This window comes from Halichoerus grypus, chromosome 14 (assembly GCF_964656455.1).
Source record: "Halichoerus grypus chromosome 14, mHalGry1.hap1.1, whole genome shotgun sequence".
Classification (NCBI taxonomy): Eukaryota; Metazoa; Chordata; class Mammalia; order Carnivora; family Phocidae; genus Halichoerus; species Halichoerus grypus.
Genome location: NC_135725.1, coordinates 58,292,888 through 58,414,783, shown reverse-complemented (window position 1 = coordinate 58,414,783; position 121,896 = coordinate 58,292,888). Strand labels below are relative to the sequence as shown.

The window sequence follows — 121,896 nt, the reverse complement described above, 5'->3', positions numbered from 1 at the left end:
TCTTTGCCCTCCAAAAGCAAACCTAGCTATCATATGATTTCTCTCACTGGAATAGTTGCTATGAGTGACACTCCAAATGCAATAGCAAGCAACAGCAAATGCAATGAAGAAGACTTGATCCTTCCAGCGTTCATCCAAATTTGGAGCAATACCCTGAGGAAGACTTTGACCAAGTCAACTGAGCCAGCCTAGTCAACAGAGATGCTGACCCTAAAAATAATGGGCATTCTCTGGACTGCTAGAGGTTGGGCTACCTAGTTATTTAGCCCAGCTGTCCTTTATAAAATTGAAGAGAGCATGAACTTTGAAGCCAATCAGATCCACCTGGTATATTATCTATTGTTGTGTAATAAATTACTCCAAAACTTAGTGTCTTAAAACAACATTTATTATCTCACAGTTTCTGTAGGTCAGGAAACTGAGTATGGCTTGATTGGATCCTCTGGTTCAGGGTTTTTTACAGACTGCTATCAAAGTGCCAGCTTGACTGCAAAAGCATCCACTTCCAAGCTCACACACATAATTGTGGGCAGGGCTCAATTCCTCCTAGACTGTTGGACTGAAAGCCCCGGTTCCTTATTGGCTATTGGCTGGTCTCAGTTCTTTGTCATTGGGCCTTTCCAACATGGCTGCTTGCTTCATCAAAGCCTGCAAGCTGAGAAGGCAATAAAGTCTGTTAGCAAAATGGAAGTCACAATCTTTTTTAACCTAATCGTGGAAGTGACATCCCTCATTTTTGCTGTATTCTATGCGTCAGGAGCAAGTCACATTCAAGGGCAGGGGATTACACAAGGACATGAATACCACCAGGTACTGCCTCACTGGGACAGCCATCCACACCTGGATTTGAGTTCTAGTTCTGATACTTTGACCTTGGGCAAGCTACATGGCCTCAATTTCCCGAAGAATAATAATAGTAACTACTTCATAAGATGGTTTTGAAGTTTAAATGAGGGACTGCGTCTAAATTACTTAGTACATACAAAAATGCCCAATACATGTTTGTTGTTACTTAGATTGTGGACATGAAGGGAGGAATGTGACTGGGAAGTAAAGGGAAGGTAAGCAGAGCAAGAGTCTAAAGGTTGTGATGTAAACTCAGAAGCATCCCAGTTTCCCAGTTAAAAGTTCAGAGGAAGGGCGCCTGGTTGGCTCAGCCAGTTAAGCATCTGCCTTTGTCTCAGGTCATGATCCTGGGGTCCTGGGATGGAGCCCCACATCGGGCTCCCGACTCAGTGAGGAGCCTGCTTCTCCCTCTCCCTCTGCCTCTCCCCCTGCTCCTGCTTTCTGTCTCAAATAAATAAAATCTTAAAAAAAAAAAAAAGTTTAGAGGAAAAACGCAATGATGTCTTCTGCCCTCTAGGCACTTGACCGGCACCAGTTATACTCATTAGCAAGATAAATGTATCTTCAGAAGCAACTCAAACCGGGATAGAAAACCAATCATCCATGCCCCACAGTCTTCATTAGTTTTTCCAGTACAATACTTGAAAGTTCTTCATCATTTGAATGGAATTCATATTTAAGATTTAGCTGGCGGGTAGCTGAGAGCTAGGATTCTGAAATCCAGGAAATAAGAAGGAAGGTGGGAGGGATCAAGGAAAGTAGGTAGTGAAGAGAACCCAAGAATCTCAAGAGGTTAAGACCAAAATACCTAGGTTTAGCTCTGTTGCTGCCTTTTTTGGGAGCCCTCGGGTAAGAAAGAAGGGGTCCAGGTTAGAACCCTGATGCAGGGGAACCCTCTACCAACTTTATGACTATCTGTGAGCCATGCTCCAGGGCCATTAAAAATTTACTCTTCCTGCAAGTTCCCTGTCTCTTGGGAAATATCTCCCAATTCCTAAAGAGAAATTTAGTATAAATAACTAATTAACAAATATTTATTAAATATCTTTTATGTCAGTCTTAATGAGAGGATGCAAAAGTAAACAAAGCACAGTTAATATCCGTAAAAAGTATACAAGTTGATAGGAAAGATCTGTGAAAGAACGAGGAACTAAACTAGGGCAGTGAAATATGGAACTGAAGGGGAAGAAAAAGGACAATCCCTTTAACACTTCTCAGTGTTAAGGAACTAATGTGATAGAACTTGGCACACAATGACTATGAATATAGTAGAGAATAAGAATATCCTTTCTTTATAGCAAACCACTGGAGGGAGAGAGAGTTTTAAAGTCAGGTTGACTGAAAGGATGATGCTACAGTTTACTGATAGGAAACCAAGGATGCATAGGTTTGGGGAGAAAGATGTTTCCTTTTGGACATATACATTAAATTTGAGATTGTCAGGTATATTCTTGCATATGTACCCATTAGACAGATGATGTGGACTTGAACCCTAAGAAAGCAGTCCAAGCTAGAGCTAGAGCTTCCGATCAATAAAGATATAACTATTTTAATCACCATTTTTTTAATAAGAAAATTAAGCAAAACTAGAATGCAAACCCAACTGTATCTTTCACCAGAGCTCAGTTAGGCACAGTGCTATATTGCCTCTTAAGTACTGGAGGAATTCAGCAGAAACTATGGGAGGAATCAAGATAGGCTTCATGAGAGAAAAGTAGCATGTGGACGAGATGGATCTCAAAGTATGGATAGCACTGAACATGCAAATATGGGAGAAAGGGTATTTCATATACAGGGAATAAGTTGAATGAACAAATCAAGAAATGGAAACATTGAACCTGTACAGGTATTTAAGAGTAAGCTGCAAAGAGTTTAAGAGTTGGAGCCCTATGGTTGCCAGGAGACTACATAGAATCAGAAAGGAACAAAGGTCATTTATAGAGCACACCTACTTTTTTTTTTTTAACTGAATACACAACCTTTTCTTTTTCTTCAAATTTGGAGTTTTTTAATTATACAAAGATGAGAAGTCAAGTTTTGTAACCTAAAAATATTTACTTATTAAAACTATATTAATACTTTCATAAACTATACAAAATGATGCAGGAAAAAGAGCCCAAAAAGAAATGGTCAGAGAGGGAAAACAAGAAAATAAGCAAACCACCTGTATATTGTTCCATTATAGATCTTATCTTATTGAAAAGTAATTGCATATCTATCCTTTCTTTAGACTCAGAGCTCCTCAACAAAAAAGGACCTGTTTTCTATATCGTTATCCCTAACACATAACACAACATCTGGTAATAGTGCCCAAAAAAGATTTGTTGACTAATTGAATACATGAACAAATTAATGAATGAGACTGTTTTAAGGCTTGGTTATTGTCAAAGATAACCAAAACTGGATATTAGTCAAAGTGATTAGGACAGATTTTAATCAGCAATATACTATTGCAATAGGGAAAATAGTCTAGCACAAACTGAACTCATCTTCAATTTGTTTTTGTTTTTTTTTAAGATTTTATTTATTTGGCAGAGAGAGAGCAGGAGAGCACGAGCAGTGGGAGCAGCAGAGGGAGAGGGAAAAGCAGACCCCTTGTCAAGCAGGGAGCCCGATGCGGGGCTCAATCCCAGGACCATGGGATCATGACCTGAGCTGAAGGCAGTTGCTTAACCAACTGAACACCCAGGCGCCCCTCATCTTCAATTTGTACAGTGGTGACTGGATGTTTTTAAGGGAGAATTAAGGAATAGGGTGGAGATTCATGAGAAGGAGCTCAGAAGAGTCAGAGAAGTTACAAATTCCAAAGCAGCAAACCTAGAGTAGAAAAGTTACTCCCCGTGCTTAAAATCCATGGCTTAGCCTGGCATACTTGGGGTTGGTTTTTTTTGTTTTGTTTTGTTTTTTGCTTTTTTAAAGATTTTATTTTTAAATAATCTCTACACCCAACATGGGGCTCAAACTCATGACCCCAAGATCAAGAGTCATATGCTCCACTGACTGAGCCAGCCAGGTGTCCCTAGCCTGGTATATTTGGAACTTAGTAAATACTGCCAAATGAATAAAATTCCACTGTAGAGATATACTCCATGAAAATAATTCAAATAAATGGGGGAAAACCTGTGCCAAAAGATATTTGTACAGGATTATCTAAGTAGTAAAATCTGAAAATCAGAATGCCAAACAATTCAATGAATTCCCATAAATCAATTTATTCATTCCTATCAAGTATTTACTTAATATCTACTTATGATTAACGCTGTAATCTTATACAAATGGATAAGTATCAGAGAAGGAGGCCATACAAGAAGATATAGGTGTTAATGCATTCAAGAAAAATTTATTGAGGGGCGCCTGGGTGGCTCAGTTGGTTAAGCTACTGCCTTCAGCTCAGGTCATGATCCTGGAGTCCCCAGATGAGTCCCACATCAGGCTCCCTGCTCAGCAGGAAGTCTGCTTCTCCCTCTTCCCTCCCCCCTCTCATGTGCTCTCTCTCATTCTCTCTCGTTCTCTCCCTCTCTCAAATAAATAAATAAAATCTTAAAAAAAAAAGAAAAATTTATTGAGCATCTACCAAGTACTACACATCATGCTACAGATACAAAGAGGAATAAGACATTCCTTCAAAAAACGCACAGTCTGGGGATAAACAGACTGTGAAAAGTGCTATGGTCATGGTTAGGAGGAAGAAGTGGGTTGTTTGCATATATACCTGGAGGTTTCAGAATTATTTAAATACTTAATAAGTGGGGGGGGGGCATGGTTAACTTAGCAAATATATAAACTTCATGAGGGAAGGGACATATGTTTCTCACTATTGGAAAAAATTATCCAACACTTGAAAATAAGCAAAAGAAAAAAAAAATTAAAAAAAAAATAATAAAAAAAAAAAAAGAAGAAAATAAGCAAAAGAAATTACTGGGTGTTATTGCAGTTTTAGTACCGGGCACTGTCTAGAGCAGAGACCAGCAAACTTCTTCTGTAAAGGACCATTCAGTAAATACTTAGGTTTTAGGCCAAAAAAAGCAAAATTGAGGTTGTTGTATAGGTACTTCTACAACAAGAGAGAAAACAAATTTCCACAATTCTTTAATTAGTAACATTCAAAATAAACCAATAGTAATTTAATACAAGTTTTTGGTGCAATAGGTCTATTAATGAGAAGGATGAAATTCTTTGGGGGAATATGCATTTTGCTTAGTTGGGGTTTAATTATTATTATAATCAATTGCAAATGTTCAACTACTAATGTTGATCTGTAATGAGATTTTATGAATCTCATCTGTCTTTTCTCACAGATAACTACTGTTAAATACTGCTATCAGTCCATGAGCATGTGATTCAATTGAACATATTCATTGCTTGGAAAGCATTTATAGAATTCTATTAGATTCTCCTCTTGATATTTGCTTAATTTTTTAAATGAAATTTTTATTTTTTAATTTTTTTTATTATTTTTTAAAGATTTTATTTATTTATTTGACAGAGAGAGACACAGCGAGAGAGGGAACACAAGCAGGGGGAGCGGGAGAGGGAGAAGCAGACTCCCCGCGGAGCAGGGAGCCCGATGTGGGGCTCGATCCCGGGACCCTGGGATCATGACCTGAGCCGAAGGCAGACGCTTAATGACTGAGCCACCCAGGCACCCCATGAAATTTTTATTTTTAAAGTAATCGCGGGGTGCCTGGGTGACTCAGTCAGTTAAGTGTCTGCCTTTGGGTCAGATGAAGGCCCAGGATCCTGGGACTGAGTCCGTGCTCAGCAGAGAGACTGCTTCTCCCTCTCCCTCTGCCTGCTGTTCCCCCTGTTTGTTTGTGCTCTCTCTGTCAAATAAACACATAAAATCTTTTTTAAAATCTCTTAAAAATAATAAATAATAAATAATCTCTATGCCCAATGTGGGGCTCAAACTCACAACTCTGAGATCAAGAGACACATGCTCTACCAGCCAGGCGCCCCTGCCCAATTTTTGCTCAAAACATCATAATAAAACATTACCAATACTAAGTCATCAAATTGCTGTGTAGTGGGGCAAGATATTCAGCTTCTATTTCTCACAAAACAAAAACCAAAAAACAAAACAAAAAAGCCATAGAACTGATGATGGTTGTGTTTGAGAGCAAATGAAGTCAACTCTTGACACTAGTAGTTTAATAACACATGATAAATTCACATATTTTCTACAAAGTACTTTCTGCAGTGAATAATCATACACTTTTTTAAAAGATTTATTTATTCGAGTGAGCACGTGCGCACACACACACGCCCACACAAGCATGGGGGTAGGGGCAGAGGGATAGAGTCTTCAAGCAGACTCCCCACTGAGCATGGAGCCCAATGTGGCTGGATTTCACTACCCATAGATCATGGCCTGAGCCGAAACCAAGAGTCCGATGCTCAACCAAGCCACCCAGGCACCCCATGAATAACTGTACACTTTAAATACATTACATTTTCACAAGGCTTATAAATTTGTTGAAATAAGCCTTTTTTCTGCTCCACATATATTTTTGCCACCATCAGTTGTGACACAGTTTAGCATATTCCACTTCAGTTTGTGCTGAATTAGTGTTTTCTCAACTTCCTTGAAAACATTTTTACCTGTAATTGTTTCATGCAAACTATTCATCGAGGCTAATTCTTCAGTCACTTCAAATTCAGCATTGACTTCTCAAAAAAACAAAAACTAAACAGTATTGTCAACTGTGGACTCATCAGGAGCTAAGGAAAACTACTTAAAATAACTTGCTTTGGTTTTTTTGTTTTGTTAATCTCTACGCCCAACATGGGGCTTGAACTCACAACTCTGAGATCAAGAGTCATGTGCTGGGACGCCTGGGTGGCTCAGTCAGTTAAGCATCTGCCTTCGGCTCAGGTCATGATCCCAGGGTCCTGGGATCAAATCCCGCACCCTCCTCGCTCAGTGGGGAGTCTGCTTGTCCCTCTCCCCCTGCCATTCCCCCCTGCTCGTGCTCAGGCTCTCTCTCTCAAATCAATAAATAAATAAAATCTTAAAAAAAAAAAAAAGAGTCATGTGCTCTTCCAACTGAGCCAGGCAGGTGCCCCTAAAAATAAAATCTTTACGGAAAAAAAGACATTCTTGGGGCGCCTGGGTGGCTCAGGCATTAAGTGTCTGCCTTCGGCTCAGGTCATGATCCCAGGGTCCTGGGATCAAGCCCTGCATCGGGCTCCCTGCTCCGCGCGAAGCCTGCTTCTCCCTCTCCCACTCCCCTGCTTGTGTTCCCTTTCTCTCTGTGTCTCTCTCTGTCAAATAAATAAATAAAATCTTAAAAAAAAAAAAAAGACATTCTTAAATTTTAAATTCTTAAATCTACCAAAAGTAGACTACAATGCATGATCACATAAAATGAATTTCACTTCTAAACATCACAAACAATAGAATACAAAAAGTCCAAAGATGGATATTATAGGAAATGTACAAAAGATATTTGCTTAAAAAATAACAAAAAAGTTTTTAAATTGATTTCTCCCCTAAAGTCCAAATAATTGTGGTCTAGGTAACCATCAGAGTAAAGGCTTTATATGCTCCTTCCTTTGATAAGAATAAGTTTATGCAGGGATGCCTGGGTGGTTCAGTCAGTCAAGCATCTGACTCTTGATTTTGTCTCAGGTCATGATCTCAGGGTCCTGAGATGGAGCCCTGTGTCAGGCTCTGTGCTGGGTGTGGAGCCTGCTGAAGATTCTCCCTCTCCCCCTGCCCCTTTATTCCCACCCCCCCATCCCTGCACTCTCTCTCTTTCTAAAAAAAAAATTCATGCAGAACTGTATATCCAAGTGTGTGTGCAAGACACACTCAGATGCATCACAAATACAAGCACATATACACACAGGGACAGACACACAGCTGAGTTTTCATTGTTCTAGGCACTTCGTATTTACCTTAAGTCTGCCATCTTCCCATTACATTTAATGAATTTCTTCTTTGGAGGCAAGACATTTTCTTCAAAGTAGCCTAGTTGACAACATTCTCTGCTGGGAAGTATCGGGCCACCACGAAGGAAGACCCCTCACTTGCAGGTGCCTTCCCCACTCCCATCTTCTTTGTATTCTTCCACACCATGGCTGTGAAGTGTCCTGGAGATGAAATCAGGCTGCTGGAAGTTGTAGTTCTTGATTTCACTGTACCATCTATCAGCCATCTCCTTTCCTGTCTGATCACAGGAGGCGCATGCCAGGTTCTCTCCAAACTGGCCATGACTGGACTCTGGGCTGGGTTTAAGCATCCTTGTGCTGGCCAGGACTTCTGAATAATGCTGAGCCTCCTGGTTGGTTTTCTTGCAGAGCTTCAGTGCAGGGGGACACCATACTGGTTCTGGCACTTGTTGCGGGTCTTCAGGACCCCATTATTAAACTGTTTGGAAGCTGACTTGCCCATGGCCCACTGAGTGCTCTCCCCAGCTCCCACTGCTGCTGTGCTGTGCTCTCTTGCCTGGTCCTAGGTTGCTGGAGATCAATTCCTATCTTTATGAACCTGGACAGATGGGCAAATCCAGGTAACTAGAGGAAGTCAACCCTACTGGCAAAAAGAGAATAGTTAGTATTTCCAAGAGCCAAAATACACACAGGGCCAGGAAAATGAGTAGAGGTTTGGGAGTTGGGGGGTTAGTCAGGGATGTGGTAGAGAAAAGTAACTCAGAACTAACAAAAAGCACTGCCCAGTGGTCAAGACACCATGAAAAGCTCTATGGCACAGACCAAGGCCTGCCCACATCCCCAACACATATACACACAAGATCTAGGGTCCCCTTGCTCCTTAATCTACTGTTACTGAGGCTCATTTTCCTCCTCAAATTAGTTAATATAGACATAAAGTAGAGCCCCAAGTCTCTGTGTATAGCCCATTTTTTCCTTCACAAACCCTAACCTTGCTCACAGATATTTGCTATATATATATATATATATATATATATATATATATATATATATATATCAATAGATTCCAGATCTGTATCTTTAGTTCAGACTGTTCTCATCAGCTTCAGACCCATATGTCCAATAACCTGCTACATTTCTCTACCTGAAGACTATTCTGGTACCTCAAACTCAACATGTAAGAAGTTAAAACCATTGAAATATGTTAAAATATATATTCAACTTGTTGACCCACAAATTCCTCTTGGCAAAATAAAATCTCCCTCAATGTTTTGTTTTAAAAGATCAGTTTGCTGGGGCGCCTGGGTGGCTCAGTTGTTAAGCATCTGCCTTTGGTTCAGGTCGTGATCCCAGGGTCCTGGGATTGAGCCCCGCATCTGGCTCCCTGCTCCGCAGGAAGCCTGCTTTTCCTTCTCCCACTCCCCCTGTGTTCCCTCTCTTGCTGTGTCTCTCTCTGTCAAATAAATAAATAAATAAATAAATAAATAAATAAATAAATAAAACCTTTAAAAATTAAAAATAAAAATAAAAGATCAGTGTGCTTAGAGTCACCAAATTATAATTTTTCCTGTGGGCCTAAAGTGAAAAGATTCCCATGAAGTCCTACAACCTCTCTATTAAATAAAGGAAAGTTACGGGCGCCTGGGTGGCTCAGTTGGTTAAGCAACTGCCTTCGGCTCAGGTCATGATCCTGGAGTCCCGGGATCGAGTCCCGCATCGGGCTCCCTGCTCGGCAGGGAGTCTGCTTCTCCCTCTGACCCTCCTCCCTCTCATGCTCTCTGTCTCTCATTCTCTCTCTCTCAAATAAATAAATAAAATCTTTAAAAAAATAAATAAATAAATAAATAAATAAATAAAGGAAAGTTAACACTTATTTATAACAGCAAAAAACTAGAAACAATCTAAATGTCTTGTCTATAGATTTAACACAATGCTAATGAAAATCCTAGTAGGTAGGTTTGTACGTGTGTGTGAGTGTATGAAAAGTGATAAGCTGATCTTAAATTTTATATAGAGGGCGCCAGGGGCTCAGTCTATAAAGCATATAGCTCTTGATCTCAGTCTCATGACTTTGGCCCTACACTGGGTGTAGAGTTTCCTGAAAAAAATTTTTATATGGAAATGGAACGGCCAAGAATAGTTAATATAATCTTACAACCTTAAAGTTCAAGGACATGGACTACCAGATATCAAAATTTATTACAAAATTATAGCAATGAAGAACACTTGTGATGAGCACTTGTTTTAAGAAAAACAGTGGGGGTAAAGATTGTTTTGTTGACAAAAATCATCCACAACTTGGAAATGCTGCAAAGAAAAGGCAATAGGGCTAGCCAAAGATGAACTATCAAGGCAATATACTTGTACTTAACTCATTCTCTATTTATTATTGATTAAAGACTAAAACTCTGTGAAGTCATGTGTTAACTTATAGATTTTTGTCTGGTAATGATATAAAGGATTTCTGATTAGTAGAAAAGGCTATGGGGCACCTGGCTGGCTCAGTCAGAAGAGCATGCAACTCTTGATCTCGGGGTCCATCGTGAGTTTGAGCCCTATGCTGGGTGTCGAGAGTACTGAAATAAACAAAGAAACTTAAAAAAAAAAAGAAGGGGCGCCTGGGTGGCTCAGTCAGTTAAGCGTCCAAATTTTGATTTTGGCTCAGGTCATGATCTCAGGGTCATAAAATTGAGCCCCACGTCAGGCTCCATGCTCACTACGGAGTCTGCTTCTTTGCCTCTCTCTCCCTCTCCCTCTGCCCCTCCCCCCACTTGTGCTTGCATGCTGTGTGTGTGTGTGTGTGTGTGTAAAATAAATAAATCTTTAAAAAAAAAGAAAAGAAAAAGTTATGGTGTTATCCTGTAGACATTAACCAGTTGTTTTTTTTTTTTTAAAGATTTTATTTATGTATTTGACAGAGAGAGACACAGCGAGAGAGGGAACACAAGCAGGGGGAGTGGGAGAGGGAGAAGCAGGCCTCCTGACGGGCAGGGATCCCGATGTGGGGCTCGATCCCAGGACCCCGGGATCATGACCTGAGCCGAAGGCAGACACTCAACGACTGAGCCACCCAGGCGCCCCAACATTAACCAGTTTTTTTTTTTTTTTTTTAATTTATTTATTTGAGAGAGAGAGAGAATGAGAGACAGAGAGCATGAGAAGGAGGAGGGTCAGAGGGAGAAGCAGACTCCCTGCCAAGCAGGGAGCCCGATGCGGGACTCGATCCCGGGACTCCAGGATCATGACCTGAGCCGAAGGCAGTCGCTCAACCAACTGAGCCACCCAGGCGCCCACATTAACCAGTTTTAACTAACTTTTATCTAACATTCTTTTTTCAAATGCCTATAAATACCTGTGGTGGTTAATTTTATGTGTCTGCTTGACAAGGTGCCCAAATATTTGGTCAAACATTATTCTGAGTGGATGTTTCTGGATGAGATTAACATTTGAATAGACTGAGTAAAGCAGATTGCTCTTTCTAATGTGGGTGGGCCTTGTCCAGTCAGCTGAAGCCCTCACTAAAACAAAAAGGCTGAGTAGGAGAAAATTTCTCCGGGTGCCTGGCTGGCTTAGTCTGTAGAGCATGTGACTCTTGATCTCAGGGTTGTGATTTTGAGCTCCATGCTGGGTGTCGAGATTACTTAAAAATAAAATCTTTTAAAAAGAGAGAGACAATTTCTCTCTGACTAGCCAGTTCTTTGAACTGGAACATTGGTCCTTTATCCTGCCTTTAGACTCAAACTGAAACATCAGCTCTTCCTGGGTCTTGAGACTGCTGGCTTTCAGACTGGAGCCACACTGTCAGCTTTTTATCAGGCCTTTGGACTGGCACTGGAACTCTACCATCACCTTTTCTGGGTCTCCAGTTTGCCAACTAAAGATCTTGGGACTTGTTAGCCTCCATAATCCTGTGAGCCAATTCCTATTTAATAAAATTTCTCTATCTCTATCCCTATCTATGTGTGTGTGTGTGTATGCATATATATGCATGTATATATAAACACATGTATATATACATACACATATATACGCACATATATGCGCATATATATATATATATAAACATATCGCCCCCCACCACAACTCCAATACAATACCTACCTTCCTTGAATGCTCATTGAACATGCTTTACCATCCTCCTTATTCCCTCAATAATGAGTTAAATGAATCTGTCATGTTTTCTTTCTGTATTCTTACAAGAATCTTGCTTTTAACTTTTTGGAAATTGTACTTTGACAATGTTTTCAACATAAAGTGCTGGATCAATTCCATAACCATATGGGAAAAAAAATTAATCTTGACTCCTACCTCACACCGTATACAAAATCTATTGCAGATGTCTTATAAAAGGTAAAATAATAAAGCTTCTAGACAATTACATAAGAGAATATATTCATTACCTTGGGATAGGCAAAGACTTATTTTTAAGGTGGTTTTATTAAAGCACAGGTACAGGATCCATGGGCTGGACACTGCTAGGCAAAAACTTCTTAAACAGGCATAAAATGCATTATCCACAAACAATGAAATAAACTGGATTATATTAAAGTTAAGAACTTCTGTTCAGGGGCTCCTGGGTGGCTCAGTCGTTGGGCGTCTGCCTTCAGCTCAGGTCATGATCCCAGGGTCCTGGGATCGAGCCCTGCATCGGGCTCCCTGCTCAGCGGGAAGCCTGCTTCTCCCTCTCCCACTCTCCCTGCGTGTGTTCCTCTCTTGCTGTGTCTCTCTCTGTCAAATAAATAAATAAAATCTTAAAAAAAAGTACTTCTGGGGGCACCTGGGTGGCTCAGTCCTTAAGTGTCTGCCTTCGGCTCAGGTCATGATCCCAGGGTTCTGGGATCGAGCCCCGCATCGGGCTCCCTGCTCTGCGGGAAGCCTGCTTCTCTCTCTCCCACTCCCCCTGCTTGTGTTCCCTCTCTCGCTGTGTCTCTCTCTGTCAAATAAATAAATAAAATCTTTAAAAAAAAAAAAAAAAAGTACTTCTGTCCATTGAAAAACACCACTTAGAAAATAAAAAAAGCAAGCTACAGAGTGGGAAAAGGTAATTGTTAATAGATTTCTCCAACAAAAGAATCATATCCAGAATATACAAAGAGCTCCTACAAATAGAAAAAAGACAGACAACCAAATAGAAAAATAGGCCAAGGACTTGACTACCCAAATCACAAAAGATAACCAATAGACATATAAAGATTTGTCCAAATTTACTAGATATCAGGGAAATGCAAACTAAGGCCACAGCGAGGGCACGTTCTGCATGGAGCACTGGGTGTTATGCACAAACAATGAATCATGGAACACTAAATCTAAAACTAATGATGTAATGTATGGGAATTAACATAACAATAAAAAAATTAAAAAAAAAAAAGAAAATGTACATTTGGGGTGGAGCTGGAAAAAAAAAAAAAAAAAAAAACTAAGGCCACAGCGAGATACCACTGCATATACACTAGAATAGTTGAAATTAGAAAGACTGACAACATCAAGAGTTGGCAAGAAAGTGGAGAAACTAGACTTCTCGTGTATTGTGGGAATGTGAACTGTTACAATCTCTTTGAAAAAATATATTGGCAATATCTACTGAAGCTGAACATACATGCCCTATTACTCAGCAGTTCTACTTCTAAGTATATATCTAATAGAAATACATGTACCTCAGTCAATAAATTTATTTTTAAAAATGTAGAGGAGGGTGCCTGGGTGGCTCAGTTGGTTAAGCGACTGCCTTCGGCTCAGGTCATGATCCTGGAGTCCCTGGATCGAGTCCCCGCATCGGGCTCCCTGCTCGGCAGGGAGTCTGCTTCTCCCTCTGACCCTCCCCCCTCTCATGTGCTCTCTCTCTCATTCTCTCTCTCTCAAATAAATAAATTTAAAAAAATCTTTAAAAAAAAAATGTAGAGGGAAAATAAATACCTGTTTGGAATAGTGGTTACTTCTGGGGAGAGATGATGAGGAGCAAGCCAGAGAATGGAATGAGATCAGGAAGGAGTATATAAAAGCTCAACTTATCTGAAATATTAATTTCCTTAAGAGAGAATGTGAAGCAAATGTAAAATATTAAGATTTGATAAAGCTGTATGAGAAGAATGTGGATGTTTGTTATTCTTTATAACTTTCTCTGTGCCTAAAATATTTCATAAAGAAATCTTCTTTATTTATTTTCTTTAATTTTATTATTTTTTTAATGTAAGCTCTACACCAAATGTTGGGCTCCAATTCCCAACCCTGAGATCAAGAGTCACATGCTCTACCAACTGAACCATCCAGGGGCCCCGCATAAAGAAATTTTTTTAAATCTTGTAGAATACTCAGAGAATGTTTAAGAGCCATTGATTTAAAATAAAAACCTGTAATATGAATAAACAGTATAATGCCAATATTGTGTATATAAACATACTACATACACACACACACATAGATTGATATGATGTGATGAAACTGGCACTTTTTTTTTAACTTTATTTTATTATGTTATGTTAGTCACCATACATCATTAGTTTTTGATGTGGTGATCCACGATTCATTGTTTTTGGCACTTTTTTTTTTTTTTTTTGTGGGCAGCAAAGCAAGATTTATTGAGTGATAGCAAGGTTATAGTACAAAGCTCCCGAGGAGGGAAGGGACCCCAGGGGGTTGCCACCGGAGTTTCTATAAATCTAGGGGTTTTTACGGGCTGTTTTAATCTGATTAACCCTCCCTGCACCTATCATCCAATCAGGTTTTTGTCACCTACCTATCACATGGGAATGGGTGGAGGGCTCCTTCCAGGACTGTGTAAAATCCTTTTAAGGATGGTTTCCTCTTAGGGTGGGGGGCGAGGGGGCTTTGTTCCTGCTTCCCTGCCTTCCAACTATCCTTCATCATTCCCTCCTCTGAAGAGGTAACCCTACCTGCTGTTAGGGAAAAAGTGTGAAGAGCAATGGTAGCTACTTCCTGCCGGTCAGGGGCTTTGGATGGGGCAGCAGTCGGGTGAAACTGGCACTTTAACTCGGGCGTCTTCCTTCCTGGAACCCATAACCTCAGGCTAATCATGAGAAACACATCAGACAAATCCCACTGAAAGACATTCTATAAAATATCTGATAATAAAATCATCAAGGTCATCAAAAACAAGGGGGTCTGAGAAAATGTCACAGCCAAGAGAAGTTTAAGGAGACATGACAACTAAATGTAATTTGCTATCCTAGATGGGATCCTGGAACAGAAAAAGAGCATAAGGAAAAACTAAGGAAATTTGAATGATGTATGGACTTTAATTAATGATAACGTATCAATATTGGTTAATTAATTGTAACAGATGAACCATACTAATTTAAATGTTAATAAGAAGGGAAATTGGGTGGGGTATATGGAAACTCTGAATTGCCTTCATAAATTTTCTTTATTTTTTTTTAAGATTTTATTTATTTATTTGACAGAGAGACACAGTGAGAGAGGCAACACAAGCAGGGGAAGTGGGAGAGGGAGAAGCAGGCTTCCTGACGAGCAGGGGGCCGGATGCGGGGCTCGATCCCAGGACCCTGGGATCATGACCTGAGCCGAAGGCAGACGCTTAACGACTGAGCCACCCAGGCGCCCGCCTTCATAAATTTTCTATAAATCTAAAATTGTTCTAAAATCAATTAAATTTATTTTTTTTTAAGTCAAGTAATTTAGCCAAATTCATACAGGCAGTAAATACCTAATACCCAAAGTTCAGAGGCTAACACAAATGACTACAAACCCTATGCTTTTTCGACTACCCCAAACCCTTCCAACTTTAATGTCTGTAGAATTATCTAGGTATTGACGACCTAAACAAGTTCCTTGAGGATAGAGAAAAAAACTTTTTTTTCTTTGCATACAATTGGTATTCAGTAAACCAGCTTAAGTTAACTACTCACAGAGAGAAAGTCCCAGAAACCTAAAGAATCTGCGACTTTCAGAGAACTTTATCAGGTTTGACCCGCAATCTATACTGCCAGCTCTACAGAGAGGCCCGATAGGCCCTGGGCTCAGGGCCCTTCAGTTCTGCAAGGGTCCTGTGCTGCCATCTACAGGTAGCTGGTAAGCGTGGACTCCCCCCCCCCCTCGCCCCCCCGCTATATCTCGGGAACTAGTAGGGCGAGTGTAAATTGGAGAGAAGACTCAAGCTCTAATTAAATTACAGAACATATGTAACTGTCACATAGTTCACTTGACACTTGTACAAAGCAAAGGCCCTACTTCTCTCTTCTACTTCGTATTAATGCTTAGGCTCCTAAAATTCCCAGAATTCCTTGCTGACCCACCTTCCACCGGTACAGATCTGGCTGTTACTGCCCATCTCCCAGAACTCAGATTCTCCCGCACAGCGTAGGCTGCAGACACTTGCTCAACCTCACAGACTGGAGACCCCACCAACCAGATTCTCCCCATCTTCACAGACCCCTGAGACTCCTTGCACTACCTTGCAAACCCCACAGATTCCCCCATTAAGGCAAATGCACGCGCTAACCCGGACGTCCCCAGAAAAACGCCCAAGCTCCGCAGGCAGCTCACACTACCGCGAAAACCCGGGAGAGCCCCAGTCAGGCTCGGTGCCCTCAGGCTAGCGCTTTGAATCCAGCTCCGGCTCCCCCACCCCCAGCCGGATTGGGTCAGCCTAGGCCCGCACCCTGCGGGCCAAGGCCCCGCCCCTCTAGACCTGTCATCACAGAAGCCGCACGTGGCCGGGGTGGGACCTCAGGCGACCTGCAGCCATCACTTTGTCTCCTCCGCCATCCATTGGGGCCACCGCCGCCAATCAGAGCCAGCGGATCCGGGCTGGAGCGCTAGCGCCCGGGTGAGGCGAGCGCAGAAGGGGCGGGGGTTAGGAGAGTCTCTGAGACCGACCGGGGCTCGCGGTGGAAGAGGGCCTGGCCTGGGTTCTGCCAGGCTGGAATCCGAGGGGCGGGTCCCAGCGAAAGGCGGAGAAACCAGTAGAGGGCGGGGATCGGGGAAGGGTAGGGACTAGCGGATGTTCCTGGGGAGACTCAAAGAAGACGAGAAGGGGCGGAGCCATATGGGGCGGGGCCTGTGTTACAGGGGAGGAGCCAAAGGAATTAAAGAAACTAGGAAGGGGGACGAGCCCCAAGAAGGTGGGAGGTGGGACAAGGGAGGGGGTGGGTCTGGGCGTTGCGGGGGCGGGGCTCGGACAGAAGGGGTGAGGTTTGCAGGCCGAGGCTGCTGCTAGGGCTTCTCTGTAACTGCCCCAACCCACTACCTCCTCAGGTGCAACGGGACTCACGGAACTACAGGTGTGGGGTGGGGTGCGCGTGGAAGAAGGGACAAGGATGGGGGTGCGCTTGGGCAAACAGGAGGTGGGGGCACGTTAGAGAAGGAAAGAATCTGAAGACTGCTGTGGGGGGGAGGAAGACACAGAGTTGGGGGGGACTTGGGGGCTCAACGTGTGGGTAAGCAGGTGCATTTCCCAGGGGCCCTTGTGGGGGAGAGACAGGATTGCTTTGCGGAGGTTAAAGGTACAATGTGAAGGGGCTAGGTCGCTGTCTGTTGTGGAGGGTTGGAGGCTGGCTATATTTGAGGGGGAGGGGATCTAAAGTTGCTCAGGGGGAAGCAGGTGCTGTATGATGGAGAAGAGCTCGTGGTCCAGAGTGTGGGAGAGACGGAAGGACAGAGGGACTGTGTACAAAAAGAAGGGAGGGGGTTGTGGGCACTGTTTGAGGGGAAGGGTTTGTAGGCCCCAATTGAGGGGGGAAGAACCCCTAGTCCTTTGAGAAAGTCTTGGGGCTTTGTAGAGATTCAGGAAGAGGCTTGTGTACTGTGTTCTAGGAATGGCATGATGGAATTGGTGGGGTAAAGAAGCCAGTATGTAGTGCTTCTGGCTCCTAGGCTCCTAATAACACCTTCAGGCCTGACCACTCTTAGGGAGGATCAGGCCCCACTTGCTACTAGGTCTTCTGTGACTGTCTCCTCAGTCTGCTTTGGATCTGTCTGGCTGAGACTGGAGTTTCTTCCCCCAGCTGGTGTTCCTGTTAACCCCCACTCTAGTTCCTGTTCCTCCCAGAAGCCTGCCTTGGTCCCTGTCTTCCCCCTCCCCCACTTGCCCTGCCCTATGCTCTGGGTGTGCTCATTTCCCACTTCCTTCCTCGCCCTGGGGCCTGGCCTGGGACTTGCCCGTTTAGGAGCTGTGCCCTGCCCGGAACTTTGTGCTCAATGGCCACAGACCCTAGTTACCAGCAGCAAGGCCCAGACCTCACCCCATTCCTACCAAGATCTCTCCCAACAGCCCCCACAAATGACTGGCCACTACTTTTTTACCACTTGCCACAAACTTATTTTCCCCACCCTTTTCCTTCTTCGGGGTGGGGAACCCTAGGACCCTAAAAAATGGGCTTCTGTGGGAAGGGTGAAAATTACTGAGTCTTTGATGTATGTTTTGAGAGATGGCTACTATGGCAGGCTGAACTCCAGAAAGGATATGAGGCTCCAGCCTCAGCTGGAAGAGGAAGAAAGAATGGCTCCCACACTCCTGTCTTGGAAGCTGATGGTCAGAACGGAGACTAGGGCCTAGTCCTCCAGAGAGCTCCTTAGGTTCCCTGAGGGGACTTGATGTAGTGCCAAAGTTCTATTTGCCCCTGGGCTAGCTGGGAGGGTGAAAAAGTCCTGCCTTCCACACAGTGGCTGGATGAGTGTGACAATGTTACTGAAAGGGGCCCCTAGCCAACCTTCTTCTAGCTGTGACTGGCTGGGGAGGGAGGGGGTGCTGAGGCCAGACAAAGCGGTGGGGTAGGGTGGGGTAAGGGAGGGCTGGCTGAAGCCTTTTGAGGAGGAGCTGATTGCTATGGCAACACAGCTTCCCAGACTGTCTCTCAGAGAGGCGGGCCTAGGGCAAACACTCCAGCTTCCTCAGGACTGAGGCATTTGTGTGAGTGGGTGGGGCGTGAAGAGAAAGGGCATCAAGTTTGCTGAGCTGAGGCTGGAATATATAGCCTCTCTGCTTCAATACAAGTGGGAGGGCTTTCAGACATTTGGGTCCATCCTCTGAAAATGGATTTGAGTGAACAATAGCTATTAGAATCATAGCAATATAAGGCCAGAGTTGCCCAGGCCCTCAGTGGCCATCATCTATACAAACCCCTCGTCTTACAGAGTTGAAAATTTACAGCCAAAGAGATTGTGACTTTCTCTAGGTCTCACTCACAGTGAAAGAGCAGGAATTAGGACCCAGGTCTTCAGATTGCTGTTCACTCAGCCCAGGGCTCATCACATCATTTCTTTCAGCCAATGTTTATTGAGTGCCTATTATGTGCCAGGCACTGATGTCGATTCTGGGAATACTAGCGTGAACAAAACAATACTACTGCACTCATAGAGCTTCCATTCTAATAGGGGGAGAAAGAAATGTGTGTGTGTGTGTGTGTGTGTGTGTGTGTGTGTGTGTGTGTGGCAGAGAGACACCAGGTGGTGATAACTGCTATGAAAAAAATAAAGCAGGGTAAGAGTTTGGGGCAGCTAGGTAAGGCCTCTTGATTGTACCATGCTGCTTTCCTAGGGCACACGGAGGCCTAGAACATCTTTGATCCTTCCCACTGAACTATTGCCCCCCTGACCTTTGCAAGTAAGTAAGGCCTGGGCCTACCTTAGTGGCAGTAAAACAGAACTTACTGCCTGTTCTGTGGTGTCACCAAGGGACTATTAATTTCCTATAGTGTTCTGTGTCTATTTGTCTTCCCAATAAGCTTTTACTAAGGCAAGTAGGTTCTTACTTTGGTACTTTGCCATTTTGTTCAGGATTTTGAAAATGTCCTGAATCCTGTTCCTTACCATTAGGGAACCAATGAAGAAGTCAGTCCATGGCAACTGGGTTCTTTTTCAGGGTTTTTCTCCTGGTCTGAGGTGAGGAGAAGGGAGCCTAGGAGAAGGGTTACTTACCTTTTCTTCCTAAGTCTAGGGCACAAGGAGGAAGTAGGGGGAGGGGAGCCTTTTTTTTTTACCGTTCACTGACCATCTCAGAGCCCTTGGGGCCTACAGCACAGGTAGAAACAAGGACCTTGGGCCTTCTGTGGGCTCTGAACTATGGAAGAATGGACTCCCCCTCTTCTGGAAGCACAACCAGGGAGGCACAACTGGCTGATGCCAGTTCTCCAGGCATCAGTTTGAGTCTTCCCTCTTTTTTTTGTTGTTGTTGTTTTAAGATTTTATTTTTAAGTAATCCCTACACCCAACATGGGGTTTGAACTCACAACCCCAAGATCAGGAGTCATGCACTCCGCTGACTGAGCCAGGCTGGTGCCCTGAGTCTTCCCTCTTTTGACTCCGGTGTTTGCTTGCTTCTGTGGAAGACTGACAGAAAAAGCTTCTTAAGTTTGGAAACTGACTTGTCAACAAGTGCAGAGGGAAAGTTAGTCAGAGCTAGGTATTTTCTTAGCTTGCCCCTAAAGCAGCCCCTCTAGAAAGTATCTTTTAATGTCCCATCCTTGCAGAGGTTTCCATCCTGGTCATTTAAAGAATAAGAGGACAAGAATTAAGAATGACGATTCTGCTGCCACTTAATTTGGCTGATTCTGGCCTGAGCCTGGAGTCGAGTGACTCAGGGAGAGGGTGGGGAGTTTCGAGGGAGCTGTGAGTCATGGGAGTGAGCTCCATTGCAAGAGTTGGGCACATCTCCCCACTAATGGCAGAAGCCTTCCTATCCCACTTTCCCTGGGTGGTCTGTCTCCTATGAAGAGAGAGCACTGGTAGAAGGGATGAAGCAGCCTAATCTCAGAATGGTAGTTCAGAGACACAAAAAAGGATGTGTAGGTCCCTGAATTAAAATGTATCCCTATCTCAGGAGTCCTTGGGGCCCCTCTAATAAAGGCAAAAGAACATCAATATAGAGTAAGAAAAGGAAGAATACCATTTCTCAATGGAAGGAGATAAGGTCCCACTGCTGGACTATTTCATCTGCTCTGGCATGAAGGAAGCTTTCTAGACTTCAACAGTCCTCTGGTCTCTGAAGCTCTCTTGCAAGAAAGGGAGAGATTATGGGAGTGGGGATATTTGGGGTTTGGTGTGGGAAGAGCAGCCTGACTTTGGAGATTGTCAAATTGTGCCTATGAAAGCCCTAGGGCGTCCTATTAAACACCGTCGGAAGAGGAAGGGTGGAGGTGAGAAGTGGGAGGCCTAAGCCTTTGAAAGGGTTAAATGGCAGGGCAGGGAGCTCCTTTGGATTCCGGCAGATGAGGGGTTAAGGGAATGGGCGGGGTGGTCCCAGGTAGGCCTGCCCCCTTGTGGACCAATGGGCGTGCGTCTCCTGGAGGGGGCGTGGCTCACACTTGAGGTCGTGGAGAGGCTGGACTCCTATGGGCCAATCAGTATGATCACTGCCCATGGAGGGCGTGGTCTCAGGGGGCGTGGCGGCCGCGTTCGCCGCGGCTGGGGTGTTGGGGCATTGGGCGGGGCGGGCGGCCCCATCAGCTGGTAGGAAATGGCCTGTGAGTCAGAGGGGCAGCGGAGTCGGCAGCGCGGAGCCGGGGCGGCCACGGGGAGGGACAGTCGCGGGGAGGGGTGCGGCAGTGGCTGGGGGGCTGCGGGCTCCAGAGCCCGCTAGTGTTGCACACGAAGCTGAACAGAGAACAGCCTAGCAAAGCAGGGCTCTGCCTGAGCCACCCTTTGTCTGGGTTGGGGGCCCGTGGCGGGGAGGACCCGGGATTCGAGGGGAGGGACCGGGACGGGACGGAAGGGCCCGGAGCAGCGGCCGCCGCGGCGGAGCCAGTTTAAGAGCGGGGTGAGTGTGTGCTAGGGGGAAAGAACAAATCTCCGAAGCTCCAGTAGGGAATGGGGCCTGTCCCAGGCTCTGGGGAGGAGAGGGGTGAGAATGGACCTGGGAGACTAAGCCGGGGGTGGGGGAATCCACCAGAACAAGGAGTCTAGGAGAAGGGGCGAGTCTGCCAGGCTCCGTTTGGAGGAGGTGCTGATATCTGCTCCCTCTCCACTGAAGGTAGAGGGTCTTAGGCCAGCGGTCAAGGAGTTGGTGAGAGAGCAGAGGGTTGACCTTCGTACTCACAGTGGTGGTCTATGGGAATAGCCCCCCTAGCTTGTGTGGACATGTATAGGGACAAAATGCAGAGCAGCTGGCAGTTCCCTCTGAACAGGATGAGGGTAGAAAGCACATGGAGAGGAATTCTCCTTCCTGTCACCCTCCTTCATCAGTGTAGAAATGGATATCTCTAATACCGAAGGGAAGGGAAGAGTGAGCCTGGGAGCTTGTACCTATACCAACACCCACCTACCCCACCTCCCAGGCCTAGCAGGTGTCTGAGGTACAGAACCCATGGTATTCTGGGACTTGTTGTTTTTGCTGGTCTTGCTCCCTGGGCATGTTGGGAACTGTAGTCCTTGCCAGCCACAGCCTGGCACAGCTGTTTAACGCCAGCTGCTGCCCACCCCCTGCACAGAGTGAGGTTTGGCCTACCCTGCTGCCCTCTTCCACAGTCCTGCCCCATGAGTCAGCTTGAAGCCATGGTCTAGAGCCGGACAGGCTGGATAGCAGGGAAGTGAGTCTTAGAGCTTCTCATTGACAAAGCAGGAACTGAGAGGGCTTGGGATAATGAGCAGATGCCAGGCATGCTGGGGTCAGGTAGGGCATCATGTCATCACCTGGCTTCCCCAGGGCAAGGACTCAAGAGGCCAACTTGGATGACCAGGGGGTAGAGTGCTAAGCAAAAGGCCCTTTCTGAATCTGTATGGCTTGGGTAGAGGAAAGGAGAGGTACAGATGAATACATGTTGTACCTCTGACAACGCTATCATTGGAGTTCTGCCCTTTCCAGATACCCCACCCACCACAGGGAACCAGAATTTTCTTAGGAGTCTCACTTCCAATGAGAATGTGGTGAAATAGGGTACTTTTGGGTACAATGATGGGAATTTGGTGTAGGAAAGCTTTTCAGTCTCTGGGGTGCAACTCTCTCCCTTTCTCCCTGCCTCCCACTTCATCTCTGTTGTTGCTGACTCTCTCTATACAAGTAATCTCTCTGCTTCTCTCATTCTGGGAATTTTTCTCTGCAGTGCCAGGACCGATGCTGAGATCTCTAGGGCTTCCATTCTACTTTTTTTGAGCCCCGATATGTGCTTAATCCCTATACTTGGAGTTTGGTGGAGGAGCAGAGCACAGACCTATCCTCAAGAACCCCGTGGTGTGTCTAGGAGATTTTTTTTTTTAACATTTATTTATTTTAGAGATCAAGAGAGCACAAGTGAGAGGGGCAGAGGGAAAGGGAGAGAGAATCTCAAGCAGACTCCACACAGCGCGGGGCTCCATCTTATGACACTGAGATCAAGACCTGAGCTGAAACCAAGAGTCAGACGCTTAACTGACTAGGACACCCAGGCACTCCTGTCTAGGAGATTTCTTACCTACAAGAGCAAGCAAAACTGTCACTGGGTTACAGTAGATAGTGACATTGCCTTAGGTGGAGTCTCGGAGGAGAGAGAGAGATTTATGGTTTAGGGTGGCCAGAGTAGGCTTTCTGGAGGGAATGGCATTTGGGCTAGCCAAGGAGTAAGGACAGGGCTTAGGTAGGCATACAGGGGACATTCTTTGAAGGGGAAAAGACATTGTGGATGGCAGGCAGCACAGGACAAGCTTGATCCTGAAGGCAGTATTTCCTTCCATAAAGGAAGATGGCCTTCAATTTGACATTCCCCTCACCCAGTATGGGTTCCTGGGGGTGAATTAGTCAGTAAAGACCACCTTGTGCGCAGGAAGAAAAACAGTGGTTTGTGTTTTTGTTTGTTAAATGTGTTGTGCCGAAGCGGAGAGGTAGTCCTAGCTGCTCCCAGCTGCCTGACCGCCCCTGCCTTATCTCTAGTTTGCAGGGCCTGGGGGAGGGTAGGTCCTGGGAAGTGCCTTCTGCCAGGGCCTCCTCCACGCCCCCTCCGCTCGTTTTTGATTAGATTTGTTGCCTCCTGTTTTGTTTTTTTTTTAAGATTTTATTTATTTATTTGACAGAGAGAGACACAGCAAGAGAGGGAACACAAGCAGCGGGAGTGGGAGAGGGAGAATGTTGCCTCCTGTTAAAGGGATAGACTGCTGGGGGCAATTGGGAGTTTAAGTCCAAAGGGCCACCTTTGAGCTGACCTGAGGTTTGTACCTCTAAGGAGTGCTCATGGGGTGTGAGTTTCTGCAAGACCTCTGTCCTTAGGGCTTTGGGGTAGCACTATCCCTTTGGAGATAGACTTATGGGGAGGAGTTATACAACTCGGTGGCCCTGACTAGGAGGGCTGAATTCTTTCCCTGACCAACTCTTAGGTGGCATGATCTCTTAAAGCCTGGGGTATTGCATCCCCTCTCACGTTCAGGGCAGAAGCCCCTTTGCTGATGGCCCTGATAAATGGTCATCCTGCCACAACTTACTTCTGACATCCTTATTCCATTGAACCGAGACCTGCCTCTCTCTGACTCCTTAGGTAGCCCCGCTCTGCCCTCTGGGCTCTGGATCCCAATACTGCACCTTCTGTTTCTGAAGAGCTTTTCATATGGGAGAAGGATATCCTGAGGGTACTCTGGTAGCCCACAATTGGAGAGGAGCCTTACCACTGGCTCCAGGGATCCTGGCTTATGTCTGTTCTTCTTTCCTCAGGGTCCGGCTGAGCCCAGGAGCTGCACGGAATGGTGGCAGTCACCTTGCCAGTGCAGCGGGAATGGACCAGACTGCAAGCTAGGAGAGCAAGGCATCAGTCAGGAAGAGGGAACACACAGCTAGGCTTAAGGCCTCTTCATCGGGGTGAGTGCTAGGGAAAGGGAGGGGAAGCAGGTCCAGTAAGAAACCTGAGCTAAACATGTTACCCACTTAGAAGTTCTCGGACTGGTCTATATTATTATTATTTTTTTTTTTAAAGATTTTATTTATTTGAGAGAGAGAATGAGATAGAGAGAGAGAGAGCATGAGAGGGGCAGGGGCAGAGGGAGAAGCAGACTCCCTGCTGAGCAGGGAGCCCAATGCGGGACTCGATCCCGGGACTCCAGGATCATGACCTGAGCCGAAGGCAGTCACTTAACCAACTGAGCCACCCAGGCGCCCCTGGACTGGTCTATATTATTAATGGGATTAATACTCCATTAATCTTTCTGGGGATTTGGACACCTTCACCCCCAGGAACCCCACAAGGTCACCTCTTCAGGCTGGGGGAGGATCTGAAACTCAGGTGGAAGGGAGAAGACTCATTGATTCCTCTGACCACCTTTTCTTCTCTTCTCTTGCACAGATGTCCCCAGGCCCCCCAGCCCAGGCCCAGCATAAAGGCTGTGGGGGGGGGCCCCCCTGACCCAAGGGGGGGCTTCATGCGCCACGTGCAGGCGGAGCCGTCTCCATCCTCAGAACCAGAGGCTGGCCCTTCGCAGCCTGCAGTCAGGCAGGGGGCCCTCCAGGGTGGCCTGCTCATGGGCTACAGCCCAGCAGGGGGGGCGACATCCCCCGGGGTCTACCAGGTATCCATCTTTTCCCCTCCAGCTGGTGCCTCCGAGCCTCATAGGGCCCTGAAACGGCCGGCCCCACCCACTGAGGTTCCCAGGGAGCTGAAGAGAGGCCCTGGGCTGGGGGCCAGAGAGGGACTACCCCCTGAAGAACCATCTACTGTGAGGCTACTAGGCCCAGAGGGACTGGGGCTGGGACTGGGTGTGACCAGCCAGCATTTCTGCCATCATGGCCTCTGTGTTGTGGAACAGGGAGGTAGCTCCACCTCACCTTGGACTTCAGGGGCCCAGAGTCTCCCCTATCCCCCATCAAATGCTTCCTGCAATAGTTTGCACACCAGAGACTGGGCTTCCCCAGATCCAGGGGGACAGGGGTCCCTGGGGGAGTCCCCAGGGCCAGCCCCTCTGGGCCAGCTGCACACATTTGACACTGATTTGCACAGTCTTGCACAAATAGGGGCTAAGAGCCCAGTGGCTGGGGTGGGCAACAGGGGCAGCCCTTGGCCTAGGGAGTCCCCTGGCACTGCCAATGGGCATAGTCCCGAGCACACACCCCCTGGCCCTGGACCTCCAGGCCCCTGCCCCACCAAGCGAAGGCTGCTTCCTGCTGGAGAAGCCCTGGATGTCAGCTCTGAGGATGAGGGGCCAGCCCCTCGGAGGCGCCGGGGAACCCTGGGCCACCCTCCTGCTGCCAACAGTTCTGATGCCAAAGCCACACCCTTCTGGAGCCATCTGCTGCCTGGGCCCAAGGACCCTGTGCTGGTAAGCCAGGAGAGGAGATGGTCTATTCTTAAGTAGATATGTGTGTGGGAAAAGGTGAAGGCCTTGGGGGGGGGGGGGATGTTCCTATGAGAGCTTGTAATGAGCTCCTGCTCGCAAACATACTTGGCCTCCACCCAATATCTTTTTGTCATCTTTCCTCTCCATAGGACCCAACAGACTGCAGTCCCATGGGGCGGAGGCTGAAAGGTGCCCGTCGCCTAAAGCTGTGAGTGATCAGCTTCTCCCTCTGCTCTGTCCCTGCAAATGGGGCAAAAGCCTGTAATCCTTTTTCCAGCCCCAGGGTAGGGAACCCCAGGGCAGGAGCCCTAGATAGTGGCAAAGGCTGAGCCCAAGGACGTGAGTAAGCATACCAGAATGCTTTAAGCCAACGCACTGTGTGTCCCCCTCCCCTACCAGGAGCTCCCTTCGAAGCCTCCGGAAGGGGCCAGGCCTGCTGAGCCCCCCCAGTGCCTCCCCTGTTCCTACCCCTGCCGTCAGCCGTACCCTGCTGGGCAACTTTGAGGTAGTTCCCCTTGGATTCTGTGATTGGGGGCCTTGGGGGAAGTGAGATGGTGGAATGTGGCTTGGATGGGTAAGGAAAACAGCTGGCGTCTGTCTCATAATATGCTTTCCCCATCTCCACCCCAGGAATCATTGCTGCGAGGACGCTTTGCACCATCTGGCCACATTGAGGGCTTCACGGCAGAGATTGGAGCAAGTGGATCCTACTGCCCCCAGCATGTCACGCTGCCTGTCACTGTCACCTTCTTCGATGTTTCTGAGCAAAATGCCCCGGCCCCCTTCCTGGTATGACCTGACCTCAACTCTAAGTTAGCTTGTGAGGAGGATGAGGGGTTGGTGGCAGGAGGGGTTCTTTAGGTGTTCTCACCTAAGGAGAGGGTTCAGGGCCAGGTGGATGAACTCTTTTGTGGGGCAAGGGCCAGGCCCAGAGTGAAAGATTATGGAGATGGATGAGTATTCAAAGACCCTACCTTAGCTGATGGCTCCATGGCCTTCCTAGGGTGTCGTGGACCTGAACCCCCTGGGGAGGAAGGGTTACAGCGTGCCCAAGGTGGGCACCATCCAAGTGGTAAGTTTTCCCTGAGGGGCAGTGGGAGTAGGAGAGGAAAACAACCCCTAGACCCTACCAACTTTGTTCTGTCCTGCCCCCAGACCTTATTTAACCCCAACCAGACTGTGGTGAAGATGTTCCTCGTGACTTTTGACTTCTCGGACATGCCTGCTGCCCATATGACCTTCCTGCGCCATCGCCTCTTTTTGGTGCCCGTGGGTGAGGAGGGAAATGCGAGCCCCGCCTGCCGCCTCCTCTGCTACTTGCTGCACCTCAGGTAAGGACAGGACCCAGGGGCGGTTGCGAAGGCCCAGGGAAAGGATTTTCCCGACCCCAGTTTACCTCTTCCCTGAACTGGATCTCTCCTGGCTTCTCTACTATCTGGATTCTTTCTTTGATCACCTTGTCCTCCCCCAGGTTCCGGAGCTCCCGCTCAGGCCGCTTAAGCCTGCATGGAGACATCCGCCTGCTTTTTTCCCGCCGGAGCCTGGAACTGGACACAGGGCTCCCCTACGAACTTCAGGCAGTGACTGAGTCCCCTCACAATCCACGGTATTCACCTTTGCCGTGATTGTCAGTGCCCTGAACATATGTGGGCCAAGTACCAGCCCATCCTGCTCCATCCTGGACAGAGCAAATACGTGCAAAGGTGGCAAAAGACCCTTCAGGCTTGAATTAAAGCCCTCACCATGCTCATGCCCAAATTGATTATTTGGGTGTTTAAAGCTTCTGATCCTTACCACACTCTGCTCTACTCTGGGTACTCCATGTGCCTCCCCACCCCCTTGGATTTCCCAGGCCGGCTTAAGTAGTAGGGAGACACCGGAGCTACCCCGAGGTTGTCCCAAGTTCCCAGGCAAGTTATGCCAGCGTTGCCTCCCTGTCCTGGGCAGGGGCCACTTATTATTTTATTTATTTTTAATTTATAATTTATTCAAATTGGATTGCCTTGGTAACCTCCCAAACCTGATAATTGGCATTGCCCCTCCTCCATTCCCACTCTCAGATATTGCTCCAAGCTCAGGAGTTGAAGAAGCTGATGTGGGGGTTGGGGAAGAACTGTTTTTCCTCAGCTGAGGGCAGAGAGGTTATCCCAGAAGGACTGAGTCAGTAGCCAAAGACTCAGCTTCCCCTGTCCTTCCTTATACCTTTCACTTCCCCTACCCTCTGACCCTTCTCTGAAAGCCAACTTTGTGTGTGTGTGTGTGTGTGTGTGTATGTGCACACACGTGCACACATACAAGCTTGTATTTGTGTGATGTGTGTGAGAAAGAGAGCTTGCATGCATGCGCACACACACAGGTTAACCACCCCTCATCTAAGTCTCCAGATTCCAGTTGTCCTCCTCCTGCCTGTGTCTCCTTGCTTTGGGGTCCTGACTGAGGAAGGTGTTCAGGGGCAGAGTCAGGGCCAAGGACTGGGGTGCCTCCTCTCACCTGGCCAGACTCTGACCCACCTACCTCAGCTGGGGTGAGGGGCACCCCTCACAGTCATGTGATTCCCAACTACCCCACTCCCCACACCAGACTCTGACCCAGCCTTAGCGCTAACTCCTGGGGCTGGGCTGAGGGGAACAAGCAATTGCTTGAAACTTGAACAAAAAGAAAAAAAGAAAAAATTGTACCTGGTACTTTTTTTCAAGAAAAAAAAAAAAAAAACAGAAGAAAGAATAAATTCTTGTTTGGAAACTTGAGCTAAACCCTGCTTTTTCTGTTGGGGAGTGTATGGGAATGGGGATGGAGGGCCTAACTGGAGCTCAGACTCTGCCCATTCTCCCAAAGAGGAGGCCTGAGGCCTAAGGCCATGAAGTCTTAGGCAAGGCCCTAATGATTCTTAGGAGCTGGTCTTAGTCTTTTCAGATAAATGGGGTGGGGTGGTGGGGAAGGTTCAGCCACAAAAGCTGAACTCTCCGAATGTAGACCTGAATTCCTATACTGGTTCTATTGTTACTGATTTTAGCCCCTCTTGAACTTAAGTGCCCTGAAATGTAAAATGAGAGTGATTATGCAAGTCCTTAAAAGATGTGCCAGAGCATCAGGGATGTGTGCAGAATGACATGATCCAGAGAGGGCTGAACGTAGGGGCTGTGTGCTGGACTCTATGCAAGGGGACTAGGCCTCATAGACTCTGGGAAGAGGTCAAAAGAGGTAGAAAAAGCTATGGTGCTTTGGGAAAAGAGGGGAAGGGGAAATCTCAGCCCAATCACTAGGCATTGTTAGGCCCAGTCACCATGGCAACGGGAATGGGGTCAGTCCCTAGTGGGAGGGCTGGGTACAACACAGCAGGACTACCTGACAATATCACTATGGCAACCGTGGCAAAGCGCTCCAATCTCCTGGTCGCTATGGTGACAAGGGCGTTTATATGCTCAGAAGGGTAAACTGAGTCTCGGGTGGAGGTAAAGAACTCGGTGGGAGGTGTTTCTGGGCCAGCTGCACGTGGAAAGTAGCCTCTACGGTCACCATGTCCGGGATCTTGGGCTTGGTCAACGAGAACGATTTCCAGCTTCGGGCCTTCTCTAGCCGGTCTGCATATCCAAGGAAACAATTTGATAAACGCTTCAGCCAGGTAACGCTGATTGGCTGAGGTTGGGGGCGGGGGGGCAGACGGCCGGAAGTACGTCTGGGGGAGTGGAAATACAGGAGGAAAGGCTCGGGTCCCGGCTGCTAGAGCGACCTCTCTGCTCCCCGTCTCGTTGGTTCCGGAGGTCCTTCGGCCGTGGGAAATGCTGGCGCGCGCGGCTCGGGGGACTGGGGCCCTTTTGCTGAGGGTGAGTGCGGGGGCTCCTCCAAGGGTCAGGCCAGAGATCACCTGGGTCCTTACCGGGAAGAAGCGGAATTCCAAGTTTGGTGAGGGAACTGGGGTCAGAGGTCATGGTACCCACGTGAGTTCCTTCTCCGAGGACCCTTCAGGGTCGCGGTTTAGGGAGATGCCCCCTGGACAGGCGCCGAGAGGAGCGGGGTGCCCCGCCGGCTGGGGTCTCAGCTAATCCTTGACTTCTCTTTAGGGCTCCGTACAGGCTTCTGGCCGTGCTCCGCGTCGCGCCTCCTCTGGATTGCCCCGAAACACCGTGGTACTGTTTGTGCCGCAGCAGGAGGCCTGGGTGGTGGAGCGAATGGGCCGATTCCATCGGATTCTGGAGCCTGTGAGAACCTCTTCTGCCCACTCAGGGCCAGCCTGATGCCGAATTCCCTTATGACATGGGCGAATGGGGTGGGATCTCCTTCGAGCCTGCCCCCACCTTTGGCTTCTAACTCCCCCAGCCAGACCTAGCAGGCCCCAGGCTGCTGAACTTCATAACCATGTTACCATCTTTTCCTATTCACCCTGGCATCCCACAGGTTCCGTTCTTGGGTATCTCCCCTATCCACTCTCAGCTTCGCCTGTCTGCTACTCTGCTGGCTCCCATTCCCTTGACTCTCCCCGCCATTCAGATGTGCAGCCGTGTATTCCTATCCTCTCGGGCTTCCCTACCATTGACACCCCCAGCTTTCTGCTTTACTTGGAATGTTCCATATGTTGATTCCATACCCACTCCAGGCCTAGCTTGGATCCCAACCCTACAACCCTCATTCTTCTGAGGACCCATGACTCCTCTTCCCAGGGCTTGAACATCCTCATCCCTGTGTTAGACCGGATCCGATATGTGCAGAGTCTCAAGGAAATTGTCATCAACGTGCCTGAGCAGTCGGCTGTGACTCTTGGTGAGGGGTGCAGGGTGACATGGGTGCTCTGAGACCATTAGGATGTGGTTGCAGGAGATCCAGAGCTCAGGAGAAAGAGTTGATTGGAAATTGGAGGCCTGATTTTCCTCCTTTTCTCTCCCATTCCTGTACCTGTAGACAATGTAACTCTGCAAATCGATGGAGTCCTTTATCTGCGAATCATGGACCCTTACAAGGTATCTGCTACTTGCTTTATTCAGCTTCTGAGTTGCTTTTCTCACTAAAATCCTGCACTCAAGCTTCTTACACTATCCATGCCCTTTTCAGGCAAGCTATGGTGTGGAGGACCCCGAGTATGCTGTCACTCAGCTGGCGCAGACGACCATGAGATCAGAGCTCGGCAAACTCTCTCTGGACAAAGTCTTCCGGGTAAGGGGATCTGAGCCAGAGTTAGTGTTGGAAGACACATATCTTGCATTCAGTCCTTTCTGGGGGTCAAGATCAGTCAGAGGCACTTCTCAGCTTAGATCCTTGATAAGTGGATTGAAGCCATGGAATTTATGCTTCTTTTTTTCCAGGAGCGGGAGTCCCTGAATGCTAGCATTGTGGACGCCATCAATCAGGCTGCTGATTGCTGGGGCATTCGCTGCCTCCGTTATGAGATCAAGGATATCCATGTGCCACCCCGGGTGAAAGAGTCCATGCAGATGCAGGTGGGGGCCAGGGAGGGATGGGGAAGAGGACTTCAGGATGCTCCAGTCTCATGGGGACCTGGACTCCCTTCCCTATCATGATGGGTACAATTGCAGGTCTGTGTAAGAGTTTACTCTGGCTTCTTGTTGATGGGGCTTGTTGGGGGCTTCTAGGTGGAGGCAGAGAGGCGGAAACGGGCCACAGTTCTAGAGTCTGAGGGGACCCGAGAGTCAGCCATCAACGTGGCAGAGGGGAAGAAGCAGGCACAGATCCTGGCCTCCGAGGCGGAAAAGGCTGAACAAATAAATCAAGCTGCAGGTCCGCAGAGGGTAGAGGCTGAGGGAGGAGCAGGGCATGGACCTTTGAGGGTTGGTGCTGTGACAGGAGCTTTGAGGTACCCTGACCTCATGAGTAAAGCTTTGTCTCTTTTCTTCCAGGAGAGGCCAGTGCAGTTCTGGCCAAGGCCAAGGCTAAGGCTGAAGCTATTCGGATCCTGGCTGCAGCTCTGACACAACATGTAAGAGGCCTCTGGGTGGGAGTTAGGAACAGGAATTGACAGTGGAAGAGGTTTTCTCATCTACGCTTGGGAGAAGTTCCTGCTTTTATGGGTTCCATTGAGCCAGATTACATGATCTCTTGTATTGTGATCTGCATTGTGATCTGATCCTCTTTCCAGGAATCTGACTTCTTTTTACCCCCCTCCACCTACCCCCTGCCCCCACCCCCTTCTCCAAGTCTGTGATCTGTGTTTTTATCCCTTCTGTGGCCACAGAATGGAGATGCAGCAGCCTCACTGACTGTGGCTGAGCAGTATGTCAGTGCGTTCTCCAAACTGGCCAAGGACTCCAACACTATCCTGCTGCCCTCCAACCCCGGCGATGTCAGCAGTATGGTGGCTCAGGTTAGAGTGCCCTGAGGACCCAGCACAGAACACCAATGCTAGAAACTGACCCCACCCCCCATCACCACCATCACAACTTACACACCATAGAGGCCTTCCGAGTACCCTGAGACCTAGACCTCCTGTTAGTCTCTGTAGAGAATAAATCTCTAAGAATGAGACACACCCCCCCCCCTTACCCCTGGAGATAGGGTTGCTCTTGAGATGTCTCTTTTTTTGGTGGATATCTATACCGGTATTCTGAGGGTGACCCTGTTCTGATAGTTTATAAGATTCCTAGAATCAACTCTAAAGTTTGAGTCTTGAGAGAGAGAGAGAAAGGAAAACAACCTTATTGGACCCAGCCCCACTTTCTTTTTAGCCATTGGTGGGTTGGGCTGTGCCTTCTGCCATGTGTCCTCATGGCTCACTCTCTGTCCCTCTTCTTAGGCCATGGGTGTGTATGGGGCCCTCACCAAAGCCCCAGTGCCAGGGGCCCAGGACTCAGTCTCCAGTGGGAGCAGCAGAGATGTCCAGGGCACAGATGCAAGTCTTGATGAGGAATTTGATCGCGTCAAACTGAGTTAATGGAGCTGGGCTTGGCCAGGGAGGCTGGGGACAGGGAAACAGTACTTCCAGACTCTGGCTCTAGCTTCCCTGGCAAGATTTTGTTATTATTTTTTTATTTGAACTTTAATCATATAATAAACTTGCCAATGGCAAACCAGAAACTGTCCTCTTTGATTGGGGAATGAAGTTAGGAAAGTCACCAGTGTTTTCCTTGGATGTCCACTTCCATCCTCCAGTCCTCTCAGGTCTGGGAAGCTGATTCCTCCACCAGTAAGAATGAATGAACGTCGTGTAAATAAAATCATCCTTTCTGTCTTCAGGAGAAGCTTTGGGATAGGGTGGAAGGATTAAGCCACAGGTCTACTGACCTGCCAGCTGGGGAGTGTGGTTCTCCCTCCTGCTAACTATGGGGATGTGAATTTGAGCAGGTGTTTGAGGGGATTGGTTTTATTTTAAGTAAGCTCCATGCCCAATGTGGGACTTGAGCTCACAACCTCAAGATAAAAAGTAAACTGGGGCACCTGGGTGGCTCAGTCTTTTAAGCATCTGCCTTTGGCTCAGTTCATGATCCTGGGGTCCTGGGATTGAGTACTGCATTGGGCTCCCTGCTCAGCGGGGATCCTGCTTCTTCCTCTCCTTCTGTCCCTTCCCTTGCTCGCATGTGTGTGCGCACTCTCTCTCAAATAAATAAAATCTTAAAAAAAAAAAGTCGCCTGAGCCATCCAGCAGACACCCCTGGGGGGATTTTTTATGGGAAACAGTACTACCCTGGCAGGATAAGTACTGCTGAATGCTTAAAGGTTTTTCAGGGACTGAAGACACTTATTCCTTCAAAAATGTCATGCTGTCTACCATGTGCCAAGCTCAGTGCTAGATGTAGGTTACAAAAGCAGTTTAGACCCAGTGGTTCTTGCTTTCACAGACTCAGGTTGGGCAGGGAAGACAGACAAGAAAACAGATACAAAGTGATAAGTGCTAGGATAGAAGAAAGTTCTGATTGAGGGATCCTGGAGGGAGGGGGAGGTACATGTCAGCTTGTGGGCAACAAGGCTGCCAACTCTGCCATTGAGCTCAGGCTGGAAAAATTAATGTCTTCACCAGGCTAGGGTTTGGGCCTAGAATATGCAAAGGCCCACAGTTCCAGAGAAGTTGGAACATTCAGAGTTTGCTAAGGCTGAAGGGTGGGATATTAGGGTGTGTAATTGTATGGCGAGGTCCACGGCACAGGGAGATAGAGTACTGAAGAATTTGGACTCTAGCCTTAGGGTAAGGAGGGATCCATGAAGGGTTTTTTTTTATTTCCCCCCTTCCCAGGATTTCTTTTAGGAAGATTAAGGTAGTCACTTTAGTGTTTTAGATACATCTGTCCTGTTGCAATGTGGACAGGGTATTTGAAGGAGAGATGGGAAACTGAAGGGCAGTAAGAAGGCAGCCTCAACAATCCTGGAGGGGGTGATGAGGCCTGAACTTCATGAAGTAGGGAGCCATCGGGATGGAGGTGGAGGGATGACATTTTTCAACATATGTCTGAATTAGAATTTATTCATGTATCCATTTGATAACTATTGAACCTCAAATACATGCTAGGCACTAAGGATATAATAATGAAGAACTAAATTCCCTGCTCTCAATGAGTTTAAGTTTTTTTCCTTTTAAGATTTTATTTTTCTTTTTTAAGATTTTATTTTTAAGTAATGTCTACACCTAACTTGGGGCTCAAACTTAAAACTGCAAGAACAAGTCATACGTTCTACCCACTGAGCCAGTCAGGTACCTCTCAATGAGTTTTAAGTTCTATTTGGAAGGGACAAATCATTAATAAGATGTTTAGTATTTTGCATGCTGGTGAGTTGTGCTATAGAAGAAATCAAAGAAAGGAGGGAGGTGGGGAATTGGGGAGGAGGCTGTAATCTGTAACATTAAGTAGAGCATTCCAGGAAGCCTCTGGATGTTAAATTTGATCTTAGATATGGAGATGAGGGGAAGACCCATTTGGGCACTTGGGAGTAAAGCTGACTGGAGATTCTAAATGCGATGGCCTTTGAGGCCATTATAACTGGAAGAGCGAAAGAGCTACAGTAGATGGAACAGAGTTAAGGAAGCAAAGAAGTGGCAGCTAGATAAATCAGAGGGAAGCCAGAGCTGCTGTATAGACTTGTAGGGCCATGTAGGACTACTATAAGAACTTGGGCTTTACTGCGAACTGAAACCAGCGGAGAGAATTTTTGTTTCTAATAGTAACTTTACTATTAGATAGTAACTATCTATCTAATTATCTATCTATCTATCTATCAGTGAAGGCCATTTGGGTTGTTTTGCTGCTATGAACTGTCATGTGCAAGTTTTTGTGTGGATATAAGCTTTTCATTTCTCTTGGATTTATATTTAGGAGTGAAATTGCCGGGGCATATAGTAACCGTATATTTAACCTTCTGAAGAACTGCCACACTGTTTTCCAAAGCACCATTTTATAATCCCAAAAGCAGTGTATGAGGGTTCAAATTTCTCCACATCCATGCCAATACTTGTTATTTGTCTTTTCTATTATAGCCATCTTAGTGAGTATGAAGTGGTATTTCTAGTATTCCCCTGATGGTTAATGATGTTGAGCATCTTTGCCTGTTAATTGGTCATGTGTATATTTTCTTTGGAGAAAGGTCCATTCAGAATCTTTGCCCATTTGTATTTTATTTATTTATTTTTAAAAAACATGTTTTTGTTTTAAGGTTTTATTTATTTAAGTACTCTCTACACCCAACATGGCTCAAACTCACAACCCCGAGATCAAAAGTCACATGTTCTGACTGAGCCAGCCAGGCGGCCCTCCTTTGCCCATTTAAAAATTTTATTTTTTTTTAAAGTAGGCTCTATGCCCGATGTGGGGCTTGAACTTATGACCTCAAGATCAAGAGTTGCATGCAAGCCTGCCCGTTGCCCCACCTTTGCCCATTTTTTTTTTTTTTTAATTTGACAGAGAGAGAGACAGCGAGAGAGGGAACACAAGCAGGGGAAGTGGGAGAAGGAGAAGCAGGCTTCCCAACGAGCAGAGAGCCCGATGCGGGGCTCGATCCCAGGACCCTGGGATCATGACCTGAGCCAAAGGCAGACGCTCAACGACTGAGCCACCCAGGCGCCCCTGCCCATTTTTAAATTGGATTATTTTTTCAATTACTGAGTTGGAAGATACAGTGAAAGACATGAAGAGGAGGAATAATAAAATCTATCAGTTGGTGTCAGCTAAGTAAAAAGGAGAAAATAAATATTATTTATCCTTACTTTACAGATGAGGTAATGCCCAATAATGCTAGTGAGTGGCAGAGCTAGGATTCAAGCTAAGTTTGATTCCAAAAGGCCGCTCTTAGTCTTAACCAAGAATGACCAGTGCTTCCCTGAGCTCTTTTAGCTTAGTTCCTTGCCCCTAATTCTCCTAAGTTGCTATGATCTCTCATCAAACTCCGTCTGTGGCCCGCCCTGCGCTTCTTGCCGAACTTCTTCGGAGGCGCCGGCAGATGGCGCTGAGGCCCCCACAGGCCGCTCTGTCCGGCGTGCGCTTGTCTGTGGTGCCCGTGTGCAGGCGTCGCCGCTGCGCTTCCGGGCGCCGTTCAAGGTGAGCCAGGGTCTCCGAGAATCTGCTCGCACTCCGTTCTCTTCACTCACCTTCCCCGAAGGGAACCATCCCCCGCAGCTCGCAGCCTGGCGTGCCAAGTACCGAAGCCAGGGTACCCAAGAGAAGGCCGGGTATCCACCAGAGGAAGCAGAGCCGTCCGGACGTGTGGGTCCCCGCGAGGCCCCACCGGCTCTAGACCCTGCGACTCTGCTTTGCTGCGCGGGGTAGGTCGCGACTCCGGTCTCCTGGCGATCCTGGCCATCTGGAAGCGGAGCGTGACTCCTCCCCTTGGCCCTCTTGGTCCCCACCAGGCGGCGCCGTCAGTCCGGCCCGGGTTCCCCTGCGGCTGCGAGCCCTGGCCACCCCAGGGGTGTTGAGATTGGCAAGGAGAGAGGTGGAAAAATGAGCTGTCGGAGAGCATTCTACCACTAGGAATAAGTTTCCCTCGTGGACTGTTCTTTTCATCATTAGAATCTCCGGGAGTACAAGTGCAAATCCCTATGCTCCACCCCCAAAGATCCTGATTAAGTAGATCTGGGGTGGGGCCTGGAAATAAGCATTTTAGACAGCTGCTCCAGGTTGATGCCCATAGTCTGCGGACCTCACTTTCAGAAACACTGGTATAACTGGTGGAGAGGAACATTGTATTGGGTTGGCTATGGGGCTGTTTATCTTCCGGAAGGCTTCCAAGAGGAAGTGATTCTAGCTGGGCTTTGTATTGAGGGACCAGAATATCCATTGGTTCTTTACCCCACAGTGATGAATTCCCTCCCCGCTACCAGCAGGATGCAGAAGATCTCGGTGCTGCTCTTCCTGGCCTGGGTCTGCTTCCTCTTCTACGCTGGCATTGCTCTCTTCACCAGTGGCTTCCTGCTCACCCGTTTGGAACTCACCAACCATAGCAGCTGCCAAGAGCCTCCAGGCCCTGGGTCCCTGCCATGGGGGAGCCAAGGGAAGCCTGGGGCCTGCTGGATGGCTTCTCGATTCTCTCGGCTTGTGTTGGTGCTGATAGATGCTCTGCGATTTGACTTTGCCCAGCCCCAGCCCTCACACAGTCCTGGAGAGCCTCCTGTCTCTCTGCCCTTCCTGGGCAAACTGGACTCCTTGCAGAGGATCCTGGAGATTCAACCCCACCATGCCCGGCTCTACCAATCTAAGGCTGATCCCCCCACCACCACCATGCAGCGCCTCAAGGCCCTCACCACAGGCTCACTGCCTACCTTCATCGATGCCGGCAGTAACTTTGCCAGTTATGCCATAGTGGAAGACAATCTCATTAAGCAACTCGCCAGTGCAGGTTAGTTTGGGCCCCTTTGGAGGCCAGGAATACCATAGCATATTTTCTGTTTAGAAGTCAGTGAGCCAGAACTTTGGGTGCTCAGCTGCATGCTATACTATGCTGTGGGAGGACGGGGGAAGGGAAAGAGACCAGGGCCCTGCATGCAGCAAGTGCAGGCGTGGGCTTTGTCCTTCTGGAATTTCTAATTTGCAAGGAGTGTTGGTTTTACTTTTGGGGAGCTCTCAGGGGCAGTAGAGCAATGAAGAGAAGGTGTGAGTCTGGTATTCTCACAAGTTTGGAGGAGAGTGCAGAGGGTCCATGCCCTGTCCACTCACTGACTTGAAAAAAGCAGCATATATCCGGGAAAAACAGTGTAGCAAAGATAGCCAGAGACTGAGAACTAGCAGAGCCTTTTGTAGAAACAAGGAGTGAGAAGTCTGGTTATTGGGGAAAGTATGGTTATCAGGGAAAGCTTCCTGGCAGAACATTTTTAGGCCTTGAAGGATAAAGAGTTGCTGGATGGAATTGCTGTGCCTTTGAGTGCATGGTTGAGATTTCTGATAAGTCTTTAAAGGGCTTCCTCTTCTCTTTCCCTCTGCCTTGACTCTTGCTCAGGCTGTAACCCACTCTCATGTCCCTGCAGGAAGGCGTGTGGTCTTCATGGGAGATGATACCTGGAAAGATCTTTTTCCTGGAGCTTTCTCCCAAGCTTTCTTCTTCCCATCCTTCAATGTCAGAGACCTGCACACAGTGGACAATGGCATCCTGGAACACCTCCATCCAACCAGTGAGCATGGGGCCAGATGCAGGCCTGACTAAGACTGGGAGCTGGGGAGGGCTGCTTCAGGTCACAAATTCTAAGCCTCCCATGGGTGCAGTGGCCTGGGATTGTGTCCCTTCACATAGTGTCAGAGCCTGGCTGGGGTTGAGGAGTGGGCCTTAGTCCCTTGTGCTCAGTGTTCTTCCTTTCACAGTGGACAGTGGTGAATGGGATATGCTGATTGCTCACTTCCTGGGTGTGGATCACTGTGGCCACAAGTATGGCCCTCATCACCCTGAAATGGCCAAGAAACTTAGCCAAATGGACCAGGTGATCCAGTGAGTGTGGGATATTGGCTGGGGGAGTGGGTTTGTGTCTGAGAATCTTAGGATATATTGGCCCAAGAGAAAAAGTCTTTATCTTGGAGCCTCTTTCCTCCTGAATTCTGTCTTTTCTAGGCATTTTTCTGAAGCTAGGGGTCTCATCCATCTTGAGTAACTAAGCATGTGGCTTTGGGCAGTAGGGTCATGACTGAAGAGGTATCTCTTTGCCAAATGTCTAGGCCCTCCTTTTTTTTTTTTTTTAGGATTTTATTTATTTATTTGACAGAGAAAGAGAGACAGCTAGAGAGGGAACACAAGCAGGGGGAGTGGGAGAGGGAGAAGCAGGCTCCTGGCTGAGCAGGGAGCCCGATGCGAGGCTCAATCCCAGGACACTGGGATCATGACCTGAGCCGAAGGCAGACGCTTAACGACTGAGCCACCCAGGCACCCCTGTCTAGGCCCTCCTAATGGAAGTTATGGCTGGGGCTGAATGGGTCTCCCAGGAAAATCTTTATCCATTCCTACCTCCTGACATATTTCCTGGCCCTCAGGGGACTTGTGGAGCGTCTGGAAAATGACACACTGCTGGTCGTGATTGGGGACCATGGGATGACCATGACTGGGGACCATGGAGGAGACAGTGAGCTGGAGATCTCGGCTGCACTTTTTCTCTACAGTCCCAAAGCCCTCTTTCCTGGTGCCCCACCAGAGGTGAGGCCTGGGGTGTGCTTTGTCTGGTCTCGGTATTCAGCCGAGTCATGATCACAGCATTCTTGTGGCTTCCTCCATTTTAGGCCCCCAAATTCATGACTCTGGGCATCCCCCACTCATTTCCTACCCAGGTCCCTATGTCTTCCCTCCCAAATCCTGACCTCAGCTCTGTGGTGAACCCATTGGCCCCTCTCCTTTTCCTCTAGGAGCTGGAGATAGTTCCTCAAATCAGCCTTGTGCCTACGCTGGCCCTGCTGCTGGGCCTGCCCATTCCATTTGGGAACATCGGGGAGGTAATGGCTGAGCTGTTCTCAGAGGCTGAAGACTCCCAGCCTCACTCCTCTGCTCTGGCCCAAGCCTCGGCTCTCCATCTCAATGCCCAGCAGGTAGGTGATGGGCTGGGCTTCCAGGTGACAGAGCTAGGGTGGGATAGGAGAAGCATAGTGATCACTCCATTGTCATTTGTTCAGTCTTAATCCCACCTTCCATAGCCATGTCCTCTTTCCATTATCCCTCCCTTCTTCCCTGTCCTGGACAGAGTTCAAGTCCCTGATTTCCAGATACCCCTTTTGGTAACACCTATTCTTGCCTCTGTCCTGGTTTATATCTCTGATGTCTTCCCTTGGTCTCTGACCATTTTTGCCAGGTATCCCGATTTCTTCACACCTACTCAGCTGCTGCTCAGGACCTTCAAGTTAAGGAGCTTCATCGGCTGCAGACCCTTTTCTCCAAGGCCTCTGCTGACTACCAGCGGCTCCTGCAGAGGCCCCAGGGGGCTGAGGCAGCACTGCAGACTGTGATTACTGAGCTGCAGCAGTTCCTGCGGGGAGTTCGGGCCATGTGCATTCAGTCTTGGGCTCGTTTCTCTCTGGGTCGCATGGCAGGGGGTGCTGCTCTCATGGCTGCTGCCTGCTTTCTTTGCCTGCTGGTATCCCAGTGGGCAACATCCCCAGGCTTCTGCTTCCGCCCCCTCCTAACACCCATGGCCTGTGGTCTGGCTGGTACCATAGTGTGTGCTGGACTCTTGACAACTACTGGGCTGAAGTTGGATCCAGTGGTTCTAGGGGCCATGGCTGCAGCGGGCTCACTCCTGCCTTTTCTGTGGAAAGCCTGGGTTGGCTGGGGGTCCAAGAGGCCCCTGGTAGCCCTGCTTCCCATCCCTGGGCCTGTCCTATTATTCCTGCTCATTCGCTTTGCTGCTTTCTTCTCTGATAGCTTTGTTGTAGCTGAGGCCAGGGCCACCCCCTTCCTTTTGGGCTCACTCATCCTGCTCCTGATTGCCCAGCTTCATTGGGAGGGCAAGCTGCTGCCACCTAAGCTGCTCACAATACCCCGCCTTTGCTTTTCGGCCTCGACAGGCCCACCACGGCACAATGGCACACATGCTCTGGGACTTGGAGTCGGGTTGCTTTTATGTATAAGGCTAGCTGGGCTTTTTCATCGCTGCCCTGAAGAGACACCTGCTTGCCATTCCTCTCCCTGGCTGAGTCCCTTGGCATCCATGGTGGGTGGTCGAGCCAAGAATTTGTGGTATGGAGCTTGTGTGGGGGCTTTGGTAGCCCTGTTAGCTGCCGTGCGCCTGTGGCTTCGCCGCTACAGCAATCTCAAGAGCCCTGAGCCCTCTGTGCTCTTTGTGCGCTGGGGGCTGCCCTTGATGGCACTGGGCACTGCTGCCTACTGGGCACTGGCATCGGGGGCAGATGAAGCACCCCCGCGTCTCCGGGCCTTGGTTGCTGGGGCATCAGTTGTGCTGCCTAGGGCTGTGGCAGGGTTGGCTGCTTCAGGGCTCATGCTGCTGCTCTGGAGGCCTGTGACAGTGCTGGTGAAGGCTACGACGGGTGCCCCAAGGACCAGGACTGTCCTCACTCCCTTCTCAGGGCCCCCCACTTCTCGGGCTGACCTGGATTATGTGGTACCTCAAATCTACCGACATATGCAGGAGGAGTTCCGGGGCCGTCTAGAGAGGACCAAATCCCAAGGTCCCCTGACTGTGGCAGCCTGTCACCTGGGGAGTGTCTACTCAGCTGCTATGGTCACGGCTCTCACTCTCTTGGCCTTCCCACTTCTGCTATTGCACGCAGAGCGCATTAGCCTTGTGTTCCTGCTTCTGTTTCTGCAGAGCTTCCTTCTCCTGCATCTGCTTGCTGCTGGGATACCCATCACCACCCCTGGTAAATACATTTCTCAGCCCTGATTCATCCAAGGACGGTAGTGATGTGACTTCGGCCCCTCTTGTTTTCAGGGAGGTGTTACTCCTCTGATTCTTCACACAGTTGGGAGGGTCTTCCTGATGTAGCCAAGCTAATTGATCCCTGCCACTGGCTCTCAGGGCCAGCAAAGTTCATGAAGGAGGGAGACAGGAGTACTCCAAGACTCTTTTTTTTTTTTTTTAATTAATTAATTTTTTTTTCCAAGACTCATTTTCCAAGACTCATTTTTTCCCCAAGACTCAAAGGGAATGCTGCATCTTCATGGAGTGCATTTCCTGATGTGGTAGTGAGCTGTGTGTATATGAGAGGAAGAGATGGACCACAGTTCAGATTAGAGAAATGGAGGCTTAGTGCCAAAGAGGGAATTAGAATAGCAGAGTGTTGAATGTAAGGAGGCTGGGGTGAGGGGCATGTGTGTGTATAGCACTGAAGTAGTAGGAGTATATGACCATGAGGCTGTGGGCTATGGCTTAGGGAATGGGATGTGACTGTGAAGAGGTATCTGTCTTCCCCCAGGTCCTTTTACTGTGCCATGGCAGGCAGTCTCTGCTTGGGCCCTCATGGCCACGCAGACCTTCTACTCCATGGGCCACCAGCCTGTCTTTCCAGCCATTCATTGGCACGCGGCCTTCGTGGGATTCCCAGAGGGTCATGGCTCCTCCACCTGGCTGCCTGCTCTGCTGGTGGGAGCCAACACCTTTGCCTCCCATCTCCTCTTTGCAGGTACCTCATTCCTCTCTTGCTTCCATTGTTTACTCTGACTTTCTGGAAGGAAAGGAAACTCCTGGATTTGAGTGGGGAGATGTGATTTTGTTGGATCTTTGGCACCCCTTGGCCAATGCTAATTGGAGCCTCAGTCAACTAGGGTGGTTGGCGGCCAGGGTGGCCTGGTCCCCAGGTCCTCCACTGATTCTAGCCCTGCCTTCCTCTGAGGCAGTAGGTTGCCCATTGCTTCTGCTCTGGCCCTTCCTCTGTGAGAGTCAAGGGCCCCGGAAGAGGTGGCAGCCCCTAGGGAGGAATGAAGCTGAAGCCAGAGTCAGGCCTGAGGAGGAGGAGGAGCCACTGATGGAGATGCGGCTCCGGGATGCACCTCATCACTTCAATGCAGCACTGCTGCAGCTGGGCCTCAAGTACCTCTTTGTCCTTGGCATTCAGGTGGGTGCAGGGAGAGATCCCGGAGTTAGTGCCCTTTCCTCATCTGTGTACATCACATTCTTTCTTTCATACTTTGCCAAAACCCTGGGAGAGAGCCTTGACTGAAGTACAGATAAGCAAAATGGTTGCCTAAGGCCATGGCCTCAAGGGGCTATATTGAGACTTGAACCTGGGTCTCCTTAATCCTAGTCTTGGATTGTTTCCTCCCTATAAGATAGATCTGGACCCTGCTGGTTGCATATGGGCATTCCTCCATTAGTGGACAGACTGGAAAAACTGAGGTGATGGCCAGGATTCTTTCACAGGCTGTGGTCACGGATCCCCCTTCCATTCAGAGGCAGAAGGTGTGACTGACATCTTCCTCCCAACCTGGGAGGCAGAGCCTGAGTGTAATCAGCACAGATGGATAGTGCTTGCCCAAGGTCATGGTGGGGCCAGGAAAAGAATTAAGTCTCCTAACTCCTCACCCAGCTTTTTTTCCACTGACATGCACTACTTTCCTACTGCTCCCATTCTTCACAGGGGCCTATGGCAACCCTCCCTTTGACCTGTTTCCTCCTCCCCAAGTAACTTGACCTTTCCTGTCCTCCCTAGATTCTGGCCTGTGCCTTGGCAGCCTCCATCCTCCGCAGGCATCTCATGGTCTGGAAGGTATTTGCCCCCAAGTGAGTGGATTTGCTTGAGAAGTATTGGTGTTGGGGAGGGTGACGCTTGGAGGAAAGAATGAACATCAGGGTGGGCAGGTTTGTCTCAGGAAAAGGCTTTAGACCTACTTTCAGTGTCCCCTGAGAATTCTCCCTTTCTTTACAGGTTCATTTTTGAAGCCATGGGCTTTATTGTGAGCAGCGTGGGACTTTTCCTGGGCATAGCTTTGGTGATGCGAGTGGATGGTGCTGTGAGCTCCTGGTTCAGGCAGCTAGTTCTGGCCCAGCAGAGGTAGCCTAGGCTGCTAATGCTGGCTTCTGGCCACAGGGAGAGCTGGAGAACAATCTAGTCTGGCCTATATAGGTGCTGGATCATCTGCAAGAGAGGCTTAGCTATATACTTCTTACCACCATGCAGCCAGGAGCTACTGACATCGGGACTTTATTATTTTATAATTCAAAATCATAGTGGGGCCTGCTCCCTAACTCCTGCTTTGGAGGGTGGTCTCCAAAGGAGAATAAAATAATAATGTAAATATGTGTGTCTGAGAGGTGGGGGAGTCCCCACTGTCCTATAGGGACTAGGGGGAGGGTCAGTCTCCCCTCCCATGAGGCACAGATAAAATCAGCCATCTTATGCAGACCTGGGTACCCCTGAAAACCTTTGGGAAGTGGTTGAAGTTGTCTGAATTCACTTCTGCTACTTCTTCCCGAATCACTCCTGTCATCCCACCTGCCATTTTTCTTTGCCATGTAACATATTTTATTAAAATCTTATGCTTTGGCTGATAGCAGAGATGGCTGTAAAGACAAGCCCAGGCATCATGGAGTACCCAGACTCACTGTCTAAAACCCCAAACAGTGCTGTATTCCCTCCTCTCTTGGGTTCTTTCACTCTGGAACACCCTCTGCCCTTTACTTATGTGGAGGCCACCCTAGTGTTCTCTCATTTATCAGACCTAATGGCCCATCTGACATAGCATTCCATCTTGTCCCATTGATTATTCTCGACTTGAAGCCAAAACTATACATTTTTTTTTTTAAGATTTTATTTATTTGACAGAGAGAGAGACAGCAAGAGAGGGAACACAAGCAGGGGGAGTGGGAGAGGGAGAAGCAGGCTTCCCGCTGAGCAGGGAGAAGCAGGCTTCCCGCCGAGCAGGGAGCCCGATGCAGGGCTCGATCCCAGGACCCTGGGATCATGACCTGAGCTGAAGGCAGACGCTTAATGACTGAGCCACCCAGGCACCTCCAAAACTATACATTTAATGCTTGTCTTGTGCTCTCCATCCACCTCACTTCTGTGTCACATTGAAGTGCTGGCATGAAATTCTCATGAAAATGTCCATCAAAGGAGGGTGCAGGGAGACTCTCAGGAGAGGGATCAGGCCTGGGATTTGATGTTTGAGAATGTCCAGGACAAGAGGAGATGAAACAGCTGAAAGAAGAACAGATGTAAAATTGTGGAATAGCACTTTTACTTGGCAGAAAGAAGACACGCTGCATAGCAGTGATTGTGAAGGAAAGGCATTCACTGCTGTGGGAGCTAAAGGAAAAGTTGTAATTATTATTGGCTAATAGTCTCTAGTGCTACATGGGTCAAACAGAAAGATGATGAGAAGTGTTTACTGTTTCAGGCAGTTAGAGGATAGGACATTGGTAACCCTGGCAGGAATAGGCTAATAATGAGAGAGAAATTAGGCCCCAGCTAAGACTAAAAGATGAATTAGAAAAAAGTCCCTTTGCCTCTTTTCAATCTGGCAGACACCATTCCGAAGCATCAAACACACAGTGCCTCTGTGAAAAGAAAAGACCTTATTTCATCCCTAGCACCCATGGGAAGGATTTCAAGACTCCAGTCCCTTACCCTGTCCTAGGGTGTCAGGTTCCACCCTCTCTTTTTTTTTTTTGCAGGGAGCCTGCTTTCCTGAAGCCTAAGGGAAATATGCTGGTCTGCCAACCATTGGCTACTTCCTTTTCTCCTGATCTAACTACAAGATCCTTTTGGAGAAGGATATATTATTAAAAATTCTTATCCCTGCCTCTTAATTGACATCAAAGCACCCGTTCCACACTAACTCATTATTTTTTTAAAGAGCTTTACTGAAGTATAATTCACATAAAATTCGGCCATTTAAAGTACACAATTCGGTAATTTTTGGTATATTCACAGAGTTGTACAACTGTCACCACAGTCAATTTCAGAACATTTTCATCACACCCAAAAGAAAGTCAGTACATTTTCCTGTCACCCTCTCACCCTCCCCACCTCCATCCCTAACCTTAGGCAACCACTAATCTGCTTTCTGACTGTATTTTCTATTCTGGACATTTTATATAAATGGAATCCTACAGTATGTATCCTTTTCGGTCTGGCTTCTTTCACTCAGCCTCATGTTTTCAAGGTTCATCCATGTTGCCTCATGTATCAGTATTTCATTTCTTTTTTATGGCCAAATAATGTTCCATTGCATGGGTAGATCACATTTTGTTTATCCATTCATCCATTGATGGCCATTTGGGTTCTTTATACCTTTTGGTGTTTACAAATAATGCTGCTATGAACATCCATGTACAAGTTTTGTTTGAACATATGTTTTCATTTCTTTTTGGTTTATACCTAGTGGTATACTGTGGAATTGCTAGGTCATATGGTACATCTATCTTCAACTTTTTGAGGAACTGCCAATTTGTTTTCCAAGGCTGCTGCACCACTTAATATTCACTCTTAGTGTACAAGGGTACCAATTTCTGCACATCTATGCCTTTATGTACAATTATTTATTTTTTATTCTAACCATCCTAGTGGGTGTTAGAAGTGGTATCTCATGGTTTTGGTTTGCATGTTCTTGATGACTAAAGATAATGAGCATTTTTCTTGTGTTTATTGGAGAACTGTCCATTCAGAGCCTTTCTCCGTTTATTAATTGGGTTTTCTTCTGATTTTTGATTTACAAGCATTGTTTATATATTCTAGATATAAGTACCTTGTCTGATATATGATTTGCAAATATTTTATTCATTCTGTGCGTTGTGTTTTCATTTTTTTTTTTTTAAGATTTATTTATTTGAGAGACTGTGTGTGTGAGTGGGGGGAGTGGCAGAGGGAGAGAGAGAATCTCCATCAGACACACTGAACATGGAGCCCAGGCAGGGCTCGATCCCAGGACCCTGAGATCATGACCTGAGCTGAAACCAAGAGGTGGACGCTTAACTGACTGAGCCACTCAGGCGCCCCTCTTTTTTTTTTTTTTTTTTTTTTTTAAAGTAGTCTCCACACCCAAGGTAGGGCTTGAACTCTTGACTCTGAGATTTAAGAGACACATGCTGTACGGACTGAGCCAGCTGCCCTAGTCTTTTCATTTTCTTGATAGTGTTCTTTGTAGTACAAAATTTTAAAATTTTGATGAAGTCCAGTTCATCCTGTATTTCTTTTGTTGCTTGTGCTTTTGGTGTTCATATGTAAGAAACCTTGTCTAATGCCACAATTTAGTTTTAGAAAATTTTCATCACTCCCACAAAGTTCCTATACTTTGTTTACAGTTGATCCCCAATTTCACCGTACGCCACTGATCTGTTTTCTGTTTTTCTAAATTTGTCTTTTCTGGACATTTCATACAAATGGGATCGTCAAATATGTGGTCTTTTGGTCTGGCTACTTTGACTTAGAAGTTTTTGAGGTTCATTCATGTTGAAGCGTGTATCAGTTTTTGCCTCTTTATTGCTGAGTCATAGTCCGTTGTATGGCCTATGATCAGCTAATGGACATTTGGATTGTTTTTAGGTTTTTTTTTTTTAGCTATTATGAATATTTTTGGAGTTGCTATGAGCATTTGCATACCAATCTTGGTGTAGACATACGTTTTTGTTTTTCTTTTTTTTTTTTTAAAGATTTTATTTATTTATTTGAGAGAGAGAGAATGAGATAGAGAGAGAGAGCATGAGAGGGGGGAAGGGTCAGGGGGAGAAGCAGACTCCCTGCTGAGCAGGGAGCCCGATGTGGGACTCGATCCCGGGACTCTAGGATCATGACCTGAGCCGAAGGCAGTCGCTCAACCAACTGAGCCACCCAGGTGCCCCATTTTTGTTTTTCTTGAGAGGATTCCCTAGAGTGGAATTGCTGGGTCATATGATAAGCTTATCATTTACTTTTTAAGAAATTGCCAAACTATTTTCCAAGGTAACTATAATGTTTTATATTCCCACTGTGTATGAGAGTTCTAGTTTTTCCACATCCTCACCAACATTTGGTATCATCCGTGTTTTTATTTTTTTTAAGTAGGTTCCACACCCAATGTGGAGCTAGAACTCACAACCCTGAGATCAAGAGTCGCACGCCCTACCGACCGAGCCACCCAGGCACCCCTGGCATTATCTGCATTTTTTAAATCGTAACCATTCTGTGTGCATACATGTGTAATGGTATCTCATGGTTTTATTATTTTTTAAAGATATTTAAAATATTTATTTATTTTTTTAAAGATATTTTTTAAAAGATTTTATTTTTTTAAGTAATCTCTACACCCAACTTGAACTTACAACCCCAAGATCAAGAGTCGCACACTACCAACTGAGCCAGCCAGGTTATCTCGTGTTTTGTTTTGTTTTGGTTTTGTTTTTTTAAAGATTATTTATTTGACAGAGAGCGAGAGACAGAGAGAGAGGGAACACAAGCAGGGGGAGTGGGAGAGGGAGAAGCAGGCTTCCTGCAGAGCAGGGAACCTGATGTGGGCTTGATCCCAGAACCCTGGGATCATGACCTGAGCCGAAGGCCCCTGGAATCATGACCTGAGCCGAAGGCAGATGCTTAACGACTGAGCCACCCAGGCACCCTTATCTCATGGTTTTAATTTGCATTTCCCTGATGGCTAATGATTTTTTTATGTGTTGCTTAGCCATTCATGTATCTTTTTTCCGTAAAATGCCTATTCATATTTTTCTGTTCGTCTTAAAATAGTTTAATTTTTTTTCATTATTGAGCGTTGAGAGTTACATATTGTGGATACTGGTCTGCTACGAGGTATATAATAATCTGAAAATAATTTCTCCATTTTTGACTTAATTTTCTTGATCTTGCCTTTGTAGCAAAAGAGTTTTTAATGTTAATGAAGTTCAGCTTATGCATATTGAGTTGATTTTATCTGTGGTAAGGGTCACAGTTTTGTTTTGTTTTTGTATACGGATATCCAAATCTCCTGCGTCCATTTGTTGAAAGGGGCAGGTACCTTTAGCAGTGAAGCCTGCCCAAGCCCTGGGCGATTCCGCCAGCAGACTGCATGGGGTTGAGCAAATGTGGTAGCGTGTTGGTGCTCCGTGGTGAGCAAAGAAAGGATGGTTGGATTACCAAGGGCCTTGGTCTGGTCTCAGTTCCTTTGGGAGGTAATTTGTGCCAGGGCTGGGTTTTTTGTGGCGACTCTGGGCCGTACTACGATTCCCAGCATGCACTGCGCTGGCCTGCCCGCTGCGGAGGGGCAAAGCTAAACAGACCTGGAAGTGTGGCGGCGAGGGAAAGGCTGGGACACGGTTTCTGGTACGGAGATCGATTTCTCAAGGTTTTGGCCTGCGCGAGGGACTAGCAAGCCGAACCGTGAGAAGTACTACCTCCCCACTCAGACACACCCCCCGTCCTCTGGCCCGCCGTAGCCTCCCTCTCCGATCGAGACCGGACTCGTTTCTTCCTCGAGTTTACCGCGGGGACTAACTCTTGAAGACGACCAACTGCAGCCGAGAGTTTTGCCGGCCGGGCCAACCAGAGGCGAGATGGAAGAGGCGGGGGTGGGAGCCGCCAAATTGTCCAGGAGAGAGTCCATTTCTCCTGTAAAGGGCGAGTCGCCCCTCCTGGGACCCCGAGAGGAGCAAAGGAGCTGCGGGGGGGTGCGGAAGCGCAGGGACCCCTCCCCGCTCGGGTGGGGACCGCGGCGGGGCCGGGCTTACCCTTCAGCAACCCCCTCCAGGTGTCCGGGCCCAGCCTCGGCCACCATGTCGCACCAGACCCCTCTAGGCTCCTCAGTGCCACACGCCAGCTGCCTAGACCTGTGGAGGGGAAAGAATGACCAGCTAGTTCGACAGGCCAAGGTAACGCGGTTGCTGGGACCCTCGCTTTGCAGGCCCAAAATACCAGAAAGAGGGTTTCCGGTGGATTTACCGCAGCTGATGGGGAGGGATTGAGTTTGACTTCCCCCATCAGGAGCCAGAAATGACAGGAGAATGACATCCCTTGCCACTGTTGCAAGGGGAGAAATAAGGACTGATCCTCAGTGATACCTCATCCCACATTTGTTAGGTGGCTCAGGACTCGCGTCTGTCTCTGAGGCGACAGCAGTTGGCTCAAGATGCACTGGAAGGGTTCAGGGGACTCCTCCATAGTCTGCGGGGTAAGCAGGATCCTCCTCAGGATGCTCAGTTACCTTCCTCCACAGCCAGAGACCAGCTCCTCTTCTGCATTTCTGGGACTGAGAAAATTACTAGGGGGCAGGGGATCCTATTTAAGTCACAGACAGGACTGGAGTGGAATTCTCTTTGGTGCAGGTGAATCTCTACGCCCCGTCCTCCCCCTGCCACGCGCCCGCGGCCCCCCCCCCTTCCCCCCCCCCATATTTGAAGAAGTGGTTTCAGAGATGATCCAATCTGGAGAATTTTCTGCCCTTTCCAAACTGTGTGCAAACGGCCATTTTGGTTGGGGTGAGGTGATCTTTGGGTTTGGATCTTATCTGGGGAATCTTTCTGGGGGAAAAGTGGTCTGTAAGATCAGCTTGTGTTGCTCCAGGGCTCCCTGCGGCTGTTCCTGTTCTCCCCTTGGAATTGACTGTTACCTGCAATTTCATTACCCTGAGGGCGAGCCTGGCCCAGGGTTTCACTGAGGACCAGGCACAGGATATCCAACAGGGCTTGGAGAGAGGTGAGGGCCAGAGATTGCTTTCCATTTCCCTGCCAGACTGTCTGGGTTTAAGCCCTTGCAAAGGGGACAAGAGGAGCAATAAAATTTGTCACCTCCATGGACAGAGTTGCCATTCTCTTATCCTCCAGGTGCTCCTTAGACCAGGAGTACTTTTGTGACCTTTGGGCTCCTGCAGAAAAAGAAAACCAGAGATGAGGTCCCAACCTTAGCTGTATGTGTGTTCTCTACAGTGCTGGAGACCCAGGAGCAGCTGGGGCCTAGACTGGAATGTGGGCTCAGGGGGCTGTGGGACTCTGTTCTCCATTATTCCTCCCTTCTGCTGGAGCTGCTGCCTGCCCTTCACCACCTGGCTGGCCTGCAGGCTGCCCTCTGGCTAAGCACTGACTGTCTTGGGGACTTGACCTTCCTGCTGCAGACCTTGAATGGCAACCAGGTAATTTGGGAAGTAACCTGGACCTAAGGGTCTCTTCCTATCTCTCACCTGTCTCAGCTGCAGTAGCATCATTTTGTGCTGGAAAGGCTGCTGGGTTGGTGGTCAGAAGACGTGGGTTTCTCCGGGACTCTTAGTGACCTTGCTCTGGTTGGTCCCTCATTGGGGTGATTCTCTTGAGTGGTGGTTTTTGTTTTTTTAAGATTTATTTATTTGAGAGAGGGAGTGCGTGCATGGGGGGGAGGCATAGGGAGAGGGAGGGAATCTCAAGCAGACTCAAGCACAGAGCCGGATGTGGGGCTCAACCTCACGACCCTGAGATCATAATCTGAGCCCAAATCAAGAATCAGACACAACCAACCCAGTCACCCAGGCGCCCCTTGAGTGTTTTTTAAAATAGCTTAATGGGGGTGCCTGGGTGGCTCAGTCGTTAAGCGTCTGCCTCAGGCTTGGGTCATGATCCCAGGGTCCTGGGATCGAGCTGTGCATCGGGCTCCCTGCTCCTCGGGAAGCCTGCTTCTCCCTCTCCCACTCCCCCTGCTTGTGTTCCCTCTCTCACTGTGTCTCTCTCTGTCAAATAAATAAAGAAAATCTTAAAAAAAAAAAAAAAATAGCTTAATGATCTTAGATAGGGTTAGGGCTTTTATTGACCTTGCTGAAGTCATCTCCCAGCCTCACTCTTCTCATCAGTAACCCACACATGGTCCTTGCCCTGTGTGTTCTGGGCTTATACTGAATGAGGAGGTGCACTAGAATAGATCATCAGTGCTCCCAAGTTTTTCTTCCTCCCTTTATCCTCGCCCCATAGCTATCTGTACCTTAGAATTGAGGGAACAGGAATCAGGAGGACCCTTGATTTCAAGGTCCAGCCAGTATAGACTGAGATAGGAGAAGAGGTAGTTCTAGGCTTAGAGCCTCTGATCACCCTTCTTTCCTCAGAGTGAGGCCTCTGAGAATCTGCTGCGGCTTCTGAAAACTTGGAGCCCCCCAGCTGAGGAGTCAGATGCTCCATTGACCCTGCAGGATGCCCGGGGCTTAAAGGATGTCCTTCTTACTGCTTCTGCCTATCGCCAAGGTCAGCTAGCAATCTTACTCATCCCTTCCTCACCACTCCCTGTCTTAAGGGGTCCTTTGGCTCATACCTTCCCTGTCATGTCCCATTCAGCTCAGTGGAGCTTCTTTGTACTCTTGTTCCCTATCATCCCCTTGCCCTATGGGCTTCTTTAAGTTTAAACCCTGATTGACCTCAGGCCTCCGGGAGCTGATCACAGGAAGTCTGCCCAGGGCACTGAGCAGCCTGCAAGAAGCAGCCTCAGGTCTGTGCCCACGGCCTGTGTTGGTCCAGGTGTACACGGCTCTGGGGACCTGTCTCCGTAAAATGGTAAAGATAGTCCTAGCGTGGGTTGGGGAAACCATGGGTGTTATAGACAGCTTTCTGCTTTGTGAGGGTAGCTGAGGCTTGTGTCCTCTCAATCCTCTAGGGCAATCCACAAAGAGCTCTGCTGTACTTGGTTGCAGCCCTGAAGGGGGGATCAACCTGGGGTCCCCCGCTTCTGGAGGCCTCCAGGCTGTATCGGCAACTGGGGAACACAGCAGCAGAGCTGGAGAGTCTGGAGCTGTTGGTTGAGGTAAGGAACTAAAGATACAGGGATTGCTGAAGTGCTTGTGTTAGGGAGACTAATCAAATTGTAAATAGAAGGAAATAGGGCTCCCAAAGATTATAGATATACTTTTTTCTTTTTGTCCCTTTTAGGCCTTGAATGTCACTCACAGTTCTGAAGCCCCCCAGCTTCTCATCGAGGTAGAGTTACTACTCCCCAGACTTCACCCAGCCTCACCCCTTCATTGTGGCACACAGAGCCAGGCCAAGTACTTGCTAGCAAGCCGATGCTTACACGTGGGAAGGTGAGGTTCCACTGCCTTGCTCATCTGAGCTCCTCTTCCCATTTCTGATGCCTTCCCTGGGGTATGACTCTGCTTCTGTTCTTGCAAGTCAGCTGTATGGACAAGTCAGTGGTAGGACATAGGTTTCCACTCCTCTACCTCCTGCCTTGTCACTGGACCTGAACTTAAGACTCTTTACCCAGACACTAAGCTCTTGGATCTTTAAAACTCTGAAATCTCCTCCCAAATCCATTCTGTAAGGAGGGTAGATCCATACTGAGCTAGGATTGGAGCCCCAAGACCCCACTCTCCCCACTTCCCGGGGCTCTTGAGCATCCCTTTGTTAGCTAAGAGCCCTTGGAGGACCCTGCTAAAGGCCTAAGGTGAAGCTCGTGGGCTATGATTTCTCAGGGCAGAGGACGCTGCAGAGCATTACTTGGACCTGCTGGCTCTGGTGCTGGATGGCTTGGAGCCAAAGGTGGGTATGTCTTCAAGATTCTCTGTAATGGGGTGGGAGGGTTGGAGTCTCCTCTGGAGTAGAGCAGGACTGCTATTTTCTCTTTCTTCGGCTATTCTGTCTGTCCAAGTTGGAAGGCCAGACCAGGAAGGTTCCCAGAGCAAAGGGTCCAGGGTAGCAAGCAATGGGTGGTCTCTGTGTGGTACCAGAGCCTGGTGAAGAGGTTGGGCATGGTGGCTAATGTCTCTTTAAGACACTGCATCCTCCTCCCACCCCAGTTCTCCCCACCCCCTTCCCCTGCAGGGCCTTGTATGCCTGAGGTCTTCTTAGAGGCAGCGGCAGCACTGATCCAGGCAGGCCGAGCCCAGGATGCCTTGACTGTATGTGAGGAGCTGCTCAGCCGCACGTCATCTTTGCTTCCCAAGATGCCCCAGCTGTGGGAAGATGCCAGAAAAGGAACCAAGGAGTCACCACACTGCCCATCCTGGGTCTCTGCCACCTACCTGCTTCAGGGTCAAGCCTGGGTGCAGCTGGGGGCCCAAAAAGAGGCAATTAGTGAATTTAGCCGGTGAGCTCAGGAAGCCAACCAGGATCCTAGGGGAAGTATGGAGGGATAATTTGCTGATTGGGACCTGAGTTGGTAAACTCCATTCTTACCGACTCACCCCAGAGTTTCTGAGTTTGACTTTTTACCCCTATTCTGTGTCCCATTTCAGGTGCCTTGAGCTGCTCTTCCGGGCCACTCCTAAGGACAAAGAACAAGGTGATCTAGACTCTCAATTTTCCTCTTCCCTTCTGGAAGTGGGGGTGGTGAATGTGTTGCCTTTCCATGTGTCCTAGCCTACCAGGAGACTTAAAAAAAAAAAAAAAAAAGGGACTCCAGACATAAGAAGAGAAAGAGGAGTACTTGGGGTTCTGTCATACTAGGTGCCTGGGTAGCAGGGACACACTTTTTGACTTTGGGGTGGTCCCCAGGGCCTGCTTCCAATGGTGAGAAGGGGTGTGTATCAGATATGACACTACAACAGCTTCGGGCAGCTGCCCTGATTAGTCGTGGACTGCAGTGGGTGGCCAGTGGCCAAGATACCAAAGCCCTACAGGACTTCCTCCTCAGTGTGCAAATGTGCCCAGGTATGTATATTTGCATGACATCAGCTATGCTCAGATGCACAAGGACAGAGAGGCTCATGGGGGGCCCTTGGGGATCAGTGGGAGAGTGATGTTCCCAGATAGAAGGGGATGAATGGGGTTGTACGTATATACCTAGGGATATACCCAGGTTTGAAGACATTTGCAAGTGTGTGTGAAGGCTCTCCAGAGTTCCTCAGTCTTCCCAATGTCCTCAGAGACAAAGGCTGTAACTGTGCTGGGAGTATGTTGGGGAGAAGCAGAGTCAGCTGAGCCCTTTGTCTTGGGCAGGCAGTACCCAGGGATAGGAATGGTTGGGAATGGAACCTCCTGGTTCCATGTGTGACTGTAGAAAAGATACTTTCCTGCTCTAGGCCTCAGTTTCTCCTTTTATAAAATGCTTAAGGCTGTGTCAAGTTCTAAGCCTTTCTACTCTGGGGTGGGGCTACAGGTAATCAAGATGCTTCCTTTCACCTGCTTCAGACTCTGAGGAGGATGGATCGGAGGGATGAGGCCACTGCTCTCTGGTGGAGGCTAGAGGCCCAAACTAAGTTGCCACAGGAGAATGCTGCATGGTAAGGCTGAGGCCTGTGGGCTTGGGGCTGAGGGCATCCTGGAGTCCTTGAGTCTGTTGGGGGTGGTGATGAATGAAAGGGAGGGAATGGCTGCCCAATCTTCCACCTATCCTTCACCCTTAGACATCACTCTTTTTGCTCTCCAGGTCTCTCCCCCTGTACCTAGAAACCTATTTGGGCTGGATTCGTTTCCCTGACCGTGAAACTCTTCTTGAGGAGTTTCAGACATCTCTGCCGGAGCCTTGTGATCTGTAGCTGCCACATTTTAAAGAGCCTGAGCTGGGGCTCCAGTGGCCCATTTCTCTGTGGGGAGGGTTTTCTGCTTTACCATTCTTGGGGGATGTGGGTGAAACTAATCATTCCTATATAAGTCTGGCATTGGAGAAGTTGGTAGTAGTCCTGCAAAATTTGGCCTAGTTACTGCCATTCTGGTTCCAGAGGAAGCTCCCTTGCCACCATAAAGGCATTAACTTTGCTTATGACACCTTTTTTCCTGTTTTCCTTTTAATCGTGTTTAGTAAAATCTCATATTTATCTCGTTTGCCTACTACATATACTTGACTGGGAAGGCTCACAGCTGTCTGATTCAGTTGAGTGCTGATTATCTAAGACGCCCTCTCCCAACATCATCTACCTTATGAGATTGAGTTCTGGGTAGAAGAAAGGGCCACAGGAATCCTTGCAGTGGCTTTGGTTCTTTCTGTTGCCTAAAAGCCCGAGTCTCAAAGCCCAGGATCCTGTGCAAGGTCACAGAATGAGTGGAGCTGGGTCTGGAAGGTGGTCTGGGCAGGCCTCTCAGGACAAGGGCAGGTTTTTGATTCTTAGAGGGGAGGGACAAGCAGACCTCTGAGTCTCTGAGTGACTCCCTACCCCAATCCCAAATTCTAGAAATTAATTTAATCAGCATGATACCAGAGCTGTTTATTGAATTTAGTCAGGGCTAGCTGGCATTTGGGGCCCAAGGACTTCAAGTCTCAGCATGCAATTTTCTTGCTGCTTTGGGTTCTGTTGAATCTACTGTGTTCTGTGGTTGCCTTTTGACCCGTTTTTGGAGTTGAGTGCCCTCCCTCCTCTAACCATTAATATAAATACCCAGTGGTAAGAGGAAGCATGTACCTCCAAGCCCTGAGGAAATGTAAAGCCTATGGGATTAGGGTTACCAGAGGGTGCCACAACAATAGGGTGGAATGGATTAATAGCTGGGGTGCTAGTCAAAGGATTCGGAGTAGGGATGGCTGAAGCCAGCGTTTTGAAGGAGCCAGGAGAGGGGTTAGGGTGGAGCCTTAGGTTTGGGAAGAAAATGGGTATGTAGGTTATCACTGCAGCAGGACTAGACTAATACGTGGGTTCAATCCATTGTGCCAGCTTCCTCAGCAGGGTAAGATCAGGAGCCAATGAACTGGAGCCAAGTGGGAGAGTCCGCCTCCAAGGGATTAAAGGCTCTTCTTTCGCCAGTCGATCTGGCGCCATCCTTTTCGTTGATTGGTCGCGAATCCCAATCCGTCGAGGAAGCGTAGCGCTGCGGCCAATTGACGTGGCGTTACTAGGCGTGTTGCATCCCTGAGGCGGGAGCCAGGCCGCAAGCGAATTTCCTGATTGGCTCTGGTCCGCGGGTTGCTGGGGAGAGGCGCGGAGAGGCGGGCGGGAGTCCGCAGGGCAGGCGCTGATTGGCTGAGGTGAGAGCACCTCTCCTTCCGATGATTCGGCTCTTCTCGGTTCAGTCTCAGCGCAGCGTCTGCAGCCGTCGTTTGAGTCGTCGCTGCTGCTGCCCCCTCCCGGATCAGGAGCTAGTGTATACCGCCCGCCCACCGCCTCGGTTCCGCTAGGAGGAAGCGAGAAGGAGGCCGCCTGCGGGTTTGTCGCCGCTGCTCGCCCCCTGCCCGGGAGAGCCGAGCCCCGGCCCAGTCAGTCGCCTGCCACCCCTCGTAGCCGTTACCCTCGGGCCGCCACAGCCGCCGGCCGGGAGAGGCGCGCGCCATGGCCTCTGGAGCTGAGTGAGTGTGTGCGCGCGCCCGCCCGCCCGCTGCGGGTGCGCGCACCTGGGGACTCGCCGCGCTGGGTAGGCCCGGTCGGGCCTGGCCGTGGGCGCGTCTAAGAGGTGGAGACAGGGAAGGAGGGAGAGAGGGAAGGGAGAAGAAGGGGGACGATGAGGGGCCGCGGGTCCGGTCTGGGTCTGGCTGCGCAGCCGCGCGCCCCCTAGGCCGGGCTTGCGTTGGGCCTGGGTCGGGGCCTGGGCCAGATCGTGCTGTGTCATGCAGGCCCGGCCGGCCTGATTGGCTCCCTGGGAACCGCTGTCCTGTTCTTGTGAGGTGTGCGGGACCACATTGCCGGCGCGGAGCCCCAGGGCCTTAGGGCGCCCACCTGGGATCAGGTTTACTATCCGCCAAAGGCCTTTGGTCCCCGGAGGGAAGAGGCCCAGCGGGCCCGACACCCTAACTGGGCCCGGTGGGCGTGGACTTTGGGCCACGTGAAGGTCTTAGGAGCCGGGAGACCGGCGGAGGCCGGAGCGGGGAAGACTCCGCGAGTTCAGGGAAGCTCACGACGGCTTTTTTGGAGCTGGGTCGGCCTGGCCCTTGGTTGACATCCTCACGACCTGAGTAGTGAGGAGCTTTTAGGGAGAGGGCGGGCCCTGCGTTTCGTTTCTGGCCTTCTTCGTACTTTAGGTTGGTATGAGAAAGCTTTAGTCAGTTTTTCTTAATGTTATGAAATGGGGGCGGGAGGTAGGAACTTTTCTGTACTGTTTTGGGCTTTTGCTAAAGTTCGAATCTCAGTTGGTAATTTGCGGGCCTTCCTCGATTTCAGCCTTTGTGGTGAGAAGGTTAGAGTTGCCCTAACTCTTTGAACACACAGGCTCCTTTCCCCAAATTGCTGTCTTGAGAAATCTTGGGCCCTCCATCCCTCAGGAAAGCATCAGATAAAAGCTGACCACCTCTGCCCATCTGCCCATTATATTTAGAATCAAGAGCTTTAGATACTGAAAAAAAAAAAAAAAGCCATCATGTGGAAACTCTTCTATGCAAATCACTTTCCTGACTTAAAGAGAATTTAGTTTTTTGAGGTGTGTTCCCTTTTTTTTTTTTAAGTCTCTAAACCGAGAATGAAGTATTAGTTGGATGTCTATTTAAAAGGACCATTACTTATTAATACTTACTCTCTTAGGTTATTCAGTCAGTCATTTATTTTCAAGACTAAAAATAAAAATTCAAAATTCTTGGAACCTGGCATCATAGATGGTTTCTAACCTCTAGGTCATCTTGATGACTCTTACCTGAACTCCCTCCAAGTCCCCTGTGGCCCGCTGGAGTTCTGGAAAGGGCCTGACTCATGCAGAAGACAATGGGGGATGTCCCCAAAGAGCCTCCAGGACTGCTGTTGGCCCACGATCAGGCTGAAGCTCTCTTTTAGAGGTTACTTCCTTTGATCTTAGTAGATAGATATGGAAGTAAAGGTCTTTACCTTAAGGGAAGGGCATACTACTCATCTCCATTGCCAGGGTCAGGAATGGTAGGCAGATAAGTTTTCCTAGAATGCAGCTTTGGGGTTAAAATACAAATACAAACTATGATGACTAGAGGCATCTGGCATTTTATTTTTCTCTAGCCCCAGTCCCATAGATTAAACAGGAAGGTGGGCAGTCCTTGGAGGGTATTTTGATGTGTGAGAGAGAGGGTAGAATTGATGGGTTTAAATTGCCTTCAGCTGCCATATTGACCATGCTTGTTCTCCAGGGTGTTGATAAGCACTGGAAGAGTCTGCCTGCTATGCATCATTGTGCCTAGAGTGCTACACTTTTAGGTTGAGGAGGCAGGTTTAAGCTGAGGAAACTCCACTCTTGGAAATGAGTTTTAAGGTGATTATTAAATACGCAGCCTGTGTGAGAGGATCAGCGGAAAGCTTACAACTTTGTTAGATGAATGGGATTTGTAGTTCTGTTGGGTATATCAGAACCAAAAGATGGAGAAACCCCACAACTCCCTAGCTGGTATTCTGGAGTATAGGCATCTTTTTTTCTTGTAAGTTGTGAAGATATATCCAACCGGAATAATGTTTTGTTTTGTTGACTGATGTATTTCCAGATCATAGGATGGTGCCTGGCCTGTAATGTATACTTGCTAATTTGTTAAGTGAAGGAATAATTAATGGAAAAGATTCCTTTTTATTTCTTCATTTCCTCCATTGTCTGGTCTCCCTGTTTTGGTTAATGTTCAGGTTTTCCTGAGCCTTAGTAAGAGAAGGTAGCTTTTCAAAGGGAGAGCCCACTGAGTCTAGTTACTGAAGGTTGAAGATGAGCTAAGAAGTTGGTGTAAGGTGAATGATCTAGGGAATGATTGAAACTACTTAGAGGGTTTAAACTGAGCTTACTCAGGCAGCCTTGGTTTGGGTGAGGGATTTGGATTTGCTCCACATCTCATCATTTCTTGGTTTTGACTTTTTGAACCAACATTGTGGAATTATATGTCTTTGCAGAGATTTGTAAAGCTGTTTTTGAGCTTGAGCGTCTTTTTGAAGGTTTCAGATCTGTTAGTTGAGTTGTTTTGTTTTCCCCAGATATTATGCTTGGCATTTCTGTGGTATATAGAATGCTCTGGCATTCAGCTGGTCTAGCCAGTAAGGATGGTAGTGCTAATGATTTTGCTTCATTGTCCCCAGGCTTGCTTGGTGGGACTTTGGGCCTCGCTGAGCCCTACAGGAAGTTGTCTTGCTCACTTCATTCTCCAAGAAGGTTAGCAAAGAAATAGCTTATGCTTTGTTCTGCAGTGCTAATCATTGTGACCATTAATAACATGTGCCAGGCATTGTGTTGAACATTTTGCATTCATTATCTCACTTAAGACAACAATCCTCTAAGACAGGTACTACTGTATTCGCCTCTTTACAGATGAGGACATCAACATCCAGAGAGGTTAAGTAACTTGCCCAAGATCACAATTAAGCAGTGGCAGGGTTGGGATTCAGATCCAGCAGGTCTAACTGCAGAGCCCCTTCTCCTAATCGCTATCTCATACTAAGACTCTTGTCATTTCTGTAATTGTTACTCAGCCTTTACTTCTATTTAGTCTTTTCAGGCCATAGTTTCCTGACTCTGGGGCAAGATCACTTGGGGCCTTTACAGCTAGGATACCAGTGCTCAGAATACCAAGAGCTGCTGGAATGGGAACTGTATGTGCTAAATGTTACTCTATATGACTTTGGCTGAATATCCTTTATCTCACCTCTCTGGTGTAGGGACAGCTTCATTTATCCACTATTTCTTTCCTAAGTGTGAGTTTTAAAAGACTGGTGGGGCCCCTGGGACTGGAGTATGTATTGGGACTAACTTCATTTTCTCTTTCTAGTTCAAAAGGTGATGACTTATCAACAGCCATTCTTAAACAGAAGAACCGTCCCAATCGATTAATTGTCGATGAAGCCATCAATGAGGACAACAGTGTGGTGTCTTTGTCCCAGGTAAGTTGGGTCCAAGGTCCAATCTTTCCTTGTTGCACTTAACCTGAGGGTTTTTCCCAGGTTTCTTTCCTCATTTTTTTTTTTTTTGCAGTGACCACAGATAGAGTGGGGTTTACTGGGTATTCTAGCCTCCAGGGCTGCTGCTTACCCCCGGGCCCAGTGACCCAAAGGCCTTAACCTTCTTTTCTCAGCCCAAGATGGATGAGCTGCAGTTGTTCCGAGGTGACACAGTCTTGCTGAAAGGAAAGAAGAGGCGGGAAGCTGTGTGCATTGTGCTTTCTGATGACACATGTTCCGATGAGAAGATTCGAATGAATAGAGTTGTTCGGAACAACCTCCGCGTACACCTAGGGGATGTCATCAGGTGTGTGTGGGGTTCTTGGCCCCTCAGGGATGGGAGGCCAGAGACAGCCTGAATTATAGACGGGACCCCAGTGAAGTCCTTGGCAGCTACAAATAGCAGAAGCCTCCTAGCCATGGAAAGACTTAATATAGCAGAGCTGTCTTTAGGTTTTGATTCTGCCTCCCTGGGACTTCAGAATTTACTTCTGCATGACCCTTGGGACGAGTTGGATTTCTGTGATTTTCATGATTCCTTTATTTATTTATTTAGTTAGTTAGTTATTTTTGCCAGAGGTATAATTTATCACATGCTAGACACTGGTTTAGGATGCCATTTGAGGGTGTTTGTCTACGAAATGATCTCACTGTTATGTTGAAATAATGGCTTTTGTCAGGGCCAGAATGAGGTAGAAGTGTGGGCACAGAAGGTGGACTCCAAGTAGGTTTTTTTTTAAGGATCCAAGTTAATGCAGGAGAGAGGCATAGTTTGAGTCAGATCCCTGAATAGCTTCAATCTGAGTGATTTTGGACATAACTTTAGGTAAGAGGCTTCCCCGTCTTGGAGTCATCACTAGCCACTGCTATTCAACCACCTGTCACCTGGCCAGGAACATCTCAGACTTCTGATTATTTTTCATGGATTCTAGGTTTCATGTAGCCTTCCTGGAGGTGCTAAGTCACTTTGTCAAGGTCCTCTGATCACCTGGCTGAGATGATTTTTATCAGTTCTATTTCTTTGATCCTGTCATTTGTCTGACTAAGGCCTCCCTTTGTAATACTGGATTACTGATACAGAATGGGTCATCTTTGGATATCTCTCACTGAAGACCCTTTTTTCTGTTTCTTTATTGTGGGGGCTTTATATGTGTGGGTCTTCCTTTTGGCTCACTGATGAGGAGTGAGTAGCCCCACTAGCTTCTTCTAATGGTTCCTGCTACTACCCCACTTGAGTATGACTTGTCTTAGTTCTGCTTGGCTGCTCCTTTGTCCTCAGTCTCACACTACCCTCCTGCCTCTCTTCACCTAAAGCCATCCCTGCCTTTTCTCTTTCACTCGCATCAGCTCTCTGTGCCAGGCCCTTTCGGATGCCCAGTGCTTGGGGCTGCAGTGTGGTTGGTAATGTGGAGTCTGCTTGTCATCCTCAGCATCCAGCCGTGCCCTGATGTGAAGTACGGCAAACGTATCCATGTGCTACCCATTGATGACACGGTGGAAGGCATCACTGGCAATCTCTTCGAGGTATACCTTAAGCCATACTTCCTGGAAGCTTATCGACCCATCCGGAAAGGTGAGAGATAATTTTAGGGACTGAGCTTAAGGATGGTTGTTTGTAGGGCTACCTGGGAGTAAGCCTTGGAATGTCTTTATCTCATTCTCATATATGTGTGCTTACACATAGATTCTGTACACACGCTCATGTGTACTCTCCTTCCCTCTTTCTCCCTCCCACTCCCTCCCCCCCTTCCCTACTCCCATTCCCTGCTTTGGTAGAGTAAGCTTTCTTCTCTTTTGTCCCAGAAGGAGGACTTGGGCACTTGACTGTGTCACAGTCCAAAGTGTATTTAATATTTAGCACAGCCTGACCATTGGTGGTGGTTGTGAAAGCTTGGTTACCTATAGCCCAGAAGTCAAAAACCTTATGGGCTTCAGGCCAGAGGCCAAAACCTGATGTGCTAGAAGCCCATAAGGTTTTGTTCAGTGTCCTCTTGAGTGGCAGAGGGACTCTTCACAGTTTAGCTTTCTCCTCTTGCCTGATGCTTAATAAAGTGGAGGTGGGAAGGGAAAAAGAGCAATATCTCGTGAATTTGGCATTTTAGACTCCAGGTACTGATGAGGAATTCTCACTTGCTCTGGTATTTGACCTCTCTGACGGCACTTGTGCTAATTGCTCTCATAGGAGATATTTTCCTTGTCCGGGGTGGAATGCGTGCTGTAGAGTTCAAAGTAGTGGAGACAGATCCCAGCCCTTACTGCATTGTTGCTCCAGACACAGTGATCCACTGTGAAGGGGAGCCTATCAAACGAGAGGTGAGTTCTCTCCTTCATTCCAGTACCCAATTTCATGATTACAAAGTGGGATAGTTACGTGATAACTACTAAAATTGGGTAGGTGCTCTTTGGGATGCCTGGGTGGCTTAGTTGTTTAAGTGTCTGACTCTTGATTTCGACTCAGGTTATGATCTCAGGGTTGTGAGATGGAGCCCTGCTTCAGGCTCCATGCTAGGCGTGGAGCCTGCTTGAGATTTTCTCTCTCCCTCTGCCCCTCCCTTTCCTCTCTAAAAAATAAAAATAAAATAAAACTGGATGCTCTTTGGAACTAAGCTCCTTTCCAGAGGTGGGAAAATCAGCTATTTATTTTCAGATCTATGTGATACCAGTGATTTTTAAAATCTAGATTGTTGGGATGCCTGGGTGGCTCAGTCAGTTAAGCTTCTGCCTTCAGCTCAGGTCATGATCTCAGGGTTCTGGGATTGAGTCCCATATTGGGCTCCTTGCTCAGCAGGGAGCCTGCTTCTCCTCTGCCTGCCACTCCCCCTGCTTGTGCTCTCTCTCACTCTCATTAAAATCTTTTAAAAAAAAAAAATCTAGATTGAACCATAATTTTTGTAGAAGTGACATTGATGAACGCATCCAGACTTCTGCCCATTTCCCGGACTTCCCAGCTTTAGGTCTTAGGGGAGCCCTTCCCAGTAATAATACTAAGGACAGTGTGAAAGGGAAAGGCTATGCTAGAAATCTTAGCTGTGGGATTTTTAGAGTTCTTTGAGTCAGGATCCCCTTAGAGGAAATCATAGAACAGATTTCTCTACATCAGATTGTAGAAGGGTTTGGAGAAACTCAACTTTTGCTGATATTAATATTCCTCCATTTTTTTTGTTTGTTTGGTCTCCTCTATATTCAGGATGAGGAAGAATCCTTGAATGAAGTAGGCTATGATGACATTGGTGGCTGCAGGAAACAGCTGGCTCAAATAAAGGAGATGGTAGAGCTACCCCTCAGACATCCTGCCCTCTTTAAGGCAATTGGTGTCAAGGTGAGCCTCCTGGGTCCTGTGGGACACAACCTCGGCTGGTGATTAATGAAGACTAGTCCATTCTTCGTTGCCTATCTTTTTTTTTTATTATTACAGTTCTTTAAAAATGTAAAAAACATTCTTATCTGATGGACCGTATAAAAACAAATCTCATCATAGTTTGTCAACTTGTCTATAATAGTACCACCTAATAGAAGTAGAAGTTTCAGGAAATTTGCGATGTGAAGGGTCCTGAATCCAAAACATTTGAGAATTGCAGATTTGCAATGTAATTCCTAACCGTTTGCATATCATGGGTCACAGTGAAGATGAAATTACTCCTTTCTCTAGTATGTACCGTACAAATAATTTTATCTTCCATGTGGGCATTTCCCATGTGCAGCCTATGGATGAGGCCACAGAAAAGACAGCTTCAAAGAGGAAAAGTTGTGGTTGGTGGTAGGAAAAGCATTCCAATATCATAGTAAATCCTAGAGGGTTGTGATTACAGGAATGAGTGAGCCTCTGGCAGTACTCTTTCTTAGATGGCTAAGCTAGTCCTGGCCCTTGTCTGTCCAAAGTCAAGCCCTTGGCCTAGTGGCCTCTTGCTTTTTTGTAGTCCCAGGATCTTCAGACTTAGCCACATTAGAGTTTCTTAGGGTGATTTCTGTGCTCTTAGTCTTCTGTGCAATGTATAATCATAAATGTCAGTTTTATGACCGTATTTTCTCTGCTAATAAGAGGAGTGAGTATGGTCTGAGGTAAACTGTTTTCCTAGCAGTTAATGCTGAGAGCTTATTCTTACTGATGTCAGGGTCGAGCTCTGATTTTCATCCTCTCTAGATAGAGCCACCGTCAAACCATTTTAGAATGGATGGGGTTGGGGGAAGGTAGGACTCTGAACCTAATCATATTCTCTGTACTGGTCCTCAGCCGCCTCGGGGAATCCTGCTCTATGGACCTCCTGGGACTGGGAAGACCCTAATTGCCCGAGCTGTGGCAAATGAGACTGGAGCCTTCTTCTTCTTGATCAATGGTAGGAGACTTGGTTCACCTTGTGTTTGGCTGGACCTTACTCTGAGCTGAGCACGATCCAGTCTCATGAACTAGAGAACTCATGGACATGTTTATTTGCACACATGCCCTCGTGTGTATTTCATCTTTATTCTGTTGGGGTACATTATGGACAGATAAGCAACAAGGGGAAGGTATTGTACTCTGGTGCCCCCTGATCTCCCCTTGAGAAAGATTGTGAAAAGGCTGAAGACATTGAGGGGGAGCAAGTTAGAATGAGAACTCAAATTTTGTCTGATAATTTATTTGAGAGGGTTTGGGGGGAAGACCGGCTGAGATCACCTGGCTCCTGGGGAATGATAGAGGTCCATCTGGTGTGCTGCTTCTCCTGCTCTGGCCAGAGGTCCCAGAGCATGTGCTGTCTTCTTGACATTTAGAGCTTGACTGTGAAATATGTGTTGTGAGTTCCTTGGCTTCTCTCCAGCCTAGTTTGGTGGCTATCCTGGGATAGAGTCTGTGAGAAAGTAAGCAGAGGTTACCACATTTTCACACAGCACCTGTCTATGGGCTGGCCAGATAAGAGATCTGATTTCTTTTGGAATTGAAGAAGGATATCGTTCATATCATCAACAGTCGTCATTGTTTCTATTCTGTATCCTTTCAGGTCCTGAGATCATGAGCAAGTTGGCTGGTGAGTCTGAGAGCAACCTTCGTAAAGCCTTTGAGGAGGCTGAGAAGAATGCTCCTGCTATCATCTTCATTGATGAGCTAGATGCCATCGCTCCCAAAAGAGAGAAAGTAGGAACTTACCCGAGGGGATAGTGGGGGTTGAAAGGTCCTCACTTCACTTCTGACCAGACATCCTGTTCTGACAGACCCACGGGGAGGTGGAACGGCGTATTGTATCACAGTTGTTGACCCTCATGGATGGCCTAAAGCAGAGAGCACATGTGATTGTCATGGCAGCAACAAACAGACCCAATAGCATTGACCCAGCCCTTCGGCGATTTGGTAAGGACCCCAAATTTCTTTCAAACTTATTCTTGCTCGTAGGGAGACTATAGCTTTACTGAGTTTAATCTCTTTGATCCCATGCCTGTCCTTCATTTAAGTCACCTAATCTGAGGATTTCTTGAAGCTCCTTGCAGTGATAGGGCCTAGGGGTCTGTTCCTTTATTCCATGTCCTGTTTAGGGTGACCAACCATCCTGGTCTGCCTGAGCCTGAGGGGTTTCCCAGGACATGGAACTTCCAGTGCTAACACTGGGACAGTCCTGGATAGACAGGGATGGTTGGTCACCTGAGACCTGTCCTTTCTTCCCTCTGGACCAGAAATGAGCCCTGTTTGTGTTCACACACTGTTGTGCAGGTCGCTTTGACAGGGAAGTAGATATTGGAATCCCTGATGCTACAGGACGCTTGGAAATTCTTCAGATCCATACCAAGAACATGAAGCTGGCAGACGATGTGGACCTGGAACAGGTGGAGTGATGATGAGGGCTGGCCCTGAGTTAGGATATCTTTTTCTAGGCAGTTAAAGTGAACTGGCTGGGGACACAAGTTTAAGATATAAAGAGACTGATTTTGATTCTTGGGCAGGGAAAAGGAAGTGATCTGATATTGAATCCAGGAAACTGGAGTTGGCATGTTTCTCTGTTGATACCACATTAGAGTAAACCAGAACTTTGGGGTCAGCTTTATTTCCAGGCTCCAAGTCTAGGCTTGACTATTTAAAACCCAGCCATTGAAAGAACTGCTAGTAGGTGTTCAGGAAAATGGGAGGACCCAGAGATAGGAGTCACGGGAAGGGGCCAAGATTTTGTAGTCTCTGAGCCTCTTAAGGCAGTTAGGTCTTGGAGACAGAGTAGTAAGTAGATCTTTTCTCTGCAGGTCGCCAATGAGACTCATGGGCATGTGGGCGCTGACTTAGCAGCCCTGTGCTCAGAGGCTGCTCTTCAAGCTATCCGCAAGAAGATGGACCTCATTGACTTAGAGGATGAGACTATTGATGCTGAAGTCATGAACTCTCTGGCAGTTACTATGGATGACTTCCGGGTAAGGACTGCACCCCCATCTCAGGTACACACACATGCATTTTGACCTTTCCCTTGGCAAATCTCATCCCCAGTTTTTCTTTTTAGTGGGCCCTGAGCCAGAGCAATCCATCAGCACTGCGGGAAACTGTGGTGGAGGTACCACAGGTGACCTGGGAGGACATTGGGGGCCTGGAAGATGTCAAACGTGAACTTCAGGAGCTGGTCCAGGTAGGGTAATTTGGTCCAGAGTGAGTCACAGCTTCAGTACATTGTACGTGGCTTGGGGTGTTGGCAATTGAGTGCAAGAATTGTGAGAGCATAATTCATGAACCTGCTATTCTCAATTCGGAGGCACTAAGGACCCTGCCCCTAGAGAACCTAATTTTACACCATGGCGTGGTTGGGAGGGATGCTGCTGTTTGGTTAGGTTTGTTTCAAACTGGGGGGGTATGCCAAAGCCTCTTTCCTTTTCTTTCTAGTATCCTGTGGAGCACCCAGACAAATTCCTCAAATTTGGCATGACACCCTCCAAGGGAGTACTCTTCTATGGACCTCCTGGCTGTGGGAAAACCTTGCTGGCCAAAGCCATTGCTAATGAGTGCCAGGCCAACTTCATCTCCATCAAGGGTCCTGAGCTGCTCACCATGTGGTTTGGAGAGTCTGAAGCCAATGTCAGGGAAATCTTTGACAAGGTGAGCTACAAGCAGCTGAGCTATCTGTTCACTTGTTTGGCAGCAAGGTAGCTGTTTCTTGGGAGAATTAAAACCATCTTGTTCTGGCAGCTCAGCTGGAGCAGTGAAGGTCACTTTAATTTCCTTTCCTTCTCAGGTCTGAGAGACCCAATTGTGTTAATGCTTGAGTCCATGTGTCCCTCCCATAGGCCCGCCAAGCTGCCCCCTGTGTACTGTTCTTTGATGAGCTGGATTCAATTGCCAAGGCACGTGGTGGTAACATTGGAGATGGTGGTGGGGCTGCAGACCGAGTCATCAACCAGATCCTGACAGAAATGGATGGCATGTCTACAAAAAAGAATGTGTTTATTATCGGCGCTACCAATCGGCCTGACATCATTGATCCTGCTATCCTGCGACCTGGCCGCCTCGATCAGCTCATCTATATTCCACTTCCTGATGAGAAGTCCCGTGTTGCCATCCTCAAGGCCAACCTGCGCAAGTCCCCAGTTGCCAAGGCAGGTGCAAGGGCATTGGTGATACGGACTTCTATGAGTGCTCAGCCTAGTGTGGCATTCGGTTCCTAGAAAAGATTCCACTGGGGATTTCCGGGGATAGGGTTGTAAAGGGAGGACGGAAGACTTGAAGGTATTAATACAGTCCAGAATCAGGAGTAAAGCAGTGGCGAAAGATGGCACAAACTGGAGTTAGGAGTTCTTGGGTGGCTCAGAGATCAGTGTATTATAGGGGAGGGGAGGCTAAATGCTAAGGTAGCTCTATTGCTTCTTTTAGGATGTGGATTTGGAGTTCCTGGCTAAGATGACTAATGGCTTCTCTGGAGCTGACCTTACAGAGATTTGCCAACGTGCTTGCAAGCTGGCCATCCGTGAATCCATCGAGAGTGAAATTAGGCGAGAACGAGAGAGGCAGACCAACCCATCTGCCATGGTGAGTCTACATCTTTTCCTCATATGTGCCAGTTGTGGGGAGCCACGTGCTCTAGAGGTAAGCTCTATCATGCTCTAGAGTTAAGAGTATAAGGTTTTGGAAAGCTATCTGATAGATGCCCTTTTAGGTGGGCATCAAAGAGAAAGAATACTGAGTATTAATCTCTTCAGTGTGGAATTATAAAGGCTGAGAAGAGATAGGTAGTCTATATGCTCAGCCTGAAGTAGGCTCTGTGAGGGAAATCAAAATATGATTGTGCACATAAACAAATAGAGCGGGGTTTAGAACCTAGGATCTATGGGCCTGTCCTTCCTTGGTGGTCCATGAACCTACTGAAATTAAATGCAGAATTTGGGGTGTGTATGTAAGCTTCTTAAAGACAGGGAACCTGTATTATCTTGCATATTTCCTAGTGTGTCTTGGCACCATGTTAGAGATTTCATAAATGAGTAAATAAATGAATGAAAGGCTGTCTTTATCTTTTGTAGGAGTTCTGAGACATCCCTTTTCCCTCCCATAAAAGCTTAGAAACTATTGATATATTTAATCCTATGGAATAATCTCTTAAGTCACAGCAGTTGGAGTGGCTTCTTAGTGGAAGAGATAGAGTTTGAGCTGGGTTATGAAGGGAGACTATAAAGGCTAAGGTAATAAGCAGCCTAAATAACTGGCTTAAGAAATAGGATTGCAGGAATTGGGGAAAACCTGGGTAGATTTAAGAGGGCATATGTTACTGGAAGTGAGGCCACTAGGTAAGGTGTAATCCAGATGTGGTAAGCGCTGAAAGTCATGTACCTTATCTTTTTAAAATTTAGGTGGTTTCGTTTTTTTTAAGAAACTTTATTTTTAAAATTTAGCTTTATTGAGATATAATTCACATATAGTTAAATTCACCCTTTTAATGTATACTGTTTCCATGCATCTTGACAAATGTATTTTAAGTTCTATAACTATTATCACAGTTTAGATAAATTGCTGTCGTCCCAGAAAGTTCTCTCATGCCACTTTAGTCAGCCGCTTCTTTCCACCCTAAGCCCTTGGCAACCACTAATGTGATTTTGTCCGTACTGTTTGGGTTTTTCCAGAATGCATTAACAGTTTTTAAGTAGGGCACTGACTCAGTTTTAGGAAGATTGGCCTTGCAACTATTCGGGTTGGATTAGAGAGACAGGAGACAGTAAGGGAGGGGGGTGACCAGGAAGGCCAGGGAAAGAATTCAGGCTGAACTTTAGCCCTGGTGGTCTGTGTTTACCAACCCTATAGGAGGTAGAAGAAGATGATCCAGTGCCTGAGATCCGCCGAGATCACTTTGAGGAAGCCATGCGCTTTGCCCGCCGTTCTGTCAGTGACAATGACATCCGGAAGTATGAGATGTTTGCTCAGACCCTTCAGCAGAGTCGGGGCTTTGGCAGCTTCAGGTAATTGCGTTACAGTGGGCAGTACTTAAGTGGTTTTGGGTAACTGTACAACCAAGGTTATGGGAGTCCTAAGGAGGCTGGCGGGTTAGTTGTGAAAATCCTACACAGGCCCTGTCCTAACTCCCTTTTTTGGCTCTGCTTTTGTGCATACAGATTCCCTTCAGGAAACCAAGGTGGAGCTGGCCCCAGTCAGGGCAGTGGAGGCGGCACAGGTGGCAGTGTGTACACGGAAGACAATGATGATGACCTGTATGGCTAAGTGGTGGTGGCCAGCATGCAGCGAGCTGGCCTGGCTGGACCTTGTTCCCTGAGGGTGGGGGCGCTCGCCCAGGAGGGACCAGGGGTGTGCCCATGGCTTGCTCCATTCCTCAGTCTGAACAGTTCAGCTACAGTCAGACTCTGGACAGGGGGTTTCTGTTGCAAAAAAATACAAAACAAAAGAGATAAAATAAAAGCGATTTTCATTTGGGAGGCGGAGAGTGAATTACCAACAGGGAATTGGGCCTTGGGCCTACGCCATTTCTGTTGTAGTTTGGGGCAGTGCAGGAGACCTGTGTGGGTGTGAACCGAGGCACTACCGCCACTCCCCACCGTAAAGCATCTGCACTTCACTCAGTGCTACCCAAGCCTTCCCTTCCCTCTACCCAACCTGGGCAGGAGGACGAAGGGCCACAGTTGCTGGGTGTTTATATAGAGAGTAGGTTGATTTTATTTTACATGCTTTTGAGTTAATGTTGGAAAACTAATCACAAGCAGTTTCTAAACCAAAAATGACATGTTGTAAAAGGACAATAAACGTTGGGTCAAAATGGAGCCTGAGTCCTGGCCCCTTTGCCTGCTTCTTTTCCTGGGAAGGGCCTTGGGCTACCCCTTACTGTCAAGGCACTCTTCAAATGTGAAAAATTAAAATAAGATTGCACCCTCTTCCCCTTCTGATTAACAGCAGTATGAACTGCCACCTTGCCCCATGTCTGTATTATCACTGAATAGGCCTGCAGGGGAGGGGGTACAGCCTGCCTGATGGAGCTCTAGTTGTGTTTGATGTGGATGGTAAGGTTAGGCTGCAGAGCTCTCTTTTCCTGACCAAGGACTGAATTGGGGTGCCTTCCAAAAATCTTAAAGGTTGCAGAAAGAGAATCTCCGTCTGAGGTGGATGTTCTTTACAGGCATCTAAAAAGTCCTAAACATTTATTCTTTGGTTGAGGATCACTTACAGTTATGTCCACCTTTATATAATTTGTATTATAAAAAAAATAGTTTTTTTTCTAATATAAAATTCTAGTATTGGATGTGTTTTTTTTCTATACATCCTCCCCTGCTCACCTTTTTTCAGATGATTGCTTGCATAGTTTTGTCCATGTCCAGGTATAGAATATCCTTTTTGTTCAACACGTACCAACATAATCACTTAGTGCTTTTGGGATCAGTACTGTGATGCCTTACCCAGAGAGGAATATGGTTCAGAGATGATAATCCCCAAATTTTTATTGGTCTTCCTAGTACTAACACCAGTCGCTGGTACGGATTACAAAGATAGATAATCTACAAGGACACAAGATAATTATACTGGCTGATGAAACTGGGGCATTTGGAATTCATGTGCTATGAAATAGAGATTTTTGCACGTTGGAAATTTGAGTTGATGCCCTCATTTTCCATGATACTTTCTCTACCACATTCTGTCTTTCATCGTCTTCTGGTTTTCCCACCATTTAGGTGTCCTGATGGCTAGCCTTCAGTCTTGTTTCCACTTTGAACATTGTTATTCTGTTATCCATATGGCTCATCCCTGTGGGTTGGCAGCCTAACTTCACTGTGGGCCAAAGACAAGATCTTTTGGGGGAAAGACATTCGGTTGGTGCCTCTGCATCAAGCTGTAGGAACAGATTAGAAGACAAGTGGTATTGGTATTTTCCTACAGAATGTGTAGAGATGCTGGTTGATAACGTGAGAAATTGGTGTTGGGAGTGATTGTTTCGCTTTTACGTGTCACACAAAGTGTGTGACATTTGGAGCTCTGTAGATCCTTTGGAAAAACCAAGGAACAGTTTGGAGCTCTGTAGATCCTTTAGGGAAAACCAAGGAACAGACTTACAAGTGAGAGGCGCGGTTCTAGTTCTGGCACTTGAGCTTATAGCAGTGTAGCTTTAACAAGGCACTTAGTTCTTTGGGGCCTCTGATAGATGAAGTGGTTGACAGTGTTTTGTAAACTGTAGAAAGGAGTGTGAGGAACTGTCAACACCTGCAGACATCTGCGTACCTAAACCAAGAGGCAAGTCATAAAGGCAGTCCCATTTTTTCCCTTCCAGTGTTCCCAGAAAGAAATTGGATTTTATAATTTTACTGTAGCTAATCACTTCTCCCATAGGATAGGTGCTACAATTTGGAGATGGATTTCTAACCAAGAATATGGCATGAAACAGGTTATAGGGGATCAGCAACATACTGCAGATGCAAAAGCAAAGATGGAACTATAAACCTAACATCTTAAGATACATTTGGGTTTTGTTTTTGTTTTTAAGTAGGCTCCACACCCAGCATGGAGCCCAACGCAGGGCTTGAACTCATGACCCTGAGATCAAGAGTCAGACACTTAACTGACTGAACTACCTGGCACCCCAAGATATATTTGGATCCAAGATACTGATCTCCCAAGTTGCCCTGAGAGTCTAGTCACACAATGCCCGTGAAAACACAGGTCTGCCAATCATTAATTCAACTGAACTGAGGCAAATGTTAAATGGTTTGTTATTCTTTTCCACTGAGGCCTTAAAAAGATATGCATAGACTCATGAAATGTCCTCGTGTCAAGTAGAAATTTAGAATTGAATTGTGTTTGGGTCGCCTGACTGGCTCAGTTGGTGGAGCATGCAACTCTTGGTCTTAGGATTGTGAGTTCAAATCCCACCGTCAGCATGGAACCTACCTAAAATTAACCCAAAAAATTAAAGAATTGCACTGTCTGAGATTATTTGGGGGTGGGGTAGGTGGGAAGAGGGAAAATAACTTCAGTTCCACTCCTGGCCAGCAGGTGGTGAGTTTTGGAGCAAGACCCTCTAGACAGGTTTGGGCTAATAAATAAAGCTTTGGAACAGATGAGTGACAGAGGAGATAGAGGGACAGCATGTATCTTCGGTTTTTCTCAACTAATATATATGAAGTAGAGGGAATATTGTAGAATGAAAAGAGCACTGGATTGGGAATGTGGATTTGACCTCATAGAACCTCAGCTTTTTTAGGGACTTGATAGCCGTACTATCAGGAAACTGGTGCTGTCAACAAGGTACAAATTAGGGGCTGCAAGGAAGGGGAAACCGTACCAAGACAGGAGAATCAGAAGGCTCTGGAGGTAGTCTGAGCTGGGCATTAAAGGAAAGTGGGAGACTTGACATGGAGAAGTAGGGGAGAGCAGTTTGTGCAAAAGGCACAGAAGTCAGAAAATACAGAGCATGCTTAAGAAGCATCAGGTTGACTAGCAAGGGAGTGTATTTGGAGAGGTCAACCACGTCATGAACTTTAGGAGTGAAGTTTATTTTTTTAAAGATTTTAAGTACTCTCTCTACCCAACATGGGGCTTGAACTTATAACCCCGAGGCAAGAGTCGCGTGCTCTACTGACTGAGCCAGCCAGGTGCCCCAAGTGAAATTTATTTATTATTTTTCCTGCTACTTTTTTTTTTTAAGATTTATTTGTTTTAGAATATGTGTGCGTGTGCGCATGTGCAATGGGGGAGGGGCAGAGAGAGAGAGAGGGAGAGTAACTCAAGCAGACTCCCTGCTGATTGCAGAGCCTGACATGGGGCTTGATCCCATGACCTCAAGATCATGACCTGAGCCAAAATTAAGAGTCAGATGTTTCATCAACTGAGCCACCCAGGCGCCTCCCCAAGTGAAGTTCATTTTAAAGTTGTGGGTTTTCTGGGCAATTTAGGCAGGAAGTGACAAATTTCAGTGCTAGACAATTTACTCCCCCCCCGCCCCCTTTTTAACTGTGGCAAAAAAAATTTCAACAATTTCCAAGTGTACGTAATATTGTCAGCCATATGTGCATTGTGCGTAGACAATTCACTTTTTATTTTTTTAAAGTAACCTCAAAGTCACCACCCAGGGATCAAGAGTTGCACCCTCTACCAACTGAGCCAGCCAGGCGTGACAATTCACATTTTAAAAACCTTTCATTTTTATAGAAGCAGTAATGTATATTGTAGAATTTTAGAAAAATACAAGAAAATTTTATGGGGCACGGGTGGTGTAGTCTGTTGAGCTTCTGACTCGGGTTTCAGCTCAGGTTGTGATCTCAGGGTCATAAGATGGTCTACCCTCAGTGCAGGGTCTGCTTAGGACTCTCCCTCTCCCTCTCCCTCTCCCCCTCCCCCTCCCTGTGTTTTCTCTCTCTCTCTAAAATCTTTAAAAATATATAAGCACATTTTTAAAATTAATATTCCCAGAGATCATCATCTTAATAACTTTAGTTCGTATCTTTCTGTGCATGTATGTACATGTGTGTTTATTTATGTGGTATTGTTTTTTTGTATGAGAATGATTAAGATGGAGTCTTAATACTTTCTTTAAAATGTTCATGGAATCACATGCTTACATGTGATGGAATCATTGATTCATATTTCAAGAAAGGGTTTGGTAATTATACTTTGACAGAACAAAGAAATTTATGTAACAAATAGAATCTCAGATTCTATATCCTGAAACAAATATACTTTGTTATAATACTGAGTCTTCACTGTTAACAGTCTCTACTGTTAATTAATTAGAGCAATCAGTCCCTCTAACAAAAAATTTTGAAGTTAGGGATGACATAGGAGATTCATGACCATCCTTGGCATATATTTAATCAGAAACGTGTTTACATTTATAACAGATGGGGCGTGCGTACTATTCTGCTACAGGAAGAAGTTGGTCCCACTTGGCTGAGTGGCCTTTGTCCATTATACCCTTATGGTCTACATGCAGTATTTTTAAATCGAAATGAGATCTACTGCTTTCTTTCTTTTTTAAGTCCATCTCTACCTTTTCCTTTCAGTAAATTTCCATTTAATCTAATACTCATAACACATTCAACTTCCCAAGTGATCGGAATATGTCATTCACAATTTTTTATTTTTTGTGTGTGTATGCAAAAGGAATTTAATCTCTCTTTTAAGGACCTTTATCAGTGGGTTTTGTTACAGTTTTGATCAAACCAATATCCAGTCTAGGACCACTGGTTGCATCTGTTATGTTCCTTTATTCAAACTTTTATGACACTTGTTGAAGAGATTGGGTCAGTTGACCTCCAGAGAATTGTAACCATGTGGAGGATGGATTAGAAAGAATAGGGCAACCAGTCTGGTGAGAAATAACTGAACTAAGACTAAGACAGTGATGGTGGAGATGGAGAGGTGAAGATGGATTTGCAATACATTTCATAAGTTAACTGACAGGATTATAATTGACAACTAGATTAGGAAGTGAGGGGAACGGAGGAGTCAGGGATGACAGGCTCTGACTTCAGTATTGGGATGGATGTGATACCCTTCAATAGGAATGGGCACATTGGAGGAGAAGGTTAAAGGGAAAATGAGTTTTGGACAAGTTGAATGTGAGATACCTAGTAGGCTATTGGATACGTGGATCTGAAGCCTAGGTAGAGATGCTTTTAAAATGACCCATATTTTGAAATATGGCACTTAATGGGATGAGTTCAAGACATTTTTTTTTTTTTTAATGGTATTGGTAAAGGTGGACCTGTATTTTGGGGTGGGGGTCTAGTTAGGTTCTCATATCATAACCATACTCAAAATGTAACAATCTAAACAAATATATGAAACTTACTGTAAAAGTGCCAGAAATAAGTATTTTTGAAGTCATAAGGAAAATGTTGGTCGATTAATTACATAAAAATGTTCAAGTTTGGTACAGTAAAAGTCACCTTAAACAAAATTAGAAATTAAGCTACAGATTGGGAGAAAATATTTGCAGCCTACATAATAGGATTATATCTGTGGTAGGTAGGCCCTTCCAAGAGGTCTGCATCCTAATTACTGGAACCTGTGAATATATTATTTTACATGGCAAAGGAATTAAACATTGCAGTTGGAGTTAAGGTTGCTAATCTTAAGATAGTTAGACTTTAAGAGAGGAAGAGTATCTCAGATTAGCCAGATGGACCCATTGTAATGACAGGTGTCCTTAAAAGTTGAAGAGGGAGGGGCGCCTGGTTGGCTCAGTTGGTTAAGCGATGGCCTTCTGCTCAGGTCATGATCCTGGAGTCCTGGGATGGAGTCCCGCATTGGGCTCCCTGCTCAGCGGGGAGTCTGCTTCTCCCTCTGGCCCTCCCCCCTCTCATGCTCTGTCTCTCATTCTCTCTCTCTCAAATAAATAAATAAAATCTTAAAAAAAAAAAAAAGTTGAAGAGGGAGGCAGAAGAGAGCAGAGTGATGTGATAAGAACTTGACTTGCCTTTGCTAGCTTTGAAGATGGAGGAAGACAGTCAGTAGCCAAGGAATGTGGGCAGCTTGTACAAGCTGGGAAAGACAAGGAATGAATTCTCAGTGCCTACAGAAATGAATGCAGCCCTGCCAACCTTGATTTCAGCTCCATGGGACATGTCAGACTTCTGACAAACTTGTGTTGTTTTGTGGTAAATTTGTTAGGGCAGCGGTAGAAAAATGGGTAAAGGATATGAACAGGCAATTATAGAAGAAATCTACATGGCCACTAAACACAGGAAAAGGCACTTGTTTCTGTGGTGTTGGGGATGGATGAACTGACTCGAGAGAAAGAGCACAGAGCTGAGAAGAAATGGTCAAAAGCGTAGAGAACTTGTGGATCAAATGGGTGAAGAAGGGGACTATACCAAGGACCGAGAACAGCTGCCTAGACTCAGACCAATTGTGTTCATGTGAATGGATGTATTTTTCTTCGGTTCACTTGCTGTGAAGTTTTTCTCAAGGGTAGCATTGGACTCTGTTCTGGCCTTACAGCCTCCCCCTGTAGAGTAGGGATGTGTGGACTCCAGGCTGATCATCTGTGAAGGGCTTGAAAAGTTAAGCCTGCAAAATCCGGAGCTCTGTACTTCTCTGATCCTGAGGGAATACAGCTATAGCAGAAGTTAATAGGGAACTGACATTCCCAGTACCCCAGACTCCAAATACAACATGAGAGGGGTTTGTCTAGTTCACCTAGTTTATTAGGATTTCCTCTCTACCCACCCCACAGCTGGTTTGGCTTCAAGTCTTGGGGTATTGGGTGCCAGTACTACCAGCCTTTCCTCTTCTTACTGGTTTTGGTTGGCAGGGGCCATGGCTAACCAGAAACTTGGCTAACATTCTTTGGAGACGCCTGGTAAGGGGAACCTGAGGCGTGGGGGAGGAGAAATGCTTTTCCATGTGGGCCCAAGGGCAGTGCTTAGAATGTTGAGGGATCAGGATGTCGCCAGCTCCCAACCCTGCTCCTCGCTGAATTTGGGGACCTGCAGCCTTAGAGTGAAGCTGCTGAGGGAGAGCAGTGTGTCGAGAGCTCTGGTCTTTGTGCTGAGGTCTTTGGGAAAGTCTGCTTAAAGGGGCTTCCACCAGTCTTCTGGCCTGGGCTGGGTGGCTCTTCCCTGTAACTGTGGATGACCCCAATCTTGCATCCCCTCTTCTGTGGTCTCCTGCTTTGGGTTTCCTGGGGCTCTCTCTCTTTTTGGCTGAAGGTAGGGCTGAAGCCTTGTTCTGTCTCTTGCCCAAGGCCGGAACTTCAGGGTTTGAGGGTTTACTCAGGTCTGAGCAGTTCTCACCAGTCTCCATGGGAACACATGGCACCTGGGATGAGACCTGGGCTACCATCTTCATCTTCATTCTTTCCTCTCTTTCAGACCCTTGTTCGGTCCTGCCAGACCCTCGTAGCTGAGGCTGGGAAGAAGAGTGGGAGTGATAACAGTGGGAGATCTGGACAGGCTGAGCTACTGTGCTGTGAATTTTCGGGGGATGACAGCTTGAAGAGTGGGGGCACAAATTAGAGGGATGACTGTGCTGTGGGGGGCAGGAAGAGAGTCTCCAGGAGCCTGGAGTTGTGGAGCTCAGGGCAGGGGAGCTGCCAAACAATTGACTTGGGTCAGGGGATCTGGAAGTAGGGCTCTGCTGTAGTTTTTTCAGCCTGAGTTCCAACTCTCTACTCCAGCGCCAGGCCTGGATCCCAGAGTTGGGGGGCACCTCTGGGACAGCCTCTCCCTGGGAGGATGGAGTCTCTGCCCTAGCCCCTGGGAACAGTTCTCTCTTGGGTAAGTCAGGCTGGTTGGGCTCAGTCTTCAGAGCTTTAGCTAAGGTGGCAGGCCAGGGTATTGCCTGCACAGGATCCACTGCTGGAGGGCTGGAGGCCTGGGGGATCCCTCTTGGTTGCACATTCCTCCATACAAACTCAAGGTCAATATGTGGATCTGGTAGAGGAGCAGAGAGAGAGCTGGGGGTTGGGGATGGGAGCTCAGTGGCCCTGCAGTTGTCTTTCTGCTCCACTGCTTCCCCCTTAGGCTTACAGGTACATTGGTCTCCAGGAGGCTCGCTTATGTGAAACTTTGACTTAGAGTTTGGAGGTGGGCTGGGGCCCCACAGTGGGGACCCAGGAATACAACAGGTTTCTTTCTGCTTCTTGTTCCCCCCAGTAGGCTCAGAGTCAGACAGGGCACCCAAGGATCTGGCTCCATGTGGGTTTTGGGGTAAGCTGCAAGCTGGGAGCTCAGAGGCCCAGGAGTTCTTTCTCCTTTTTATGTCCCCACATCTAGCCTCAGAATCAAACAGGACCCCCATGGGGCTAGCTCTGAGGGGCTCCAATATAAGATCTGTGGGTGGGCTGAAGGCCAGAGATGGGGGCTCAGGAGCCCAGGAATTCCTAGAATGCTCAGTGTCCCTCCATGCAGCTTCTGATCTAGTGAGGCCTCCCATAGGATTGATTCTGTGGAGTTCTAGAATGGAAGCTAGAGATAGGCTGTGGGCAGGGGCTGGGGACTCAGAGGTCCAGAGGTTCTCTCTCTGCCCCCCCAAAGCTTTGGACTCTGATAAGGTTCCCTGGGAACTCATTCCTAGGGACACCAGCAGAGAAGATGAGGGTAGCCTAGGAGAAGAAACTGGGTCTGCAGAGACCCAAAGATTTTCTCTACTCTGCCTGCCCTTGCATGGAGTCTCAGATCTTGGTGGGACACATTTAGGGCTGGTTCCATAGAGCCCTGGGTTAAGGTCCAGGGCTGGGGGCTTAAAGGCCCACAGATTTCCTGAATTTTCTCTGTGTCCCCACTGGGGCTTATATCTAGATGGATCTCCCAGAGAACTTCCTCCCTGGAGTTCTTGCAGGGGACCTAGGGGAGGGCAAGGGCATGGCATCAGAGACCTAGAGGTCTGAGGGCTCTCTCTGTGACTCATGGTTTCCCAGAAGTCCTTAGGTGCAGAAAGTCCTCCTTCAGGGATGACTTTCTGGAGTTCTGACAGAGCATCTGAGGGTTGGCAGGGAGCTGGCATTGGAGGCTCGAAGGCTTGAGAACTCTCTTTATGTCCTGTGGTTCTCCACTGAGTTTTATATCCAGGTGGAACTCCCAGGGGGCTAGTTCCTTGTGTCTGTGTCATGGGGTCTACAGATTGGCAAGGGACCAGGATTGAAGCCTCAGAGATTTGAGGATACTCTCTTTGCCTTGTGGTTTCCCAGACGGCCTTAGATCTAGGCAGGCCTTCTATAGGGCTGACTTCCTGGAGTTCTGAAAGGGAGGCCAGGTTTGGGCTGGGAGCTGGCATTGCAGGCTCAGAGGCTTTGGGGTCCTCATTTTGCCCCATAGTTCTCCATGGGGCCTCAAACCTTGTCAGGACTCCCAGAAGGCTAGAAGGATACAGCAGAGAGGCAGAGAGTGAATCTAGAATGTGTTGTTGGAGGCTGGGATCCTGTGGCACATCCCACCAGACCTCAGATAACGGAGAGAGCTTGGAGGGTCTGGTTCTTTGGAGTTCAGGCTGTAGGTGCAGGGCTTGATCCTCAGAGACCCAAGGGACCTCTTTCTGCTGCATAAGCCACTGTGTATGTGCCTTAGCATCAGATAGGACTCCCATGTGGTCCATGGGAAAGGACTTAAGATGGAAGGGTAGTGATGGGACAGAAGGGGAAGATGGAGGAGGAGGTTGCTGAGGATCAAGGGCCATCCGTTCCAGGTCTTCTGTAGTATGAATTTCATGGGTAGGAGGCTGAGTTGGGGAGCAATACTGGGGAAGCAGCAGATTGGACTTAGGCAGGAAGGCAAGCTTGTTGAAGAAGACAAAAGGACCAACAGACAACTTCAGGGGAGAAGGGCCACCTGAGCTCAGGAAGATGGCCTCCAAGGACTCACTGTGCAAAGAGGGGAGACCCCAGAAGAGCTGGCTTTTTCTCTGATGTAGATAGCTTCCTGATTCTGTTTTGTGCCTCACAGGCAGGTTGGTCAGGATCTGAAAGGTGGGGAAGGATCTGGAAGGGCTTGGGGTCTGTGTATGTACTTGCTTTGGTGTCCCTATGGCTTTGTGGAGGTCCTCAGAACCACAGGATGGTTGAGATGGGACTGTGGTGGCTTGCTCTCCAATAGGAGCTTCTTTGGGAAGAGAACATGGCTTCAGTGGATCCAGAGATGTTTCCTCTTCTTCCTCCTCTTCTTCTTCCTCCTCTGACTTCTGCTTCCACAGGTGATCAAGGAAAGCCACACGGTACAGAAGTGGTAGGCCCTGGGGAGTGGAGAAAGCTACTTCAGGCATGAAACCTTTCAGAGACACAAGGTGTGTCATGAAGCCCTCAGTCTCTGTTCCACATCCAGAGGGAAGTTACTCACGTGGCCCCACATCTGTGGTCAGTAGTCACTTACCCATCTGGGCCATTACCCAGCCCATATTTGGAGATCAGCATTCCCTACCATAACAACATCTAGGGTCAGTAATCACCCACCTGTCTTCAAATCTGGTATCCATGGTCACTCATCAATGACAGTCATTCCATGTCAATGATGTTTTACCTGAACTTACATGTGGTATCAAGAGTCATTCACCTAGCTGCACATCCATGTCACCCACCTTGCCTTGCATCATGTCCCCAGAGTACCAGGGTTGAAGCTGTCGCCACTTCCCAAGCTGCCACCACCTCCGGATCTGCCAAACCATGAACAAGAATAGTGTCACCAGATTCCCTGGACTCTGGAGGCAGCTGCTGCCACAGTGTCTGCAGGCCAGGGCATGGGTCAGCTGGCCCCAGAGAAGCTCCATGTCCCCTTCAGCCCCAAGTAGGCCTTGTATCAGCCATTCCATTTTCCTCAGCCAGTGGCAGTTTACCCCGAGGTCATCACTGCATCACGGAACAAAGAACTCCCATCCCCCACATGCCTAACAGCCTTTTCCCTGAATTTGGAGCCAAAACATTGCCTCTACCAGGCAACTAATACTTCATAACAGTGAAACCTTAGTGATCCCTTTTGTCTTGATTGCCAAAATCAGAATTATGCTTCAGGCATTGTCATTAAGGACATGGATTCTAGCATCAAACCGCTTTATTCAAATCCTAGTTCTGCCACTTCCTATCTGTGAAATCTCAAACTACTTAATCTTCTACTGCCTTAGTTTTCTCACCTGTAAAATGGGGATGATATTACCCATAGAGTTGTTTTTTTCTAAAGATTTTATTTATTTATTTATTTGACAGAGAGAGAGCAAGAGCAGGAACACAAGCAGGGGGGGAGTGGGAGAGGGAGAAGCAGGCTTCCCGCCGAGCAGGGAACACGATGCAGGGCTTGATCCCAGGACCCTGGGATCATGACCTGAGCTGAAGGCAGATGCTTAACGACTGAGCCACCCAGGCGCCCGAGTTGTTTTGAGGATTAAATGAACAAATTCGTATGATTAGGATAGTACATAGTATATGCTGTATTAAAAAATTATTTTGGGGCACCTGAGTGGCTCAGTTGATTGTCTGACTCTTGGTTTCAGCTCAGGTCATGATATTGTGGCCCTGGAATCAAGCCCTGCATCGAGCTCTGCACTCATTGGGGAGTCTGCTTGTCTCGCTCTCCTTCTGCCCCTCCCCCTGTTTCGTGCTCTCTCTCTCACTCTCGCTCTTGCTCTCTCTCTCTCTAAAATAAATCTTGGGGCACCTGGGTGGCTCAGTCATTAGGCGTTTGCCTTCAGCTCAGGTCATGATCCCAGGGTCCTGGGATCGAGCCCCGCATCGGGTTCCCTGCTCGGCGGGAAGCCTGCTTCTCCCTCTCCCACTCCCCCTGTTTGTGTTCCCTCTCTCGCTGTGTCTCTCTCTGTCAAATAAATAAAATCTTTTTAAAAAATAAAATAAATCTTAAAAAAATTATTTCTTTTAAGGTTCTTGATTATAAGCCTTATTCCATCTTTAATATATAGAGTCTGTTCCCACACTCCCCCCTTTTAAAATCTCATGTCAGCTATGAACTGTCTTATTTCACGTTAGGTTGCTTAAGATCTTTTTGGCAAGCATTTATGTTAAGGATGACAAATCAAATGTGCTTGACCATTTTTCTTCATTTGCCCCTCTTTATCCTAAAACCACCACTGTGTTCCACATTGACTTTTTCAGGGCCAAACTTTAATCTCTACCTTCCCAATACAATTTAATGCCTCTCTTCTCACCCCACCCCCATCAAAGGCCAGCTTAGTCTCATAGAAAGAGCACTGAGCTGAAATTAAGACTTGGGTTCTCTAACTCTGTCACTGATAATATCAGTTATGTGATTTCAGGTAAGAAAAGTTTCTCCCCTAGGTATCATGAGTTGGACTTCATTCACTCATTCAACATATATTTACTGAGTGCCTACTATGGATCAGGTATTGTGCTCAGTCTTGAGGAGATAGAAGTAAGAGTCTCTGCACTAAAGTAGGTCCCATTTCAGTGGGGGAGGAAACATTTAAGTAATAGACAATTAAAATAGAAATATGCACAGGGTACTATGGGGTCAGAGGAGGATATCTAACTAGCCTGGGGAAGGGGGTTGCTTGCCAGGGGCTGCTTCCCAGATGAGATGACTAATGCTTGGTTTGAAGAGCCAAGAAAATGAAAGTATAGGCAGCAAGGGAAGGACGATTCAAGCAGGAGGAACAGCCTGTGTAAAGATGCTAGGGCAGAGAAAGCATGTACCATTAGGGAAATTGAAGGTATTTCAATGTATGGGGGTTAGGGAAGCAGTAAAAGATGGACCTGGAAAGACAGGATCACCAAGGCCCCTCAACATCAGTCTGAGAAACTGAAATTTATCCTGAAAATGATGGGAAATCAGTGAAAAGTTTTGAGCAGGAACGTGACAAGATCAAGTTTTATGTCTTGGAAAGAACACTGGCTCTAGTGAGGGCAAAGAGATGGAGGTGAGAGATTAGTTAGGGAACTCTTGCTTTAGTTTAGATGAGGCCTAAACCAAGGCAGTGATGGTAAGAATGGAGAATAATGAATTCAAGTAGAATTCCAAAGATATAATTGATTAGACTTCATTACCAATGGCACGGGGTAGATCAAAGTGGGAGTTGAGAATGACTCTAGGGTTCCTAACTCAGGAAACTGGGTGTGTATTAGTGCCATTTTTTTTAAAGATTTTATTTATTTATTTGTCAGAGAGAGAGCACAAGCAGGGGGAGCAGCAGAGGGAGAGGGAGAAGCAGGCTCCCCGATGAGCAGGGAGCCCGATGTGGGGCTCGATCCCCCAGGACCCTGGGATCAAGACCTGAGCCGAAGGCAGACACTTAACCGACTGAGCCACCCAAGCGCCCCTATTTGCCATTTTACTGAGATAGAGAACACAGACTTGGGAACCAATTTAGGGTTGGGGGGAGGGTGATGGCTTCCATTTAGACATTTGAATGTGAGGTTTCTGTGACAAGGAAAAACTGGGCAGGAGGCAATTAGATGGATCTGAAGCTTGGAAGAGCAGTTTATGGTGAAGATGTAAAATTTGACAGCTAGCAGCGTACATGTAGCAGCTGAAACCATAAAAGGGCTTAAAAATGATGTACCGATATGTAACATTTGGCTCAATGTGGCCAGCATTAAAATTGGAGTAGCCAACACTGTAAAACTAGTAGATTGTACAAAATAATCAGTATTTCAAGTTTAAAGTCTGGCAGCACTAGACTCTCATTTCCACAAAGTAAAGACCATTTAGAGCTAAGTAGCAGTGGCTCCCCTTGTAGTGTACATGTGCTCTTCAATTCACCGTGGTTCTCCCCATGTTCTCATCGTTAATGCCAGCTAAGGCTAGTTGCAGCTTATCATTGTGCCTGTGATTTTGTTTTCTTATATGTGTCCATTTTTACTCATTTGTATTACCTGCCTGGTATTTGAGTTTGCTACCTCTGGATGAAGAAGGTAAGTTGAGTCCTAATGGGAAACAGAGAAAGCGATGTTGAATACTTACATAGTTACATTTATGGCAGGACAATTTACCAAGCTATTAATTGTTGTCTCCTACTTCTTGCTGAAGGAAACATCCAGTAGGATAAAAAGGTAACTTTGCTCTCCTCTCTTCTAGGAATTCTAGGTTTCTTGTCTCATGGAATTGGTAGTTTTATGTTTTCTAGTCCCAAACCAGTTTCAAGACACCTGGTCTACAACCTTATCCAGGCTCTTGTGTGGGAGGGGAATTTAATTTAGCTACGTGTTCTTGAGAAGGAGAAGATGGAGGATGATTGAAAGAATTGCCCAAGGATAGAGGTGTGTTCAGGAATTTGAGAGAAGAGATATAGTAATGGGTTCCCTGAGTGACAGGGTCTGTACAGAAAGAAGTCCACTGGGAGGCAGCAGGACTTCTAATGGGGAGAGCCGATTTAATGGTTAGGGCACTAAACATCCAGCACATAGTCTTGGGAACTGCAGCAAAAATGCTGTGTGCATACCTGGCAGAGATGCTGTGGAGCCACCTGCCTTTGAATGGACCATATGTGTTTATACAATGCACATCCCAGTGGCAACCATGATAGACTCAAGAGCAGAGGTCATTTATTTTCTAAGTGGTTTTTTTTTGGGGGGGGAGGGTTGTTTTGTTGGTCAATGTATATCATGCTAAAGAGGAAAAAAGCCCCCCCATATAATGATTTAATATTGGATGTCTTCCAACACTAAAAAATGAGATTTTTGAACCAGATTTAATTTAACTTAGAAAAATTAAGTAATGTGATGTTTCTTGTTTCTCAGTGTTGTGGAACAAATTTATACTCTAACATTTATTACTCTTTAATAGCACTCTATTAATCTCTACAACTCTTTTTTTTAAAGATTTTATTTATTCATTTGAGAGAGAGAGAGTACAAGCAGGGGGAGAGGCAGAGGGAGGGGGGAAGCAGGCTCTCTGCTCAGCGGGCTACTCCAGGATCTGGAAATCATGACCTGAGCCGAAGGCAGACGCTTAACCATCTGAGCCACCCAGGTGCCCCTACAACTCTTTTTTTTAATCTTTACAACTCTTTGAAGTAGGTATTGTTATCTTTTTTTGCATAAATGGAAACTGAGGCACAGAAAAGTTAATATATATTAATATATATTAATTATATAATATTATATTACCATATAATATTATGTTACTATATAATACTATATATTAGTATATATATATTTCTGGCTATCCCAGAAAGCAGAGCCAGAGTTTGAGAACCCCCTTGCATTGTGAGGAATCATTTAGATATAAGTGACAGGAAATAAAATCCAACAGGTATAAGCAAAATGGGAATATATTGACTCTAACTGAAGAGTCCAAGATTAGGGCGGGCTGGCTTCAGGTAGTAGGGTTGATTCAGGAACTCATTTCAATGTCATCAGGATTCAGTTTCTATTTCTTTCTTTTTTTTTTTTTTTTAAGATTTTATTTATTTGAGAGAGAGAGAGCACAAGCAAGAGAGAGAGCATGAGCAGGGGGAGGGGCAGAGGGAGAAGCAGACTCCCCGCTGAGCAGGGAACCCGAGGCGGGGCTTGATCCCAGGACCCTGGGATCACCTGAGCCAAAGGCAGACGCATAACAACTGAGCCACCCAGGCACCCTCATTTTCTATTTCTTGGCTCTCTTCTGTGCTAACTATATTCTCAGGTTTTGTGTCATAGCAGGTTCAAATGAAGCTGAAAATGTGGTGTTGTTCTGACAACATTGTGCCTATGGGTTCCAGTTGGTCATGTATCTATCCCTGAACTACTCACTGAACTGCTCACAGGGAAACAGAATGCTTCTTCTAACAAGTCAGAGTCACACTCTACCTGCACATGGACAGAAGCAGGGATGTGTGGTAGTCCCTCCAAAGGAAACAGACATACTGTTTCAGAAAAGTGTATGCATGTTGGTATCAAAACAAAATAAAACAGATGTCCACTACAGCCCTCTCTAACATCTCCATTCTGTTTTCTGGCTCAGCCATGCCATTACCCTTTTAGGATCTAAGGCTTAAGTGAAGTGTGAATGCAGATCCTCTGAAGATTGGGGAAGGGACTGGATGGAGCCCAGGGCAGCATCTTAAAGAAGGGGGAATCTATGAGAGACCTAAACATCTATATGGATACCCCATTTAATGACTCTCAATTCCTAGACTTTTTCATCTTAGAGTCCTTTACCTCGGCTCCAGTCCAGCTATGTCCATATCTGAAGCCTCATCATTAGGGACTGTTTGGCCCTCTGAAATAGTTTGGCATCCCACCCTCTGACTTAAACCTCTAGATTTGTTCTAAAGATGCCAATTCTTCAGCCTTGTCAGAACATCCATTCCACTTTCTCCTTGTCCATCAACAACCTCTTGCCTTCATTTCCTCCCTCTCTATGATAGACTTCAATGCCCATCAATCACATCCCAAACACTTCTCAATTCTTCTTTTCATCACTTTTACCTGGCAAAATCCCAATTCTGCCTCTGCCAAGACCTGCCCTTTAGGAAGTGGCTCAGCCCTACTGGATAAAATCATACGTGTTGGTGTCACTGTAGACCATGGTCTACAACTAAGGGTCAGCTCCACTATCACTTGAAAAGAATTTATTCATGCATTCCATTAAGTGCCTACTATGTGACTAGGCACTAAGTACTTGGGATACATCAGCATTCAAAACAGGCAAAACTCCCTGCTCATGGAGCTTACTTCATTTATTCCTTAAAAACTTTCCCATCCTAGGGATGCCTGGGTGACTCAGTTGGTTAAGCATCTGCCTTTGGCTCAGGTCATGATCTCCAGGTCCTGGGATCGAATCCCCCATTGGGCTCCTTGCTCAGCGGGGAGTCTGCTTCTCCCTCTCCCTCTGTCTCTCCCCCTGCTTGTGCTCTCTCTGTCTCAATTGAATAAATAAAATCTTTTTTTAAAAAATCTTAAAAAAAAAAAAAAACTTTCCCATCCTACTTAAAATCAATTCAAACCTTCTTCACTTTCTTCAACTTCTCTTGCCCCTGCTCCTAGCAGATGAGCCAGATCTCCACTTTTCTTTTTTTTTTTTTTTTTAAAGATTTTATTTATTTATTTGAGAGAGAGAGTGAGAGAGAGAGAGAGCACAAGAGGGGGGAGCGGGAGAGGGAGAAGCAGACTCCCCGCCGAGCAGGGAGCCCGATGCGGGACTCGATCCTGGGACTCCAGGATCATGACCTGAGCCGAAGGCAGTCGCTTAACCAACTGAGCCACCCAGGCGCCCCAGATCTCCACTTTTCAAAGGAACCAGAGCCGTCATATGGAAACTTTTCATCATTAAAAACTCTTGAGTTCAGTCTCCTTCCTTCCTTGCTATGTGAAAGGTGTCCCTTTGGGAGGCTTTCCTTCACCTTCCCAGGCTAGTATGGGTGCACTTATCTTCCCGCCACTCCCTCACCGCCATTTTCCACACCAGATTGTAACTTGTGCCTTAATTATCTGAGGGCAGAGACCTTTTTTACCCAGCCAACTGCTTTAACCCCAGCATCTGCCTAGTAGTATTTGGTTAGAATTCAGTGTCTAGAATGACCGATGGGCGGGGTTTCTTGGAGAGGCCCCGCCTACGGCCTCCTCCCGGGCTTCAGAACTCTTTCCTCAGGCTTCTTAGTGGCCACCTCTTGAGGCCTCCAGTCTGGTCAGCCTCCTTGGCTTCCGTGAGACATGAGCTGGGCAGTTAAGCTCACAGCCGAGATTCAGGCGGGACTTTTCCGACGCCCCAGGCCCTCCCCGCCGCGGGACTACCCCACCTCCAGCGGTGAGGCTTCTGGGTAGGGGGGCTGCGCCCAGGACCCGCCGCGGGTTTGAGCGTCGACGCGTCACCGCGGCAGCGGCTTCTCCTTCGCTGCCCAACTCGCTAGTCGTTCTTTTTCTTTTCCCTCCGCCTCCCTCTCCCTTCCCCTTTCCTTCTTCCCTTTCTCCTCCCGTCCCAGTCCTTTCTCTTTCCTCGCCTTCTCCGCGCCTCCTCCATAAGGATGTCGAGGTAAGGGCCCCGTCAGCCGCCCAGCCGCACTAGCCTGGCCGCATGTACACGGTCTTGTCCAGTGTCCCTGACAGGCCCGGTGTCCTGAACATGTCTGGGCTGATCAGAGGACAGTGAGACCTCACGGAGCCACTCCTCCAGGAGGGGTCAGTTTCTCAAACTCTCCTTCCTTCACACTCACTCATCCACAGGAGGGAGGATGCCGGGCCTGGCCCCGGGAAAATTGTTTCAGAGGAGATGAAGGGAGCTGTGAGGCCGCGGGGGGCGTCGGTGGGAGTGGTGGGAGGGAGCCCTGCACAGGCGCATAAGGGCAGAGCGTCAAGGGGCTGAGGTGAGGCGGACTCCTGAGGAGCAGAGGCAGACCCGGTCGTATCTGTGGAGGCCCACCCTGGAGAGGCCTCCAGCAGCCGACACGCCAAGCCAAGGCTTTTAGAACATAGCAAGATCTGGGGCGCCTGGCTGGCTCCTCGTTAGAGCATGCGACTCTTGATCTTGGGGTGGGAGTTGGAGCCCCACGTTGGGTGCAGGGGTTACTTAAATCAATAAAATTAAGAAGGAGAAGAAGAAGATAGGAAAATCTGAGGCATCTGCACTTGTTGAGGGGGTAACTATGTGTCAGGTCTTGAGTTTGATAGGAACTTTAGCTATGTCCCACTAGAGGTAGGAAGAAATATTGTAGTTTTTTTTTTTTTTTTACAGTTTTTCCTCGTTATGATAGTATTGTATACTGAATTTAGAAGATTTGAAAAACCAGAAGGGAGAATCCCATAAACTTCCAATCTCAAAATAATTTCCATAGCATCTTGACATACTTCTTTTCAGACTTTGCTATTCATATTTTTATATTGATTAAATAAATGTAGGTTTTTATAAGGTAGGAAAGCATTAATATTTTAGTGTAAACCTTTTCTACACACTGTAAACTCTTCCTAACCATCATTTTTAATGACTATGTTATTCTCTAAAGTAGGTTCTCTTAGGTAGTCAGTAACCACTCATGTGGTTAGTTATTTCAGCACTGACTTCTATGGGCTTCAGTCTAATAAATTCCAGTTGCTTGCTAAACATCCCCAAGCTCAGTTTCCCACAGGTATCCCAGGTCTATCATCTTCATAACTTAGACCATTTTCTCCTTCTGTCCCAATCTGCTCTTCCTGTTGTGTTCCCCAAAGTAATTAGTATCACCTAATCACCCAGGCAAGAAACAAGAGCCATTCTACACTGCTGCCCCTTTATTTTTTCCAACTTTTGCTAATTTTATCTGCTGTTTCTTAAATCTGTCTTTCTTCCCTGTTGTCACAGTCACCCTGTTAGTTCAGGCTGTCATCATTTCTCCCACAGACTGTGCAGTTCCCTCCTAGCTGATCTCCATTCCTCCAGCTTTGTCCATCTTAAGTCCTCTCCCCTCACTACTCCCAAAGCAATCTACCTAAAACAAAAATGACCATGACTGTCTTTAAAATCCTTCAGAGAGGCCATATTTCCTACATGGTACACAGAATCCTCCACTTGGAGATCTCTCTGTACTTCTTTAGTGTATCTTGCCATTACCTGCTTGGATTTGTTGTTCTAATAATAGAGGAATGTTTGTAGTTTCCCCTGAGCCCCCTGTGCTCTTCATTGCTTTCATATCTTTGCTCATCATGATTCTGATTTCTCTGTCTAGAATGCCCTCACCACTTTTTTCTACCCGGCTAATTCTTAAATGTCCTTCTGTCCTAATTCAGGCATTATCTCCTTAGGTAACCTACCTGGAAGGTCCAGGTTGGGCTAAATGTCCCTTCTTTGTGCCCTACATAGAGATTATCTCTGTCCTTTCAGTTAAAACATCCTTAAAACCCTTTAAATCTATTTACTTTATGTACTTTTTCTTATAATTTCAATATCTGCAGTCTGAGCATGTCTTATTTTTCTGTTTGTACTTTCTCTGGACTTTGGCTTATGGAGGTCTGATTCCTTGTATGTTTGATATGCATATTATTAGGAGCTCATATTTGGTTAAATTTTAGCTTTGTGAATCTTGAAGAGCGTGGATTGGGATAATTTGTTTTGGTTTCTCCTGAGTGTTAGGGGATATTACCAACCTGGCACTATTTCTGTTTCTTGTATTGGGATTTCTCAGTCTGTGAGTATGGTATAAATTCAAATCCCAGGATTGCATGAGACTAGGACTATGATTATAAATTAATAAATTATTAATGTTGTTAGTCTTTCCACTCACTTTTGCTAATTTTGTCTATTTCTCAAATTAGTCTCTCCTCCCCATTCTTAGTGTCACCAGAGACAGATTGATTTTCTTATTGGTTCTTGTTGCATGTAGATTTTTCTGTTTACATCTTCAAGATATAGTCCTTTGGGTGCTTGGCTTTATGTGCTGTTCTTAGATTCAGCTCTCTTACTTTGTTAAATCTAAACACTATTCCTCAGTGGGGCTGATAACCAGCAAAGCTTTAGGTTTCTGGTTTGAGCATATATATATATATATTTTAAAGATTTATTTATTTGACAGAGAGAGACACAGCGAGAGAGGGAACACAAGCAGGGGGAGCGGGAGAGGGAGAAGCAGGCTTCCCGCTGAGCAGGGAGCCCGATGCGGGGCTCGATCCCAGGACCCTGGGATCATGACCTGAGCGGAAGGCAGACGCTTAACGACTGAGCCACCCAGGTGCACCTGTTTGAGCATATTTTTAAGGCAGGCCTGGCGTCAGTGTTGGCTTTCCATCTAATTTTGGCTCTAGAATTTTTTCTTCCTTCCTTCTTTCTTTCCCTCCCTTCCTCCCCTCCTTCTTCCTTTCCTTTCTCTCTCTCTCTCTCTCTGTCTTTTTTTTAAGATTTCATTTTTAAGTAATCTCTATACCCAATACGGGGCTCGAATTTACAACCCTGAGATTAAGAGTCACATGCTCCATGTCTGAGCCAACCAGGTGCCCCCTCCTCTCTCTTATTTGTCTTTTTCTTTTTCTCTCTTTTTCTGTTTATTAAAAGCTTCCCTTACCTTCTTATGAGCTCAGCAATGCATTTAAAAGTGTATTTGCTCTAATTTATCCAGCATTTGGGTGTTTTGCAGTGGGAGGACATTTCATAATTTCTAGCCTAGCTAAATGTCAGAAATGGAAATCTTATAGACTTCATTTTTTTAAAAGATTTTATTTATTTATTTGACAGAGAGAGACACAGTGAGAGAGGGAACACAAGCAGGGAGAGTGAGAGGGAGAAGTAGGCTTCCCGCTGAGCAGGGAGCCCGATTGCCTCGATCCCAGGACCCTGGGATCACGACCTGAGCAGACGCTTAATGACTGAGCCACCCAGGTGCCCCTAGACTTCATTTTTAAAATTGGATTATTTCAGGCTTACTTGGAGATTTTTTAAAATTTAAATTCAATTATCCAACATATAGTACATCATTAGTTTCAGATGTAGAGTTCAGTAATTCATCAATTGCATATAACATTGGGTGCTCGTAACACCGGGTGCTCATCACATCATGTGCCATCCTTAATGCCCATCACCCAATTACCCCATCCCCCCACCCACCTCCCCTCCAGCAACCCTCAGTTTGTTTCCTGTAAAGAGTTTCTCATGGTTTGTCTACCTTTCTGATTACTTCAGTTTTCCCTCCCTTCCCCTGTGATCCTCTGCACTGTTTCTTATATTCCACATGAGTGAAACCATATGATAATTGTCTTTCTCTGATTGACTTATTTCACTCAGCATAATACCCTCCAGTTCCATCCACATGGATGTAAATGGTATTACTTGGAGATTTTTACAGTGAAATCTGTCAAACACTTGTTTGCTTTTTTCTTGGTTCTTTTTAAAATTAGTGGTTTTTTTTAATCAGGGTAATATACGCCCATTATTTTAAAAGTCAGTAGTTTAGGGGTGTCTGGGTGGCTCAGTCGTTAAGTGTCTGCCTTCAGCTCAGGTCATAATCCCAGGGTCCTGGGATCCAGCCCTGTATGGGGCTCCCTGCTTGGCGGGAAGTCTGCTTCTCCCTCTCCCACTCCCCCTGCTTGTGTTCCCTCTCTCGCTGTCTCTCTCTGTCAAATAAATAAATAAAATCTTAAAATTAAAAAGTCAGTAGTTTAAATTTTTTCTTTTTTGTTTGTTTGTTTTGAGAGAGAGTGAGTGGTGGGCAGAGGGAGAGGGTAGTGGGTAGTGGGTAGAGGCAGAGGCAGAGGGAGAGGGAGAGATTAAGATTCTTCTTAAGCTGGCTGCAAGCCTAGTGCAGAGCCTGACACAGGGCTGTCTTACGACTCTGAGATCATGACCTGAGCCAAAATCAAGAGTTGGACGCTTTCCTGACTGAGACACCCAGGCATCCCAGTAGTTTGTCTTTTAACAGAAAGCAGGCTCTTTTCTCCCACTTTCTTCTACCCCAAGTCTTACTTACCAGAGGCAACCATTTTGAGTTCTTTTGGCTATTTTTTGTATTGTTGACCTCCTTATTTTTAAATAATATACTTTTACCACTGTTTCTTGATTTATTAATTTTAGACATCATATTGATTTCTAACTATGGAAGATGAAGATTAGGCTTTCACAACCATCCCCATTTTCCTTCCTCCATATTCTTACATTATAATTTTTTGGTTAAATCGATGTTCATATTTATATTAAATAGACTATATAAGTATTGCTTACTGTTGTGTCAAACATTATACTCTAATTATGTTTCCTGTTTTATACAATTTTTTTCTTTTTCCAGTACTCAATTTTCTCATTATCTGTATTTATCTATACCCATAGTCTGTCAAGTCTGCTTACCACATGGTCAAAAATCATCAAATAATCATTTGCAATTCCTTGCCCCCTGCCCCACCCTCACTTGCTGGGTCTTTTGAAGTTGGTGGGGTGAATTGGCTCACTTTCCCTGCCCTCTTCTGTAAGTGCTTAAGTTGGTAAGTACTTCTCCTCTGCTAAGTCAGCTACCAGTCCTCCATTTGATTTCTGTCTGCTGGAAGCTTGTTGATACCTCACATGTATCCCCCTTCATTTGTGTCATCTTCGATAGTTTATTTTCTTTTTCCTTTGCTTTTAATGGAATTTTGGGTGAGAGAAAAGATAAACAAGTATGTTTGGTCCACCATGTTTAATGGAAACCCAAAAACTTAAATCACATTGTAGTTTTGATTTGCATTTCCTATTTCCCTCATGACAAATGAAGTTGAATATCTTTTCATGTGCTTATTGACTATTTGTGTATCATCTATGAAGAAATGTCTATTCAAGTCCTTTTCTCATTTTTTAAAATTTGGGTTGTTTTTTTGTTGTTGTTACTGAGTTGTTTATATGTTCTGGATGTTAATCTCTTATCAGCTATATAGTTTGCAAATATTTTCTCCCATTTTATAGGTCATTTTTTCATTTTTTTTAAAGATTTTATTTATTTATTTATCTGACACAGAGAGAGAGAGAGAGAGCGTACACAAGCAGGCAGAGCAGCAGGCAGAGGGAGAGGGAGAAGCAGGCTCCCAGCTGAGCAGAGCCTGACACGGGGCTCAATCCCAGGACCCTGGGATCATGACCTGAGCCAAAGGCAGAGGCTTAACTAACTGAGCCACCTAGGTGCCCCTCTTTTCACTTTTCTTGATAGTACCTTTTTTTTTTTATTAAAGATTTTATTTATTTATTTGACAGAGAGAGACACAGCAAGAGAGGGAATACAAGCAGGGGGAGTGGGAGAGGGAGAAGCAGGCTCCTGGCCGAGCAGGGAGCCTGATGTGGGCTCAATCCCAGGACCCTGGGACCATGACCTGAGCCGAAGGCAGACGGCTAACGACTGAGCCACCCAGGTGCCCCTTGATAGTACCTTTTGATAGTGCATAGAAGTTCTTAATTTTTATGAAGTCCAATTTATCTATTTTTTTGTTGTTGTTGCCTATGAGTCATCCAACTTTATTCTTCTTTTACAAGATTGTTTTGGCTATTCAGGGTTCCTTGCAATTCCATATTATTTTGAGGATGGCTTTTACATTTCTGCAAAAGGGGCTGTTGGACTTTTGATAGGGATTGTGTTGAATATGTAGATCACTTTGGGTAATGTTGACATCTTAACAATGTTAAGTCTTCCTGTCCATGAACATGGGATATCTTTCCATTTATTTAGCTCTTCTTTAATTTCTTTCAGCAATGTCTTCAGCTCCTTGGTTAGATATATTCCTAAGTATTTGGTACTTTTATATACTATTATAAATGGAAGTGCTTTCTTAATTTCCTTTTTGGATTGTTCATTTGTGGTGCAGAGAGAAACAACTGATTTTTGTGTGATCTTGTACTCTGTAACTTTGTTGAATTCATTTTTTAGCTCTACTAGTTCTCTTGTGGTTTCTTTGGGATTTTCTATATATAGGATCATGTGATCTGTGAGTAGAGATAGTTTCACTTTTTTCTTTCCAATTTGGATGCTTCTGTTTCTTTTTCTTATCTAATAAATCTGGCTGGAATTTCCAGTTTAATGTTGAGTAGCAGTGGTTAAAGTGGGCATCCTTGTCTTGTTCCCTATCTTAGGGGGAATATTTTCAGTCTTTCACTGTGGAGTATGATACTAGCTGTAGGTTTTTCATAAATACCCATTATTATGTTGAGGAATTTTCCCTCTATTCCTTGTTTTCTTTGTTTTTATCATGAAAATGTTGGATTTTGTCAAATGCTTTTTCTGTATCAAGATGATCATGTGTTTCCCCCATTTATTCTACTAGGATCATGTATTACATTGGTTGTTTCTCTTAGGTTGAACTACCCTTACATTCCAGGAACAAATCCCACTTAGTTTTGAGGAATAATTTAATGTGCTGTTGAGTTCAATTTGCTAATATTTTGTTGAGGATTTTTGCATCTATATTCATAAGGGATGTTGAGCTTTAATTTTCTTTTCTTAATCTAATTTTATTATTTAAACTTATTAGAATAAACTTATATTTAGAATTTCTAATTTTATTATTTATTTTTTCTTTAAAAAAAATATTTTATTTATTTGCTAGAGAGAGAGAGACAGCAAGAGAGGGAACACAAGCAGGGGGAGTGGGAGAGGGAGAAGCAGGCTCTCCGCTGAGCAGAGAGCCCAACACAGGGCTTGATCCCAGGATCCTGGGATCATGAACTGAGCCAAAGGCAGATGCTTAATGACTGAGCCACCCAGGTGCCCCTAATTTTATTATTTCTAATCTAACTTTTCTTTATCTGGCTTTAGTAACAGGGTAATTCTGACTTCATAGAATGAGTTGGAAAGTATTCCCTTGTTTTTGTGAAGAGTTTAAGAAGGATTGATATTGGTATTAATTCTTCTTTAAATGTTTGATAGAATTCACTGGTGAAACCTTCAGGTCCAGAACTTTTCTTTGTTGGAAGGTTTTTGTTTGTTTGTTTGTTAATGTTATTTATTTATTATTTATTTATGAAGTATAATTAACATACAGTGTTATATTAGTTTCAGGTATACAATATAATGATCCGACAATTCTGTACATTTCTCAGTGTTCATTAAGATAAGTGTATCCTTAATCCCCGTCACCTATTTCACCCATCCTCCCCACCCACCTCCCCTCTGGCAACCACCAGTTCATTTTCTATATTTAAGAGTCTGTTTTTTTAATCTCCTTTTTTCATTGTTTGTTCATTTGTTTTGTTTCTTAAATTCCACATATAAGGGGTGCTTGGGTGGCACAGTCAGTTAAGTTTCCAACTCTTGGTTTCAGCTCAGGTCATGATCTTGGGGTTGTGGGATTGAGCCCCACATTGGGCTCTGCGCTCAGTGCAGAGTCTGCTTGAGTTTCTCTCTCCCTCTCCTTCTGCCCCTCACGCCCAGCATTTGCTCTCTCTCTCTCAAATAATAAATTAATTAATTTTTTAAATTCCACATATAAATCAAGTCATATGGTATCTGTCTTTCTCTGATTGACTTATTTCACTTAGCATTATATCCTCTAGGTCCATCCATGTTGTTGCAAATGTTATTTGGCTGAGTAATTTTCTATTATATATATATATACATACCACATCTTCTTTATCCATTCATCTATGGATGGACACTTGGGTCACTTCCATATCTTGGCTATTGTAAATAATGCTTCAGTAAACATAGGGGTATGTATATCTTTTTGAATTAGTGTTTTCATTTTCTTTGGGTAAATACCAGTAGTGGAATTATTGGATCATATGGTATTTCTAGTTTTAATTTTTTGAGGAACCTCCAAATTGTTTTCCACAGTGGCTGCACAAGGGTTTCTTTTTCTCCACATCCTTGCCAACAATTGTTTTTTCTTGTGTTTTTGATTTTCAGCCATTCTGACAGTTGTAAAGTGATATTTCATTGTGGTTTTAATTTGCATTTCCCTGATGATTAGTGATGTTGAGCATCTTTTCGTGTGTCTGTTGGCCATCTCTAGGTCTTCTTTGTTGGAAGGTTTTTGATTACTGATTCAATCTCTTGTTATAGGTCTGTTGAGATTTCTGTGGTTTTGTTTGTTTTGTTTTGTTTTCTGAGACAGTTTAGGTAATGTGTGTGTATTAGTCAGGGTTCACCAGAAAAACAGAACCAGTGGGATACATATTCATATACATAAACATATATACATACATATATGTATATATAGTATACACACACACATATTATTTATTATAAGGAATTGGCTCACACAATTATGGAGGCTGGCAAATCGCAAGATCTGCAGAGTGAGTTGGCAAGCTAGAGACCCAGGAGAGCTGATTTTTTAGTTCCAGTTTAAGTCCAAAGACCTGAGAACCAGGAATGTCAATGATGTAGTTCCAGTCCCAAGGCTGGCAGATTTGAGACCCAGGAGTAGCTGATGTTTCACTTAGAGTCTGAAGGCAGGAGAAAAGCTGGTGTTCCAGCTCAAGGGTTTTTAGGCAGGAAGACCTCTCTCACTTGGGGCAGGGTCAGCCTTTTCATGCTATTCAGGCCTTCAACTGATTGGACGAGGCCCACCCACCTACATTAGGTAAGGAAATCTACTTTACTCAGTCTACTGATTAAATATTAATCTCATCCAAAAAAACATACTTAATGGGGTGCCTGCATGGTTCAATTGGTTGAGCATCTGACTCTTAATTTCAGCTCAGGTCATGATCTTATGTGGTGGAATTGAGCCCTGTGTGGGGCTCTGCACTCAATGTGGAGTCTGCTTCAGATTCTTTCTCCCTCCCCCTCTCCCCCTCCCCACTCATGCTCTCTCTCTAAAATAGATAAATAAAACATTTTAAGAAAATCCTCAAAAAACTCCCAGAATAAAAAATTTTTAATTTAAAAAATAATAAAAAACCAAAACTCCCAGAATAATATTTGATCAAATATCTGGGCACCCCATGGTTTAGTCATGCTAATATGTGAAATTAACTATCACAGTGTATTTCAAGAAATTTATCCCTTTCTTCTAGTTTATCTAATTTGTTCATGTACAGTTGTTCATAGTATTCTAATACTTTTTATTGCCATAAGATTGGTACTACTATCCCCACTTTCACTTCTGATTTTAGTAATTTGAGTCTTCTTTTTTCTTACTCAATCTTACTAAAGATTCATATTTTTTCATCTTTTCAAACAACCAATTTTTAGTTTTATTGATTTTTATATTGTTTTCTAAACTCTGTTTTATTTATTTCTGATCTATTATTTATTTTTTCTTCCTTCTGCTTGCTTTGGGTTTACTTTCCTCTTCTTTATCTAGCTTCTTAGATATAAAGTCAGGTTGTTGATTTGAGATTTTTTTTTTAATGTGGTTTTTTACAGCTATAAATTTCCCTCTGAACACTGCTTTCATTACATCCCATAAGTTTTGGTATCTTTTTTTCATTAGCCTCTAAGTATTTTCTAATTTCCCTTGTGATTTTTTTTCTTTGATACATTGGTTATTTAGGTGTGTGTTGTTTAATTTTTACATATTTATAATTTTCCCAAACTTCCTTCTCATATTGATTTATTTCATTCTGTTGTGATCAAAGAACATACTTGGTATGATTTCATCTATCTTAAGCTTATTGATACTTGTTTTAAGGCTTAACCTATGGTCTAACTTGGAGAATGTTTCATGTGTGCTTGAAAAGAATGTGTATCTTGTTATTATTGGATTAAATGCTCTATAGATGTCTGTTAGTTCTAGTTGACTTGTACTGTTTTTCAAGTCTTCTATTTCCTTGTTAATCTTTGGCATAGTTGTTTTTATATATTACTGAAAGTGGAGTATTGAAATTTCCAATTATTTTTTATGAATTGTCTATTTCTCCCTTCAGTTATGTCATTTTTTGCTTTATATATTTGAGGCTCTTTGTTAGAAGCATATATGTTTATAATTGTTATATCTTCTTAATGGATTTATTTTTTATCATTATGAAATGCCCCTTTTTGTTTCTTATAACAGTTTTTCTTTTTCTTTTTCTTTTTTTTTAAAGATTTATTTTATTTATTTGACATAAAGAGAGACAGCAAGAGAGGGAACACAAGCCGGGAGAGTGGAGAGGGAGAAGCAGGCTCCCCGCTGAGCAGGGAGCCCGATGCGGGGCTCAATCCCAGGACCCTGGGATCATGACCCAAGCTGAAGGCAGACACTTAATGACTGAGCCACCTAGGCACCCCAACAACTTTTCTTTTATTTATTTATTATTTTTTAAAAAGATTTATTTATTTGAGAGTGCACACATGCGTGGAGGGGGGCAGAGGGAGAAGGAGAGATAGAGGGAGAGAAGCAGACTCCTCACTGAGCACAGAGTCTGACCTGGGGCGCAATATCATGACCCTGAGATCATGACCTGAGCCGAAATCAGGAGTCCGACAGTCACCTGACTGAGCCATCCAGGCATCCCAACAGTTTTTCTTTTAAAGTCTGTTTTGTCTGATATTAGTATAGCTGTTTTGTAGCTTTCTTTTAGCTTGTGTCTTTAAATGCAAAAGTGTGTCTCTTGTAGACAGCATATAGTTGGGTCATTTTTTTTTTTTTTAAGATTTTATTTATTTATTTCACAGAGAGAGAGACAGCGTGAGAGGGAACACAAGCAAGGGGCGTGGGAGAGGGAGAAGCAGTCTTCCCGCCAAGCAGGGAGCCCGATACAGGGCTGGATCCCAGGACCCTGGGATCATGACCTGAGCTGAAGGCAGATGCTTAACAACTGAGCCACCCAGGCGCCCCGGGTCATGTATTTTTAAATCTATTTTTCCAGTGTTTGCCTTTTAATCGGAGAGTTTAATTCACTCATATTTAATGTAATTACTGATACTAGGTTTTATGTCTACAATTTTGCTGTCAGTGTTTTATATATCTTATGTCTTTTTTTGTTTCTCAGTTGCTCCATTATTGCCTCCTTTTTTGTTAAATTGATATTTTCTGGTATGCCATTTTAATGACCTTGTTGTTTCTTGTACTATATTTTTGAATTGCTTTCTTTTTTAAGAATTTTTTTTAAAGATTTTCTTTATTTATTTGACAGAGGGCACAAGCAGGGGGAGAGGCAGACTCCCTGCTGAGCAGGGAGCCCGATGTTGGACCCGGTCCTAGGACCCTGGGATCATGACCTGAGCTGAAGGCAGACACTTAACCGACTGAGCCACCCAGGTGCCCCTTGAATTGTTTTCTTAGTGGTTGCCCTGGGCATTATAATTATCATAATTTATATTATTTAATTTATCCCAGTAAATCTTATCTTCATCTTATTTTATCTTATCTTTATCTTAATAAGTCTTAATTTATGACAATCTACTTTGCTTCTATATAGTTTGCTCCTATAAACTTTGCTCCTATTTAGTTTCATTTTCTTTTCCCTCCTTTTTGCTCTTACAGGCATACAAATTACATCTTTATACATTGTGGTGAATTATACATTCATCAACACAGATTTATTAGTATTGCTTTATGCACGCATCTTTTAAATCAGAAGAAGAAAAGTTATAAATATGCATTTATACTATCTTTTATATTTTCCTTTGCAGTTACTTTACCAGTGCTCTTTATTTCTTTGTGTGGATTTGAGTTACTGTCTAGTTTATTTTATTTTAGCCTGAAGGACTCCCATTACTGTTTTTTGTAGGGAAGATTTGCTAGCAATGGATTCTCAGTTTTTGTTTATCTGGTCTTGTTTTCTCCTTCATTTTTGTTGGATAGTTTTGGTGAGTATAGAATTTTTCTTTCAAAACTTGAGTATGTCATTCAATTCCTTCTGGCCTTCATGGCTTCTGATGAGAAATCAGCTGTTAAATCTTATTGAGGATCCCTTGCACATGATGACTCACTTTTCTCTTGCCTCTCTCAAGATTCCCTTTTTGTTTTGTCTTTTGACAGTTTGATGATGATGTGTGTAAGTGTGGATCTCTGTATGTTTGTCCTGTTTGGAATTTGTTGAGCTTCTTGGATGTATAGACTAGTCTTTCAGTCAGCATGGGTAGTTTTGGGCCATTGTTTCTCCAGATATCATTTCTGCCCCTTTTTCTCTCTCCCTTCTTTCTGGATTTCCTATTATTTGTATATTGTTATTCTTGATGGTGTCCCACAAGTCCCCTAGGCTCTGTTCATTTTTCTTCATTATTTTTTTTCTGCCCCTCACATTGCATAATCTCAATTAATTTATCTTTAAATTCATTGATTTTTCTTCTACCTTCTCAGATCTGCTCTTGAACTTCTTTGAAATTTTCATTTCAGTTATTGTGCTTTTCAACTCCAGAATTTCTATTTGGTTATATTTTTTAAAGTAATTTCTGTCTCCTTATTGATAATATCTATTTGGCAAGTCATTGTTTTCATACTTTCTACTAGTTTTTTTAGACATAGTTTTCTTTACTTTGAACTTATTTTAAACAGGTGACTTAAAGTCTTTGTCTAGTAAGTTCAATGTCTGGGCTTCCTTGGGGTCATTATTTATTGATTGCTGTTTTTCCCCTGTGTATGTGTATGGGCCAAACTTTTTTTGTTTCTTTGCATGTTTTGTAGTTTTTGTTGAAAATTGGGACATTTTATTTATTTTTTATTTTTTATTTTTTTAAAAGATTTTATTTATTTATTTGACAGAGAGAGAGATACAGCGAGAGAGGGAACACAAGCAGGGGGAGTGGGAGAGGGAGAAGCAGGCTTCCCGCGGAGCAGGGAGCCCGATGTGGGGCTCGATCCCAGGACCTGGAATCATGACCTGAGCCGAAGGCAGACGCTTAACAACTGAGCCACCCAGGCGCCCCGAAAATTGGGACATTTTAAATAATGCAATGTGGCAAGTCTAGGAATCAGATTCTCTCCAGAGTTTCTTGTTGCTGTTGTTTGCATAGTGACTCTTCTAAACTAATTCTGTCAAGTCTATATTCTTTGTTGTGTGTGGCCACTCAAGTCTCTGCTTTGTTAGCTTAGTGGTCAGTTAATGATTGGATAGAGGTTTCATTAAATCATTGGAACCAATGAGTCTCCTAGTTTTTGCTGAGGGGATATGTGTTTATACTCTTCTGAGACTATTTTTGAGTCACTTGCTGACATGCAGGACACCATAGGCTCCCAAACATTGTGGAACACTGAAGATAAACAAGAGCAACTGCAGTCTTCAGCAGCTCCCACATTTTCAAATCTGGGGAGACCATTGCAATGTAGATGGAGGCAGCTCTCTTAGGGCTCCTCTTTCTGCACAGTGAGTCCCTTGTGGCTACTGTCCTGGTTTCTGGTGGTTGTTCCTCACTAGAGTCTCCTTTGTTTTATGCAGTATAATTTCTTTCTTTCTTTCTTTCTTTCTTTCTTTCTTTCTTTCTTTCTTTCTTCTTTATTTTTTTTAAGATTTTATTTATTTATTTGTCAGAGAGAGAGAGCACAAACAGGGGGAGCAGCAGGCAGAGGGAGAAGCAGGCTCCCCGCTGAGCAGGGAGCCCGATGTGGGACTCGATCCCAGGACCCTGGGATCATGACCCGAGCCAAAGGCAGATGCTTAACTGACTGAGCCACCCAGGCATCCCTCTTTCTTTCTTTTTTTAAGATTTTATTTATTTATTTGAGAGAGAGAAAGAGAGCGGGAGAGGAGCAGAGGGAGAGGGATAACCAGGCTACATGCTGAGTGTGTTGCCCAATGTGGGGCCTGATCCCATGACCCTGAGATTATGACTTGAGCCAAAACCAAGAACCAGATGCTCAACTGACTGAGCTACCCAGGCACACCTGCAGTATAATTTCTAATGCCCGCTCCTCCACCCCTCAGCTTAAATTCAGGCTAAAGGTTCCCCAGTGCTCCCCCAGCCCTGAGCCCTGCTTCATTACCAGCCCCTACCTTAGGCCAAACTTCAACCCTTGCTCCCACTCCTACAACCTTCTTTTCCAGCCAGATTAGGATCTCTGGGGTATCATCCTTTCCTAGAACCCAGCATGTGGTACAATCTCTTACCTCAAATGAAATTTAATACCTGTTACAGAAGTGGTTTGAAAATTTGTGAGTTTTAATCTTTTTCAGTATAGCCTGGCCTCCCAGGCCTATGTGCCAGTTTCCATTCTTCCTAGAGAATTTCCTATAAGCAATAATATTTGGAACCAACTTGAGTGCACCACCTTTGAAAGAGTCCATGTGACACTGGTGGGTCTTAGCTTGCATAATCCAAGAGTCTCTGGTATTGATGCAGCCTCATGGCAACCAACAGACAAATCTCAGCTAAAGAATAATCATAGGCTTTCACAGCCTTCTGTGTTTATAAGCCAAAGCAGCAAGGATCTAAGGAAGATTGGATTGTGACACCAGGAAGTTTCTATGTGAGGGGCCTGCAAAGTTCCAGTTAGGGAATGACCAAGGGAAGAGTCTGAGGCATAGTCTGAGAAAAGACCTATCACAGAATTATTACCATCAAGGAATTCAGAAAGCTTCCTAGTGAAGGCTTCGGGGGCTGATTCTGTAGAGGAGATAAAAAGTGACTTGTTGAGTCACTCAGAGAATTGGTCAGAAAATGACTTATCGATGTGTTCAAAAGAGAACCTAAATTGGAAGCAACTGGAAAATCCATTGGTTTACTTGGACAGGAAGCTGGGGCAAGTCTATCACAGTGGGATCCCTATAGGTGTGTATTGTTCATGGCTTGCTGCCAATTATACATTTGCCCCCTCCTGGGAAGTCTTATAGCTGCTTGGAAACTGGAAATTTGGTACCCTCAATGAATTAGGAACACTGCCTGAATACCTCTTGGAAGGTATCTTCCGTTCCTTGATCTAAGTAGGCATTAGCTGAGCACTAGGAAGCCCAGGTTATATAGTTTTGGGTGTGGCAGAGGTAGAACTTACCTCACCAGGTCCTTGAATCCATAAAACTGTTACGTTAATAGAGACCCAATCGTGGTTTCTTCCCTGGTCCACTTTTCTCTCTCAGCCACTCATGTTTTAGGAATGGCTAAGCCAAGTTTGCTTAGCTCTTCGAAAGAAACCATTATGTAGATTAGAGGACAGGCTGATCACAAAAAATTCAGTCCCTACCCTGGATAGTTCTTTCCGTCCTCCCTCAGCTGTGAGCAAGGAAGCCAGAGGACGCTGAGATGCTGGTCGTGGTTCACATAGGACCCTCAGTCCAAGAAGAAGAGCAGACAAACTTTTGCCCATCATCCTGGACAAATCATGGAAGAATGCAAGTGCATGGGGGACACGAGAGGCAGTCCAGAGTCACTTCCAAGTGATGGCAGGACATGACCCAAGGGATAAGAGTGGAGTTGTGTACCCATACTCCAGCCATGGAGGAGCAGTACCGCAGAGGCAGAGAACAGAGGAGGAGTGTTTGGAGGGTATGGCCACAGAGGGGAGCATCTTCTTGGAGTTTCCACTTTAGGAAAAGGATATTGGAGATTAATTTAGGGATTCCTTCAAGGGTCAAATAGTCTAGGGAGATAGTGAAGTCCAAGAAGACTCCATCTGCTAAGTCACAATTGGAAGATGTTCTGAGAGTCAGTGAGCTGGGAGATGCCCAGAAGCTAAATGGCTATCTGAGTGGTCAAGGAGCTCCAATGACCAAGGAATGGCCCCTACCACCAAGAGTGATGGTTGCCCAAGATTCAGGATGGCCAAGCCTTAAAAAACATGTTACTGTCATTACAAATGGGCAAATGAGGTCATAGTACTGTCATTAAAAAATTATACACACACACACATGCAGACACTACTATAAAAGGATTCAGGGGCTTCTCAAAGTGAGTTAAGACCCCACTGCCGAGGACCTGGCTGAAATAGTCTTCCCCTTAGCTCTTTTACTATCTTGACTTTTATGTAGGGGTGTGTGTGTGTGTGTGTGTGTGTGTGTGTGTGTGTGTGTGTGTGTGTGTGTGTAGAGGGTTACACAGGTGTTAAATGACCACAAATCCCCCATGCAACCTCTAAGATGGGAAAGGCTCAAATTGCAGGTAGAGCTGCAGAGCCAGCTTCAGGTCTTTCTCATGGGAGCGCCCCTGGCCTCAGATAGCCTGGCTTCTAAGGACTCATAGGCTCATCCCCAGACAGTGCTCAGGGGAGATACAACAGTTTCCCAGGTCTTATATGTACCCACTGCAGCCAGAGGAAGTAGTCTGGCTCAGCAGACCAAAGCTTCAGGCCTCAGGAAAGAGCCAGGACAATAATTTAGCCCCAGGTGAATAGGGACAACCTAGGGGACCCAAAACAAGAAAGCATGGAGTAGCAGATGCAGGATTGGGGATCTACCTGCCCAGGGCAGGAAATTTGCAGACACCTTTGTGAGCAAGACCCCTTGGTTTCTGCAGCGGAAGGAACAGTCTCCTCCCAAAAGTACCTTAGGTAAAAAGATGAGAAGCATTTTCACTGGTATTGTCCCAGGAGAAAAGGCAAGGGCAGAAGTTCCCTGTTAAAGCTTAGCTGGTGTTAGCCTCTGTATGGAGCCTAGGCCCAGGTGATGGGACCATGGACACTGAAGCTTAGGAGAGCATGGTTCTTGTGGGCTTGATCTTGAAGAAGAATCTGGGGCTCAGGCATGGAAGAAAGTCAGTATCAGGAGGAAGTCCAGGCCCAGGCATAGCCTGCAGATGGGCATTCCTGCGACTACATGGCTCCCCCGTACCCAGATCCAAGGAAAGTGACAAGTGCATCGTGCAGGCCACATGCAGGCCCTGAGGATCAGAGTTGTCTCAGCAGGGATAAGTAGTTCAGAGACAAGGACAGAAATCCCAAGAAAATTGTAAGATTTAAGGATCAGCAACAGTGTTCATGCCTTCCAGGGAGCCTGCATCCCCAGCCAGGCCCTACCAGCATGGGCCAAAGATGCCAGCCAGGTACCTCTAGCCGCTCTTCCACTGCCCCAGGATCTGACTTTGGACATCTATCTCTTCTAGTTAGCCAGAAAGTCCTCCTTCATCCCCTCCTAGGAGGAACATTTTTCTCAAAGGAAAATTCCAGTCCATGTAGAGAAAATCTATTAGTTCCCATGCTAGCACATCCTTCAAAGAGGATAGTCTCTATTTCTCATAACCAAGTATATTTATTCCTTCTGAATAGATTTGTTTCTTCTAATAGTTGAGTAGTATCTTCTGTCTCTGCTGTGTTTGGGGTATATGTTTTAGAAATCCCAGGAGCCCAGGCTTAGAGGAAGGAAGGAGTCCATGTCATCTTATATTGAGGGACTGCCTGGATTTCTCAGAGGTGACCAGGGCCCTGGAAGGAAGTTGAGTGGTACTTCACACCTGCCCCCATCCCAGGTTCATTGCTCCTGCTCAGATGCCTTATTTTTAAAATACTTTATTTTTTTTCATAATACTGTCATTACAAAAAAATACAAAAAAACTACTATAAAAACATTCAGGGGCTTGTCAAAGTGAGAAAACCTAAAGACCCCACCCCAGGACCTGGCTAAAGCCGTCTTCCCCTAGCTTCTTCACTATTTGACCTTGATACAACTGTGGGAGTGGGGTGGGGTCACACAGGCATCAAAGGGCTGGAAATTCTCCCACGCAGCCTCCATGAAGGGTAAGAAATTTAAGTAGCTTCACATATCACAAATGGGATTTGGAAGTTTGGGGGTGGCTAGGCCCTGAGTTCAGAGGTGTGGGGAGAAACCTGTGACCCTGAATCTCTTGGTGGGGAATAGCTGCCACCTGACCCCAAAGCCCTTTCCCTTCCTGCTGAAGGCTGGGAGATGGACCCTGCCCCCTACGTCTTAGCCTTAATACTAGCAGGCCCTCTTCCCCTCCCTCCACCCTTGCACACTCCTGAGACCAGCAGGGAGGACAGAACTTTCAGCTCTGTGGGATCTGGGTAGGGGAGCTCTCAGGAAGGCTGCCAAGGGCCCTGTTCACCTTCCTGCCCCAAATGAAAAGTGTCTCGTGCTCAGTGGCCCGGTTCATGGGTTACGGACCTTCCCTTCCTATCTCAACTCCGCAGAGGCACAAATAGCTCTAGGTGAGTGCTTTGTGTGCATGAATATGTGTGCATTAACCTTAGACACTGTGGACCTAGGGGTGAGGCAGGGGTGGGGAAGCAGTGTCCTTTCTATCTTCTTTGTCCCCCAGTAGGAGGAAGCTGAAGAGAAGGGAGAGGAGAGGTATTAGCAAAGCTGAGAGGGGAAAGAGGACATGCTATTTACAGGCATAGACAGGGAATCTCTGTATCTTCAAGTAGCACTCAGGTCACTCTCCAGCCACTGTCATGGGAACTGGATTCAAAGCTAGTGACATGAAAATTGACCCCTGGCCTGGGCTAGCTCTCCCCACCTCCCACCCACTTCCCCAAGGCAGCCCAGCTCTGAAAGGGGTCAGGGACAGGAACATTTTCCTGAAAATCCAGTGGCTTTTTTTTTTTTTTTTTTCATTTTAGAAAAAGTTGCCAGTGTCCAGTGGACATCAAGCTGGGTGCACATTGAGTGGGGTGAGTGTAGGGGGTATTGCTGTGGTAGACTCTGGGCTGGCTGGGGCAGAGCCTAGGAACAGGGTAGGTGCTGCTTAAGGATCTGTCGTGTCTGTGGTGTTAATCTGTCTGGGAAGCGAACTTTGAACTCGACAATGAGGTCTCCTCGCTGGGTGGGCACTTTGGGGAAGGGAAGGCCCTCCCCACGGAGTCTCTTCACGGTGCCTGGCTTGATGACATCATTGCACGGTAATGGGATCACCCGGCCATCAATAGTGGGAATGTTCACAGTGCAGCCACACAGCGCCTGGGGAAAATGAGGCAGAGTGAGGAAAAGGTGGGGTAGAGTGGGAAGGGAGGAAAAGATTGAAGTGAGGGAAGAATGTGCCCATTTTTCCTCCCCTTCCCAACACACACACAACCTGACCCAGGCCCTACCTCCTTGAGGCTAATCAGGGCACTGTAGAGCACGTTAGTGCCGTCTCGACGGAAGTGTGCATGGGGCTTGTCTTTGAGCACAAAGACGATGTCAGCAGGGATGTTGTCAGGTGTGGCATCACCCTCTTTGGGAAAGGTGATCTTGGTGCCTTCCTTCCAGCCACGCTTGATGACAATGTGCAGGATCTTGTCCTCGGTGCGCACAGTTCGCCCATCAGGATTGAGGCGCCGCCTTGTGATCTTCATGCGCTTGGTGGAGCCGTGGTAGATCTCCTCGAGGGACACCCGCAGCTCATGCACCACAGGTGGGTCTTGCACCTTGCGCCGAGGGTACAATGGTTCTGGGGCTCGCCTTGGACCCCTACTCAGCCCATTGAAGCCAAAGCGGCCAAAGGCGCCAAATGGATCCTCATCTTCATCCACATCCATGTCATCTGGGTCAAAGCCACTGAAGGGTCTAGTGGACCGGCTGCTGGCAAAGAAGATATCGAAGGGGTTGGAGCCACCAAAGAAGGAGGCAAAGGTGGCATGGGGATCCCCATGAAAGGTGTAGTGAAAGGAGCCACTGGAGCCACCCGATGAACCACCGCCGGTCTTCAGGCCTGGAGGGAGGAGAAGTTAGGGATAGTGTGGCTGGTCCTGGCCCCATCCCAATCTCCACCCCCTGACCTCTAGCTCCTAGTTCATGGGCCTAGAGAAAGAAGCCACCTTTAACTCCCATAGAGAGGGCTGGCGAAATAGAGTAAGAAAAGTCTCTGACAAGATTAATTTCTATTCTTAATTATAAGTTTAATAATAAAGTGCATCATGAGGCTCAAAGAGGCTGAGTTACCCAAGAGGTGGAAAAGCCAAGGCTAGAAGACTTGGAGGATAGGACTTCCAGTCCTGTAGTCTCTTCCATGTCCCCATGACCCAAAGATGTCTCACAAAGCCTTGAGTGGCTGGCCTGGGATCACATTACAGTCATACCTGACTCCCAAATCTTTATCTCCCAAGACACACAGAGCAAGAGGCAACTGGATAGGATTTAACTATACAGGAAGCTAGTAAGTGACCTGTCCCAAATAAGGTGGAGATACAGTCCAGGAGGAAGCCCACTCTCATTGTGCTTCTAGTGTAGTTCCCCTTTTTCCTGACTCCTATCCAAATGGGAAATCAGGAGGGCCCAAAAAAGCAGGAAAGCTCATTGGCTTGGAGATGAGGAGCTGTTTCTTTCTTTTTATTTAATTTTATTTTTTTGTTTATTTTTCTTTTTTTCCAAAGATTTTATTTATTTATATGAGCGAGAGTGTGCACCCATGATGGGGGGGGCGAGGGGCAGAGGGAGAGGGACAAGCAGATTCCCTGCTGACCAGAGAGCCCTACGGTAGGGTGGGGGAACTGGGCACAGGGGCTGGACACGCAGGGGCTGGATGAGGGGGCTGGACGAGGGGTCTTGATCCCAGGACCCCTGAGATCATGACTGGAGCTGAAGTCAGATACTTAACCGACTGAGCCACCCAGGTGCCCCAAGGAGCTTTTTCTCTAGAAAGTTTTCAAATGCTTTGTTTCCACACTCAGAGCTCATGGTATTGTACAACTCCAGGGTGCCATTGATGCACTGGACAGACATAGAATACAAATAGGAATAGAGCTTCTTGGACTTGTACAACACCAAGCCGCACACCCCATACCTGATGTCAGAGCAACCAAAATGCATGAATACGCTGGCACATTGCGGGTCATGGCCCTAGCTGCTCTCTCACCAGTCAGGTCCTGTCTAAGGAACTCAGATTGCTGGAGGCAGCCTTCATGGGGGGATGGTAGTGGTGGTGATGGGGTGAGGAGTGAGGGAGGGGGTTAACACTGAGAAATGATCTAGAATGTGTAGACTCGGGTGGGGTGCAGGCTAGGGGAAGGGACTCTTTGCTTTGAGGCTTTTTATCTTGAATTTCAATTCGTTGTGGAAGTCTAAGACTAAATTAAATTAGCCTCTTATTTCCTGGGACCCCAAGGACAGATATGGGTTGCATTAGAGAGGCCAAGTGGCAGGCAGTTCAGAGACTTGTGGCAGCTGCCTCTTCATCCCTCCCCTGAGACTCGGGGTCTGTTCTTTCCTTTTATTGAGGGTCTGATTATTAGGTGAGTTCAAGAAGCTTGGCGGAGCTCAGTGAGAGAGGGAGGTTGGACTGGTAACAACAGGAGGGGAAACTTCTCTGTAGGGATCCCTGTTGTACCACTGCCACCCCCTTTTTCAAGCTGGGAACAACTTGTTCCCAGCCAGGCTTGTGCAGAGAGTCTGTGCACACTTCTGCTGGCTGGCTGTTGGGGAGGGGGCAGGGCAGACAGAAATATAACCCACATTTTCAAGGCTGCTTCTCCTTCCCCAGGCCCCGGGTTTCTCCTTAAGGCTGTGCTGCATTCTTTGGAGACCTCCTGGGATGTAGATCGACAGTAGAACCCAGTGTCTGGGCCTAGAGGCTGAGCTTTGTCCTTCACTTAGGCTTGGTCATGCAGGAGGAGTGAAGTTTCTGGGTAGCTCTCCAGCTAACAAAGGTGAGGCCAAATGGAGAAAAGAGTGCAATTCCTAGACAGGTCACACGGTGGCATGGTGTGTGCACTGCTTCCCTCTTCCCACCCCTCCATCCCAGGGAGAAAAATGTCTTAGCTGAGAGAACACTGGGGATTCCAGCAGATGTCTGTGAATCTGGGAGCTGGCAAGTCTAGTAGGTGAGCAGGGAAAAACTGAAGGAACTAGTGGCACGGAGAATGAGAAGAGGGGGTTGGGAGGACTGGGGTGCACAGAGACACAAAGCAAAGAGGAGAGGAAAAGAACATTCTTTTGAGCACTTATCTACTATCTACTCTGTAGCAGGTACAGTACATATCATTAGCCCATCTAGTTTTGAGGCTGGAGTGGGGAGAGTGAGGAGGAGAATGTGGAAGAAAGGTAGATGCTGTTGGGCAGGAAGGACAGTTCCTCTTAGGAAGGAGAGTCCTCAGCTGTGGCAACGTCTCTTAATATAGCCTGACAGGTGCCTGTGGCTGGCGGGTGGCGGGTGGCAGGCGGCCCTGAGGGGCAGGCCCAGAATTAGCAGCTACATCATGCCTGTGGGATGTACTGGGAGGGGCCGCCCTCTCAGAGGCTTTATTTGGGCCTTTCCTGCCACCCCATGCGGGGCCACCAGCTACTTCAGGAAGGGGGGCAAGAGGCCAGCAGCAGTTCCCCTGCCATCCTTGGATCCCTGCCACTTCCTCAGGGAGGCAGAGCTCCCCCTCCATTCTGCTGGCTTGAGGTGGGCAAGATCATCTCTCCATATCAGAGTTCCAGTGGTTAATTCCCAGGCTGCTTAAGGGCCAGACTTTTATGCTGATGAATGTAAATGCTCTGTCCTCAGACCGCCAAGCCACACACACTCCTTTTCCCCAACCTTCCCTATCAGCCAATGGAGCAGCAGGGACTTCAGGCTGGACTAATAAGGCTGGGAGGGAAAAGAGGGAGGGGGAAGGCCTCTGCTCCTGACTTCAGATGTCTCTAAGGCCTGAATTTGAGGAGAGAGAGAGGCAGAGAGAAGCAGGGAAAACTATGGTAAGCCAAGGCTGGGTAGTGGGTGGTCTCTTCTCTCCTCTGGGTGTCAGTGCTGAGAACACTTGCCTCCCTCACCCCCTCCTCAGCTTCCAGTTGCCTGCTATGAGAACTGGGTTACCCAGCACCCCAGACAAGGACAGGGGTCCAGTATCAGGCTGGAGCACTGCCCTCTTACCTTCCTCCCCATACTGGTCATACAGGCCCCGTTTCTTAGGGTCACTCAGCACATCATAGGCCTCTGCAATCTCCTTAAACTTCTCCTCAGCATTGGGTTCTTTGTTCTTGTCTGGGTGGTACTTCAAGGCCATCTTCCGATAGGCTTTCTTGATCTCATCCTCGTTGGCTCCCGATGGGATCCCAAGAATCTTGTAATAATCCTTTCCCATCACAGCCACTGGACCGGCACTTGTCTCCTTGTTTCTGAAAGAAACCCAGGGCCAGTCCTTGAAGCCCCTCTTCCCTCCTGACCCAGCCCTGTTCCTGATGATCTTGCGATCCCTAAGTGACTCACTGTGTGACTTTCAGCAGGTCATGCCTGTTCTGTAGGTCTCTGTCTCCCCATCAGTGAAATGAAAGGTTTGGACTAGATGATCTCTTCCAGCTCTGACATTCTAGGATTCTGTGATTCTTTCGTCAGCTCCTGGATTTTCCCGGCAGGAAGCTGGGGGCTGTGGCCTACTAGGGGCTAGGCTAAGGCCCAGGTCCTTGGGCCAGACTGAGGACCCCTGAGAGGCCCTGCTGCGTGAGGTGGCACCATGGACTGACAGGCCCACACACAGAAGCTGGCAAAGATCAGTGTACTGGGTGAGGTCACCTGAGCGTCGTGGTCTTTTACGCCATGCCTCAGGCATGGTGCCCGGGCTAAGGGCAGCTGGGGCAGTGGCCCAGGACTAGGGACAGGCCCAGGTCTTTAGCCAGCTGTCCTGGCCAGCCAGGCTGAGTCAGGGTGTAGGTGCCTGGAGTCCTCTCTGCTAGTGAAGACCCCAGGCCTCCTTGTCCTTGTTGTCCAGATGATGCTAAGCCTCACGTGTGATTCAGATCAGAGGATGACTCACAGCCTTTGGAAACTGCTGTTTCTAACTCCCTTATTAGCAGGGGGATGACACTGTCCTTCCTCCAACCAGGGCAATAGTTCCCTTTACTCATTTCCCAGTGTCTACACACAAAATGTGTATGAAGACAATGTCTGTGCCACCTAAGCACTAGTGTTAGTGAACACAAGCATCCTGGGCATAGGCCCTTTCTTAACCTTAGTTGTTAGAATAATTAGGCACTAATCACCATTTCCTTAATACCTTCCCTACCAGTCCCTCCTTCTCACCTGCCCAGTGGTTCAGGATCTGGCCCAGGGCCAGGCCCACACTCCTCTGATAGTTCCTTCTAAGCTGGATGCAGGGGTATTTGTTTTGTGAGGGAGAAACATAGGGCTCACATTCTTCCACCCTAATTTCCCTTCACCACTGCCTACATGGTGGGTAGGAAGGGAAGGGGACTTTCCTGTAGGTGGGCTCTTTGGGGAGATGGCCAGAAGCCATTCTCTAGCCCTTCAGAGGCTTGGCCAACCCCTACCAAAGCCCAGAAAACCAGAGTCTTTCTAGCAATGTCCTGGGCTGGCAGCCACAACTGAAGCCTGCTTTTCTGCCTCTGACTGCTTCAGTGAGGTATACAGGGTTTCCTGGCAGGAGTGAGGGCTGTAATGGGTAAGGGGAGGCCTTAAGGCCCCAGGAAGGCAGGGACAATGGCCCTAGCTCCTGCCCCCACAGGGCCTGTTGCAGGTGGCTGAGTTGACTCATGGTTCTGGGAGTCACCTCACTCTGACGAAGAGAAGGCTCCATAAAGGCGGGTACTCCCCCTTCTCCCCCTAACAGCATGTCACGCCTGGTGGGGGAAGCTGGGGTTGGAAGAGTGAGAGAAGAGCATCTGGGGGTGGGCAGCCATTTTCGGAAGCAATGGTAAAAGCCGTCTGAGAGGGAACTGGGGGTGGTCTGCCATCTCTGCCTCAGCGCACACCTTCTCCCCGCCACCCCAGGACTGGGAAGGAACCCTAGTACACCAAGAGGGTGCCCCCAGAGAACCATAGCAGCTTCTAGGCAGAGCGCAAGTGGAACAGCTTGCCAATGCTCCCACCCTCCTCTTGCTGTCCCTGTATTACCTCCTCATCAGGCCAGCTTCCTTCCTGGCACTCACCTGATAACCGTTCTAGACCTACAATTCTCTTGTCTCCACAGACACAGGGCAAGCTCTTTCAGGAATTGCCTTTTTCCTCCTCCTTTCCTCCCTCTCTCCCTCCCTCCCCATACCCACAAGCCACGTGTTGGAATGACAAAGGAGCCCCATGGCATGGCACTGCCTTGGATGGAGAAGAATGAAGAGGATGTTCATGTAGAGGCAGGAATGAAAAATGAGAAATAACAAGAAGGCCTGTATAGGAAGGGGGGATGGTTGATACAGAAAATGAACTACTGGTGGAAGGAGACAAGGGATGACAAATGGAAACGACTGAGGTGGAAAATGGGTTACCAATGGGTTGAAAGGGAGAGATGTAGAGAGTTGAAATACTAGAGAAGATGTCTGGAAAATGGATGGATGCCTGAAGGGTTTGGTATAGGAGATGAATGACAAGGGGTAGTTCATTCAAATGTAAGGGTGAGGTAGAAGGAGGGTTCTTACATGTAATGGGGATGAGATGAGGATGATATGGTAGGCAATGAAGGGGGATGTGATGTGGAGAATTTGACGTGGTAGGGATATGAGTGCCCTTCTCCAGAGGGACTTACCGGAACTTTACAAACCCATTCAGCGTCCACGCTCGAAGTTTTAAGGGCTCCAGCTGAATTTTAAACATCAAGCTGGCTAAGAAGTCTTCTCCCCAGAAGTGTGGGAAGCTCCGGAAAGCTCCTCGGGCCTGTAGTGGGGGTGCTGCTGGGGATGGGCAGGAGAGCACTGTGCGCTTAAACATGCCCAGCCCAGCCCCTCACCTCTGATCGCTCCGCTGGAGCCTGCTTGGAAAGCTGCAGCTCAGGAAGTCACCTCCTCGGGTTCTCAGAGGCACTTGCCCAGCAAGGCCTGTCCGGTGCAGCAGGAGCTAGACCTGATCCCCAGGTGTGGAGAGTGAAGGAATAGGGTCCAGCGGCCACCTGCTCTCAGGTGCAGCAATGTCTGTATGAATGGCTGTATGGCAGTGTGACAGTAAGGCTGGCAGTGGCAAGCATGTGCTTGCGAGTGGCAGCCTGTGTACCTGTGGCAGGTGTGATTGTGAGGGCCTGAGAGGCAGTGAGTTCCTCTGGTCTCTCTCTCCGGGGAGGATCCGACCCCAATCCCCAAGAACCTACTCAATGAAGTCACTGACCCGGAGTCTCCTCCCTCGCAGATGGGCGGGGAGGGGCGGGGCAGAGCCGAGCTCGCCCGGGACAAAAGGCGCGGCGAGGAGAGGAGGGGAAGGGAGGGGAGGGGGCTCGGGCGGGGGAGGGTGGTCGGTGATGTCACCGACGCTGACAGGCTGGGCTGGCTCAGAAACGCCTCCGCCCGCGGAACCCAATCCGACCCGGCCCGACCCTCCCCCCCCAGCTCAGACGCTGGCTGCCCCCTGTTAGAGGGTCGCAGACATCGAGCACCTTGCAGACCCCAGTCCCCGCACCACCACGGCAGAAGAAACGATGGGCCTTCAGTGTCCCAGCGCCCCCCCCATCTCACCCACCCCCTACACCAGGACCCCTGGCTCCGCGACGCCCCCGCTCCCGGGACCCCTGAGTCCTGGCTCGGTGCCCTCACCAGTGAGGAGCTGCGGGCGCCACCGCGGTCCGTCAGACAGCCGCTGCCCCCTCCCCTGGCTCCGGCTCCGCCGCCTCCACTTGGGACAGGAGTCGCCTGCCCGCCGGCCGCAGACAGCGGGCCGGGGAACCCGCCCCCACGGCTCCGCCTCCGCGCCGCCCATTGCGCGGCTTGCCCGTCACTCAGCTCACCCTCCGCTGTAATTGGACAGTCTTCAACGAGTGCCTTGGTGATAGCCGCCCATTCTCCGCCCCTGTCACCCGGCCACACGCGCACACATTCCGGGCAGTGATTGGTGTCGGTCTGATTGGTGCACTCTGGGATCAGTCAACCACACCTCTTCGCTAGCTCGTCGTGTCATTGGTGAAAGGGACAGAGGGCGGCAACTCTACGCGCCCTTTGATTTTATTGGTTGGTCTGTGGGGCTCAGACTCGAGACTGGGGGCAACTATATTAGTCCAATCTCGGGTTTGAGAAGGTGGGACGTACTGGCCACCGCTCGAATCCCGGGAGAACCTTCTGGAACCTGTGTAACGTCAAAGGCAGCCTTAAAGGAAAACTGCCTACCAGTTGGCGGTGACTCTGGGCATTCTTTCCTTTCTTCATTTAGGAGGGTAGGGGAGAGAATAGTGCGCTTTGCGAGGTGTAGTCCCTCGACCAGGGTCAAAAGGTCACCCCTTCTTACCTGTCTTCCATCGGAGCTGTGGACTGACCTCGACCAGACCTGATTCAGCTTAGACCTGATTCAGCTTTACCTTATCTTGACCCGGAATTGACCTGAGGTGACCTAACAAAACAGACCCCGATAGACATGCAGAATTTAAGCACCCTTCTGCTTTCTCCTTTGTAACCTGGTAGTTCTCCCTAGGTTTAGCGCCTCCTCATTAATTCCCTTTGTGAGTCCCCTTTTCATCCTCTGTATAATCCCCTCATCCCAGCTCCCTTGTGAGCAGCCCCTCCTCAGCAACCCCCACAATTCTCATTAACGTTCTCTCTGTAATCTTTCATCCTACTTCCCCCTTGAGTTCCCAAATGTTAGCCCACTCTTTCTTTCCCCTCTTCTTGGCTGGGTATGATCTCCTGCCTCCCCCCCACCCCCCACCCCACCCCCATAATCTTCTGTTTTATCCTATCCTTAATCCGTTATCTACTCGTATGATCTCTCCTATCCTAACTCCCCCTTTTAACCCTTCATCTCAGCTCCACATGATTTCCTTAACACATCTCAGCCCCAACCCCCTCTCTCCCCCATTAAATCTCAGCCCTAGTGTCCCCGCTGTTCAGAGCAGGCAGGGCTGCGGAGGCGGTAGCCAGCGGAAGCCGACGCTTGAACAGACACGGTGCCTGGCGCCCACGTCACTGTCTCCCAGGCCCATCTGTGCTACAGGCAGCGGGGGTGGGGAGGGGGTTATCCGGGGGTGAGGAGGGGAAAGGAATTCTTGGGGGGTTTGAGGACAAAGGAAGGGCCAGGACAGAAGCTCTCACCTCTCTTTCTTTGCCATTTCCCAGAAACAGTTTGGACACCCATGAGTTCATGCAATCTGAATAGAGCTGGAAACTGAGGCTTGGAGAACATCAGTACCTGGGCCGCAGAGCAGAGCAGGAGAAAAATCTAGGGGGTCCTGAGGTCAGGTCTGCATATTCTCCATTCTCTGCCTTCTTTCTAGTACTCACCATGGTGATCCCAGGTGTAAAGGGGTGTGAGCTGTGAAGTAAGGAAAGGAAGTGGGGTAAGAAGAGGATGGAGAAAAGGTGGGATGAGGGAAATGAGAGGAAGGAGGGAAGATGGGGTGAGGGGGATGGGAAGAGGAGGGGAGAGGAGAGGGGTGGGAGGTCAGGAGGGGGGGTGAGAATGGAAGGAGAAGTGGGGAACAAAGACTAGAAGGGAGGGGAGATGGGATGATGAAGGAATGGAATAGTAGTGTGACATGGAGATGAGCAAGGTAGGATGAGGAGGCTCAGGACAGGTGCCGGCTACTTTGATCTGGGGGATCTCACTCTGCCACCTCCAGACTCTTGGGGGCCCGGGCTGTGGGTGGCTCTACTTCCTATTCCTGTTCTATCTATTTTGCTTCCTCCAGCCTTGCCTGTGCCAACACGGGGGCAGAGAGTTTAGTCATTGGCCCTTACCTGGTCCCTGCTAATGCTATATTGTGGGCTTAGAACTTCGGGGGTGTAGGGCCATGCCTTCAGGTGCTGGTGGCATGGATTCCACTGTCTGCTGGGTTCTCTATTTCCACTGTGTCCTATTGCCCTGGGTATCAGGTGTGCGTTAGGAACCAGGGTGCACAGTGTGGCATAGGTGTAAGAATGTAGGCTCTGTTGACCTTGTGAGGTCACTTGCCACATCTGTCCCTCATTTCTTTCTTTGTCTCATGGGTATAGAAAAGAGCAGTACCTCCTAGCGTTGTTCTGAGGGTTAATTAAGGTAACACATGCAATGCATGTAGTTCTGAGCTTGGTATGTAGTTATTGCTCAGCAAAGTTAACCGTTACTCTGTATGTTCACAGGTATCTGGATGTGTGAGTGCATCTGTTTGATGTTCAAGTCTGATTGGGAGTTATTTGTACTGTTGTATCTGTAGTGTGATTTGTAAGTGAGAGTATATCTGTGTATATCTGTGTAATATTTTTGTGTGGTAATATGCCTGATTCTGTATTATTTGTTGTGTATGTGATTTTGTGTTGGTATACATGTGTGATTAAATGACTATGTAGGTCTGTGTCTACATGATGAACAGCGTCATGGATATTGACATGTTGACTGCCAGTGCATGCATGAATCCGTGATCGTATCAGTTCTCAGCACCCGCATTCCCCTCCCTTCCTATGGAGACGTCATAACCCTAGGTGTCCCTCATTTTCTCACCCTGAGGGAACCGGAACCTGGGGGCAGGGGCGGGGGTGGGTGCCAGTGAGGAGGTGTTTACGCAGGAGCACATGTTCCCTCTCAGACTGTGTATGGGAGGGGGAGCCCCCTATCTTGCACATATCCTGAAGGCTCCAGAGGAAGTGCTCCACCCCAGCCCATTCTTAGTTCCCTGTCTTGTCACCATGGCAGCAGTTGCCAGGGGCTCCCATGGTTGCTAAGATCTAGGTGTGGGAGGCTGCTAAGCCCTGTTGCCAGTAGAAACAGAGAACAGGAGGGGGGGAAGGAAGACTACCCCCACAGCTGCCAGCTCTCTGCAGTGACAGGACAGGTCCTTGGACCTCTCCTGTCCCCAAACTGTACCTATGACTTGTATGTGGCAATACTCTTGTTGGTGGGGCCTTTTCACAGGAAGTTGGAACTGGAATATAGGGATCCACCTTCTGAGGGACTGTGGCTCTAGCCTGCCCTTTACCATCTTTAAAGTTGGGAGGCTCTTAGAAATTAGTGACTACTTCATTCTGTCCTCCAACCCTTATACTTCTCCCCTAGCAATGTCTCTGCTTGAGTTTTCCTGTGGCTTGTGCTTATTACCTGATGATTTCACCTCGGATAGGAATGCTACATTGACCCCTGGATGCAGACTGACTCCTTCCTGAGGTCAGACTCTTAGCATCTCACCTTGATACATATTTCATGCTGACACTTGGACCCAGAATTCAGTTCCACACTGAGTGCCAACTTTGACCTCACCTGAGACACTGACCTTGGCCTTGGTCCTAGACCAGACAGTTCCCCAAACTCAGCCTTAGCCTAAGTCCTTTCTAGACATGGATGAGCCCTAATATTACTTGAATTCAACTGCAGATTCAGTTCTGATCCTGTTCACTGATTGGACACTGACCAGTGATCTAACTCCCTGGTACTCCTGGTCTAAACCTACACTGACCAGTAGTAGTTGTTCAAAGGGGTTATTTCTTGCCTTGGGAGTGAGAGGCTAGTGCTAGAAATGACCAGCAGAGGGCATGCAACATCAGGTTCTAGAGGCAGGCTTTCTGGAGCACATCTGGGAAGGGGAAGTCAGGTGTATTGAGACCTTGGCTCTTTTCTGTCAGGTCAGGACCCAGAGCTGGAGGCACAACAGTCGGTCTATGAGGTTGAACTAAAGAAATTAAGTTTCCCAACCCAGTTATTCTATTGTTTTGTGGTCATGTGGGTCTGTACAATCTTGACTCTGCCTCTAGCTCGGCGGGGCTCAGGGCTGGGCATACACTAGAAGGTGCTTAGCCATTTACAGGCATCACAAATCTCAAGAGGACTGTATACCTGGTAAGGCATCCTACCCCCAACTCAACATTTCTGTCCTATACTTATACAGCTTCACTACCTTCCCTGGTATCCAGTTACCTTTTGGTCCTATTGAGCAAAAATCTGCCTCTCTTCCACCTTTGGTCTTAGCTCTGTCTTTGAGGTCACATTGACCTCATCAGTCCCATCTGTCAGACATCAGCCATCTACATCCCTCAAGTCTGCTCCTCTCCAGGATGAGACACCTCTCAGGCCTTCATGGGTTCCTCCTCTGCTTTGTTCCATTCCAGCGCCTAAGACCATGCTACACTGGCTGGGTTTCAATTCATGGTGCCTGGCTCTGATTAGCTTTTTCTAGGAGTGCTGGTGCAGTGTACAAATGAGCCAGCCTGCCTCTCTCATCTGACTCTGAACTTCTTCCTACATAGCCTCACCTTACATCAGTTTTTTAGTAGCTACCTCATACTGTTCCTCCATATCAAGTGAAGACCATAACCCCCTCTTCCTGAGCTGCTGGATCACATCTTGCCCATTTGTACAATGTTACAAATGTACAATTGCCCAAATGTTACGATTTTGAAAGGAGTATTATATTTATTTTAAAAACAAAGATACTTGAAATAAATGAAAAAAACATTTTTTTGCAATACCTTCTGCATTTTAGAACAATCCTTGGGCTTGGAAATCTCTGCATTTATATTTACTTAAAGGTGGGACAGGAGGGACTGAAGTGCTTGCTTCAGCAGCACATATGCTAAAATTGGAACCATACAGAGAAAATTAGCATGGCCCCTGCACAAGGATGACATGCAAATTCATGAAGCATACTGTATTTTTGGTTTTGATGAATGTCAAATGTAATAATGTAAAGTGAATGTATATATGAATAAATTAGTATATTACCAAAAAAGAAAAAAAAAAAAAGAGGGACTGAAGATACCCCGCTGTCTCAGCTGTGACTTCAGCACTGTGGACAGAGGCCATTAGTGGTACCCCCGGCTATGCCTGTGACTGTGGGTGGGTGGAAGATGATACATGCACAGCTTGTAGATAGGGCCAGAAATCCTTGCTGCTCACTTAATGCCTTATAGTGTATGAAATTCTTTCCTCTTACCAAACGAATTCTGTCCTCACTTGACTATCAGCCCAGGAGATAGGACAGGAATTGTTTTCCCAGACTTTTACAGATGAGGAAACAAGTTCAGCAAGGTCAAACTCCAAGCAACCCTTTGGGTGGGGTGGGAGAGAGAACTCTGTTCCAGGTTTAGCAAATTTAGCAGCTACTCTTTCCCCTTTGAGCAATGACTTCCTCTAGAGATAAGAGGAGTACACTTGAGCCAGAGCAGGGCAGGGTGAGTGGAAGTTTGTGTGGAACCGAGGCTCTAGCCAGCCCTGGGAACAAGTGGCAGGAGGAGGAACAATCCTCAGAGGATCGAAAGTTCATCAGGATTGCCAGACTGAGGGTGGGGAAACCTTGCTTTTCACTAGAGTCCACAGAGGCCCAGCTTTTATGTCTCTTTTTCTCTTCTAATGCTGGTCTTCATTGAAATTGGAGACAGAAGGGACCCTTAAGATCTCAAGCTGTCCTGAGCCTGATGGACCTCCATTTGAAAATTCTGGGGAGGAGAGGTATGGGAGCCATGTGAGTGAATGAGGTGAGTTGTGCAGGTTGTAAGAAATCCTGTGACATGGCTACAGGACTGGCTGCTTATGTTTCTGTTCCCAGGATGGAAAGGGGATATGCTAGACTACAGAGCAGCTGTTTCCTTGAGGTGTACCCTGACAGGCAGCACAATAAAGTAATTAAGAACATGGGCACTGAAGCCAGACTACCTGGTTCCCCTGCTTCCTATGTGACTGCGTAACCTTGAGAAACTCTCAGCCTCTATTCCTCACTTTTTTCTTTTTTTTTTTTTTTAAGATTTTATTTATTTATTTGACGGAGGGAAACACAGTGAGAGAGGGAACACAAGCAGGGGGAGTGGGAGAGGGAGAAGCAGGCCTCCCGCCAAGCAGGGAGCCCGATGTGGGGCTCGATCCCAGGACCCTGGGATCACGACCCGAGCCGAAGGCAGACACTTAATGACTCAGCCACCCAGGCACCCCTATTCCTCACTTTTCTCATCTATAAACAAACCTCAGGGTTGTTTTTTGAAGACGATTTTATGTAAAGCACTTAGAACTGCCCAGTGCATAGTAACTGCTCAAAAATATTAGCAATGATTTGTATTTGGGGCCCCTATGGTTTAGAGGTAAGTCTATACACCAATGATCCACACTAGAGATACTTTCCTACCTATAGGTACTGGCTCTGTTCTTATCAGGAAAAGGTGATGAAAGGCGGATTTCACAGTCCTCTGAAAAGCTTCTCTTGACCTTAGTTTACCCAACTCTATCATATCACATTAAAACATTGCAAAAACGGGGAGAAAATTCTCTACCAAGAAAGACCCAGAAGACCAGGAGAAAACATAGCCAGCTAGCTTTCCTACTTTGTCACCCAGCAGGGATTGGGAGGAGAAATGTGTCTAAAACTGGCCCTTTGTTTGTGGTGGTGGTGGAATACATTGCAGATAGCTTGGAGGCCTTACCTCTTCCTCAGTTTCTTAGAAAATTCTGGCTTCTCTCTTCAGTGCTTTCATTTCCCCCTCTGTGTCCATGGTGGAACCCCTGCCTCCTCCCACCCATCACTTGATTCTTGGGAAGGTCAGCACCAGGAAAGCTCTAGAAAGAACCAGTGTATTGCATTCTTCCTGGAGGCCAAGCAGCATCTTAGATTCAGGAATTGGCTAATTATAGGAAACCACACAGAAACTCAGCAGGTGCCCCAAATAACAGGAAGAAGGAAGCCAAAATAGCATTGCAATCTCTTTATTATGATTTCCACTGTGCCCAGCCTCTGGGAGCATCAGCTCCTTCAAGAGTGAAGGCTGAGCCATGGAGAGGAGCATGCAGCTGTACTGGTGGGAAGACAGAGCTTGGGGATGTTCCCCTCAGCTTACTGTCAAGTTACCTTCCGCAGAAAA

At 46.8% G+C, this 121,896-nt stretch overlaps 8 protein-coding genes, 1 long non-coding RNA gene, 1 other non-coding gene and 1 pseudogene across 37 annotated transcripts in view; 7 read left to right on the top strand and 4 right to left on the bottom strand.

Annotated features, from left to right (window-relative positions):
- Positions 1 to 377: 377 nt before the first annotated feature.
- LOC118528694 (Golgi-associated plant pathogenesis-related protein 1 pseudogene) lies at positions 378 to 16,545 on the bottom strand (annotated as a pseudogene). The gene is made up of 3 exons (XR_013443743.1): positions 16,406 to 16,545; positions 7,747 to 8,380; positions 378 to 655 (listed from the first exon to the last, which is right to left on the bottom strand). The product of XR_013443743.1 is annotated as a Golgi-associated plant pathogenesis-related protein 1 pseudogene (transcript).
- On the top strand, positions 16,471 to 28,685 carry ATOSB (atos homolog B). 6 transcript variants are annotated; one of them, XM_036081325.2, is made up of 9 exons: positions 16,471 to 16,543; positions 24,326 to 24,469; positions 24,951 to 25,920; positions 26,088 to 26,146; positions 26,338 to 26,443; positions 26,569 to 26,727; positions 26,942 to 27,010; positions 27,094 to 27,269; positions 27,410 to 28,685. In XM_036081325.2, the coding sequence occupies exons 3-9, from the start codon at positions 25,027 to 25,029 to the stop codon at positions 27,561 to 27,563; spliced, it is 1,617 nt and encodes a 538-aa protein (XP_035937218.1). In that variant the 5' UTR covers positions 16,471 to 16,543; positions 24,326 to 24,469; positions 24,951 to 25,026; the 3' UTR covers positions 27,564 to 28,685. The 6 variants fall into 6 exon arrangements, with proteins under 6 accessions (XP_035937218.1, XP_035937219.1, XP_077917548.1 ...); XM_078061422.1 differs by lacking the exon at positions 16,471 to 16,543 and adding an exon at positions 16,899 to 16,999; XM_036081324.2 differs by lacking the exon at positions 16,471 to 16,543 and adding an exon at positions 16,907 to 16,971.
- An 856-nt stretch (positions 28,686 to 29,541) lies between these two features.
- STOML2 (stomatin like 2) lies at positions 29,542 to 32,961 on the top strand. 3 transcript variants are annotated; one of them, XM_078061420.1, is made up of 10 exons: positions 29,542 to 29,560; positions 30,000 to 30,137; positions 30,597 to 30,696; positions 30,835 to 30,893; positions 30,985 to 31,086; positions 31,236 to 31,370; positions 31,524 to 31,668; positions 31,788 to 31,867; positions 32,123 to 32,251; positions 32,681 to 32,961. In XM_078061420.1, the coding sequence occupies exons 2-10, from the start codon at positions 30,108 to 30,110 to the stop codon at positions 32,816 to 32,818; spliced, it is 918 nt and encodes a 305-aa protein (XP_077917546.1). In that variant the 5' UTR covers positions 29,542 to 29,560; positions 30,000 to 30,107; the 3' UTR covers positions 32,819 to 32,961. The 3 variants fall into 3 exon arrangements, with proteins under 3 accessions (XP_077917546.1, XP_035937220.1, XP_077917547.1); XM_036081327.2 differs by lacking the exon at positions 29,542 to 29,560 and adding an exon at positions 29,604 to 29,762; XM_078061421.1 differs by lacking the exons at positions 29,542 to 29,560; positions 30,597 to 30,696 and having other exon boundaries at positions 29,874 to 30,137.
- Positions 32,962 to 35,919: 2,958 nt separating this feature from the next.
- On the top strand, positions 35,920 to 46,519 carry PIGO (phosphatidylinositol glycan anchor biosynthesis class O). 10 transcript variants are annotated; one of them, XM_078061415.1, is made up of 11 exons: positions 36,008 to 37,704; positions 38,330 to 38,473; positions 38,661 to 38,784; positions 39,321 to 39,480; positions 39,687 to 39,866; positions 40,127 to 41,651; positions 42,207 to 42,413; positions 42,628 to 42,845; positions 43,440 to 43,510; positions 43,656 to 43,740; positions 45,404 to 46,519. In XM_078061415.1, exons 1-11 carry the CDS (start codon positions 36,990 to 36,992, stop codon positions 45,425 to 45,427), a joined length of 3,453 nt encoding a protein of 1,150 aa, XP_077917541.1. In that variant the 5' UTR covers positions 36,008 to 36,989; the 3' UTR covers positions 45,428 to 46,519. The 10 variants fall into 10 exon arrangements, 9 of the variants coding, with proteins under 9 accessions (XP_035937203.1, XP_035937204.1, XP_035937195.1 ...); XM_036081303.2 differs by having other exon boundaries at positions 36,013 to 36,407; positions 37,190 to 37,704; positions 43,656 to 46,519; XM_036081307.2 differs by having other exon boundaries at positions 36,014 to 36,631; positions 37,193 to 37,704; positions 43,656 to 46,519.
- A 906-nt stretch (positions 46,520 to 47,425) lies between these two features.
- On the top strand, positions 47,426 to 55,402 carry FANCG (FA complementation group G). 6 transcript variants are annotated; one of them, XM_078061417.1, is made up of 15 exons: positions 47,434 to 49,019; positions 49,133 to 49,564; positions 49,773 to 49,863; positions 50,256 to 50,387; positions 50,618 to 50,820; positions 51,757 to 51,892; positions 52,068 to 52,198; positions 52,299 to 52,445; positions 52,571 to 52,722; positions 53,113 to 53,179; positions 53,437 to 53,726; positions 53,875 to 53,921; positions 54,134 to 54,289; positions 54,738 to 54,861; positions 55,008 to 55,402. In XM_078061417.1, exons 2-15 carry the CDS (start codon positions 49,250 to 49,252, stop codon positions 55,114 to 55,116), a joined length of 2,100 nt encoding a protein of 699 aa, XP_077917543.1. In that variant the 5' UTR covers positions 47,434 to 49,019; positions 49,133 to 49,249; the 3' UTR covers positions 55,117 to 55,402. The 6 variants fall into 6 exon arrangements, 5 of the variants coding, with proteins under 5 accessions (XP_077917544.1, XP_077917545.1, XP_035937213.1 ...); XR_013443741.1 differs by having other exon boundaries at positions 47,426 to 49,564; positions 54,770 to 54,861; XM_078061418.1 differs by having other exon boundaries at positions 47,433 to 49,564; positions 53,113 to 53,183; positions 53,462 to 53,726.
- A 1,128-nt stretch (positions 55,403 to 56,530) lies between these two features.
- On the top strand, positions 56,531 to 70,563 carry VCP (valosin containing protein). 3 transcript variants are annotated; one of them, XM_036081315.2, is made up of 18 exons: positions 56,571 to 56,855; positions 59,512 to 59,584; positions 60,198 to 60,309; positions 60,501 to 60,673; positions 61,797 to 61,939; positions 62,549 to 62,679; positions 63,554 to 63,685; positions 64,598 to 64,700; positions 65,343 to 65,476; positions 65,554 to 65,689; positions 66,047 to 66,159; positions 66,568 to 66,732; positions 66,819 to 66,941; positions 67,193 to 67,405; positions 67,594 to 67,902; positions 68,177 to 68,332; positions 69,596 to 69,750; positions 69,904 to 70,563. In XM_036081315.2, the coding sequence occupies exons 4-18, from the start codon at positions 60,507 to 60,509 to the stop codon at positions 70,007 to 70,009; spliced, it is 2,286 nt and encodes a 761-aa protein (XP_035937208.1). In that variant the 5' UTR covers positions 56,571 to 56,855; positions 59,512 to 59,584; positions 60,198 to 60,309; positions 60,501 to 60,506; the 3' UTR covers positions 70,010 to 70,563. The 3 variants fall into 3 exon arrangements, with proteins under 3 accessions (XP_035937206.1, XP_035937208.1, XP_077917542.1); XM_036081313.2 differs by lacking the exon at positions 59,512 to 59,584 and having other exon boundaries at positions 56,531 to 56,855; XM_078061416.1 differs by lacking the exons at positions 56,571 to 56,855; positions 59,512 to 59,584 and adding an exon at positions 58,125 to 58,268.
- Positions 70,564 to 76,975: 6,412 nt separating this feature from the next.
- Positions 76,976 to 80,495, bottom strand: SPATA31G1 (SPATA31 subfamily G member 1). The gene has a single exon (XM_078062205.1). It carries the CDS (start codon positions 80,483 to 80,485, stop codon positions 76,976 to 76,978), a length of 3,510 nt encoding a protein of 1,169 aa, XP_077918331.1. The 5' UTR covers positions 80,486 to 80,495.
- Positions 80,496 to 96,679: 16,184 nt separating this feature from the next.
- Positions 96,680 to 101,522, top strand: LOC144380028 (uncharacterized). Its single transcript, XR_013443738.1, has 2 exons — positions 96,680 to 99,698; positions 101,145 to 101,522. It is a non-coding gene; the product is annotated as an uncharacterized LOC144380028 (long non-coding RNA).
- Positions 101,523 to 105,796: 4,274 nt separating this feature from the next.
- Positions 105,797 to 114,831, bottom strand: DNAJB5 (DnaJ heat shock protein family (Hsp40) member B5). 2 transcript variants are annotated; one of them, XM_036081332.2, is made up of 5 exons: positions 114,694 to 114,831; positions 113,700 to 113,844; positions 111,098 to 111,342; positions 107,355 to 107,956; positions 105,797 to 107,223 (listed from the first exon to the last, which is right to left on the bottom strand). In XM_036081332.2, the coding sequence occupies exons 2-5, from the start codon at positions 113,765 to 113,767 to the stop codon at positions 106,990 to 106,992; spliced, it is 1,149 nt and encodes a 382-aa protein (XP_035937225.1). In that variant the 5' UTR covers positions 113,768 to 113,844; positions 114,694 to 114,831; the 3' UTR covers positions 105,797 to 106,989. The 2 variants fall into 2 exon arrangements, with proteins under 2 accessions (XP_035937225.1, XP_035937226.1); XM_036081333.2 differs by lacking the exon at positions 114,694 to 114,831 and having other exon boundaries at positions 113,700 to 114,285.
- Positions 114,832 to 119,600: 4,769 nt separating this feature from the next.
- Positions 119,601 to 119,707, top strand: LOC118528769 (U6 spliceosomal RNA). The gene has a single exon (XR_004913804.1). It is a non-coding gene; the product is annotated as a U6 spliceosomal RNA (small nuclear RNA).
- A 2,018-nt stretch (positions 119,708 to 121,725) lies between these two features.
- Positions 121,726 to 121,896, bottom strand: part of PHF24 (PHD finger protein 24) — a 24,610-nt gene continuing 24,439 nt past the window's right edge. For all 3 annotated transcript variants that reach the window (XM_036081337.2, XM_036081336.2, XM_078061408.1), the window contains one exon: positions 121,726 to 121,896. This exon is cut by the window's right edge and continues 4,317 nt beyond it. The gene's annotated coding sequence lies outside the window, so the exon portion shown is untranslated.

Coding starts and splice junctions, on each gene's coding strand:
- ATOSB (XM_036081325.2), top strand. CDS start 25,027: ATGCGCCACGTGCAGGCGGAGCCGTCTCCATCCTCAGAACCAGAGGCT. Junction 26,147..26,337: donor GGTGCCCGTCGCCTAAAGCT/GTGAGTGATCAG, acceptor CTCCCCTACCAG/GAGCTCCCTTCGAAGCCTCC. Junction 26,444..26,568: donor CCCTGCTGGGCAACTTTGAG/GTAGTTCCCCTT, acceptor TCTCCACCCCAG/GAATCATTGCTGCGAGGACG.
- STOML2 (XM_036081327.2), top strand. CDS start 29,718: ATGCTGGCGCGCGCGGCTCGGGGGACTGGGGCCCTTTTGCTGAGG. Junction 30,894..30,984: donor GAATCATGGACCCTTACAAG/GTATCTGCTACT, acceptor TGCCCTTTTCAG/GCAAGCTATGGTGTGGAGGA. Junction 31,669..31,787: donor ACAAATAAATCAAGCTGCAG/GTCCGCAGAGGG, acceptor CTTTTCTTCCAG/GAGAGGCCAGTGCAGTTCTG.
- PIGO (XM_036081300.2), top strand. CDS start 36,990: ATGCCCATAGTCTGCGGACCTCACTTTCAGAAACACTGGTATAACTGG. Junction 41,652..42,206: donor GATACCCATCACCACCCCTG/GTAAATACATTT, acceptor GTCTTCCCCCAG/GTCCTTTTACTGTGCCATGG. Junction 42,846..43,439: donor TCTTTGTCCTTGGCATTCAG/GTGGGTGCAGGG, acceptor TGTCCTCCCTAG/ATTCTGGCCTGTGCCTTGGC.
- FANCG (XM_078061417.1), top strand. CDS start 49,250: ATGGAAGAGGCGGGGGTGGGAGCCGCCAAATTGTCCAGGAGAGAGTCC. Junction 51,893..52,067: donor TGCTTCTGCCTATCGCCAAG/GTCAGCTAGCAA, acceptor GATTGACCTCAG/GCCTCCGGGAGCTGATCACA. Junction 54,290..54,737: donor CAGTGTGCAAATGTGCCCAG/GTATGTATATTT, acceptor GTGGGGCTACAG/GTAATCAAGATGCTTCCTTT.
- VCP (XM_036081313.2), top strand. Junction 63,686..64,597: donor TTAAGGCAATTGGTGTCAAG/GTGAGCCTCCTG, acceptor ACTGGTCCTCAG/CCGCCTCGGGGAATCCTGCT. Junction 66,160..66,567: donor ACGATGTGGACCTGGAACAG/GTGGAGTGATGA, acceptor TTTTCTCTGCAG/GTCGCCAATGAGACTCATGG.
- SPATA31G1 (XM_078062205.1), bottom strand. CDS start 80,485: ATGCCTGAAGTAGCTTTCTCCACTCCCCAGGGCCTACCACTTCTGTAC.
- DNAJB5 (XM_036081333.2), bottom strand. CDS start 113,881: ATGTTTAAGCGCACAGTGCTCTCCTGCCCATCCCCAGCAGCACCCCCA. Junction 107,957..111,097: donor TGACCAGTATGGGGAGGAAG/GTAAGAGGGCAG, acceptor TCCTCCCTCCAG/GCCTGAAGACCGGCGGTGGT. Junction 107,224..107,354: donor CCCTGATTAGCCTCAAGGAG/GTAGGGCCTGGG, acceptor CATTTTCCCCAG/GCGCTGTGTGGCTGCACTGT.